The sequence below is a fragment of the Amborella trichopoda genome, chromosome 11 (genome assembly GCF_054954075.1).
Source record: "Amborella trichopoda isolate Santa Cruz 75 chromosome 11, AtrichopodaSantaCruz75HAP2 v2.0, whole genome shotgun sequence".
NCBI lineage: Eukaryota > Viridiplantae > Streptophyta > Magnoliopsida > Amborellales > Amborellaceae > Amborella > Amborella trichopoda.
This window is the reverse complement of record NC_142346.1, coordinates 44,043,041-44,164,936: the sequence shown is the minus strand read 5'-3', so window position 1 is coordinate 44,164,936 and position 121,896 is coordinate 44,043,041. Positions and strand designations below refer to the sequence as shown.

At 35.0% G+C, this 121,896-nt stretch overlaps 5 protein-coding genes, 4 long non-coding RNA genes and 1 other non-coding gene across 25 annotated transcripts; 5 read left to right on the top strand and 5 right to left on the bottom strand.

Moving 5' to 3' along the window:
• Positions 1-716: 716 nt before the first annotated feature.
• Positions 717-22,530, bottom strand: LOC18448354 (ENTH/VHS/GAT family protein). 12 transcript variants are annotated; one of them, XM_011630272.3, is made up of 10 exons: positions 22,019-22,530; positions 18,008-18,189; positions 16,708-16,786; positions 13,751-13,849; positions 13,375-13,488; positions 10,728-10,885; positions 10,119-10,194; positions 9,466-9,554; positions 2,705-2,863; positions 717-1,355 (listed from the first exon to the last, which is right to left on the bottom strand). In XM_011630272.3, exons 2-10 carry the CDS (start codon positions 18,154-18,156, stop codon positions 884-886), a joined length of 1,395 nt encoding a protein of 464 aa, XP_011628574.1. In that variant the 5' UTR covers positions 18,157-18,189; positions 22,019-22,530; the 3' UTR covers positions 717-883. The 12 variants fall into 12 exon arrangements, with proteins under 12 accessions (XP_011628574.1, XP_088706830.1, XP_020531727.1 ...); XM_088850704.1 differs by having other exon boundaries at positions 9,466-9,551; XM_020676068.2 differs by having other exon boundaries at positions 9,466-9,551; positions 18,008-18,132.
• A 10,259-nt stretch (positions 22,531-32,789) lies between these two features.
• Positions 32,790-36,304, top strand: LOC148779936 (uncharacterized). Its single transcript, XR_016043554.1, has 3 exons — positions 32,790-32,912; positions 34,394-34,794; positions 35,873-36,304. It is a non-coding gene; the product is annotated as an uncharacterized LOC148779936 (long non-coding RNA).
• A 1,998-nt stretch (positions 36,305-38,302) lies between these two features.
• On the top strand, positions 38,303-46,856 carry TH1 (thiamine biosynthesis protein). Of its 2 annotated transcripts, none has more exons than XM_006858421.4 (9): positions 38,303-38,683; positions 39,682-39,756; positions 40,782-40,857; positions 40,952-41,027; positions 42,671-42,805; positions 42,910-42,974; positions 43,232-43,359; positions 44,886-45,139; positions 46,144-46,856. In XM_006858421.4, the coding sequence occupies exons 1-9, from the start codon at positions 38,345-38,347 to the stop codon at positions 46,694-46,696; spliced, it is 1,701 nt and encodes a 566-aa protein (XP_006858483.2). In that variant the 5' UTR covers positions 38,303-38,344; the 3' UTR covers positions 46,697-46,856. The 2 variants fall into 2 exon arrangements, with proteins under 2 accessions (XP_006858483.2, XP_088706828.1); XM_088850702.1 differs by having other exon boundaries at positions 40,948-41,027.
• Positions 46,857-51,886: 5,030 nt separating this feature from the next.
• TRNAA-UGC (transfer RNA alanine (anticodon UGC)) lies at positions 51,887-51,959 on the top strand. The gene has a single exon. It is a non-coding gene; the product is annotated as a tRNA-Ala (tRNA).
• A 2,285-nt stretch (positions 51,960-54,244) lies between these two features.
• On the top strand, positions 54,245-55,866 carry NDHT (Chaperone DnaJ-domain superfamily protein). The gene is made up of 2 exons (XM_006858420.4): positions 54,245-54,558; positions 55,374-55,866. The coding sequence occupies exons 1-2, from the start codon at positions 54,266-54,268 to the stop codon at positions 55,792-55,794; spliced, it is 714 nt and encodes a 237-aa protein (XP_006858482.1). The 5' UTR covers positions 54,245-54,265; the 3' UTR covers positions 55,795-55,866.
• Positions 55,867-58,265: 2,399 nt separating this feature from the next.
• LOC148779935 (uncharacterized) lies at positions 58,266-60,870 on the bottom strand. The gene is made up of 2 exons (XR_016043553.1): positions 59,074-60,870; positions 58,266-58,545 (listed from the first exon to the last, which is right to left on the bottom strand). It is a non-coding gene; the product is annotated as an uncharacterized LOC148779935 (long non-coding RNA).
• Positions 60,871-64,526: 3,656 nt separating this feature from the next.
• On the bottom strand, positions 64,527-78,613 carry LOC18448349 (pyruvate kinase 1, cytosolic). Of its 3 annotated transcripts, XM_006858419.4 has the most exons (16): positions 78,451-78,613; positions 75,019-75,115; positions 74,768-74,865; positions 71,200-71,355; positions 70,249-70,326; positions 70,042-70,173; positions 69,498-69,578; positions 69,247-69,315; positions 68,472-68,561; positions 68,024-68,168; positions 67,571-67,659; positions 67,369-67,464; positions 67,173-67,240; positions 66,933-67,032; positions 65,139-65,198; positions 64,527-64,836 (listed from the first exon to the last, which is right to left on the bottom strand). In XM_006858419.4, exons 1-16 carry the CDS (start codon positions 78,517-78,519, stop codon positions 64,684-64,686), a joined length of 1,581 nt encoding a protein of 526 aa, XP_006858481.1. In that variant the 5' UTR covers positions 78,520-78,613; the 3' UTR covers positions 64,527-64,683. The 3 variants fall into 3 exon arrangements, with proteins under 3 accessions (XP_006858481.1, XP_088706826.1, XP_088706827.1); XM_088850700.1 differs by lacking the exon at positions 68,472-68,561; XM_088850701.1 differs by lacking the exons at positions 68,472-68,561; positions 69,247-69,315.
• Positions 78,614-83,225: 4,612 nt separating this feature from the next.
• LOC148779934 (uncharacterized) lies at positions 83,226-96,274 on the bottom strand. 2 transcript variants are annotated; one of them, XR_016043551.1, is made up of 2 exons: positions 95,850-96,274; positions 83,226-84,759 (listed from the first exon to the last, which is right to left on the bottom strand). It is a non-coding gene; the product is annotated as an uncharacterized LOC148779934 (long non-coding RNA). The 2 variants fall into 2 exon arrangements; XR_016043552.1 differs by lacking the exon at positions 83,226-84,759 and adding an exon at positions 84,817-85,176.
• Positions 86,695-95,851, bottom strand: LOC18448347 (Pentatricopeptide repeat (PPR-like) superfamily protein). The gene has a single exon (XM_088850699.1). It carries the CDS (start codon positions 95,564-95,566, stop codon positions 93,746-93,748), a length of 1,821 nt encoding a protein of 606 aa, XP_088706825.1. The 5' UTR covers positions 95,567-95,851; the 3' UTR covers positions 86,695-93,745.
• A 3,608-nt stretch (positions 96,275-99,882) lies between the features above and the next one.
• LOC110008480 (uncharacterized) lies at positions 99,883-103,535 on the top strand. The gene is made up of 2 exons (XR_016043550.1): positions 99,883-102,428; positions 102,510-103,535. It is a non-coding gene; the product is annotated as an uncharacterized LOC110008480 (long non-coding RNA).
• Positions 103,536-121,896: the final 18,361 nt, after the last annotated feature.

The following is a 121,896-nucleotide window of genomic DNA, read 5'->3' as shown; positions in this document are numbered from 1 at the left end:
GATCTGCATAATTATAAAGGTATTATTATACACATGTTTAGTTCTATATTTTTAACACACTAGATTGAGAAGTGTTCCACAATGTGTTCAGTTTTTTCTCCACTATTGGAGCCTGTTAGTTTAAAAAATGCAGCAAATAAGCTGCTAATTCCACTTGACCTCAATGCAGTAGATCTTGTTTTGCTTTCACTTTTGAGCATTCATTCCGCCAAAAAGTCTTGCTTTTGGTTTGCTTCAGCCCGTACTTTCATAATAAGGAGAAGCCAAAAAGGTTCAACTCTTAACTGAAAAGAGGTTACTCTGCACAATATACAATACTCCACTTCTCTCAAATTCTTCTTCCGTTTGGAAGCTAGCTTTCAGTCCACCCAAGAGAGTTGCACGGCAGCGTTTAATGTTACTCATAATAGACTTGGAGGTGGACACAAACACATAATAGACCTGGAGGTTTAATGTTACTCATAATAGACCTGGAGGTGGACACAAACACATAATAGACCTGGAGGTGGACACAAACACATCTTAAGATGCTAAAACGCTCCGCCATTTACTCAAATATCAGCCTGGAGAGGAATCTACAGTCTTTAGCCTACACAAACACATCTTAAGATGATAAAACGCTCCGCCATTTCCTCAAATCTCAGCCTGGAGAGGAATCTACAGTCTTTAGCCTATGTATACAACTGAAAATGCCCACTCTTGCCTTCTTGCTCCTCTTTTGTGTGGTTAAGAAAAGTTACCAGATATTACACCAAAGGGATATTACACAAAAGTTTATCTCAATAAGCCAATCCAACATAAACAGCAAAGAAATATGTGAAAAAAACACAATTTGAAGCTCACACACATTACAAGACTGGAAAGCCACCACCAAATGAAAACCTCACCCTCCAGAATCTTGACTCTCACTACGCGAGCTGCTGCCACTCCGAGAGTGCAGCGAAAGGCTGCTGAACATCTCGTGATCAGAAGAGCCACCAGCCCTTCTCTCCTTGAAAAACTTTTCCCTCTCCATATGCTTAGCAGGAGGGGGTGGGATCGAAACCGCAATAAGGCGAGGAGGCCCTGTGTTGATATACGGCTCATCCATATTTAATGGTGCTTTTTCCAAACTTATTGGCCTTTTTTCAGCTCCATTTAGTGGTTTTTCAGAGCACATTGGCTTTTTCTCAACTCCATTTAGCGGTGATTTTTCAGAACTTGATGGCTTCTTCTCAACATTTATTGGGGACTTCTCTAGATTTAGGGGCATGCTGTTGAGATGGCGGCTACTAGAAATGGAGTCCAGGGAGCTAGACGAGCTTCCTGAACCGTCTTCAATTGTGGGACCCATGCAGGCTTTCCCTTTACGCATTCTGCAAAGTATGAGGCAGAATTTAGTTATCATTTTGTCTGGAACTATGGCAAAATTTGAAGAAATATAAGTCAAATGGCCTTATCAGGCAATTGGAAGTAGGTACCCAAGAATTAATTGCATGTTACACAAATACTCTCTCTCTCTCATGGTGGGAAAGTATTGAAAAAAGGTAACAGATGAAGGGTGAAAACGATTTCAAGCAATTGCTACAAAAGTCAAAAAATTACATCTATAAATTCTTTGAGAAATATACTTTAAACAGAGAACAATCGAGAAGTATGTCACTGGACATATAATATGTTTGAGCGTTTGAACAATACCAACACCTCAAAAGACTCCAGTGTCTAAGTGATTAGCTAACAGTGGATGTGGATCATTTGATGAGCAAGAAGCAACCAATGTCCATTTGGTGTCATGTGCAAGAAAGATGAACAAATGGCAAACCATCTTTCCATTCAATGTGAAATCACCACCAAAAGTTGGAACCGCATGCTGAATTTATTTGGTTTTGAGCGGTTGAACCTGGGATGAATACAGGGCCTATTCAAGCACTGGATATATCTTCCATTGCCCACAGTTGGACTCTGGAGGCCAAGTATTTTTGCAGTACCATCGTTACTTGGACAGAGAAACAGTTGTTAACATTAATTCCAAATTTCCTTGTAAAGATAAGGCTAGAGCTTTGATCTTCTCATGGTCTAAAGACAAGAATTCTCGCCAATCAGTACTGGACTTGGGATAAATGCCAATAAAGATTGTAGCACAGGCCATGTAAAGGAAAAAGATGTTCAGGTAATGGACGCCATCGAAGAAAGGAAACCTGACATTGAATTTTGATTGGAGTTCAAAAGGAAATCCAGGGCTAGCTTGCATAGGAGGAATGTCTTGGACCATTTCAGAGAAATACTAATGTTTTTTACTCTAGATAACTTCCAAGGTTCGATGCAAAGGAAGCTGAAAGCACGGGTGCTACAGTTTTAACCAAGAAACCGGCATCTAGAATGGAGAAATATACAGATTGAGAAATTCTCCCAATTTAATCTCATCGGCTAGTAGGAAATTTGACTACCCACAGAGGTTAACGAACATCCTTGGAGAAATTTTTAAGTTATTCAGGGACCTGAATGTCTTTTTCCCCTCTTGAACAGGAAGACAAACGATGTTGCTGATCAATTGCGAATGATAAGCGTTCTGAATATTTTTTTGAAATCACAATTTTGTAAAGATACTAAATGACAGAGTAGAATAAGGTCCAATCTTTGTGAACATGAATCATCCATGTGATTCAGTTTTCTTATTGATGAAATATATTCACTTTTAGAAAAATCTGGAAGAACAAGAACATACCTTCGAAACAGGTGGTGTGAGTCATCATCTTCTTCTGCTTCTTCATGGTCGTAAGCAGCACCAGAGGCTGAGGGAATTGATAGGAGCGCATCATGCCTAGCAAGCACTTTCTGCAACTCGTCATTCAACTCGATTGCTTGTGAAACTAGCTTCTCGTCCCTAGTAAATACAGAAGGACCACATATTGAATACAATTACTATGTTGTGTGTGTATGTGTTTGTGTGTGTGTGTGAGAGAAAGAGAAAGAGAGAGAGAGAGGGAGAGTCTAACCAGTTATCATTTCTAAACATATTGACACATAAATGAAAGAAATCAACTCTAAGGGAAAGAAGATTATTATGATGACTCAACAATATTTCTGTATACAAGAGTAGAATTACATAAAGTACGTAGTGGAAGGCTCAAATGGACAAGGTGTAGGCCCAAAAGGACATGACTGAAAATAGTAGAAAAGATATGGACTTATGGCCGCACTGAAAGTATGACCCTTAATAGAGCAGAATGGTGGACTAGGATTCATGTAGTTGACCCCAATTAGTTGGGAACAGGCTCTTTTGATGATCATGGTGGCTCGTGTCATTGCAAAAACATTGGAAGCATTAATGATACATGACTTCCCAAAGCCTTAATCTTCTTACTACTGAATTGTGGTGAGGAATTGAAACATAGTAATTCCTTGGAATGCCTAGCCTCGTAAGGCCTGAGTGCCTGGTGGTCCTTACCGAACGATGTTCTACCTGTGTCTCGAGCTAACCTAACGGATCTATGCTCCACAGTCTATGGCAGAGACACATAATTGGCCACATCAAAGTCATTGAGCCAAGGCTTCCCATCATCCGGAAGCTTCTTTCTACATATAGTAGAGATTTTATCCTTAAACAATGGCAAGGATATAAAAATATAGATCATATCATACCCTGGGAATAAAATTTCATCATATCCTCATCCCTGCCGAAGATGCATCTTCAAAAATCCTTATGAGAAAGAGATAGAGAAACTATTAGGACATTATCTCTCTCTCTCTCTCTCTCTCTCTCTCTCTCTTCTCTTAGAGAAACTATTAGGACATTATCTCTCTCTCTCTCTCTCTCTCTCTCTCTCACACACACACACACACACACACATATGTTGGAGTTATCGCCTTTCAAGGCCTTAAATCCGAGATTCTATCATTCAATGAAAGTGAGTGAGAGAACATGATTCAATATGCTTGACGCAATAGAACCTAGAATCATATACCCAAAGTGCACGAGGCAATGAATTTGTACCGATGAGAGAGAGAAGCCATATTTTGAGGTGTGAGGGTCACCTCCAGTCAGGGGTACATTAAGAGAATATGCCTCATGGGATTGTGATTTGGCCAGATCTAAGAGAACCAAAAAGAGATTAGAACCTGAGTATATTTAAAGTAATAGCCCTGCATAAGAAAGTCATGACTCAAAGGACAAGAGTTGGAACCTTGACACTAGACAACTCTATGGCATGTGCACTCACAATCGCACAGGAAGCCAATCTACTGATGTGTTATGAACAAACTAGGAAGAGCTAGTACACATGTGCCTTGAGAGGACTCTTGTATATGAGTATTTCATATCCCTAAGGGTGCATATGTAATCTACTTATAAGTGAAAGTGTTGGAAAGTTGATCGGGTGACTTTGATAAATCCATATTATGCATCCTTGCCAGAGACTGCAAAGCATAAGCTTGTTGGGTCATTCCAAAAGAATGGACCATCGTTCTAGGACTAGTCAAGTGGAGTACTCCAATGCCTAGATCTTGACCATGAAATCTCATTTTCCCATTGTCCAATTTTATTTTGATTCCACAATAGTAATTTCAATGAAGAATGATTTGGAGAATTTTTGAAAATTTTGTGAATTTTTTGAAGAAAATGAGGATTTTGAAATTGTTCGAGTAAATTCCAAAGGAGGACAAACTAGTAGGGCCCACACGTGCCACCCAAGTGGCTGAGGGTGACATGTGGCCCTGCACATCAGCCCTAGGGTGATGACATAATCATGAAGTGGAACCCTTGTGGATTTCCTCTTCTGCCATTTGGGACATTGTTTTATGTGCTCTATAAAGTTTGAAATAAAATAATGTTTTAACTCCAGTGAATAGTATTAGTCACATGCTTAATTGCCACATGTGTGGCATTGATTCCATGTGCCTAAGGTTAAGGGTAGTCCTTGGTAATTTGATTTAAACCCTAAGTTTTTAATGGAAACCTTGATTTTCCTTTAAAGGAAACCTTGATTTTCCTACCTTCTTAAGTGGCATCATATCATTGATTGAACTCATGTGATTTTCATGGAATGGCACAAAATGATTGGATGAGCAATGTGGATTTTTTCATTTTTGAGAATTAAACAAAATCAGATTTACAAATTACCATGAGGGGTGAAAGGTGTGGCTATGTGGAACTCAAGTGATAAATTTGAAAAAATTTCTTTTTCTTTCATTAATATAGCTGGATTCCACTTACATGGGTCACAATACAATGCTGTAAATAAAAAATAAAACCCTAAATACAACCTAGGACCTTTCATTTTAATGCCAAAGCAAATAAACACTACCCAATAACAATATCCAGCCTTCCACTATGAATTTAAGTACAATATATGTTCTTGGAAAATCACAGAAAGTATGCAAATATGAATGATAAATAAATAAAAACGGTTGGGAGGACTCACTTGATCATGCCTAGGGTTACTTCCATAAGACTTGATATACCCCACACCAAATTTCCTGACTAATGGCACACTTTTATCCTTTTGATCTTGCTAGAATTTTAAAGATGGGAAGCTTTAATAGGCAAATACCTATTCATCGAGGGCTTTACCTATTTAGGGTTTGTAGGAACCCTTTAAGAAATTAAGAGCAGATTAGGGCTAGACTTGAGTACTTTATTTCTCTCTAGTCTGGGTGTACCTCTCTTTTCTTCCAAATACACCAAAAACCCTAACTGGGGTTTCAACGTGCTACCCCTTTTCTAATTTTTATGAGTAACATCACAGCTAGGAAAGAAGAGAGGGTATTGTGATCAAAATAAGAGAGAGAGAGAGAGAGAAACATTGTTTGGGGCGTGGAGAAGAGAGAGGTCTGTGTGGAGAGAGAGGGGTTCAATTGTGTCTAAATAGAAAGAATTTCTTCTCCAATTTGGATTAGAATTCCTTCTCTAGGTATGTTTATCCAATGACAAAGCTTAACCAATATGAATTTTAAAATCTAAAGAGTGAGATAGAACAAATATGAGTCATCCATCTCACAAATCAGCCATCATGATTTTGGTAGGATTAATAGGAACCTTATAATTTGAGCCAAGTCCACCTTCTCATTTAAATAGGATTATATCCAATCTAAAACTTCCTACTATCTTTTTCAAAATTTTGTAGGAAGTCAAAAAGATACCATTTATTTGGTCAACGCTACCGCCCACAATAACAAGAAACAAATCTTTCATTTTAAAACATTATCTAACTCAAAACTTTTAATTAAATAACGTCCAAATAATTAAAGAAGTGGGGCGTGCCACCCCTATGGGTCACAACTAGGCCCCAAAGGCCACATGTCCCACCCATAAGGAGTGGCACACTTGTGGAGGCTGGATCCAAGGTCCCCTCATTTGCCCTTCCTTATTTACTTAATTACATAAATACCATTTTCAAATATTTTACAGCAGAAAAAAATTTTAAAACATCTGAAAAAAAAATTAGAATTCATAGAAATATTTCTAATACCAAAAATAGAATATCAAGGAATGGACCAGTACATATGGGTCAAAATAAGTGATTATAAGGGCACTCCTCCCGACCCTATGACCACAATCCACAATTGTCTTCTCAAACCAACCCAACAAAGCCCCATGACCCACAGTCTTATGCAGATGCAGGGGCTCATGATTAACTTATCAAAGTTGGCTAAAACATAGAACATGGATTTCAGTTCCCCTCTCTTAAAAGCAAGTCTAACACCTGTCACTATAGTGCAAGGAGGACTTTCTCTACGCACAAGTACATGTATCCCTCTATTCTACGCACAAGTACATGTATCCCTCTATTGGGCATACAAGCCGTGCGGAAGTTTCTTGAGACTTTGGCCCTCGCTCTCACAGGCCTATAACTACACACAAAAGACCACACAGTTCTCTTGGCCTACAAGCATCCATGTACATCTCTTCAACCTCAACAAGAGATGATCCACTGTAAATCCTTCTCAGTAGTGTCACATGCTTAGGGTAAGGGATTTAAGACATAACCAAGGTCACAAACTGTCGAACTCTTTGTTAGTCAGCACACACACTCCCACTAAAGTGCACAATCCACTATAAATATCACTTTACATCCTCTCACAACCTTTAATGGCCACAAAACCTCAACAAGGGGCACACCCCTCTCACTTTGGTCGTTGATTTTCTAAAATATGAGATGGACAATTTTGTTATGTTAAAATGGCTTACGAGTTTTATTGAAGACTTATAAACAATGAGGCAAATTGGTAAAATCTACGGTTTAATGGGATGATAATAGTGTGAAATCATATCCCTTCATCTTGATGGCCAGATGGATGTATAGCTAGGATCATTGCCCTCTCATGTGTCATAGATGATGAGTATCAAGGGCTAAGATCATACCACTTAAGCCACGTTACCACTTGCCTATAAATATCCCCTCTTGGCTTCATTTCTAAACACGTTAACTCATTGTAAGAGACAGAAAGAGAGAAAAAAACTCCAAACCCCACTCTTGAGAGTTCTTCTTTCTTCATTTTGAGCAAGGTAGCTCACATGGCCATATGAAGTTCAACTCGCCATCCATGGTGTCTAGTCAATGAGGTAACCTTCATAGTTGTCATCTTTTCCATCCATTTTCTTGCTGTAAATATGTGAATACAGTCACCTCTTCATGAATCCATGCTTCATCCTTCATCAGTATTGAGTATCTTTTGAAACTACACACCCATACTACCTCATATGTATAGTTTGAGCTAGATTCATGCTATTTAAACACCAATTTTCCAAAGGTTTGTACCACCTGATTTCTCTGAGAATTTTGGAGTACCTTTTGATGCATAACAGCAAACATTTTATGTTCATTTGTTCATTTGAGTACTAAATTGTCAGAGTATCATCCTAGAGTCCTAGACTATTCTCTTTGAGAAACTAAACCCACATTCACTATACCATGGCTATATACTCCCAACTAATGTAAGCTGTATATACCTTGCTTTTGCCTACAGTTTTTGTCATTAAATGTTAGTCTATCTCTCACATTTTGAAGCTTATTAAGTGGTAATAAAGTGTGCATCAGCTTCCCATCAACTAAGTGGGATCAGCCCTTGTGACTTCAAGCCATCCTTACCATCAACGTTGGGGAACAAAATTAAGTCCCTAAAAGCTCTTGTGACATGGGCACAAGGGGTTCAACAATTGGCTTCCTACTGGTTCCTTGAACTTAGTTTGCTGTGATTTTGAGTTGATAAATGTTTTGTGTCATGGAGAAGTGAGTATGTAATGTTTTGAGTAAGCTTATGTTGATGTGAACAGAGTATGTGTAATCCTTGTGTATGTGAGTAAATGGTGCAGTTTGTTTCTCCATGTGTTTGTTTTTATGACTTTTGGAGTCCATAAGAGTGTTAATTTCCTATTTCTCATTGATATGAGTCTTTATAGAGTTCGTTTTGGGCTTGTAACAGTAAGCAAAAGTTGTAGGCACTCGCATGCGCTAGTATTTTATGAGAAATTTTCAAGTACATTGTTCAAGTGTAGTCAGGAACCTAGACTCTATATCACCTTCAACACACACAGACATCCCAAACGTTGTCACTCATCCAATAAAATAGATCTATATTCATATGGAGTATAGATAGTGAGAGACAAGAGGATTTTGTATCCTATTTGACCGTTATTCCTAAGAAGAGTGTAACTATAGTGGAAGTGAAGCAGCTTGAGAACTCCATGAGTATACTTAAAGAGGGCGTTCTGCGGGATTGCTGTTGGATGAGCCACGTTGACATTACAGTAGTTGCATATCAGCAGACAAAAGGACTGGCAGTCTATCAATAACTTGATCCATTCTGGAAGTATCCACACATGATAAATGTAACATACAATGCAGAATAATGCCAAAAGTAGTCCATCACCACTCAAAAAAGTGTTAGGAGTTGGTGTTGGAGAATGCATCTCATCAACTTACATGACAAGAAACCAACCCTCTACGAGTATATGGGCCACAGAAATGTAGGACATAACCCATAAGAGGACATAGAGAGTCTTTGTCTCCGGTTTACGTCAATGTGAAGTTGACCACGTGACAATTGCATTGCTAGGAAAATAAGAGTTGAAAGGATGGTATGTTTGCTCCCCTCTCATACAAAATGAAAATTTCATATTCACAATTCAAATTAAAATTCTCAACAAAACCTTTGATAGGGAAAACTATATGGACAAATATCTTTTTCTTTTTATGGCTAACATAGAGCAACAAAAGGCATGAAAAATCTGAGACAAATAAGAGAAAAAATATTGCTTGCTTTTCAATGCAAGTTTTCTACGACAAATGATTTTAAACTATTAAGTTTTCTTGCATTTGTTTTTACCTAATTTCATTTATCATGAATTGGTGCATATCAGTTTCTAAAAGAATATTTCAGATTCTACAAAAGCATACAGCCCTAAAGTTGGATTAGGATGAACCAAGCCTCAAACCATTCATTAAATAAACCCATCGCTATCACGAGAATTCATCCCAAAGAACTTACCGTGACTTCAGGACAAGATGCATGACTTGCTGCTTGTGAAATGCACATTGTTCGACAAGATCTAATGTGAACTCATCTGTTGCACCCTGCTAAATCAAAACCCCATTTTGTAAGCAAAGCCTGATAAATATGATACCCTCTATGTATGGTCCATGACAAGTGTATATACTGAGGAAATATGACTACAGTTATAGGGATCCAACCAAAAGGTGCCTATCTTATTATGACTAACAACATACAAAGTTATGTTCTTAGTATACCAATCAGGCCAATCATAACTTGATTTCAAGTTTTAACTGAAATTCAAACCAAATTTAAGTTGCCCATGAATCTTTCGTAAAATTTAACATCATAATAAATGAACTGTTTTTTATTCTTTTTTGCAAGAAATTCAGTCCAATACTCAGTCTCTTTGAAGACATCCTATAAAATTGGAAAGATACTCAGAGTCGAACATTTCCTAAATTTCACTTTAACAAACCATTTGGCTGGTTAAATTTGGGAGTCTCTGAGATTATAACTGAAGCCCAGTCAGCAATGAACACAGAGACCAAACTTTCAATTAGCCATTATATGACAGCAATGTGCCTTTGGAGAATCTTCATATTACAGGAGCAGTATCAAAGAAACCCAATTTGAGGAACCAATCATACCTCTGGCTTTTGAGAATTTATGCTGTCCAATACTTCTCTGAGAATATCCAAGACACCTCTAGCCTTCTGAAGGATACTGCAATGGGAAGATAAAGGTAAACAAATGCAGATGATTGTAATTGTCAACTACATACCAAAAGGAAAAAGAAGAATTAGATACTTTGCGTTTTGTTTGAAATTGATGAAATGTTCAAGACCATTGACATAATGAGAGAGAGAGAGAGAGAGAGAGAGAGCGAGATAAGTACTTCAAACATACTGTAAATGGTTAGAACTTAGATATATAATTTCCGTACACCATACTAAATTCCATACTACGAAAGTCACTAAAAAATTCTCTGAACACATTGATATATGTAACGACTTCCTAAATCTGACAAATGTGTCATCTTACCAATGAGTTTCTGAAAATTGGAACATAATTGATGGCATTAAAATTCATTGCTCCAGATACTTTTCAAGTTTTATTAATCTAGACGACAAATCTCTACATCTTTTACTTTTTATTTTCTTAGATTGAGTAAGAGACTAAATACATCAAACAAATAAAATGGGAATGATATGAATACCATACATACATATATGTATATAATAGCCAACAGTGAATACCTTGACTCTGAGACGCTATGACTGTTTGTTTGATGAACAATGCCATTGGAATCTGGAGCAGCTGATGCCTTGGCATGCGAATCATTTGGCTGAGCCTTTATGGTGTCTACATTTGGAGCAGCATGCTTAGGGCGTTGTTGAAATTGGACACGTGCAGACTGCCAAAGATTATGACTGGTTAATTTAATGATGGATGGATGGAATGTCTGAATAATTAGTATGCAATTAGCATTAATCTGGTCGACTTAATGAAAAGCAGTCTATTAACAACTTCCAACCAAGAAAATCCATAGTTACATTATAAGCTTGACAACTACTAGTAACAAATCCACAAGCACAAGCACAAGCACAAGGACAAGCACAAGCACAAGGCAAATGCGCCAACACTTATTGAAAGGGCTTGGTTTGATGGATATGGTTTTGTATTATATAACAAAAGTGAGATGCACTCTCTGAACGTAACACAAGATTCAATCCCCTGTAAAAACATGCATCCCACAGCCGCATACTTATACACAAAAATGTAGCAACACAGAAGTAAAATGTAGCCTTAAACAGAAGCCTTGCGCCTCTAGAACACATGTTCATGCAAAATAAATGCATAGAGAAAACCTTCACTTGAAGGATAGCCTCCCAGTAAAGAGAGCATTATGCCTTCTAGACGAAGTATTAATTACATCAACTAGAGAGAAGTCTAATGTTCAGACTTGGGAGAATGGAGGGATCAGGCAAGATGATTCAATTTCCAAACCACCTTCAGACAACAGAGCACATAAAATAGAAAACACATTTTCCACTTAATAGAGTCCTTCTTTTCATTTTATCGAGTACTGCTGCTTACAAATGCTAGTGGAGGACACATTGAAATACCAGGTTATGTTAACTGCCATTACCGGCAGCATGAAGAAGTGTTTCTTCCAAAGAGACCAACCAATTGATATTTACCAGGAAGATGTGAGTGCATGAAAAGCTGCAAGATGAATCTCAGTGTATGCAAATAAATCTCTGATGGCAATTTTCATACAGTTCTGCCAAGATAGAGGATGCAAGTTGGAGTACGAGGAAAGTAAGAGTGAACAATGATGTCCAGCTGGGAGGAGAGGGAACGGAAGGGGAAGGGGAAGGTGGAGGACATGATAACCACAGTTCTGCTTTTCTTTTTCATTCATATAAAAGCTCAAAACAACTCCTTAGTCAAATGGAAATGCTTTTGCTGAATTGGTGATCCACATACCCTTGAATTGGTTTCCTAGATCATTATTGGCATAACACTTTCCACCCAGTCTTCAAAAAAATTTTCCATCACTTCATTAGCTGAGAAGAATCTCGAAGACTTATGCTTGAGACGAACTTATTAAAAATATTAACTTCTCATACTCAGGAGATCAGTACATTTGGTTGAAGATCACAAACGATAAGTAGGTTTCTTCTACAATTGCAAACAAAGATAGTTTCCAGAAGTCTCAAAACGTAAATACACCAAAGCAATGCCAGGAACATATATTCTCTTTTATTTGCTGGTTGGAACGTTTAAGTTATTATGCTTTAGTACATTAAAGGAGACAAGTTTATCTCACATTATATGAAGCAAGCTGTACACCAAACCTCCTATCCATATGAATCCCCATTCATGTTGCCATTCATTTTATCTGGTTATAATGCCATTTTCCAATAGACTTCCCAACCATTAGTTAGTTTTGGAAATACCAATCCAATTTTCTGTTTATGATTATTCTTAGGCTTTGAGTTTCTCAATATGGGCCTTAGGTTTCCAAACACAAGGCAATAGTTTGATTTGAATAGAAGGCATACTTCTTTCACTCTACAGTACAGATATTGGAATATTCTATATGATGGATGCACTGGATGTTCCCAGGATAGGTACTTTAACAAAGGCCACCACGCATTCAATCAAGTCAGTCTATTGATTTGAATATTTAAAGACAAACCCAGTTGCTAAGCAAAGACATGAAGCAGAGGGCTGCCATATGGCTTCCACATTCAGCGTGAAAAGTCTCACGGCTGGGAATGATATCTCGATTTTCAAGATGCTCATGTAGATATATTTCATGACAATTAGGTAGTTAACCTCATTATTTATGAGGGAAAATTATCAAAATCCCCATGAGAGTTGCACTATTTATCATTTTACACATTTACCACTGTTCCAGCTCATGAACAAGTGTGTTTTCATGAGTATTTTGAAATTAAAGAAGAACAAAATGCGTGTAAAATGATAAATAGTATATCTTTCATAGGTATTTTGATATATCTCCCTTATTTTTAACTCCTTATTTCAAGACAGAATTTTCAGTTTGTAAGCATATGTAATTTAGACAATATTACATGCATCTACATAAAGGGGAACTGAAGTGCTTTTTGTGTTTCTGCCATTGTTCTGTGTAGTGCATTTCCTAAGGGGTTGAATGAGGTCAAAAATCATAATTTTTAAACACATATGAATGAAGATCAAATAGTGCACTTAATGGCATATTCTTGAAAGATATGTAGATATTGTCTCAAGTATGGAATTAGTGTTTCACTTAAGGGCATACATAGAGCTTTGAGACAGTAAAAACTATAGTTAACAAGTTTAGGAACATTTGGGGAAAAAATTGGATGAAGTATCTGAACATATTATACCTACCACCAGATCATAATATGCAGCATAATATTGAGGGAACTTTCCAGTTGGTCCACCAAGAGCAGTTTGTGTGGCATCCAAAAGAAGAAATATCTTTTCTCTTACAGGAAGATCAGACTGCATTACAAATAAAAAAAAATAGTCAAAGACTTGAAATTTTGCTAGCAATAGAAATACCGGCTAGTAACACAATATTTTCTATTTTTTGAGAAAAGCTAGCAACACAATATACAATCAAGTTAGAAAGTCAGAAGAGGAGGCAAAAAGAAATCTCAATAAATAGATAAACAAATAAAGATCACACAGAAACACAATACACGCCAACAGGAAGAATAAGCCATCAGATAGAGGTTGCAATTTACAAGTAACCAGGCTTGACCTTTTTCTTCACTATCTTAACCATCATAGGTAGAAGCCCTGTATCAATAACCTGCCGGTGTACATGTTCCCCACAATTATTCATCAACACTTCCAATAACTGCAGCAGAGATATAAGATTCAGATAATGGGTTAGAAACCTGTGCGGCTGGTGTTGTTCACAAGTTCATCTGACTCTTGTATCTTAAGTGTTTCAGGAAAGACAAAAGCAAGAAAAAAGAAATCAGTGTCTCAGGAAAGATGATGAGCAAGGAAATTGGAATTACTGGTACTGCAACCCTCTATTAAGAAAGAACAAAGCATGAATGGGATATTTCATCATGGTTAACTTATTACTGCAGAAATCGGATAACAATAATTCAACAAACCACATGGAAAAGCAAAGCAGCAATATATAAATCTAGAAAAGAATCACACATAAACAAATAAATTTTTAACAGTAGCAAAATAAGGTCCAAAATCACTATCATATCTAAGTTAATTAAATAAGACTACTTAGGGAGATGGATACCACAAGAACATTGCAGTGAATCAGTAAGGAGAAACAAAAAACTCAAACAGCCGAATGAATTGTATAAAGAGTAAGATGAATGTAGTCTTCTATTCTTTGATACATAGTCTTCTATTCTCAGTATCAAAGAACAGAAAACAGAACGCAAATCAGAGAACTAGTAAAGAAACTTATAATCTCTCATTAGAAGGGGGAGGGGGAAATCCAACATTACAAGAACTCATGGAGAAGCTGACTTCTTATACATATTCATCTTGAACAAGTGCACAGTCAAGTCAAGAGACTGGTAAAACCATTTGCTTTTGCTCGTGGACTATACAATTGTTGCTCTACCAAGCATTTGATGTACAGATCCAAGCATTCACATCCCGAACACAATGAGGCTTAAAATATGTACTACTAAAATATTCATCAGCCCTATCGGTGAGATTAGAAGCCTATTCAAAATTGGAGGGCAACCAAGGGAACTTCTGAAATAGAAAATACCACAAGGAATCAAACTCAACATTCTCACCTCAAAAAATGTAACTAAATGCATGTATATGTGTGTGTATGCATGTGTCGTATGTGTGTGTGAGAGCGAGTGTGTGTGTGTATGTGTGTGTGAGAGAGAGAGAAAGAGAGACCAAGCAGTGAGAGTATTGTAACAGTTCAGTCATTTGTCATGGTCAGAATTGGAGCTTTGAGAACTATTATGCCAAATTTCAGTTTTTAATATCGAGAAAGGACATGGCTCAGGGTAAAATGATCAATAGGGGCAAACAATAAACAAAACAAATGATTAATAGAGTCACAAATGCCCTAAGTTGAGTCATCTATGTACTTTTATGTTACTTTAGCAAATGGAAGTGAGAAGCTTGGAACCATTGCAAAGAAAATTACTGACTACAAAATATATGTTAAATATTCCTTAAGAAACAAGTAAATGGAAATAACCAACAGTACAGCCCCCGCTATTTCACCTTGCCTCTCCTCCCTCTCTATACAATTCATAGCTCATGAGCCCTCCATCCGCCCTATACAATCCATATCTCATGAGTTAGAAACACTAATCTTGATTTTTGATCGATTGCAGAAGGATCTGTGGAGGTGCATCTTCAAAAATGGCACAGTTATCTGCAAATGATCTCACATAGAGAATAGTGTATAGAGAAGAATGAAAAACATGTAAGTAATATTCAATAAAAGTTCACATAAGTATGTTGTCCACTATATCTCTCTTTTGTGTACAAATGTCACTATTTGAGTTGGTAATTGGAGAAATCTCCTGCTACTTTCAAGCTACTCATTAGCTACCGTATTAGGACGTCAATGTATTCAACATTCAAGCAACCCTATCTCCGATTGCAGACCCATCCAAAATCTGGAATCAATGCTTTGAGGAACAACTAATACCGGGCAAAATGAATAACTTCCAATGTATGTCCTGGATACTTAACCAGCTATTCCTCCACTTCGATTTTCATTTCTGCCTATATAGATTGCCCATCTATTATGCAGGATACTAGAGGTCCCAAATGCCACATGCTCTACCAGCATTAATGCATGACATATTCAAAACCTTCCTGCTACAAATATCTTCAGACCCCTCCAATCTCCCGTCCCCATTAAGCAAGATCTCCACTTGAACTTAATCCTTGTCAGATCATCTCGGTGTTTTAAAACTCAGACTCGGTCCTGGAAGTGGGCAGAGGCTGGAACCAGGCCTGAGCCATTGAGTTGGTCTCAGATGAGTCAAAAACAATGTCAAACAACCTAGGGAATCGGGGAGACTCGGTCGGTTCCCGAAGTTTCTCACTCAGACCCCCAAGTCCAAGATAGAATCTGCGAGTTTTTAAACACACGTTTTCCTTATTGGATAATTTCGACTGTGTGCCACCAGAAAGCCTAGAGGGACTGTGAGGAAAGCACTCGAAGTTAACTCTTATGAGGAAAGAGAACATCCATGAGTGAGAGAATATTCAGGAAAGCCTAGCAAGTTCATGTTAAAGAAACTAAGGGCACTGACATCAGCATCTGGACTCTAGCGATGATTAAATGATTCTCTAATTTGATAAATTTCTAAGCTAATTGTCTGGACATCATCAACTAGCCGAGAAAAAACCAGTGCAAGTTTGTACGGTCGTATGAAATTACAAAGGTATCCAGTTTCCACAATAACAAACACTTATGTGCACAAGATGAAGCATTGACAGTTGAGAAAAAGGCAAAACTATTAAATGAAAAATTTCATGGTTCAGGATGAGCAGAAAAGGTATCAAAAGATGCAATGAACATACAAGCATCAGCATCAGAAAGGTAAATCAAAGAATCCAAGAACTATTTCAAAATGTTAAGATCCAATTTCTTTTGTTATCGAAATCAAAAATCGGTTTGCATTTCCCACAACTTTGGGATAGTGAAGACTGAAACATATGTAGTAAGCACAATGGTACTCAACTACTCACCATAATGGAAAGTAGCTGGGTATTTGGATTCTTACTTCCCAACCGCTTTTTTATGGATTTGATGACAACTTTAACTTCCCTGCTTATCAAGGAACAACAAATTATCAATCAATATAGTGGCATAAATCAGGAGACTATCAACAAGAAAAGTATAACTGGACAAGGATTCCATGATAATGAAATTTGGGGAACAGTTGTAGCAGTTCATTATATCCATAGCACATAATGTATATCCTATGACAAACAAACCCTCAAAAGTAACACCAGCTTACTGACAAACATGTCCTCATCAAGTAATTTCCAAAAAAAAATATACTTCAAAAGTGTAGTTTGACTCAAGACATGAAAAAATTCAAGACGATCTCAACAGTTGAATTACAATGTGATCAGGAAATGCATAATGGGCAGCATAATTTCAAATTAATCTGAAATTTTCCATACCAAGAAGCAAGGGGAGAACCTCCATAGGGCAAGAGGATAAAGAAAAAAAGACGGAAGGTATAAACAAGAGTGACTCAAAAAAAGAATGGGAAAAAAAAAGGAGAGAAGCAATGAGAAAAGAGAGCTGGTGCCCAACAAAAAGAGATAGATGTCAAAGAGAACAGAACACAATGGATAGAGAATAGGGAGTGAAAGAATGCAAGGGAGAAAAGGTAACTCAGGTTTCCCTCTTCTTCTTCTTTTTTGGGGTAATTCAGTGGGGAATACAGGCCCCTACCTGTTTTTGAAAATGGTTAGTGATTTTTGAAGGTGTCAATAAGAATGGAAGCCACAAGGTGCAGCTGAGGTATGGGGGTGCTACCACACAGACCCCAGCCCCAGCCCCAGCCCCAGCCCCTTTCCCTTAGTTTCCCTCCTTTCTTTTATTAAGAAACCCTAGTGTTTTTTTAATGAAAGAGTGTTGCATGAGATAAAATAACTGTGGCAAAAGTACAGATTTTAGATGACAATCGACACTTCTAAAACTAAAATCCTAGATACAGGATGCTTTGTCACCATGAAAATCTGGGAAAGGGAAGGAAGTTTGCAATCGCAGATTCAATATATCTGCATACATTAATACAAGTAATGGCTAAGGGAACCACCGTATCTACAATATGCATCATAACACTAAAACACAACAAAATAGATACTTTTATCTATGAGATACATGCCTTTGGATTATTAAGGTTATAGATATATGACAATGAAAATTCAAAACTAATCACACACACGCACATGTATACACACAGATGTGTGTACTCACATCTGATCATTGATTGAAAACTAATCATTGATATCTATAAAAGGAAAAATATACCCTTCATTGCGACTGACTATCTCACAGATTTCAATGTTTTTGGCCCAATCAGGTTCCTTCAATGCCTCATTTGTAGCTAGATTGACAAGCTCAGCTGCCATATTCCCCAAATCACCCAAAGATCTCTTGGGCCGCAAAGTGAAAACCATGAGTTGTTACAGAAATGTATTGATGTGTACTCTCTATATCAACAAGAAAACAAATATAATGATTTCATCGGCCCTTTATTTGCTGCAGCAACCACCACAAGCTCTTCTCATCACATATTCGAGAAAAACATAATATAATGCGCATGCTTCTCAAGAAGAAAGGAGATGAATATTCACTAGACTGAGGAATAAACAAATAAAATATTGACAAATAAATGAAAAGCATGTCATAAAGAATTTAAAATTTTAGGTCATTGAAGATTCCGAAGATTTAACTCCCACCGGTATCTTGTCTACCTTGAATAGCTCAAACTCAGAATAGTAGATATATAACTTCATTCTAGTAAGATAAATAAATATTAACGATACAAAAACCTAATTAAATTCCGACCTATTTAACTCATATAAAACTTTGTCACCTTAACTCATAAGAAGAAAACCATGCATAATTCAAAAAAGAAAGAAGACTAAAACCATGTATAAAGGGAAAATTAAAAACATCTACAGTGCTGAATAACGTGATATTCCATTGTAAAATACTTTTTTATGAAGGTTATTAGCTATAAAGACTTGGAAGAACAAAATGCTTTCTACAGGAACTTGAACCATTTAGTCACAAAACAAAAAAAAAATTGAAGTTGCAAAATGATGGGCTTGATCATACCCCTTATAGCAACTTCAGATTGCTATTCATAATTACATACTCCGTTGAATTCATACCCCTTTACATTACAGATTTCTTTTTTCTTTCACAGGAAACTGACATCATTAATCACACAACATATACAACAAAACAAACGTCAAAACAACAACAACGAAGGAAGCAAAGAGAGACTGAAAAGTTATCTCAGAGGCAAGGGCATTCCTGTCAGCAGTGCAAAGGAGGACATGTTCAATCCCTTCTTGATTTATTTCTTCTCTTCATACGTTTCTTGGGGCAGATAAGCAGTGGTATTGGAACCTTGACACTACATTGTGGAGTCACCACCCTAACCAACCACCAAGTCAGGAGACCCAGTTCCCAACGTTCTACCCCTTTTTTTAACCAAGGTGCATGCACCACAGTCAGCCACCCATAAGATATGAGTAACCGGCTAATTCACAAACTTTCAAGTGTTTATGTATTCATGCCATTGGATGCAATCATGCAACTACCACGATTATATAGGGTGTGGTTTGGTGGTTAACAAATTCCATCGCATGGCCTCATATGGTTAATAGCTTATTATGGCTGAAAAATTCTCCAAAATGGGGGGTTCGAGAATGCCATAGTATGATGAGAGGGTGTGCGAACAATATTATCATGAACCGAGTTCCTAGGGTACTAAAAGTTTATTATGGTTGCATTTCATTCAGCAAAACAATTCTGAAGGTGGTTTATTTTGAGATGGTGAGGAAAGGAACTCACGTTCCTTTCGGCTGTTGGCGGAAGCAAAGACATCGCTTATTAGTTATGGGTCTTTCTATAATTAGTTATGGGTCTTTTCTATAATTAGGTAAGGTTATATATATTAGTTATGGGTCTTTCTATAATTGTTGAAGGACATTGGCTCAATGTTATTAAATACGCAATATTCTTGTGGAGGTGTTTGACATTTGACAAGATTTACTTTCAGTGCATGTAATGAGCGAGGGCAAACGGAGGCAGTTGTGCTTGGCCAATGGTGAGAAGAAGAATGGTTTTTTCTTCTTGACGTACCGCTATATGTACTTCACCTATTTGTGCATGCTTTTAGTTAATGAAATTTCTTTGCTAAAGAAAATAAATCTCAGTCATGGTAGCATACACTTCTAGATTAGATGGGCTCCATGGGAAAGCTACAAGTAAACAAGAATCATGCACTTTCAACAAATCGCAATCTATGAAACAGGTAATGAAGGCCTGGAGATAAGTGAAATAATAGCAAGTTAAGTTGCATTAACATCTTAATGCAAGTGAGTCAGCAGAACTGGCTTAAAGTAATCTTATGCAGGTTGGGCTAGTGCCCCTTTAAGTTAGGACGATGACACTACAAATATGTAGGAGTTATTAACAGCATTTTAGGTTTTGTAGATCCAACAAATAGTTCAAATGTCGATAGTTTCTTTGAATGGAAACAAGACTATGAAGAGATTAAACAAGACATGACAATATCATTTTGAAGAGCCATAATAATTGGTCCTTCCAACGGATGAGGCAGAAAGAGGGTGTGCAAGAACATAAATTTAATCATGTATATATGACATGAGCCAAACAAAGGATGATACACTGCCAATTGCAATGGCAAGACATGGAAAGCTGTGAATAATCTAGAAGCCAAATCAATATAATTTTAATTAAATGTAAGATAGTAAAACCATAAATTGGTGCTTAAGAAAAACCCAAAAGCTTTTGAAGTAATCGCTATCTAGCAAAAATAGACCACTTCTGTATGATGCAATCTTGATATATCCTGCAGTTAAGAATCAACAACCGCAATATCTCATTCTTATTTAAAAAATAGTAAAATTCAAATAATTCAAGGAAACAATAGTAAGTTTTGCAAAACGATAATTACTATTATAATGAAGTTGACGGTTTTATTGTGGTGTCGTCAAGTGATTAGTTGTAATTAAAAAAATTTATTTAGTTTGGATTCTCAATAATACATATAAATTTCTGTTATGGACGTGGTTAGCATGCAGCCAAGCTCGCGCAAGTAGAAATGCGGCCTTGGCAATAAATATATTTTTAAATATAATTTGATCCTAATTTTTAGAGAATATATAATCTTTAACATGGAGATCATGAATATGAAAAAAAAAAAATTGAAAACTAGAAATAATAATTATATTAAGAAAAGTTGAACACATAGTTCCAATTGTTTTTAGATGGACCACCTATTTGCATCCATCTTTAAGATGGATGCTTTATACCTCTAGACCGCATATTGTAGAAATGCGGTCCAGCCCACATGAAACAATTGCTCTTCTGTTATTCATCAGAAGAAAGCAGTTGCCATTTTTACGATAATTACTTGCTGCAATCGGAGTGAAAGCAAAGTAAATATTCTCCAGATTAGATTTGATTACCAGACAAGGGAATCCAGAGTAATAAAGTACAACGACCAACAAAATCCAATTTTTTTGACAATATCAAAATTTTCAAATTTATGATCTAGACACCCAAAAAGAGCATGTATGCCTCAATCCTTACCTATATATTCTAAATGAAAATTCTGTTGAATTTACTATAAACAAACCTTTCCAGAAGCAACTGCATTATTCAGAACAACGGATCATGAAGGCTTACAAATGCATATTGTGCATGGATATGAATTAAAATACCATAAATTACATAAAACAAACATAGATACGAGTCCTACTGGTAAGCAAACGTACTTATTCATGTGGATCTCAAAAAATTGAACACAAATCATCTCAAAGAAACCACCTCTAGATGTGCTAAGGACCCAAAAATCATCTCCCTCAAGCTTATCGATTGAATCATTTGAGCGTGAAAACAAAAAGAGAACAAACTACTATCAACTCAGATCAGACCAAAAGAAAAGGTAAACCAAAAAAAAAACACCCAAAATGCACAGATGAGCACACCCAAAATGCACAGATGAGCAAAGCCAACTAGTACTTCATCGTAAACTGCATGCACTGAAAGGAAAAGAATACAGCTCCCATAAAACACCAGATCATGGAAAATTCAACAAAGACATCACAAATTAAATCAGAACGTATCCCATTTAGCTGGAATTTTCTTAAAGCAAATCATAACTCACATGAAACTCCCGAAATCTCAGAATCAACCAGCAAAAACTAAAGAACCAGAGGGAAAAAAACCAGCAAAACACATCAAATCCGCCAGTAAAGGAGAAAGCGCAGAGCTCACCTTGAAGAGGAATAAAGCGAGAAGAGACAGTGAAAGCTCCTTCATCAAGGGAACTTTCGGCAAGTAAAGTGGACCTTTCTCAAAGTGCTAGGGTTTCTCTGCTTTTTCCTTTTGTGGTTTTCTTAATTTTTGTTCATTCTCTGGATTTATTTATTCTGGTTTTGGTGCTGAGAGAGTGGAAGTTTAGAGAGAGAAGAGAATGGAATTTTAGAGAGGGAAGAGAGTGTGAAGTAGTTAGAGGGAGCATGTAGAACTTAAAGAGACTGCAGTAGTTACAGAGAGATTTTAAAGAGAGAGAAATGAATTGACAGGGAAAGCGTGAGTGGCAGCGTAATCCAGAGCCGAATTTGCGTACTCCGGTTAAGAGATACACGCGCCGGTTGCCTCTCGTTGCTTGTTTCAGACACGTGTCATTCCAATAATACGACACGTGTCGTGGACGATAATATCCTTATAAATATTGCGGCGCCAGGGAAACGGGTTGAACAGGTCTTATTGAACCCGACCCGTTTGGACTTTCCACCCTATGGTCTTTGAGTAAAAACATTCCGCACACGCAATGATGTGGTGGGTAAAGAAGTAGAAGTAAATATCATACACAAGTGCTCTACATAATGATGCCCTATTTTTTAAAATCTTATTTATTTTTTATGGGAAAAATATATATATATATTAGTTTAATAGTTTCGGTTATTACCATTGTGTTTTTTTTTTTCATGTGAAAACGGAAATTTTAAAATACGATTTTACCTTTTTTCGATTGTTGAACAACCGAATTCAAAATATTTTCCGTTGTTTAACCCCCGTAAACGGCCCAATTTCTGTTTTTGAATAACCTCGATTGTTCAAGAACAGATAATTTTTTTTTCATTACCTCTCTCTCCATTATATGATAAAAATGGTTTTTTTTTAAAACTCTCTCTCCCCTTCACTTATCATTTTTTTTGTGTAAGTTCATAATCTCTGAGATTTCTCCTAAATTGAAGGGTTCAAACTAGCTATTTCCCTTTATTTTATCGGATAACCATGACTTCAAAAAGATTGAGAGAAAAATTTAGAGGTTCAAACTCGTATTTTTTTAAAATTTCCGTTTTGACATAAAAAAACATACATGATGGTAATAATGAAAACTATTCAGCAGAACCGTAATAACGGAAACTATAATAAATATGTATGTAATTTTCTATTGTTTTTACTCATATATCAATTATACACAATGACGTAATGCGTAAAGAAGTAGAGGAAGTAAATATCATACACAAATGGTGTGAATTTTGAGAATGCATTTTGAGAATGCACCGGGGTGTGGAGGTAGTACTACGGGCATCCATTCTCATTAAGACGTTGAAAATTTTGATTGTTATCCATGGTGATGGATCAAAATGATCATCTGAGCCGTATCATGACTATTTGGGCACGAATCATATTTCTGCTCAAGGATTATATCCTCCGCTTCTAGGAAATAGATGTGGTAAAAGTTTTAAGTGTATCAAGAATTATAACGTTCCAAGATTGAATGGGAACAGTCTTATTCTTGGGGTTTAAGATCTGGGTGTTCAAGAACTCAAAACCTATTTTCTTTTAAATATTGTACGGTGATATTTAACAGATGCGGTTTGTATAGAGCTGAGGCTCTAAGCAATCAAAATAAAGTACACCTTCAAATAGTGTCAAGAAATGTGGTTTCAATACTTGAAACATTTGTGATAGCCTTAAAATATATTTTCATCTCTATTCATAAAATTTAAAGCTTCAAAAATAGTGTAGATCAAATAGATCTATAAACACTTGAAAATCTTGAAAATTGACGGTCGAAAACTTTATTACAAGATGCACTATTTTAAAAACTGGAAATCTATTTTTTCTCACGTCCATGCATCTTAGGTCGAGATGATCAATTTGAGGATATTTGGGCATCAAAACAACCTCTTCTACTAAAATTTTTGAGGTGTGCCCTAATTTGATTGTTTAGAGCCTCCCACTTATATAAACTTTTCCATATTTAAATAGATCTCAAATTTTCAAATTTTCTTAAAAAAAAAACAAAAAACAAAAAACAAAAAAACAAAAACAAAAACAAATTAAAAAAAGAAAAAGGAAAAAAAAGTCATGTAGCTCTTTATGCCCAGGTTAGTTGTTTTACAGTGTACTCTCACAAGAGCATACTCATTAAAAGAAGATGTAATCAATGAGTGCAGTATAATCTTGTGTTATCTCTCTTCTTCTCTTTACATTTAATGTTTGTGCTCATGCTCTCTCGAAGTTTAACAGCCACCTCCCCTTATAAACAAATGATGATTGATTTGTACATTCTTCTACCTATTGGCCATCAATTTCTTTGCATGGCAAAGTGAAATTTGTTTTGTTTTTTTTCCAGTACGTCAATGGGGAAAAGTGGTATGTCAATGGGGATTTAGCCATCAACCTTTTGTTGAGAATGGAGTCAAAGACCTCACCATGGGGCTCGGCAATACTACCGCCAAGGCCCTAGGCCATTCTCAAGAAAATTTACTTTCAAAGCAGTAAAAGCATAGAAATTTCACTTCACTTAAGAGTCGGTTTTAAATATCTCCAATAAATGATGAATCGTGATAACATTGGGTTAAAATTAAGTTTATATACAATACGACTATTCACCTTTGGTACAAAAAGTTCATGAGTGGTTTTGGTTATTGAATGTGGCTAAGCTCAAAGTCCAAAATTAAATTTTAAGAAATTGGAACATACCCCAAATCGTCAAATTTCATATCTTGTATTATACAATCCATTCGAAGCAATTACCCCAAAACAAATCAATTATATAAGTGTAGACACCTTGACCACGATCATGAAAATTGTGGGAAACCAAAGTCACTAGAACAACTGCCTTAGAACTTGAACTAACTATAATCAATCACAAACCATACCCTAAACATCCAGACCACCTGGCAAAGTATGAAGTGTTGAGAAACGCCCCTGAAGATCAAACCAAGCAGTCCAGGACCAAGGGCTACCAGTTTGGAAGTAACCAGGAAGCAAACAACTCCAATGACATTGGGGACTTCGTCAACTACAATCCCAACTCCATTGAAAGAACCATTCTCCAGATCATCAAATCAAGCATAACAGCAAATGACAACATGTTTCTCGGGATGTGGACACCAACAGGCAGGAAATGCAGGTGACAAAGCTGCCATTTTGTCAACGAAACTGGCAAACTCGTAAGTTGCCGGCGACGAAGCTACCAATTTCGTAAATGAAACTGGCAAACTCGTCAGTTGCGGGCGACGAAGCTACCAAGTTCGTCTACAAAACTGAAAAACTTGTCAGACTCAAATCGTCAAAAACATTGTACGCAAAATCGCCCGATCTAACAGCTAACTGCCCGGTTAGATCAGAAACGGCCAGTGGCTGGTTCCGGTTTTAGGCGGTTAGGGTGATCACCCGATGTGTAAAATATAATATTCAAAATATATATATATATAAATTCTAAAAAATAAGGTATTTGATTTGCAATGTATTTTTAAATATTCTTTACATTATAGTAAAGATTAAAACTTACTTTGGTCATTAATATTTACTTTTATATTTTCTTATCTTTTTTAGAAAATTTTAAAAATAGCCCTTGGAAATTTAAAATGGGTTAAAATCCAATTTTTTCATTAATTTTCAAGTTCATTTGAATTTGTTTTGTTTTAATCATTCTTTGTATGCTTTTCATAAATTAGATTTTTTTTTGTATTTTTTTAAAAAAAATTTCAACACTTTTTTGATCTCCCGGGACTTGCTTGGTTAAAGTGGTTGAATCGGCCGGTTTACCCGTTAGGCCGGTTAAACCACTTCCAGACCTATGTCCGGTTAATTGTTCCGATTCAATTTTACGAACACTGGTAAAAAATCAACAAGACAACATGCTTCTCAGGATGTAGATGCCAATGAGCAAATATTGCAGGTGATGAAACTACCAAGTTCGTCAACAACATTGGCAAAGTCGTTAGGCTCTTACGGGTTAAATCAACCGTTAGTCGCCCAACAACCTGGACGTAAGGACTGACACGTCAGGTATCAGTATAGAAATGATACTGACAACCTCGATAGGATCGCCACCTTTGGATTTGTTGAATGAAACGTCACATCACTTGACATTGGGATGAGTGTGTCCAATGGTCGTTGACTGTAACGCAGGTGGCAAGTTCGTCAACTCCTTTCCCAACTCTGTCACCCCCTTGTTAACCAACCGCCACATGGAGAAATCCCCAGAGAGGGGCACGTGGCAATTTTCATACAAGGAATTCCTAATTTTGCTGACAGAAGTGTAAACTTCGTTGAATCTCAGACACCCTGCCCCCAAAAGCACACTATATTATAAGCTCACAGATTGCTTAATCATTAATTATACAGATCGTAATTAATGCTCAGACCCAAAAAGACGTGGTTGCAAGTAGTCCGAAAAGATATAGAGACTTATGGCATCATTGAGGGTGTGACCTTAAATAGAACAAAACAGAACATCATGATTCGTATAGTCGATCCCAATTAATTGGAAAAAGGCTATGAAGATGATGATGACCGTAATTAATACTCTGATAACACAAATGCCAATAATGTTAAAGGAATTGCCAGTTGCGCCTCAATCTGAACGACCTAGATTTAATCTCAAGTGTCAACAATGCTTAAGGAATGTGTTGGCCTATAAATAAGGGGTCGGGCCTAGGGCCTTGCCTGAGGTATTCTTCTTGTTCGTTCCCTTTCCGTGATTTTTATTTTGTTTATTTTCTTCTAATTTTGAAATTATTCAAAAAAACCCCCTCTTTTCTTACTCCAAGTTCAAATCTCTCTCCAAACTTCATATTCTAGCATGCTAGAAATCGGCTATGCCAGCCATCCGAGTGGGAGAGGGTTTTATGGCCTAAATTTTGCTCGGGTTGCAATTTGACGGGACCCATTTTCTCTGTAACTCCTTTGACAAGTTTACGCCTGAAAATGAAACAAACACCAAGTTCCTTACCGAAGATCTCTGAGTATAAACAATAAGGCCAAAATGCACTCGACATAATAGACTTAATTATTGTAGAGCTTTTAAATCTTACGAATTTTTATTTAGAATTAAATTTGACCCAAAAAAAGCCAAGATAAAAGCATTATGTGATTTGACATTTACATTCGAAGTTTTCTTAGAAGGACAAGCAAACAATAATGCGTGTGCAAATCAATACAAAGGAAAATGTATTAATAAATGAGATATCATGATGTGGAAGATATTGCAAAGTAATGGACAACCTAAAAAGAAAGAGCAATAAAATGAGAATTGACACTATGAGTCCCATGTGATAAAAGTAAATGTGAGTTTAACAAAATCAATTGGATCCAGCCATTTATGTGGGACTACAAGCCAAATAATTGTGACAGACATGATCAACAGTGTGTAAAGGCCATGTAGAAGTGTCCAAGCATAAGAGCAAATATTATGGAGTAGACTTGAGATTGAAGGTTCCCATTATTTTATGGAAAAATATCACTCAAATCCTCCAATCATTAAGGTGCTCATATGATCCCCATTCACCTCTATGATGTTTAATTTTTAAATTTTATTATACTTAAATTTTTAAAATTTCACAAATTGCCCTTTTGCAATGTTGGGAACCTACACATTTTGGGATATTTTGGTGATTTGGTTCTACTTAAGTGGCCCAAAACAAATGACTATAACATCCCTAATTGTTTAAGATTCTTTTTCGCTGATTGTTAAGGGTAAGTTACGCGAAACTACTGAATAAAGATAGAGTAATGATCCTATGAGACCCTCCCACACCTATGTGTGTAGGACCTAAAAGGATCACCATTAAATTTGGCACAGAACTCTATAAAAGTTATCATATGGGTGTGGAACTTGACTTTTCTAGAGATCTATGCCAAATTAATGGTGATCCTTTTGGGTCCTACACACATAGATATGGGAAGGTCTCATAGGATCATTACTCGTAAAGATAATACTATTAGTTTTTTCAAGTTTAACGAGGTGGAACTCACTTTTCTTTGTCACTGTAAGTCCTTGTTGCATTTTCTAGCTTTGAAGGGTTCTATCATTATTTGTCTGAGTCACTTAAGTATGACTAACTTATCAAAATCCCTTGATTGTTTGGGGTTCCTCGAATAGGAGTCAATTGGAAATTTTTAGTTTTTTGTTTTTTTTTCAAGAGGTAGCTAAGTAGTAAATGAAATCATTTGACATCTTTAATGATTTTATAGGTGGTTTCGAGATTTAAGTGATATTTTTCTTAAACTTTAAAACAGCTACAACGCTATTAAATAAGGGCAACAATTTTGAAAACACTATGGCTATAATTAAACAGTTGTAGCCTCACGAATCCACATTATCCAAGTAAATAGGAGGGTGTAGTCCTAGATGACGGCCTAAAAATCTATGTAAGCCCACAAATCATGAAATTTAAAGTTCTAAAATAGACAATCTAAATAATGTGTTACAACCTATTTATAGGGCTTGGATTTTTTTTTTTTAAATTCATAGTTGTCAATATTGGAATAATCAACTTGAGATTTTTCCAGTAACAAAAATGCATTTTTGGGTGAGATTCAAAGTACAACTAAATCCTTTTCAAAAAAGGCTGGGCCTCTTGCCAACCTTTTCCTAAATTGAAAGATATGTTACACAAAAATGTACTAGTCAACATTTCACGTTTCTAAACGTTTCAAAACAGGAAATTAATACAAAAATGGGCCAATACAACCAATATATACATTTATTGGCGCCATAATCATTAGAATTTTGAAAGGTGGCTTAGGCTGCTTTTTTTTTTTATGGAAATGCCACACAATATCCTAGGTTCAAATATCATGCCTCCTACAATTTGGACCATGTATCATATTAAATCCCATGTTACTTAAACATTAACATAAATGTCATGTCTAGGGTGTCATTTATTTAAAAATTAATTTGATTAAACACATTTGTACAATAACTATTTTAAGTAAAATAATATTTATATAATTTATTTTTTTCTTACTCACAGCAAATAACATAGTAGTAGAGTTTGGGCGTCACATGCAACACGGTTGCAAATGGGTTCTGGGTAGTGCCTGATATGACCAGAAAGAATAGTGGGGACACCGGACCTAAGCCAATTGGGCTAAGCCTAAATGATTGTTTAAATTACATTTTAGTTTTGGAATTGAAGTTAGAGAGAGAATTTTTTGGGTAGTTGAGAGAGATATAATTAGAATTTAAGCAAGGTTTATAGCTCAAGTGTTTAGCTTTTTTAATTAATATAAGGAAAGATAGGGTTTGATGATGATAATAATAATAATAATAATAATAATTAGGGTTAGGTGAATTATTTGAGTTGATAATTTTGGGGGAGGGAGGTGATTAAATGGATTACAAATTTTATAATGATAATAAAACAATATAATGGGGAAAAGTTTATATAAGGGCGAGGCCCTAAACAATCAAATTAAGGTGCATCTCAAAAATTCACAAGAATATGTTGTTGTGATGCTGAAAAGCCCTCAATTCAATCATCTCGACCTCAAGATTTATGGACATGAGAAAAAATAGATTTGAAGTCTTGGAAATAATGCATCTTGCAATGCATTATCTAGACCGTCAATTGTCAAGTTTTTCAAGTGTTCATAGACCTGCTTGATCTACATTATTTTTTAATATTTAAACTTCATAATTAGAGATGAAAAAAAAAAAAAAAAAGCCATCATAAAGATTCAATGATACTGAAACAACATATTTCTATACTATTTAAAGGTGCACCTTACTTTGATTTTGTTGATGGCCTTAGCCTTATACAAACCACACCCCAATATAATTCATATTAAGTTACTGTCAATTTATTTTAAAGAATAGATAATAATAATCTATGAAATAGAAATTACAGATAAATTATATTTCATTTTTAATATTTAGAAAGTCTCATATATTTCATATTTTACAATGAAGTCCTAGTTTTTAGAATACAAAGTGTATTTTAATTTTATCTCTTTTTCCTTATATTCGATTAAGCTCAAATTTGATATCCCCATACTTATTACCATCATATACTTGTAAAGCAATACTAAAAAATAGAATAAATAAAATTATCAAACTAGCCTATTACTATAAGGTAGTTTAGTTTTTTTTTTTTTTGTATTTTTTATAGGTATGTGATGGCGAGAAGTATGGGTGTACCAAACTTTAGGTTAATCTAATTTATACAAAAATCAATAAAACTAAAATACACTATATGTTCTAAAAAAGTGGGACTTAATTTTACATTATGAAATATTTAAGGCTATTTTTATATATAAAAAATAAAACAGGATGTATATGAAAATTTTCCTAAATTTTGTAATAAAATTTGATAATCATAAATATAATATAGCATATGATTCATATTATAAATTTAATATTTGAAATTTCGTATATACAATAAATTTGTTTATAGAGTTAGTTTACTGTGAATTTATTCATATTATAGATTTAATATTGGACATTTCATATATGCAATAAAATTGATTATAGAGTTTACTGTGGATTTATTTTAAATTATATATAGTTGGAACCAGACCCAAATCACGTTGGTTTCACCCAATTTAAGTATCAGGATTCAGTCAGTGCAGTGATGATTGAGATCACTAGGGATGACTTTCAACCACCTTTCTTTAAGCTTTATAATTTGACCTAATTATTTGTAATTTTTATATTTAATTATTTATATAGAACTCATTTGCTATCTACTCCACCTCAGACTGTGAAATAATTGTGTGCAACTCATATAGGAACCAAATTCTCAGCTTTCAAATTTTTCATTAAATTACATGCTATCTTGATGCATTTTTTCACAAATCATAATAACTAGTTATTATTATTATTATTTTGAGTAAATTATAGCCACATCATCACAGACTGAACGATCAAACTCAAAATTGATGGTCTGACTCAAATTTCTAGTTGACCTAGTCCAACCTTAGTTCCAATTTTTTCAATCACTGATTTTTACTATTTTTTTCCCCCCCCTAATATGTTCTAACTAAAGGAAAAAATTATATAAGGTTCCAACCTTATACTATAGAAATAAGATGTACCTGAAAAGAGCGTTATGAAGTTGGAAAACCTTCCGATTGAACAACTCGACCTTGACATGTATGGATCTAAAGAAAAAATTCCAATCCAAAAGATAGTGCATATTGTAACAAATTGCCCGTCTATTTTTAAGATTTTTAAGTGCTTACGAATCTACTTGATTTGTACTATTCGTAGAATTTAAAATTGGGTGAGGTTTGTATAAGGTTGCCTCCTTATACTGTAGAAGTCAAGTGCACCTATAAAATTTACGTAGAGATGTCGTTTCGGCATCGAAAATCTTATGATGACCTCAAAACCCCTTTTTATCTTCAGTTAGAAAATTAAAATTTTTGAAAATGGTACAGATTGAGCAGATCAATAAACACTTGAAAATTTTGAAAACAGACGGTTTGGATAACTTTTTACAAGATGTACTATTTTTTGAACTTGGAATTCGTTTTTTTTTCTTCATGTCCATTCATCTCAAGGTCGAGATGTTCAGTTGGAGGTTTCTCATATGTAGGACCATTCTCCACTGTAGGGATTTTGATATGCACCTTTCCTCAACAATATAAGGTTGCAACCTCATATAAACTTTTTCTTTTAAAATTTCATAGTTGTGGATGAACATAGATTTTCAAGCCATTATAAAGTTCTTGACTCCAAAACCATATTATCCGACAAAATTTAGAGGTGCGCCTTATTTGCATAGTGTAAGGTCGGCCCCTTATAGAAACCTCTTCCTCTTAACTAATTTTCAAGGAGGAAGAAAGATCACCAAATGTAAGTTCGATGGACTATTCCTTTGTAGACTTAAAATATAGGGAGGTACAAAACTAGCCCTAAATTTGTCTTTTGGCCACGGCAATAAAAATACAATTAATACCACCTAGGTCTAATCGACTTCCATATGTAATGGTTGGAACCTTTAGGGTCCGTTTGGGTACCTGGATTCCGCCATCCGAGATAAGTTTATCCAAGTTTTTATGCCGACTCTCTCGTTTGGATAGCGCGGATAGACCAATCCATCCGAGATAAGCCTATCCACTGTTTTCACGATCTCGCTATGTGACGACTGTCTCTGCAAGTCTCTCTCTGGACCAAACCCCAAACAAAGGTAAGAACTTCAAACAGAGCTTGAAGCTCATGAATGTAGGGCTCCCACTCTCTATCAGTCTATCCATCACGATCTATTGAACTTTATTAACCCCATTTTCCATTCTATTACAATCTATTGAACTTTATTAACTTCGATTTTAACTGTTTTAAAGCACAGCTTTCTATGTTTCCCTTACAATATAGAAGTTTTATGTTCCTCTTTATCCAATTTTCTATTTTTGAATGAAGGGTTAAGATTGTCCCAATTACAATTTCACATCTCTATACTGTTTTATTTTTTATTTTTTTTCTATAAATTGTTTTGACACCAAATTTTGGACGTCTATTCTTATATTAAACTCGTACTAACGAAAAATATAAAAAACATATTTTCAATAAAATAAAATGATCAAAATACCTTGAATGCCTCAAGAGTATTTTAGTCATTTTTTATCAAAAAATTATTATTATTATTTTATAGGTGCGTCCAATGAGAAATGGCATGTACCAAATTTTATATTAAAAAATATTGTATTAAAAAAATTAAAAATAAAATACTTTGACACATCAGATCTAAAATTAAACAGTATAACTCTTGATAAAAAAAATAGAGGGCTGGATGGTAGGACGAACATAGAACTTCTAGGACGTAGGGAACATAGAAAGCTTTCCCCACACAAGCTCAAGTCTATCGCATCTGTGAGGATATGTTTGATTATGATGTGATTTTGATGGCTGATTATGGTGGGTAGTTTGATTTTGACCTAATAGATAGTGAAAACTGAAAACAATGGGGATTTCGTGTAAGGTAGATCTGGAATTTGAGGGTTTAGTGTTTTTTTACTGTGAATTTCTGTAAATTTTGTTGGGTTTTCTCTGTAATTTTGCTTGATCATGATATCGCTGGAAAAGAAGTTTTTTTTTTGTTGGGTTTTTGTGATAAAGCTGTAAATTTTTGTTGGGTTTCTTTCGGCATTTGTGTGGTAATTTTTTTATTCACTTTTCCTTCTAAGTATTTTTTTTGTGATTTTCTATTGTTTATCTTTTATGGTTAATTCAAGTCTGATACATGCCCTCGTACATAATGACGAGCTTGAACACAGTTACATACAAACAAAACTTCAATAAAACACACAGAAATATGGAAAGCAAAACTTCAATAAAACACACAGAAATATGGAAAGCAAAACTTCAATAAAACATCCAGAAATATGGAAATAGATGGGATCTAAGCAAGCAACATAGTATCTATGTAAACAATACTCTTCAATGACCCTTTCTTGGCAAACACTTAGTCTCCAATCCAAACGATAACCTGCAATTAAGAGAGAGATAAAAAGTCTCAGTTTTTCCCCTTTTTAATATTTTTCTCTGTTTTTTCTTTATTTTCGACTTATATGATATGGGTCTTTGCCAATGGTTTAGGTGTTTTTTGGTTACAGGGTCAGAACCTTAGTTTCTTTTTGGTGATACAGGGTCAGAACCTTAGTTTCTGAGTCTTTATTGGGATGCTGTCCATTCCATTATTCTTCAAGAGCAATTATAATGTATCATTTTGATGATATGGGACCTGGAGTTGAGTCTGTGTTTTTTGAGGGTTCATTTTGAAGGTTTTATTTTGGCCTTCGGTTCATCATTTTTGCACTTCGGGTACTGTGGGATCTAGAAATTCGTCATTGTAAGGGTTTTGTAGAAATCGGTGATTGGCCATTGTTGATCTAGAACAGTAACTTCGTATGCTTTTTGGTTCTTTATGATTTGAATTTTTTCCTTTGTGGTTTGGTGGTTTTCTAAATGGGTGTTTATCTGTTGTTCGTCGGTGGTGAATATCTTTGTAAATCTTTTGTTGGTGTTCAGATTTAGAAAATAGTTGAGAGTTGGGTATCCACCTCTCAGAGTTTTATAATTCTACCTATTTACTGAATATCTCTGTAAATTATGCTAGTTTGAAGTTTAAATGGTGAATATTTTTGTGATTATATCAATTAGGGAGAAAAAGCTGGCCTTTTTCTCATGCACCAACTCTAGGTTTTTGCATGCATTTTAAGATCACTCAAATGAGAAAACAATCAAGGGCTGTAAATTCCATGGACAAATTAAAAAAAAAACTAGAAAAATTCCCTAGTCTGGGTGATAAGGGTGGCAGGGTGCGACATCGTGATTACTTGAGTTTCATTCCTACCAAGATCTCAAGCTAACATTCAGAAAACTGATTCATTGATTAGTGTTAACCGAGGTCGTCAAATTGGATCAAGGACTTTTCAGCAGGAGACAGCATGACACCAACTTCGAATGGTGGAGATGAACAGGGATGGGGGAGCTTGGTGAGAGAAGTTCTGATCGAGATCTTCCAAAGATTGGATTGGCAAGACAGGCTTTTAGCTGTTCCCTTAGTATGCAAATGGTGGCATGCAGCTTTTTGTGATCCCTTGGGCTGGAGATGCATTGATCTTCGCAAATGGGTGGTGACAAAAACTTTCGATGATGGATGTTCGTCCTTGGTTCACCCCCCCATAGCTGAGAAGCTTCTGCCACAACTCCTAAAACTTGCAACTAATCATGTCACCACCATTTGTTTCCCTCCAGGGAATACCACTGACGGAGACCATCTCTATGTTGCTGATAGGTGAGCCATGTTTTTCTATGTTGCTGATAGGTGAGCCATGTTTTGCTCTTTTTGGGCTTGTGTTTTCATTAAGATGGTTTTGTTCCGTGTTTCAAAAGACAGATTGGGGACCCAGCTCGGTCCCTCTCTGTACCAATCCAGATATGTGGTTCCCCATTTGGCTCCCTGAATTTAGTTGAGCTGGCACAAAACTGTGAAAAATCATAAATAAATTCCAAAACTCATACAAATTTGATGGTCACCATTGGTTTTGAGCAAAAACAACCTCAAAATTCAAGAACATCCTCCGTAGAAACCAAAAAGAGATAATATTTGCTAACGATGGTTAAAGTTTGATGCTCAAAATCCTCTATACAATTTTAGAGAAAAAGAGGGGAGATTCTGCTATTTCTAATCACCTTTTTAAAGCAAAAAATTTGAATAGAAGTGCTAAAGCAACAGTTTTGTAGAACTATAACCTTTAGAAATGATATTATTTTGAAATAATTATAAGTTATTCTTCTATTCAAATGTACTGACATGATCTTCGTGATCTTTTGATCACATAATATGTCAGTTAGCAAGAAATGGGTGTATCTTGTTAACTTAAGAAAGAGGAAACTCCTTATTGGGGTTTATTTATATTGTTAAAAAAGAGAGGCAGAAATCTGTGTTTAACAGGGAGAATTGCCTGAGTCCCTAAGGACTTGAGTGATTCGGTCTACTCTGGGCAGTGAACTAGGCAAGTCTATGAAAACAGGTACAAGTCCCCATTTCATAGAGAATTCGGACTAGATACCACCAATCCCAGTCCGACTAGAGTGATTCTAAGCCAAATTGGCAATTTTTTAAACATTGGTTTTGTTCATATGGGCGCTCTCTTATATTTTTGTATAAGCATTCATTTGCTTTATTCAAGTGCCAAGAACTGAAATCCAACTCCATACCAAATATCAATACTTATTCACTGGAAGGCTGTGAGCAATATGGAAGCACTAGAAGCTCTACACTTCACTGATAACACTAACATATTTTATACTAAGGAAGAGAAAGCTTTGAATGTTAAGAGTGCTCTGATTGGGATTGGGGCTCGCTGAAGAGGTTGCAGGAGCTCAGTTTTGACTGGTCGGAGGAGGCAGCCTACGACATTGCACAGAGCTTCCCCAACCTTAAGATCTTAGTTCTTGAGTATGGCTATTTGACAAAGGAAGTGTTAGTGGTGATTCTGAAGGATTGTCATGGACTCAAGAGACTGTATGTTGTTTCAGTACGGGGCATTGACGTGGACGACGAGGTAGAGCAATTGGCCTCTCATCTTGAAGATTTTAGTCGGTTCCACCAAACGATTCTCGCGATGCTAATTATGGTTCAGATAACGATAGGTCACTATAATCGCTGTTTGATGTGTATTTTCTGGTTTATCTGTTTGGTCTCTCTCTCATGTGTGTGCATCCATAGCAGAATGTACTCTAGTCTTGGGCAAAACACCTAGTCAATTTTAATCTTAAATTTGGGATCTACTTTAGAATCATATGAGTATTATGAAAAGATAGTAGGATTTTGAGTTTCGAAACATTTACCTGTGACATCCATTAACGGAATAGTATCTATTCAACCTTAGGACGTTATTCTTCTCAGGTACAAATGCAAGGTTTTTTTTTTATTTGAGATTGGTCATTAGATTGAGGAGTTTACGTTTCCCAAATTTGGGGTCCTAAAAATCTTGTGCTAAGGTTTTGCCCAAAGGACCGAAGGGATGATACGCTTCCTCAGATTTTAGCATGACTAAAATACAAATGATAAACTTTAACCAAGTTACCCTTGTGACAGCTTTCCTTTGTTTTGCATACCCCCCCCCCCCCCCCGTCTAGTTGTGAGCCCGTGGTTAAAGATTGTGTTATTGTGAAATGGGCAAGCTTTCTATGCTTCCCCTACAGCATAGAAGTTCTATCCTCCCTTTTATCCAACCCTCCATTGTGAATGGATTGATGAGATTGTCCAATCACAATGTCACGTCTCTATATTATTTTATTTTTTTTAAATTTTTTTTTTATAAACTATTTTTTACATCAAATTTTGGACGTCCATTTTTATATTAAACTCACAATAGCGAAAAATATATATAAAAAAATATTTTCAATAAAATAACCAAATTACTCTTAAAAGTTTCAAGGGGTATTTTGGTTATTATATTTTATCCAAAAAGTGTTTTTAATATTTTTTTTTGTAGGTGCGCCCCAATGAGAAGATGACATGTATCAAATTTCATATTTATACAATTTGTATAAGAAAAGACTAAAAATAAAATACTTTGAGACGTCGGATCTAAGATCAAATGGTGAGTGGCTCTTTTGATAAAAAATTGGATGGCTGGATGGTAGGTGGAGGATAAAATAGCTAGAATGGAGTTCTCAAATTTGAGTTGGTCGTGTTCCAGTTTTGTTTTTAATAGTCTGATGTATAGATGCTCAATTTTCCAAATTGATAAGAATTTCCCACATGTGAAATTACTTTTTTCAATAATCAATAAAATTTTAGTTGCCCATAAAAAGTAAAAGTCAGCAATAACTCTCGACACTCTCCATCAGCTGTGTCATCTCTAAGTGACAACAATGGTCTTTCATTGGGGATCAAAAGTGCTAAGGATGTCTCCAACAATGGATTCACCCTAAACAAATTTGTAATGTTTTATGTGATTGTTGTTTGGTCCCGCATGCCCACATAAACCTAGGGTGTGTAGCTTTTTTTTTTTTTTTGGTGAGCTAGTGGGGAGAGAGGCCCCGCCTTTGGTAGGAATTGAGCGTCAGTTTTTGAGGCGTAAGAAAAACTCAAAGCTTCATATATTGTTTTTTTTTTTTTTTTTGAAATATTCATCTAGTGATTTTTGGACAAGTATGTAATGTTTTATGTGATTGTTGTTTGGTCCCGCATGCTCACGTAAAACCTAGGGTGTCTAGCTTTTTATTTTTGTGACATAGTGGGGAGAGAGCCCCTGCTTTTGGTACTAATTGAGAGTAAGACATAGCATTGTAGATCGTCAAGCGCTAATCAATTAAGCTCGAGCTCTTTTTTTAGAGCGTCCAACTTAGTTGTTGGACTATGCAAATTGCAGCATGTCCCTACAATCTCCAATATCCAACACATGAGTGGGATGGTGTGGGATTTATATGGGTGCAGCCTGCCCAGATAGAGGGCCGATGGACCTAGACCCGACCAAGTTTCGAGGGGGATAGACCCGATCTGGGTTTGGGTGTGGGTCCAAAAATTGAACCCAACAGGTTGAGTCCGGGTTTGATTTTAGGTCCAGATCCAAATTATGTCTTCGGGTCCTCGATTATTTTAGAAAATATATCAAAATACACCTAAAATATTAATTATTTAAATTTTAATTTAAAATTACTATTGTAACTCATGATTAATATGGTTAAGTAAGTTCTTGAAATTTTCATATTGAGTCACTCGGTAATGCGCTTGGGTCGTGGTGGTAGCACCCCGCCGTTCAATCAAATCGCACGCAGAATCTCAGTCCAGCTAAAGAGCTCGACTCCTCGAGTTTCGAAAAAACCCGAACATGATAAGTCCTCAATGGAGCTTGAAACCTTCTTATCAAGTTTCTTACACTAGGAGCCTGCAAATTCATGGAGGTCTGAGTAAATTCATGGCCAAAGAAGCTCTGAAACCACAGGCCATAGCTGGAGATTTCAGTAAAATCGTCGACAAAGAAGCCATGAGACCTTCAAACGACGCCATTAAATGGTCTGGAAAAGTCCCTCATGTTTTGACAGTTGCAGGGTCCGATTCTGGTGCAGGAGCTGGGATTCAAGCTGATATCAAGGCCAGTGGAGCTCTTGGGGTTTACTGTTCTTCAGTGATAACTGCAGTTACTGCTCAGAACACAGTTGGAGTTCAGGTTCGTTAATCTCTCTCTTTCTATCTCTTTATTTTTTATTTTTAGTTTTATGACAGTGTTTTTCTCTGCATATATGTATATGTGGGTTTTTGGATTTTTATAAAGAAGGTTATCTTTTTTGTGTTTGCAAAGTTGTTTCTACGTGTAATTTATCCTTTTTTATGAATGAGATGTATACGGTTTGAAGAACCCAATTTTGATGATTATTTTCATTGGTATACTTTTTTTTTTTTTTTTTTTTGAGTTCCTTTTTGGCTAATAATATTTTGTAGAGAACTTCTTTATCATTTTATTATATAGTGTCTTTCGGTGTTTTTGTTTTCTGTTGAGGTGATTAGCTTAGTCCTAATCACTTTCAAAGCTTTTAAGTTTTGATTAATGAGATGTATAAGTCAGAAAATACCTTGTCTTCAAGTGGAATCCCAATTTTGACATTTGTTTTTTGTTCTTAAGTATTTTAGTTTGTTATTGTTAATTTTGATATTTGAAAATTATTGGGCTCTAACTAATCTAAAAATTTATTTTTAATATACCATATATCATATATGGGAAATTAGTTGAGTATTTTTCTCCATTTTGTGATGAGATTTCACTATGCTTCATAATCCCAAATGCCAAATTTTGTAAATGGGATGGGTTACTAATTTTTTCCGAAAATGGGATTTTCTGGTATTTTAAAATCCCCATTTTGAGATTTAGATTTTCTTTCCCTTGGATTTTCGGGTTGAGCCGAGAAGAATAGTGTTTTCATTGCCTAGCCACTAATAAACTTAACTCTTGGGGTTTTTTGGTTTATTTATATAGTAAATCGAAACATGACTTCTTGTGTCAATCTTCACTTTTATTTTCATTTTACATTTACAAATCCTATTTTAGATATTTGCAAATAATTTTCTGCTTTTGAGTATTACCTGAGGTTGTAGAGGTGCGCATAGGTGGAATTGTGTATTTTTCTTTTCTTTTCTCTTTTCTTTCTTATCTTTTGCTTTCTTATGTAGGGTATCCATCCAGTGCCAGAGGAATTTGTTGCAGAGCAATTAAAGTCGGTACTCTCAGACATGCAGGTTGATGTGGTGAGCAGTCGACGAGATCCTATTGTCTTTTTATTTTATGTTTTTTGTGTTACTCGTCTATTTGTTATTTTCTTTTCTTGGACACATGTTGAACTCTCTTTATAATGTTCCCATGTTAGTGAAGCAATAATGATTAGTGATAATCGTAAAGACTATTGTGGACATGCATAAATTTAGAATGTAAAATATGGGGGTTAACCCAAGAATAATTTGATTAATGTTGCAAAACTCAAAAAGGATTTTATAATTCATGATAGGGATGTGACAAAAGCTTTCCGCTGGCTTCCAGCCCAACACAACCCTTCTCCTTCCTTATCCGGGCCTAGGACTGGTAATGGCAGAGTTTCCGCAAACCAGACCAATTCAATAAAAATCAGATATTGAGAAAAACAAAATTGTTAATGTAATTCATGAATCCTTTTTATAAATTTTATGGTTTTGATTTCTTTTCATCAGTTAAACCTATTTGATGATCGATCAAACCATTGGTGACCGGTTGGGTTCTGAAAACGTTGATCTAACTTTCACTCAAACCATATATTCCTATTTTTTTACTTCGTCAGGGACTCCAAATAGACAATCTTACCTATTAAGGCAACTGATTTATTACTCATTCTGACGTCCTCATTAGCATGGTGGCCTTTGCACTATCCCAGAGCACTGTGATTTATTCCTAGTGATTATCTACTCCTTTGCACATTAGAAACCACCATTTAACAGTCTACTGATGCTAACTTCCAAATAAAAAACATTTAGCAAATGTTAATTATTACATTGATAATCAGATTCAAAAAATTGTTGCATTGATAATCAGATGTGACGAAGAATAACGATTGATGTGTATACTGCAGAATTGGACCTTGAACTTTGACTAGCATATAAATGTTTTTAACAATATAGAGAGCTTGTATATGTGTCGACTGTTTCTCTTTTCTTTGATAAGGGAAGTTTTTACTAGCAAATATATTTTTAAGAGATGATTTTAGTAGAAAAGGACTGACTTTAGTTCTTTGGAGGATGCTCAGGTGAAGACTGGAATGCTCCCTTCTACAGGTGTAATCAAAGTTTTATGCCATAAACTTAAGCAGTTCCCCATTCGCGGTATGTGCTGATTACATGAATTACTAATTACAATCACTTGCTGTAACATTACAGTGTTTTTTAACCATGATCTGGTTTGTATTCTCAAAGGCAGCTTTAGTGGTTGATCCTGTCTTGGTGGCAACGAGTGGAGATGTTCTCTCTGGTCCTTCTACCCTTGATGCATTTCGGTAAGTTAATATTTGTTCCTTATGTTTTTCGTTATAAGTTTTAATTCTTCATGGGATGGACGTTGTAATTTTTTTACGTAGTAGTGTCTTCATTTTTGATAGTCAGCGACAATAAATAGACTTGAACTTTCTTCTTCCCTCAAGTCCTCTCCAACTATGCAGCATGCATACATGCGCATCCATTAGCAACTTCCCTAGCATATGTAGCCTGTGCTCCACAAAATATGATTTTAGCACTTTTCAAGAGTTTAACATTGAACTGATACTTCAGCCTTGGTTTGCATAGAGTAATTCCATCTATGTCTTGAAAAGAATCTCAAGGTGGAATAATAGAAAAATCTTGGTCCGGATGATATAGGAGCTGGACTCTAATCATCATAAGAACTTGATGGATGTTGGCCAATTTAAAAACTAGCTCGACCTGACTTATCATCTCACTAGAAATCAGTGGAGCAAAGTTAAGTAACAACAAGAAGATTTGCAGTATATTTAAAATTGATCATCCCAGAGTACAGTTACTCTCCACTATCGCTCGTTGAGTAGGGATTGTGCATTTCACAGCCATGTATCATAGAGTATTCACAGGTTGTGTATTATATACTTTCCCATACCCATTTTTCTAAGTCTATGCATCTACAAAGTTTAGTTATTATGTGACAGTTGGCAACAAGAGTTTAGTATGTGATATTAAATGTTATAGGCACTAAAGCAGTCTCCTCGACCATGAGCCCCTCAAGTGTAGCAACAATATTAGGAAAAATTGGCTTCTATAATATCGTAATTGTTATTAATCTGCTGATTATTCAGTTTTACATGCTCCACTATAACCATTGATGGGTTTGGTGATTCAGCTTTTGTTCCATTTATATATTATCCATGATCCCCATGTAAATTTTAACACGTAGAAGTAGAAAGACCACAAAGCATAATATATGACTCCTTTCATTTTGTGTAATTTGAAACATGCGCATGTATGTGCATTCTCTAATTTCTTGGAAAGGCCTCACGATTAAGCCTGAGTTACTGTTGTCCTTTCTTGAAGCCTAAGGGGGTTAACTCTGAAGACATCTAAACCAAGAGGCATAAATAATATTCAGGACTATTTGAACAAAAATGCTGCTTAATGACCTCCCCTAGTTTAACTATTTTGCTTTGACCAACCATTTTTTCTGTCCAGAAAAAGTTGCTCAAGATTAAGACTACCAAATTATGCTCGTTCATGTAAAAACCACACACCAATTAAATTATTATGAAATCTTCATATCTGGGGAAAATATAAAGACCATCAAACTTTTTTGGTATGATTTTATGAAGGGAAATTTATCAGATTACCCACGAGGGACGAACAATTCAACACCTTACCCGTATATTTAATTTAATTTCGAGATACCCTTAAGAAAATGTATGATCTTGACTTGGAATAGTTGTAAATGCGTAGAATCTTAAATAGTTCATCTATTATTGGTATTTTGATAATTTCCCTTTTTTGAATGAGTTCAACGGCATGCAGCATCTTCTTGGTAACTGTCTCTAGTGATGATGTTATGGAAGCTTACAGGAGGGACATTGAATTCTTGTGTTACTTTTCGTTCTTGTATGTGTGGATGGCCTCTAAGATCACCTTATTTCATATGTGCTTCCAGAGAGGAGCTTTTTCCAATGGCGGATATTGTGACTCCCAATGTGAGAGAGGCTTCAGTTTTACTTGGTGGTTTTGATATAAAGACGATAACTGATATGTGTTCTGCAGCAAAATCACTATATAGTCTCGGCCCCCGGTTAGTGTCTCTATTGTTGTTAGAACGCTTAATTAATTATTGCCTCCATAGTTCATTGCTCTTCTATCCTTCTCAACTGAAAAGTGTATTCTTATTTGTTGCAGAAATGTACTGGTGAAGGGTGGGGACCTCCCAGAATCATCTGATGCTGTTGATATATTTTTTGATGGTCTGTTGGCAACTTGGCATATTCACTGGTTTTGCTTTAAAAACAAAAGGTCCTATAAAAAAGAGTGTATTCATTGTTTTGAAAGTATACCCTCTCAAACAATCATTTCTTTGATAAATGCACAGATGTGCAATCATCATCTTGCCCATAATTCTGTTTACCTCCTCTCATATCAACTTTCATTAGTCATAGGCATTGGTTGGATGTAAATTGGTTTTGGGATGGTTTGGGAATAATTTGTTGATTGACTCTTGTAGGAGAGCATTGCCATGAGCTGCGTGGTGTTCGTGTCAGGACTCACAATACCCATGGAACTGGTTGCACTTTGGCATCATGCATAGCTGCAGAGTTAGCAAAAGGTTCTCCTATGCTGGGAGCTATTCAGGTGAACTCTTAGTTCATGATCATTTAAGTTTTTTTTTTTCGTTTACCAACTAAACTGTATTTTATTTATTTGATATTTTATTTGTTTTTGTTTTTCACAGAATTTCTTTTCGTTCATTACGTTTGATGGTTTGCCATTTCATACTAGTTGATATTCAGGATGTTCAGCAATCATAAACCTGAAAAGATAAAGAGTTTTCTTGATGGAGGGTGGGTTACCTTCTGGTGCTTTGTTTTCAAAAGATGGAACTAATTGTGGGCTTGTAGCAAAGAACATACCTAGTTGTTATGTGTCATTCTGTGTTTATTCTAAGGGCATGTTGCCTTGTTTAAAAGGGAGAAGAAATCATCCGTTCCATCTGTTTTTACTTGATGCTCCACTAATTTGCTTCTTTTGTGTTATTCTCATGTAATTGAATCAAATTGGTTTGCTTGGCATAGTTTTGGTTTCTCCGTATCCTTTACTTGTCCTTCTAGGTTCCCTGACAAAGAAGGTGGGTGAAACCAGGTGGCATTCCTCTGAACCACAACCAGTTGATCGAGCCTTTTCTATTTTTATTAAAAATCGTTTTGGTTATTGTGTAAATTTCTGCTCAAATATACTGGACTCCAGGATTATTATGAGAAACATATCAAATAAATTAAGAGCAGTCTGCGCTGGCACCAAGCTGGTCTGACCATGCTAACAATGGTGATAATCTTTTTTCTGTCCATTTTTAATAGCATTGTATTTCATTAAGCCTGCAAGCTTCCAGTGGATATTGAAGGAGATTCATTATCTTTTTCAAAATAAGCCAGTGACTTTCCAGCACATGCCAACATGGGAATTGAATGGCAGGCAGGACCCCTTTTTGGGACTGCCCTCCCAGTTGATGTCTCAGTTTGTCTGCTTCTATGTGAAGGAACTTGATGTAGCAGTTTTTCCTTACAGATAATGTATTCGTACACCAGTGACTAAAAGGGGGTTACATCAAGTCGCATTGAAGAAAACTGAGGGGACAGAAGAGAGAACACATACTTTGGGGGCATAGAAAGCACCCCCGATCAAAAAGGGATTTCCTGAACTCCCACATTGTTGATTTAGTTTGTCTTATCATTGGCTTCGGGAAGGATTAGGAAATCTATTCCCATTCCCATTCCCTATATAGGATTAGGAATGATATCCCTTTCCCTTGGGAAATAGGAATGAGATTCCCATCTCATGATTTTTCGTCCTTATTCTTGTGAACTACCCTTCCACTTGTCCATTCACTGTCCAATTGGCTCAATTAATGTATTTTCACTTTTTTCAAGTGTTGGGTGTGTTTCTTCTAGCATAAACGTGTGCCTGATAATTGGGTTCTTGATTATTGGCAACAATTTAAGCAAGGTACCTGAAGATAAAATTTCCTAGCCACAAGGATATATGAGTAAAGCTCTGTAGTCAGTAGTCATAAATTTTTTTCCTGATTTTTTGGCTTAATATTATTTGTCTGTTCTAACCAAGAGAAGTGTTCATAAATTTGACCGGTCATGGTATTTGCACAGGCGGCTAAGTGCTTTGTTGAGGAAGCTCTTGAACAGAGTAAGGATTTAGCCATTGGGAATGGTCCACAAGGCCCTTTTGATCACTTTTTCAAGCTCAGGAATCACTATGCTCGTCCATGTGGGACAAGGTTCAAGCCAAGGGATCTATTCTTGTATGCAGTTACAGATTCAGGAATGAATAAAAAGTGGGGGCGGTCCATTTCTGATGCTGTCAAAGCTGCTATAGAAGGAGGTGCCACCATCATTCAGTTGAGGTTAGTCATTGCAGGCATTTCTCTCTCTCCCCCTGTGTACACACACACTCGTGATTCTGGGGAAAGTTAAAGAGATAAAAAGTGTTCATAATGTCCTCAAGATCAGGCACCCAATGACTAACCTCATTCATTGACTCTTAAGTAACCTTACATTTGAGAAAACAAGCACAACGCTCCAGCCTTGTCATATATACTTTTGCATGTCAAATGTTCAAAGCGCCCACTGCTTCAAACAATGTGTGCCTCTGCACTGTTATCATGCTGCATGGATGCGCATACGCCATGTATTCATATGCTGTATGTGTGCAAATAATTCAACTGTCTTTTCATATTCTGATCTCCTTTGTCCACATGCTCCAAAAATATTACAATTATGTGTTCCTAAGATGACTATTGTTAACCGCCATTATCAATCTGATCAATTTTTGCATGAATTTTATGAGAGTTTATGCTAATGTATTGAAGATATCATAGGGCTTGTATACAATGCTACCGCTTGGTATCCTTGAGTACCACGTTTCCGCAACCATTTGATATCGACAAGGGAGAGTTGGATGACTGTAGTTACTCCGCTTGAAAAATTCATAAATAAGTATGACAAACTTTTGAGCCGAGTAATAAGACACCCCAACCATCCGTTTGTGACATCGGATTGGTTGGGGAGGTGCCAGCAAGCTGTATGAAAACCAAGTGTTAGAATGGAGTACTTTCGCATTTGCTTGTGCCCATTATTTTCCACTGGGAACTGAGCTTTTGACTCGGCAATCGACTAAGCCACACATTAACCTCGTGAATGCTGCATTAGCATGCAACATTTTGGGGAGTGAAGATTTTTCCATGAGTGAATCAGTTAAGACTCAGCCTAACTTTGATTCACTACATGTTTTTGCAAAGCCAACTTCGTAGAGACTTTTGACACAATGACTGATTTCGAAATCAAATCGCTTATTTAACATATATGCCACCCATCATCATTTTGATCATACTGTGATTGTCATTTGCAGGGAAAAGAACATTGAGACAAAGGTGTTTGTAGAGGCAGCTGAAGCCTCTTTGGAAATTTGTCGGTCTTATGGGGTTCCCCTACTTATAAACGATCGTGTAGATGTGGCATTGGCATGCGAAACCGATGGTGTACATGTGGGTCAATCAGACATGCCTGTCAGGACTGTACGCCAACTTCTTGGCCCTAACAAAATTATCGGGGTCTCTTGTAAAACCCCCGAACAAGCCCATCAAGCCTGGTTGGATGGAGCCAACTACATAGGGTGTGGAGGTGTGTTCCCTACTAATACGAAGAAAAATAATCCCACTATTGGTCTGGATGGCCTGAAAAACATATTTCAAAGCTCTCTATTGCCTGGGGTAGCCATTGGTGGAATCGGGGTGGAAAACGCACATATGATCGTGGAAATGGGGCTCCCTAATTTAAAGGGTGTCGCTGTTGTGTCTGCCCTCTTTGATAGGCTGGATATATCAAGTGAGACCCGACGACTACTCGGAGTGTTGGAGACGACAAGAATCCCAGAGGAGAAGAGGTTGGAGGCTTCTGAGTAATGTTTTGCTGGTTTAGGTAGTTCATAGAAGCATTGCTGTGTTATTTTGTTCTGGAATAAATTGGGAGATAGAGAGAGATCTGATGGGCTCTGCTGGTTATTTATATTGAATGCAATGTGTGGGGTACCCATGCGGCCTTCACTAGTAATTTTACACCCAACCTCTGTTCATTGAGAAGCCACAACCCCTGTAGCAAGTCCCTCAACTCCGGCTAATTAGCATACACATTCCACTAAGGACCTGAAAATGTGAGGACCACATTTCCCCTATGGTCTCTAATCAAGCCTCCTACCCATGTTAGCATGGATTACCCATCAAACTGCCATCAAGGTTGAGCATCCTTGAGGGGAGCAACCACACTGGTCTATGATGGTTTACTCCCATATTCACAGCAATATTAGGATCCACAATAGGGAAATCATCACAAATATACTTTAATTTTCGTTTATTTAGAAAAAAAAAAGACCCAACTTGTATAAATTTTGTTCACACTTTTTTTTTTTTTTTTTTCAATTTTGGTCGTTTTGTTATCAAAATAACTTTCACGATAGTCATATTACCATAATAATTTACCATAATAATTTGGATTAATATTACGGTACTTTAAATACCGTAAATCTTAAACCGTATTATATGGCATTTTTAATTATGATACTTTAAATACGGTAAAACTTAAGTCAGAGTACACGGTATTTTAACTTCCGTATAATTTTCAACAGCAGCTAACTCAAAAACCACAACATAGCTCATTGATTTCCATGGGTCCTTGGCCCAACAATCCTTTGAAATTGCAGCTCTGATATCCACCAAATTGAAAGGTGGGGGAGCTGCAGGGTCGAATTTCTCCCCTTCTATCTCTCTCATCAAAAGAAACAACCTTCACTCTCAATTTCCAGTCCCCTAAACCACCCCTTCCTCCAGAAACAATCCTGCAAACCGTTGAATCGAGATATGCTCTTTTTGCAGAGAAACCCAAAGAAAGAGAGTGTCTGAGCCTTGAGGTAAGCTTAGGGAAAGGAGAGACCCTTGGAAGTGGCCTCAAACCTGAGAGAAACCAAGAAGGGCACAAAAACAAAATCAAGAAAACCCAGATAAAAAAAATGATGTGGGTTTTAATGGGTTTAGAGAGAGAAACGATAAAATATTAAATGGTTGGGTTTATTGTAAAAAAAAAGAAGTGGGTTTTAATGGGTTTAGAGAAAGACGATAAAATAGTAAATGGTTGGGTTTATTGTAAAAGGATAAACTGGGTGTTGCAGAGAAGTAAAAAGAAAGCCTCTTTCTCTCTCTAGCTGTAGTTATACATTAGGTAAAATGTCATATAATATGTTCTAGGCTTTACGGTATGTAAAGAACCGTAAGGTAAAATGTCATATAATATGTTTTAGGTTTTACGGTATTTAAAGAACCGTAATTTAAAATATCTTATAATATAGTTTAGGATTTATGGTATTTAAAGTACCGTAATATTATTCATATTATTACGGTAATAAGACTATCGTGAAGGTTATTTTAATCACAAAATGATCAAAATTGTAGGAAAATGGTGTGGACGAGGTTTATGAAAGTTTGATTTTTTTTTTCTTCTAAATAGATAGAAAATTAAGGTATATTTGTAATAATTTCCCTTCACAATAATATCAACTTTAGAAATCCCAAAACATTCTTTACTCAATGAAACCCAACTAAACATAGTGTCCAAAATCTTATTCTTGATAGCCTCCTCACACAATAATTGCCCTTCAAATATCCTTCTATTTCGATCTTTTCCATAACTTTCACAAATAGTTGCTCTAAAAATTTTCCAAATTATTTTCCCCATATTTGTAAGATATGGAATAGATGGTTGATAATATCATAATGTCTCCCGGGCAGGGTCATGCATAATCCCATAGTGCCGAAGGCCCACATCCAAATTTGTTGAGCAAAAGGGCCTCACAAAAAAATATAATCCCAATGCTCCTCATCTCTCTTACATGTCATACAAATACTAACCAGTGCACATTCTTCCTTAATTGATCTATTGTGAACTTTTTCCAGGCTCAACACCCATATAAAAGCCCTTATTTTACGGGGACTCGGCCATTTTCAGATCTTTCCTGAAGTATGCCCATCTAGTTCCATCAGTGCACATTCTTCCGTAATTGATCTATTGTGAACTCTTTCCAGGCTCAACACCCATATAAAATCCTTTATTTTATGGGGACTCGGCCATTTTCAGATCTGTCCTGAAGTATGCCCATCTAGTTCCATCATTAAATAGTAGAAAGTTTACAGATTTTATGTTTACAAATTGAGAATACTCTTGCTTTACGTTCTGATACAACCCCATCTTCCACATGTGAGGAGATGTAACTCACCAAAAGATCACACTGTAATAAAGTAAATTGGTCTATGATCGAGTCCAACACTCTATTGTAAGTGCATGTGATATTTTATTGTAAGTGCATGTCATATTCCATGGTGTTTCATGGCTAGATCCAGAGACCATATCCCCCACCTTAACGATCTCATTTCTAGAAATCCTATAGAGCTCTGGATATTGAAACTTCAGTGCTACATCACCCATCCATTTGTGATTCCCAAACAAGGTTTTATCACATTTCCCTACCATCCATCTAGAGTTCCTTGGAAACAATTGTTTGCAATGTCTAATCCAATTCCAAATATGAGAGACTTCCCTACCCTGTCTTGCATCCTTTTAAACAAGATATCTCTCTATCCACACCATATTTAGCACATAAAACCTCCCTCCATAGGTGCTCTCTCCTTGTGTACTTCGCCGCCACCTTTTGGCAAAGAGGGCTCTATTCATATGTTTCAAACTCCTAACTCCCAAACCCTCCGCCTTTTATTGGCACAAATACTTTATCCTAGCTAAGAAAATGACATTTCCTATTGCTTTCATAGCCTCCTCGAAGGAAATTTTCATCAGCTGCTCAAGTTGCCTCCCCATAGCCTTATATGAGATTAATAACTGATAAATTGGTGAATTGGCAAGGGTGACTTTATCAACGTAACCCGTCCCCCTAATGATAAGATTTTTGCCTTTGATAAGTCTTACTGTTAAATTGATGTAAAACTGGATCCCAAACAGATCTTGGCAGTCCGGTGTCTGAGATTGGCATACCTAAATATTTAATCGGAAAAACATCTACTTTGCAACTAATAATACATTAAATCTTGCAATCTGACTATGTGAACAAGATATTTTTACACATTTATATTCAAACCCATCGCCACTTCACAACACTTCATAAATATTTTTAAAATGAAAACTTGGCTAGCATCTGTATCATAAAATATTAATGTATCATTTGCATATCATAAGCTAGAGATTTTAGGAACCTCGTTAGCGACTAAAAAGCCATTGATGAGACTATCAGCTTCTACCCTGTGAAGCATAACATTGAAAGAAAGATTCTACCATAATAGTAAACAAGATAGGGGATAAAGGATCATCTTGCCTATACTTCTGATTGTTTTGAAAAAACTCATTAACAAGGATAGAAAGTGAGCACTAGAAAGGCACTCATTAATCCATTTCTTCTATTTTTGCCCAAATCCTATAACTCTCATCATCTCTTGTAAGACATTCTAGTCCACTCAATCATTTGTCATTGTTTAGGGTTGGGAACCAAAAAGAAAAAACGCATTTTGCTAATTTGACCCAACTTGCACAAGTTGGATAACTCATGCCATTTGGTTGGGGCCTCTAAGAATAGGCCCCTATTCAAGATTCCCAATCTTGAGTATAGACAATTAAGGCCTTTTGTATGATATTTTTGAAAAAGTTTCTAAGCGAAATGAAATTTAAAAGTAGATGCTCTCGTATTAATGAGATGCTTTGACCCCCCAAACGATTTTATAAGTATAATATTTTAGCTAATAGCTACATACAATTGTTTGAAGCGACATTGTGCACAATGTTCGTAAAACCGGGCGATCTAACTGCTAACCACTTGGTTAGATCACTAGCCGGTTCTAATTTTGGGCGGTTTTGGTGATCAACCGGTATTTTAAAAAAAATTCAAAAATATATATATGAATTCTAAAAAATAAGGAATTTGTTTGTAATACATTTTTTTAATATTCTTTAAATTATGGTAAAGATTAAAACTTGTTTTGGTAATTAATACTCACTTTTATATTTTTCCCATCTTTTTTCAGAAAATTTTAAAAATACCCCTGGGCCCAAATAGAATGTATTTTGTATTTCATTAAAATCTATTTTTTTCATTAATTTTCAACTTCATTTGAATGTATTTTGTTTTAATTATTCTTTTTATGTTTTTTATATTTTAGTAGATTCTTTTTGCATCTGTTTTTATTGTTTTTAACACTTTTATGAACACCCGTGACTTGTCCGGTTAGAGTGGTTGAATCGGCTGGTTAACCGATTAAGCCGGTTAAACCGCTTCCGAGCCCATATCCTATTAATCGTTCCGGTTCGATTTTGCGAACACTGATTGTGCACCATTCAACTATGATTTATTGAATACATTGAACCACTCGTGCATTGTAAACACCAAACCAGCAGGGCACCCACATTCCCTTCATAATTGCTGCAAATATCAACCATACCAATGTGGATTTCCCCGGTTGATCTCCACCGTCCATCAATAGAGTGAATAACCTTGTGTACCATGACCCTAACCATACTTCTCTTGTCAAAATGCCCAAACAATCCCTTCAGTTGAAGTGAAAAATTTATCACCTCCTCAAGATCTTACTATCCAAGCAACCACCATGGCAAGCGAAGGTTGTGACCTAGTCAAAAGAACAGAGGGGAATTGTGATAGCATGCTTCTGTTGGAGCTTACTGTATATGAACTCCATCAGGCAAAAGAGCTACTTGGGATTATTTTATTTTATTCTGGCGGTTAAGTTATTATTTTTTAATTGAAATTTGAGTTCCTCAATACTTAGATCTTATCCCTCTAAAATTTGAACGGTCCTCGTTTAATCTTGTGAGACTGAAAATTTTCAAGCACAGAGAATGTATGATTTTGAAAATTTTTATGTTTAATTTTTGAAGTTGGTCCTAGATTATAGTGGGGTCTTGGAGCTTCATTTTTATGGGAGGGATCAAATGGAGATTATGCTTCCGCCGGAGCGGCAAACATTTAGCACTACAAAACTTATTCTAATTAATTTAATAAATTATTCGAGACACATAAGAACAAAGTTGGGGATGTAGCTCACATGGTAGAGCGCTCGCTTTGCATGCGAGAGGTACGGGGTTCGATACCCCGCATCTCCATGAAATTCATATTTTGTTCTTTCGTTTCTTTCGTTTGTTTCACAAAAATTCATATTTTCTTTTTTCGTTTCTTTCATTTGTTCCACGAAAATTCATATTTTCTTTTTTCGTTTCTTTCGTTTGTTCCACGAAAATTCATATTTTCTTTTTTCGTTTCTTCCACGAAAATTCATATTTTCTTTTTTCGTTTCTTCCACGAAAATTCATATTTTCTTTTTTCATTTGTTCCACGAAAATTCGTATTTTCTTTTTTCGTTTGTTCCACGAAAATTCATATTTTCTTTTTTCGTTTCTTCCACGAAAATTCATATTTTCTTTTTTTGTTTGTTCCACGAAAATTCATATTTTCTTGTTTCGTTTCTTTCGATTGTTCCACGAAAATTCATATTTTCTTTTTTTCGTTTCTTGGGAATGGACGTCGATAACATATGACGTACACGACGAGGACACTTTACCTTTGGACTGTACGGGAGAATCTGTTGCACCACAGATTTTTTGAACGATCATGAAATATAATTTACATGTAAGAGAAATACTAGAAAAGACAAAAGATTCTACACTCTCACGTTAGTACAATATGTGAAACTCAATCCATGACTATTTTCTAGGCCACTCAAATTTGATGATAACAAGAATTTTAACCTAGCAACCAACTGAAAAAAAAAGAAAAAAAAAAAAAAAAAAAAAGGCCATTCGTATGTCCATAAACAAAATAGTGAAAAGTTTATATAGAGTCAATGCTCTAAACCATCAAAATTAGGGCGCACCTCAAAATTTTCACTAAAAGAGGTTGTTTTGATGACTAAAATGTCCTCAAATTGATCATCTTGACATCATGATGTATCCACATGAGAAAAAATGGATTTCAAGTTTTAGAAATAATGCATCTTGTAGCGCATTTTTTGACCGTCAATTTTCAAGATTTTCAAGTTTTTATAGATCTTCTCGGTCTAAGCTATTTTTGAATTTAAATTTTATAATTAAAGATGAAAATATATTTTTTGTCACAACGAATTCTAGTATTGAAACCATATTTCTCGATAGTATTTGAAGGTGCGCTTTACTCTGACTGCTTAGAACCTTGGCTCTATACAAACCGCACCCAACAAAATAACACCCCAAGATTGAATAAATACCTTTAAATCTTTGATATGTAATTAATAATTCAATTTCTTTTTCTCTTTTTTTTTTGAAATAGTCATTTGAGAATTGTTAGGTGGATCTCAAAATTTTGTTTAAAAAAACTCCTAGTAGATAGCTCTTTTACCTCAGGGATCAACTGTACAGTTGTACTCTCCAGAGAGTATAATATAGAAGCTTGAAAAAAATAAAACCTTGAGGGGAGACTCACCTTAGCCAAAAAAAATATTATGAAAAAGTATACAATAAGATCTTACCTTTGGTACAAGATGATCACAATCAATCTTGGCTATTAAATATGAAATTGGATGGTTGCATTTATTCCATTGATCAAACTCAAACTCCAAAAGAAATTTTCTATTGACCAAATTCAAACTTCAAAAGAAATTTTTTCGAACTTTATGATAGACCCAAGCTATCAGATTTCACATTTAATCGTTACAAGTAATTGTGACCTCTTTGTTTTAAAGGTAAATGGTCTCATTGTATACAATCCCAAAAATTAAATGCTCTGTCCGGTATATGCTCCTTGTTTTAGAGCCCAAATTTTAGGGATGTAATCTCACAGGGAGTACCTCAAAATGAAAAAATTCATAACCAGAGATGGGCTCGTAAATAATATTTGATGGAACCCTTAAAATTGAATAAATCCCATCCAATTTTGGATTATCAAATCAAAATGTTTACAACCTCAAAATCCAATTCATATCAGCAAATACGCTCAAGTAGATTATCAAATCAAGATGTTTACAACCTCAAAATCTAATTTATGCCAGCAAATACTCTCAAGTGCCTCTTAAGTGGATCCCAAAATATTATATGAGAAAATTGTCTTAAATGGATCTTTCACCCAAGGGAGTAACCTACAGTTTGCTCCCATGGGAGCACGCTACATGGGATTTGAATTATACATCGAAAAAAGTTCACGTTTTTTGAATTATCTCTAGGAGCTGGTTGCAGTTTTGCACCACTCATCTTCAAACCATATGAAAACAGGCATGCCAAAGAAACTCAGAAAGAGAGAGAGAGAGAATAGAATCATTTCACCAAATCAACAAAGCCCATTAGACCAATAGAGAGAGAGAGAGAGAATCCTTTCACCTAATCACCAAGGCCCATTAGAGAGACAGAGAAAGAGGGAGAGAGAATTGACACCGCCATTTTCCATGGCCTCAACTGCTGCAATTTCTCTCAGAACTCTCATCCAAATTCGGAAAACTCGAAGACCAACAATTCGAAGGCCATTAGCGATCGCAGCTGCCCAACCAAACATTGATGAAGAAACAAATGCAAAGACGGCGAAGAAGAAGAACAGGAATCCTGGTATGGATACAAGAATTCATTGGGATAGTCCTGATGAGGGATGGATTGGTGGGAAATCTCGGCGTATCGAAGAAAAGCAGGAGAGTTTTAGTGAGAAGTTCTCTGACCTCATCGACCGCACTGATTCGCACTACCAGTGAGTTTGTGTTCAATTCTTTGATAAACAATATCTCTCTAAACAACCCCCTAAACCAATTTAATAAGAATACTCCAACAAAATATCCCAGGATTATGTAAGTTACCATAATAACTCTCTCTTCTGTAACTACTGTGATTTACTTGGTCTACTAAAATCACACCTCTCTCTCTCCCTCTACCCCCAAACATCCATCAATCTAATATGAAAATTTCTAGACCATTACAATAAAATTCACATAAAGTTTTCAAGACCATTAGAAAAATTCAATATAAAAGTACTGAAAGAAAACTCTCACCATTAGATCATTGTTAGAGATGTGTATTGTGAAAAAAATACGTGTGACCTGTGTTGCAAAAACATATATATGTATGCCGGTATCTAATATACTCACAAGTGTCAAAAATGCAAACATCAAAATTGATTTTTTTAGAGTCAATTGTCTGTCCTTTAGATAAAAATAGAATTGTAATTTTAGATAATATTAACATAATTTAGTGAGAAAAGATATGGTGAATTATAGTTCGATGGAAAATATGATCCTGGATAAAGTGGAATGACAAACATGATTCATATAGCTAATCTCAAATAGTTAAGATAAAGCTCTGATGATAATGATTATTAACATACTTTTATAATGTTCTTTTCACCATAAAGATTAACGAGTGTTTAAATTTCTAAAGTATCAGACAAAGGTGTGGTGTCCTTAATTGAAACAATAAATGTGCAGGTCTACATTACAGTATCTAACAACCCTACCCTGATTAACCTGATTTCCCCAAACCTCTCTTTAACCGCTCTGAACCTCCCTACAGGTTCCTAGGCATTCCACCTGAAGCCGACCAAGAAGAGATCAAAGCCGCATTCCGCCGCCTCTCCAAAGAGTACCATCCGGACACGACTTCTCTCCCTCTAAAATCCGCCTCCGACAAATTCATGCGCCTCAGAGAAGCCTACAATGTTCTTAGTAATGAAGAGAGCCGGCGATTCTATGACTGGGGCCTTGCCCAAGAATCAGCGAGTCGAAGAGCTGAGAAACTCAAACTGAAACTCGAAGACCCATATGAACAAGATGTGGAGAATTTTGAGTCAGTACCAGACATGGTTGATCGGCTTGGAGGAAAGAACATAAAGTTAAGTGACCAGGCCATGACTGCTCTTACCATTGATATTGCCATCATAATTTTCTCCATTTGTTGTATTATTTATGTGGCTTTCTTTAAAGAGCCTTACTAGGGATAAATAATGGGTTTGTAATATGTGCAGGTGTTTGTTCAAACAACAAAATAAAGGACAAGGTTTATACGAGTCCCCCTGACTCATCTATTTAAAGGAGTCCCTATTTAAATTCATCATCTATTTAAAATTCATCTTAGAGATGGATTTCAGATCCAAAAATTTAGGGGTCGACAATCCCCACTTTGGTGTATATTTAATAGAAAAGATTACACATATATCGGTTATTTCAGCGTTATTATAACTACTTTACCCATTTTATATCTCTCATTACAACAGTTTGTCAATATTTTTAAAAATGACCAAATCTCCCTTTTCAGATTTTCAAGATCCGAATTTTATTTTTGCATGAAATAAAATTTTTGGATTTTCAAAATTTGAAAATTACAAAAATAAGGCAAATTAAGATCCAAAAATAGCGTAATTTTTTACTTTGAAGGTCAATTTTTTTTTTTTGGTCCTAAAGATCCGAAAATAGGGTAATTTAAGACCTTGAAGTTTGATTTTTTTTAATTTTTTATTTTATTTTATTTTATTTATCTCGGATCCTGAGATCCAAAACACATCAATTTTAGAAAAAAAAATTTAGAGCTCCTAAGAATGGGTATGCATGTAATATCCAATTTTTTTAATGTAATAAGTGAAAAATTTAGGCAAAATATTAATTAAGCTTAAAATAAAAGATATATATGTATTTTTTCCTCTTTAATATAAAGGAAAAATACTTTTTAAAAATAGTTTTTCCTAATAGTTATCGACTTATTAGTCGACCCAAATTATTCATTGATGTGAGTTAGAAGCTACATCTAAAATATCGTCTTCACCATTTATAATTACTCAAAATTGTCGAGTATGGTGGGCAATGTCATTATTCTATGAGAATCTGAGTATGCTAATCAAATTGGTGGGCCGAGCTATAACAGAATTTAGAAGCTTTAAAATGTTTAAGTCTTAGCAACTTCGAATGAACCTGAAAACACTAGTTTTATAGCAATTTTTTAATATTATTTATATTCCTTTAGGTCCGAGTCCTTAGGTGGTTGCTAGTCTGGGTTCGATGGTTTTCATGTCAAATCATCAATTTTTGAAACCCTAATCTAAAGATTTAAAAAAACTTTATCCATGGTTAACTACAAATCGAGCCTTTTTTGTTTCTTGAATTAGTATTTGGGTGTGGTTTATATTAGATTGAGGTCTTAACCAATCAAAGTAAGATGCACCTTTAAATAGTGTTGGAGAATATTGTTTCAATATCTTGCAAATTTTCTTTTATCTTTAATTATAAAAATAAAAAATTAAAAAATAGTATAGATCGAGCAGATCTATGAATACTTGAAAATATTAAAACTTGACGGTCTAGATAATACAATAGTCCACTATTTCTAAGACTTGAAATTTATTTTTTCTCATGTCCATACTTATTTTTTGAGGTCAAGATGATCAAATTGAGGGTTGTTAAGCTTCGAAACATCTTTTAGTGAATTTTTTAGATGATTGTTTAGGGTTCACCCTTATAGAAACTTTTCCTTAGTATTTTCCTACTAAGGAAATGTTCCGGACCTGTAAAAATCATGAACTAACTTTATCTACTATTTTTTTTTAATTAAGACATTCTGCGCTTACTCTATATTTTTACAAAATAAAACACATGGTAATGGATGTAGCTAAGTTTAGAAACAGTATTTCCAGAAGAAAAGGTTAAGAAAATGAAAAAGGGATAAAAGTTGATATCCAAGCATATGCATCTAACCATACCAATGAAATATAAAAAGAGAATAGAGAGAGTATACAGCATTTGATACAAAAAGATGGCAATCACTTTTAATCATCTCCGCTCGTATGAATCGGTTAGTAGCGTACCTTTGACGACCAACCTCAAAGTTTGAGATAATTTTTCTCCATTTTTGAAAGGGAATCCACACAATAGCTATTCGATTTTACTTCGGGATTGTGCCCATAGTGTAGGAAAAGTAATTGTCAAATTTTATGTGAGAACGATGCCGGTAAAGAGATCTAGCGAGTAAACGAACTCTAACCATCCAATTTTACATCTAACAGTTTGGTAAAAGACCATTTAATAGCAAATACTTTACCGATTACGGATGAAACTCATGTTCATTTTATCGATAGACATTTTCTTCCATCGATAACAATAGTATGGACTTTATCCATTGTAGGGTTTGATGAGGAAAGGGGGAAAAAAGATTTACATATTTCAAGGGGCATACCCCAAGAATGCCAAAATTGAGCTCAAAACAACTAAACATGCAAAATGTAATCGCATTTCATAATTTGAGTCCTTCTTATCCCTATTACAGACTAACAAAACAATTAAGTAAATGTTGTGGTTAGAGGCCTTGAATATCCCAAGCCAAAAGCTTAGCAAGATCACTCAATACAATATTAGATTAACAAGAGATGTACAATTACTGTGCAGTACTTCAATTTTATTCATTTCCCAAGGAGAGAGATAGAGAAAGATGATGTATCAATTACTTAAATCATAAAAAGGAAAATTTCAAAGATAATGTGTTTAATCAGGAAAGCAAGCAAAAAGAGTTGCGAGATTTACAAGTAAATAAACATAATGGAGTGATCCAAAAAATTCATCTTTATGTATTCAGAAAGGTTTTGAAGGAAAAAGACTGCATTTTTTAGGGTCTCTTGTGCTTCATTCACTCCTACCAACTTGGTCAGCTTTGCCTTATAATTGTGCAAGTAGCCGATCTGTTTCTCAAATGATAGGGATTTCTGCAACATAACCACAAACAGACTCAGCCTAGCGTAGAACAATATAACGGTTAATTGTACATACAAAACTATAAAATTTGAGATAGTTCCTCTCTCTAAAAATTTTGAGGTAGTTTGTCTCTCTCTAAAATTTTAAATTTCAAGTTTTAAGAGAAAGAAACTGTCTTAAATACACAAAGAGTATTTTTTGTTCTTTTAAAATCCACTTTTGTACACAGAAGAGTATTATTCATCAAAACCAACAAGACTAGCTGATGTGAATTTATGTTTTGAAGGACGTATAGTTCTATCTAGCTTGTAACAGTTCAATCTGAAGGACGTATCGTTCTATTTATGAATTACCTCAAGAAAGATTTAATTGGTTTAAAAGCCACTCTATTTTGAATTGTGTTGTGGATTAAACCGCATGCTTATCTTAGTTGATAATGATGACAATGATGAAATACTACAAATAAATAATAAATACATAATTTTCTTTAATTAAAATAACAAAAGAAGAGAAAGAATGATCAATCAAATTATCATAACCTGATGCAGCTGAGGCAAAACTAACACCATGTGATAAGTCCTCGCTCTTTAGACCTTCTAAATATCCGGGGATTGTCCTCTTCAGCCCCAATAGCTCAGCTAAATGAGAAAAAAAAAAATTTAAAAATTACAAATAGTTCGTGAGAAGGTGTAACAAATTAGATATGAGTATAGTAATAACAAAGAGATGGAGAGAGACTTTTGAAATAACAATACTTTAGAGAGGCATGCACATTAATTTCCCTACATTTGAAATCAATGTAACTCCATTATTAGTCATGAACTTAGAGCTCAGTAACAATAGAGATCCAATTTCCTCGAACAATTGGAATGAATGCTAAAAAAAAAAAAAAAATACAAAGCATTATTATGCAGGTGATAAGTATAACAAATAGGAGTAGAGCCTAAAGAAAGCAAGCGAGCCTTAAGCGATGCCTTATATGTTGGTTCATATTTACTTGCCAAGAAGCTAAAATACACATACCACGATTGAAATAATTGGTATATTGTAAAAAAGGTGCATTTTGCATAGAGCCGAGGCTTTGAACAATCAAATTAGAGCCCGCCTTCAAATAGTATCGACAAATATGTTTTCAATACTCGAAAGTTTTGTGATAGCTTTAAATTATATTTTCATCTTTAGTTATAAAATTTAAAGCTTCAAAAATAGTGTAGATCAATCAGATCTATGAAAAGTTGAAAATCTTGAAAATTGACGGTCCAAATATACGTTACAAGATACACTATTTCCAACACTTGAAATCCAATTTTTTCTCATGTCCATGCATCTTGATGTCGAGATGATTAATTTGATGAAATCTTGATGTCGAGATGATTAATTTGATGAAATTTGAGCTTCAAAACAACCTCTTCTAGTAAAATTTGAATGTTTAGAGCCTAGGCTCTATATAGACTTTTCTCGTGTAAAAAAATGTCAAATTTTGCTATATTTTTATGGGTGATATAAAATTACATGTGTATCTTCCATATTATTTATGTTATTTAAAATCTATCTAATGTAATCTCTTTAAAGTCCTATATTTTTAAAAAATAAATTTACAGGCTGAAAATATTATTGGATATTCAAAATTATGTGATTATTGTAAAAAAAAAAAAAAAAAAAATGAGGCGACATAAATTTCAGATATTCAAAATCTACAAATTATGAAAAAAAAAAAAGACATTTCCATACTAAAGAAATCTTTGGATATTCAAAATCACAAATTTATAAAAAAAAAAAGGAAATTTTATGGATAAAAAAAAAATCGAGATATTAAAAATTTAAAAATTATAAAAATAAAATGCATAAGATAAAAAAATATGGGTAATTTGAAAAAAACTAGGTAGGAATATAAAAACAAACATAGTCATCCATCATATATGTGTCCAAGCGCACAAAGCAAAAACCTAAACATTATTATAATTTTATGTATATTTCCAAGCCTATATCAAAAAAAATGGAAATACATATATCTATATCGAAGCCCACCCCACAAATCAAAAGAATAAAAACATGCAAAAAAAAAAAAAAAAAATTAGTAAAAAGTGGAAGAAAATTATTAGCTATCAAATGAGTCAGCAGTCGGCCGTTTGTTATCCTTCCGGTGTGACGGTGGCCTCGGACGTCCTCGCCGCCATACGGGGGAAAGTTGGCCGGAGAGCCGGTTATTATTCCGGGGATCAACCGTAGAGTCGAGGAGGCAACTCCCATTCTTATTGTTTGGAGCTGCTGCCTAGAGTTTGAGTTGGGAGGGAGGATTCTCAGTCCTAAAAAATAGTATTGCATATCAACCCTCTATTTCTAAGATTGATTTTCACCCGTTTATAGTTCCCCAATATTCTTTAAATTTTAAATTTCATAAATAGAGTTGAAAATAATTTTCTAGGTAGTCCCACCCCCACACTTTTCAAATTATACAACTAACCCCAATGTTATTTTTACATCTACCTCCAAGCAAAAAAACGTAGTCTTTTTAAGACGGAATTACACTCTATAAATTTAAGATAGCCTCTCTCTAAAACTTGAAATTTAAAATTTTAGATAGAAAAACCATCTTAAAATTTTGAGAAAGAAAAACTATATATTAAATCTCAAGTTGTAGAGAGAAATTACCTCAAAATGTCTAGAGAGAGAAAATATCACAAATTTTACCACAAATAAATTTTTATACTGAGAAATTATCTCAATATTTTAAGAGAAAGAAATTATATCAATATTTCGAATTCTGAAGATATAAACTTTCTCAAAAAATTTAGGGAGAAACTATCTCAAATTTCAATTTTTTTCAATTTTTTAGATAGAGAAGCAAACTTTTATGGAGATAAACAAACTATCTCAAATTTTTTAGGGGGAAACTCTTCAGAATTTCAAGTTTTAGAGAGATAAACTATCTCAAAATTCTTATAGAGATAAACTTTCTCAAAATTTAAATTTTTAGAAAGAGAAAATATCTCAAACATCAAAAGTTCTGAAGAGAGAAATTTTCTCAAAATATTTAAAGAGAAACTATCTCAAATTTTAAATTTTTAAAGGTAGAAACTATCTCAAAATTTTGAGAGGGGGAAACTATATTATTTAAAGAGAGAAACTACCTCAAAATTTTTAGAGAGAGAAGCTATCTCAAAAATTTTAGAGAAATTATCTTGAATTTTATATTTTTAGACGAACAATATCTCAAATTTCAAAGTTTATGCATAGAGGGTAGTTTAGTATTAAAACCTACTTTATTACTTGTAGGGGTGGATGTTAAAATAAATAGTACTAGATTTAGTAATGTGATTTAGAAAGTACTTCGGCGTGCAAGAAATTAGATCCAGGGCCTCATCTATAATTTTCTCATTAAAAAAAACGTTGCTAAAATCAACACTTCAAAATAAAAGTATTGATTTGAGGTATAAATCAAAATCAAAAAATTTATACAAAGAACACTTTGAAAAGAAAATGACAAAAAAAAATGCCGAAAGGAGAAAAAAAAAAATCACTATTTGAGATCTGGTTTGTATTATACAAAAATAACATTATTACGCCTTTGTACATTGATGTCATATGAGCATTTTGTGATAAGTTTGAATGAATTTGGTAAAACGAACGAGAAAGAAATTGAATATTTTTTATTTTTGACTAGAAAAATAGCTAAATTTTAGAAACTCAATTTCTTCTACAACTTACTGTCACGAGGGTTTGTTAGTGGGATCCAATACTAACAATTTGGAACAAATTTCAAATTGTTTGGTTAAGATTCGAAGGAGAACAATATAGAAAGGCATATTTGAGTTTTGGGGCTCAAAAAGACGAAAATTTCAATGATAAGACTTCACGGAAATCAAAAATTTCTTAAACATTTGCTTGTTTCCACTAAAAACCTGCAGATTATGTTCAAAGAACAGCAAAAAAATTTCTTTTCAATTATTTTTCACATGCAGGGAAAAAAATATTATTGGCCAACTCGCTCGAGTCCAAGCTAGAGCCCAGTATAGGTCTTAAGTCAAGTCAAGCGGCTCGCTCCGAGGCGGATAGCCAATTTTGCATGTACCAGTCAAAAATCATGGTCAATATGGCCTGACATACTTTCTAATTCTACCACACACACCCTCGGGTTTATGCTGGCCAAATGGCTATAGTCTGGTTAGGGTTTCTTATTGAAGGATCATAGATGATGTGGGCACGTACCAATTTTTAACACTACACAAATCAAATAAGTCGGTTTGCATGTTCCAATTTTTCATTCGGTTCTGATTTTTTTTTGCAAAGGTACCATTTCAAATTTTAGATATTCAAAGAATAAAATTTTTATAATTTTTTTTAGAAAAAATTACATACATATTCGTTATAGTTTGTGTTAAATTCAAATTTTGAACAACCAAATTCTCTCTCTATACACATACCCTTTACCGGTCTTTTCCCTTTAAACTCTTCCTTATATTTATAGATTGAGTGGGTTTAAACTCTTCCCTACGTTTATCCATTCAATTTTTAGATTTTCAAAAACCTAAATTGGCTTGATTTTGATTGTTGAACAACCAAAAATCCATTGAATTCGCAAATTGGCCTGACTTAAGTTGTTGAACAACTGAAAATTTTCAATTCTTCAACCATCGAAAATTTTGAACTTTCGGTTTTCAAAAATCATTCGGTTTTTCAAAAATTGAAATTGACCTCACTTTAGTTGTTGAACATCTAAAAATCTAAAAATCCATTGAATTTGGTTGCTCAACAATTTATCTTTTTTTTTAATTTTCGTTATGACATGAAAAAAAACAGACAAGTAGGTAATAACGAAAACTATTCGATAGTTTTGTAATAATACAAACGATAACGGTTAATTTTCCCTAAATTTTTTGAATGTTGTGACACTTAATCTATTGGATTCCACATCCAATGGCTAAAAATAATTGTGTACCAAATGTAAATGGTTTCGTAGCATACAATCCCATATGAAAGGGTGCAAAAAGTTCCAAATCCATTTTCATACCCTAATATCACTTAATGATAAAAAAAAAAGAATTTGGAATCCTAATAATGCTTCAACATCTCAAATTTTGATGTAAACTAATCAATTCAATGGATGATAGATCGATCAAACCTCCTAGTTCTTTCTCTTGCGAAGGTCGATTTGCTGGTTTTTTAAAGTGTTACTTGTGCCTCATTGCATGAAAAGATGGAATTTATGTTGCAGACACGAGTACGATGAAAAAGACCTCACAATAAAATGTAAAAGTACATAAAAAGATTGTGTATTTTAGGTATGATGTCTCAATTACTTCTAGCCATTTCATGTGAAATCATACTGCTATTGGTATATAATTGGCCATGCTCAATGTCCAAAAAAGCTATTCTCAAACTGTGTGTTACCTTCCAATTTCACATAACTTGAAACTGTGTTACCATCTAATTTCACATAACTTGGTGTCCAATTTTCACATTTGACAGTTAGGTATGTTTGAAAAACTTTTCTAGTGAAGTTTTAATGTTCTTGTCGTATACAATCCCATATTTCGACACTTCAAAATTAAGACCTTCTTGTTGTTTTAATTTCCAAGCCAAATTGAAATTTGGACCAAATCAACATGTGACCTATTACAATAAATCATCGAGGGTTGTTTGATTTTCAAATTTGAACTGATTCGCAATTACTCGACCTGTTACCCTATGTCAACGAGGGTTGTGTGATTTTCAAATTTGAACTGATTCGCAATTAGTATTCTCCGCACAAACATGTAATCTCCTTTGTGATTTACATATACGAGAATATGAACTCTAAAAAGTGTGCCAGAACATGCATCACATGGCATCCAACTAATGTTTGACAAAGTGAGAACCTTGCAGAAAAAATAGCCTCGTTATTTGAGATCAACAAATCTAACTACATGGTTTTCATTATTGGCTTTTCAAGCATGTTCCATTGATTTGAGCTAAGGAATTTGAGGTCAGAGTGAGTGCAAAATAAACTTGGTGCACAGAAAAATACTTGGTTTCATCTTAAAATAACAAAAGATGTGAAAATTAGAAAATTACAGCCAAACCACAATTTTGCCCAATATGGCAAAAAATTAGAATAACAATGTAAATGTGAACTGTGTTTCAAATAAAAAAAAAATAATCACAGCATACTAGTCATGGAGCTCGATTATCTTCGCAACCGATGAATCACCTACTTTCTGAAAGATGACCACACGATCGTGGGGCTTGACCATGCCTATTGCCTTGCCATGCTGCATTGCAATCGCGAGCCCTGAGTCATCACTAGAACCAGCAGGACCAGCCTGAAATTGACCAGCGAGCTTGAAAATTCAGACTATTGAATAGCTGTCATACACTTAAATTATGAACATTGGGGAGGTAATATCATGATACCATTGCCATAGGAAATCTACGGACATAATTTCATCACCATATAATTCAATATACAAACTCCATATCAAGATAAGCAGCTATCTTGAAGACAAGACTATGGAAAAGAAATCAGAGGGCAAAACTATTGGGAAATAATGAGCCAATTTTCTAGGCTATTAAAATAAGGGCCATCTACCTATAAATTTCATAAAAGAAATATCAGAAGTCTTACCACAGTACTAGGATTTCCAAGGATAGGATATACTCCCCTCAGCGCAAGACATTGTTTCGCCTGCAAGATGACAAATATTTTCATTCATTATAACATAGGCATAACAAATATTTTGATTCATTATAATATTTTGATTCATTATAAAAATATATCTCTACATGTATCTGTGTATGCATGTGCTTGCATGCATATTCGCATATATGAACCATAGTTGTTGGAGACGCTTGGGAATCAGAATCGTTTTAAGAACCGAAATCGGGGAATCGCGGCCGGCTAGAAGATTCATGTCTTAGGAATCATTGTCCATATAATAGGTATCGTGGGGAACGAGATTCCTAGTTTTTGATAATCGTGTTTCAACCAAAATAGATCCAAGTTTCATCCACATATGGAATCGAGATTCCATCCTCCTTGGAATCGAGATTTCCACTCCCCTAGAATCGACACTCCAGGAGTCAAGATTCATTAATATGCGGAATCGAGTTTCCGACATCTATGGAATCGAGTTTCCGACCTATGTGGAACAAAGATATGTTGTTGTTTCGAATCGTGATTCGAACATATTTGGAGTCAAGTTTCTGAAGTATATGGATCAGAGATCTATGCCAGTTTGAGATCGAGATTTACAATAATATGGACTATGAAATGCGTTTGACGACCCCTTCCAGGAATCGAGATTTCATTTTTATGGAGAAGGAAGCCCAAAGCACATCTTGAGCCTTATCAACTTTAGAACCTATATTGGATGTCTCTTATTAGAAGGTTTCTCAAATTTTAAAGTGATTGTGTTGACTATTGAACTTACGGTCATTATATATAAAAGATGAGTATTTCTAAATTGTGATTTTGACTTCATTATCATAAAAACAAAATAGGATTATGTCTATGCCATGGTTTTACTTTTAATTGTATGTGTTGTATTTACCGGTTATATTTTAAATTTAAAGTAAAAGCCATCTAGGGTAGCACAAGTAAAATAATGAAAACCTGCAACCACTAGAAACATTCGAAGGAAGATTTCTACTCCAATTTCCTTTAGGAAATGCACAACCATCATAGACATTGGACATTATGTACTTTGGATTGATTTTTTTTTTTTTGATATTTTGAATTTATTTATTTTTGAATCAAGATTTAATCATCGCAGGAATCCAGATTCGATATATTTGGGAACGTTTACCCACAATTATTGGGTTCAAGTTTCTAAAGATGTTTTGGATCGAGATTCCAAAATTAAGGAATCGAGTTTCGTTGGTTCTGTTAAATGGTTTCTAAAGATGTGTTGAATCGAGGAATCTGAAATTAAGGAATCGAGTTCCCTTGGTTCCCAAAAATAGTTTCTAAAGATGTGTTGAATCGAGATTCCGAAATTTAGGAATCAAGTTTCCATGGTTCCGAAAAATGGTTTCCGTGGAGATTCCTTAACGGAACCGCATAATCGGGTTTCAGAACCAGAATCGCAAGGTCGGTGGAGAGATTCCGGTAACTATGATATGAACTTCCCTTGTAAGCCAAATCATTTTAAGGCAGAGTAAACTTTGTGATTATTGTTCATTGGCTGATATCAAATTTAATGGAGCATTCAATCTGTACTACAAGGCCGGATACAAGGAGATGTCTGCACCATAGATACTTATTCTTTATGCAGTATTCTCCATTGTACTTTCCAAATAATTGATTTGAAACAGAGATCAGGGCACATTACATCCAAAAACAATCAAAGCACATCAAAATTCATATGTAAGTGTTGCAATGTGCATGTGTCTATCAATATCATTAGCAATACACACTCACTTGGGATGTTCCAGAGAAGCTCCACTTCAAAGAATTTGTCGAAAGCCGTGGAATAATGATGGCTAAGACAGGCATTGTAGGCCTATATTTTGCAATCAGCCTGGGCAATTGAAAATTTAAAAATCAGTTGTTCCTAAAACTTACAATTTTATGCACCCAAATAGTCATGCAAGCGACTAAATAAAGTCATTGTAAGAATGGAAGGCAAAAAGAGGTGCGACAAAAGATCCAAGGGATTACCTGGCAGCTCTCCCTGATGATGTGAACACAACAATAACAGCCGCCTTTACTTTTATTGCAGTTTGTACCTATACAAAAGAATAAAGATACAAAAAGAGGACCAAAGGTTTAGAAAACAATGAATTCTACTAAATTTCTTTTCAAATTTGAGAATTACAAGCCTCTAAAACCCATCATTAAGTACTAATGAGCATACCGCCGATGAAGCAACTGATTCCGCATGACTCATTGGCTCTCCAACAAACTTGGATGTTCTTTTAAAAATAAGAGCTTGGTTGTAAACAATCTCAGCCTATAGAACAAATTTCTTTTTAGAACAGGAGCGGTGTTATCGGCAAAAACTTTGGCTATGGATTACAAGAAAATAGGAATATCTTTGAAAAAATAATGAAGCTTACTTCTGCACATATTCTGCCAACTGTTTTGATTGTCTCGACAGGATAGAGTCCCCGAAGAGTCTCGGCACCCAGTAAAATGCCATCCGTTCCTTGAAAAAAAATTTCACTCATTTCGTGAATTAAAACTTGAAGCAAAGATTTAAATGCAAGTCTACTCAACTACACAAAAAATCAATTGGACCGTTGGGAAAACCATAGTCCATTGGGTTGTCACCATGCATTTAGATCATTTAAGGTGATGGGGAAGTGGAACCTACTATGGAAATCTATTTTCTTCCAGTGGGAAGCATTCTACATCACCAAGGATGGAAGGTGATGGAGAGAGTTGGACCTATCCATTGGGGTTAGGTTCACTTCAGTGGATGATGATCACACTTTCATCCATTGTCCATCCAATTATTATATACTTTCCTAATAGATAACTGTAGCTCAAACAGTGCACTGATTACATACCATCAAGAACAGCATTTGCCACATCTGTGGCTTCAGCACGTGTTGGGCGTAGATTATCCGTCATACTATCCACCACTCTTGTAACAATTGCCAGCTTCCCAGCCATGTTGCACTTATAAACAGCAGATTTCTGGAACAAGAACACCTGCAATACAAAGAGTGGTTAGGCAGTTTCTAGTTCGCTCTTATAAAGTGGCTTCCAGTTTTTATGCAGGATCCTGTTGGAGAAGTGACATGATACTTCTCAATTATCATTCACAGACAAATTAGAAAAGGCACAAAGAATCAAAAACGAACCAGCCTCTACTCTGACCAGTCCAGACTAATAGCACCAATTTCGAAAAGTTGACCAGCCAGGCTATGCCTCTAATTCCAAGATTTTTATTTCATGAATTTAACCAAACATCAGGCTAACTACATAACAACCAACTGCAACAGCACAGAATACCTTTTCAGGGGGAAGGTCAATCCCCAGATTCCCACGTGAAATGATAATACCATCTGCTTCATTGAGGATCTCATCAAAATGCCTCAATCCCTGTTAAATAAATCAAAGCTAAAAATTCACCCCAATAAAGTTCCCTGGACAATAAAAGATATAATTAACTAGGGAATTTATTAGCTGTCAATGGATTATGACGTCACCAACACTAGGGGCGGCAACAGGTCAAATATGGGTCGGGTCCGACTGGACCCCGGGTCCAAAATTTGGACTCGGACCCAGACCCATCGTTTCGGGTCTGTTGGATCCATTGCCACCCTATGACTATGATTTATTTTATTTTTTTTGCCCTTTTTTGACCATCATATACCCTATGACTATGAGCTTTTTTTCTTTTTGCCAATAATACTGTAAATGTTGCTAATATTGTGACAATACATATACCTAGCACGTGCCTAAAAACACATGATTGTCATCATATACCCTATGACTATGGGTACAGATCAGGTCGGATCAGGCCCAGCTGGATCCGGACCCGACCTGAACAGTATTCGGGTCCAAAATTTGGACCCATCCTCGGACCCGAGGTCGGGTATACCCGTCGGGTCCCGGGTCTAGTCAGGTCCATTGCCACCCCAAACAAACATGAGGCATGACATCACCCACTGAAATACTTAATGCTTGTCACTTTTTGATGAACTCCAAAGTGGACGTTTGAATCTAAGACTCCTCCAGTATGATTTGACAAAAAATATTTCCACTTGTGCAAACGTTCAATTACCTCTACATTCTCAACTTTAGCAAAAATCTGGGTTTGTTGAAGGCTATGATTAGCAAGAAAAGCTCTAAGCTGCACAGTAACAACAAGAGGAGTCTCAGGTCAGCTCAAGGTCATAAGCAACTTACATAGCCACTAACATTGAAAAGAAGTTGATTGTGCATGAATCAGAAGCTAGAACATAAAATTATTGCCATATAATTGAAGGAATGAAGTACACTATGGATAGCAGAAGTAGAAGAAGCAGAACGTACCTCTCTCACATCCTCTGCATGGCGAGTATATGAAAGGGAAACAAAATCAACATTGTTATATGCTCCCCAAGTTGAGATAACCTGTAAAGTCGAAAATCCACGAAGCAAACAAACCAAATCAATATATCACATTAATAAGATGGATGTCAGCCAATATAAAATTTAGTTCAACCAAAAAACAAGTTCTTAAGCTTACAAGATAAAAGTTCAAATAAGAACATTTAATTTGGTGCTGCTATGAGGGAGATGAGGAACACATACGAGCTCAAGGGATCTAAAGAAAGAAAAGAGGTGTGTTATTCAAGAATGAAACTCATGACAGCTTTTTGATTTACTTCCTTTTAACAATTAAATTTCATCCTTTTATATAATCTATACCAAATCGAATGATAAGCATGGATCATCCCAAGAAATGAACTCATCCAAAAACTACAGCAGGTGTTCTTGTAATGTTTCAAAACGAACGAACTCCTCATATAATCACCTCAAATTATCAATTTCTTAATGTATCAAAACAATGCGAATTGCATGTAAAGAAACTCACCTGCTTATCATAGTCAGTCAGAGTTGGCAGATTAATGTGGACTTGGGAGACATGCATCGTAAAAATAAAGCCAGCAAGGGTAGCACTGTTCTTAATGAGGCAATTGACATCTTGCCCATTTGTATCAACCACCTGCATCCATTTCCTTAGACAATCAGAACATTCACGCTCCTGCATGCTAGATCAATTAACAATAGAAACAATCACCTCGAGCCAAACTGAGGTTGTCTCACTTCCTGTAAAGAGATATTGGCCAATAAATATAGTGTCACCTTTTTTCACTGTCTGCAATTCCAAACCAGAGGCTCCATCATTTCAGAGTTAGATTTGATAAACCATGCATGTAGTTAACCTCTTTCACATTGCAATAAAATATCATGTTAAATAGAAACTAATGGATTTGAAGTACAAGGTAGATCTCGTAGCAGATGTCATTTGATCTATCAACAGCCATTTAAGTGCTGTATGAACTCCCTAGGTATTCCACTCTGCATCCATTATATGCAAAAAGCTAGTCTAAAGTAGACCATTCCATGCAGTTAGAGCCAACTTTTAGTAATACAAAATAGAAAGCAAAAATGCCAACAGAGATTCTAGATTATGGTCCAACACATCTTCTAGAGCCTGATCTACTATGGCCGGAGTGCACATCAACAATTCATAGAATGACATGAAGTAAAGGCCCCAGTGGGAGACAATATGACTTCTATGATTCATCGCTATCCTCAATAGCTGTTAAGATCTTTGTCACGCAGCAGGATTTCTAGGAAGTACCTAAATTTTTCCACAAGTCAAAGGGAATAAAGCGCCCAAGACATGCACATAATTTGCATTCAATTTAGTGGATTAACAAAACTAAACATTATCCACATCATTATAGCATCAGAGGGACTCAACGAATAAATGCCCAAGTAACTTAGAGATTCTAAGAATCTCCCCTTGCTCAATAGTAACCCACAGTAAGAATCCCCCAACTACAATGAAAGCCAGAAAGGAAACACCAGAGAAAAAAAGAAAACTGAAACAGTTGCCTATCTGCTAGAAAGGCTAACAACCAGAATACACAAAAGAAAAGAAATCGCTTCTTAGCTGTACATTGAAAAAAAAAATTAGCACAGAGAATAAACAATAAAAGAAAGCATAAAAGAGGGTAGATACCTCTGCAAGGTCAGAATAATTAACAGGTAATACATCAGTTGAGGGTTCTATAGAAAGGTCTGGGGTAAGAGTGACATAGTCATCCTCTTTTAGGGCAATTGGATTTCCACTCTTATTGCATACTTTTAGCTCAGGACCTACAGTGTCCAGCATAACCTGTGAAAATCACCATATGGGAGAACGTAAAATTACAGCTCTCGTAAAGCATACCACAGTTATGATGATCTTAACCATATCATAGGCCTAACCACAAATTTACTTCATCCTCAAACTAGGAGAATTTGCATCACAGAATATTCAAGGAAAAGCAGTAGAACTATATTGGCACATACAAACGTCCTTTGAAAGTTGGTAAACTTTTACGATAAAATTCTATCAACTACATACACATTTGATATGGTAATAACTATGTTTGCACAGGTACCTTCTACACATTCGTAAACTTCAGAGCAATTGACACTATTATCTATTATGATCCCCATAACATTAATTCACATAAGTAAATAACACAGGCAATAAAAGGAGCACACATAAAACTTGGCATCACATTAATTTCACAAATGTAACTTACACATTCATTGGATCATGTGCAAATATTTATTGATCTCAACATGAACAAACTGTTCTTTAATGTTGTGAACTAACACAGTTCTGAAGTTTGTCCTCTACTGCATCATTTATTATGACACAAACTTAACTTTCAGTCTTTAACAATTTTTCTTTTGATAGAAGTGAGAAAAAAATCATTAGCAAAGACCATCTTAGAGCCTAAGAGTTACGAAGGGCACTCATTGCAGCCTATCAAAGTAGTAAAATGACATCAACCGTATACAAAGAAACAGCAAGGGTTTGGGTGCAAATTTGAAATAATAAGTACCGAAGTTATCCAATCAGAACCCAAAATGCTGATGAGTGCAGCATTTTGACAGAAAAATATTGGATTACTTGCTACCAGGATATCATCATGTTTGGGGACTGTCTTAATGTCCCATAATCCCATTTATGCATGCCCACTCCCCAAATAGGAAAACCTAGATATCTGCAAGAGGATTGCATCTACATTCCGAAAAGTATTTATGGATATGGGTATGGCTGCGGATGTTACAAACCGGTACAAGGTATTCTTTCAACTTAAAAACTAGGATACATTCACTAGAAGAGGTTGTTTCGATGCTCAAAAACTCTCAAATCAATCATCTTGATCTCAAGATGTATGGAAATGAGAAAAGGTGGATTTTAAGTCTTGGAATTATTGCATCTTGTAATGCATTTTTTGGACCGTCAATATTCAAGATTTTCAAGTGTTCATAGATCTGCCCGATCTACACTATTTGTAAAGCTTTAAATTTTATAATTAGAGATGAAAAAATATTTTCAAGCCGTCCCAAAGATTGCTCAAGCTGATATCTTTGATACTATTTGAAAGTACGTCTTACTTTGATTGTTTAGAGCCTCAGCCTTATACAGACCACACCCGTGTATGTGTGTGTATATGTGTGTGTGTGTGTGGGTGTGTGTTTGTATGTGCGCGCGTGCGTGTGTGTGTGTGTGGGAATGATCTTGTGTCATTGTAATATAACAAAACCACACTTCTAAAAAACCATGTTTGTGGCATTTTTTTACCCCAAATTTTCCACACACACGTAATCATCTCAATAATCAATCCCATAAAAATGAAATTCAATTTGCACGCTAGATATGGTCAAAATGAGTCCCCTCCAATAATGAATCTAGACCATTCAAAAAAGGATTGTAACCCGGTACTAGTCCCGCCTAAGCAGGGTCCCTGGCGGGATGCGCTAGAAACAATCCTAACTTTTGGCTTATGCACAAAGTAGCCACTCTCAGGACTCAAACCCGGCCTCTTACGCTAGCTACTCGAGCCTTTTACCATCACACCAAGTGACGGCCCCTTATTTGTTTGAATCTAAACCATTCATTTGATGAATTTTAAGATCTAGACTTTTATGAATTTAAAATAATTTTTTAATATTTAATTTAATGATGATAAATTTATCTAAAAAAATTAGAAGGAAAAAAATTCTTCTAAGACCTAGATCTAAGGATCTCACTAAAATCGATGGCCTATATTAATTGGATTAAAAAAATGCTTTCTAGAATGTGTTTTCAAATTTTTCTCTTTTGAGATTGTCCATTAGAATGAAAAGAGTATATATTTAAAGACAGAGGTCAAACAAATGACCCTAACATGGTTTTTGAAGATTGTTTCATCATATTACTACAAAACCGTTGCATGAAATAAGTCTCCATATGTGTGTGTGTTTGTGTGAGTGTGTTATGTAACAAGATGAGGAGCATGTTTGATTGAGAACTCAAAATGCTAGTGATGGCATCATGGAAGTATTATTGCACAAAACTTGCAAGAATCCATTGAACATGATATTCATACAAGAACCAATGGATCCAAGAATCCAATAATGTTAGAGTGAGGAACTATATGTGTGTTTGTCTTCATGTATGGGGCCGGTTTTAACGAGCCCGCTGACTCACATGTTGATATGCGTCCTCTCTCCATAATCCATTTTTTACATGGATTTCGAACCCAAATTTTTAGGGATCCATAGTCTCAAACATGGGGATCATTCATATGTACAAACAGTTAAATTTTAAAATCGTATTTTTTAAAAAAGAAATTAGACCATTAGTTTTCATTTTTTTTGTTTGGTCCCCTTTCTTGCATCCATCTTAGAGATGGATGTTTGATGCTCAGGGGACGTATGAGTCCCCTGACATGATTGATTGAGAAATCAAAATGCTGGTGACTGCAACGTGGATGTACTACACAAAGTTTGCAAAAATCCATTGGACTCATATTATCCATAAAAGAACTGACAGATCCAAAAATCTAGCAACGTTCACAAGTAATTGACTGTGGTAGATGTAGGAGATATTAGGATTTGCAGACTTGAGCTTGAGATGTGTGTCCCTTCTCCATGTTTAGATTTAAATAATGAAAATTTTAAAATTTCCAAGATGGTATTTAAATTTGAGTATGAGATGGTTGATCAGATTAATTTCCAAGAGTTTTACAAGTAAATTACTTAGATACTTTTCATCTGACCTACTTTGACAACTCGAACTTCCATTTAGTTTAGTGACACCTTTGCTTTATGACATGAGTACGTGTGTTTCTAACATGGGTATGGGATTTGAGATTTCTCATGCCATGAGGAAGAGGATCCAGCGACATGGCTATATTATGAAGAAACAACCAAATCTAATAGTGTTTTATTAGTATCCCATTTCATGATGAATAGAAAGAAAATCAAATATACCCCATTATAATTTAATTGACTCTTCCATGGAAATTTTCAAAGTTCACATATATCTACACAAAAAAAAAAAAAAAAAACAGAAGAGACCAAGTCATTAAAATGATGTAATCACTTGCTAATAGACAACAAAAAATCCAAAAGGATCCATGTTAAAATACCAATATATGGCACCCAAATAGAAGAATCCATGCAAGATAGAGTGACATTGGCAAGACAATAAGAGCATGATCTTTCAATGGGCAAAGAAACATTGGGTCAGGCATAGAACTCACAGCACATAGCTTTTTTACGCGCTTCACTGCTGTCTTCAGATTGTTAAGAGTTTCCTGATGGTATTCAGCATCTAGCCAGGAAAAATCAAAACGGGCAACTGCCAAAAACAAACCACTCTTTGAACATTTTCACGTGCAAAGTCATGTTGCACATTCTAAAACACTATGCACATTTATCTTTTACTAGTAAACTATTTTGTCCAAATTTGAAATTTAAAAGCAAGTGGAACAGAAACATATCTTAAACCAACCTGACATTCCAGCCTTAAGGCATGTTTCAATCACGTCAACAGAACGTGACTGTGGTCCAAGTGTCCCAACAATTTTGGTTAATGATGACAAGAAGTTCTGCATGTAACACAGACAGTTACAGAACGAAAAGGCAGAATCACTTGAAAATTGAAAAAACTTTCTTAATAATCAAATTTGCTAACTTTGACATGCATTACGAATTTAAAATAGCTCATATTCAATAAGAACATAACAAATTGGGCAAGTTACTGAAGATATAGAAATGCAAATATTTGAGGAATACACCATCTCAAGCAACTAACAGGCGCCTCCTTAGTGGTCACTAACATTACCCTGATCTTCATTTTCTACAAAATCTTTTGATCAGTCAACTAATTCGAAAACACAATGCCAGACTTTCAAAGTTCATTAGAGATTGCCAGAATGTTTATCAGTGGCTCCAGAACCTCGGACATGGTTCCCCCACCCTAAATTTCAATGTAATAAAATTTGGAAAGGAACCAGAATACACATGAAGGTGAAGAGACTTTCAGGGAACTCTTAATCCTGGGGCTATGCAACACACAAATTGGCAGTAAAACCGCTCCAAACTTTAAAACACAAAGATGTCAGGACATAAACTGCTGCATGCCAACCAAATCAGTTGCATTAGGTTGTTAACCTTAAAAAACAATATTCAACTACTCTCATCTTCACGCATATGGGCCACTAATGTGTCATTAGCTTGCAGACTTTCCTCCATGTTAGCCATCTCTCAAAAGCTTTGAAATGGTATGGTAGGAACCAGCTTTTCATTAAATGTCTAACCAAATGCTCGTCATGAAAAGACAAACTTTGATGCGTGTTTCTTACTTGTGGTGACAAATTAGCTAACACAGGAGACATTGTTTAGCTGACAAAGCCAAATAAACTTCAACAATACCTAAAGAAATCAAAATTTCACTAACTAAAACTATCAATGAAGTGAAGAAAAATGTATTATTCCGATACTATGGACAAGACTTACTTCCCAAAGCAAATCTTGTGGGAAGCAAACATGGAAGCAGCCAATATTTCTCTGAAATTAGATTTGAAGCATTCCAGAGCCAAAGCATAACTACTTATGGGTCATGTAATCAATTCAACCATCGCTTCCTCCATCTCCTATGTCCTTTCACCAATTACCAAAAAAGAAGAGCCATCATGGTGCCAGTCATCTAATCATAAATACCAAGCCACCGAACTTGAATGCAGTGTTGATGACAGAAATTCCACTTGGGATTTCTCCATTTTCTTCCATGAGAACCATATACTACAAAAACAAAAAGGTACCCATCGAATTCGAAACTATAACAGAGACTAAACATAGAGCTCAGGCATATATTGCAAGCAAGGGATTATGGTTCAAGCCTTCTATGCCTTAGAAATATTTTCTTCTCCATTTCTTTCTATAATTAACATTCATTCTGAAAACAAAAGCAAAGTTTCCCAACACCCATTCATAACTTTAGCGAAAGAACCACAGCCATTAAATTTGACAATCAGTTTTTTATATGTATTGCAAGTATATTTATAATAAGATTGTTTTTAAGCTTAGTATACTTATGATAATGTCCAATTCAATTAGGGAAGTGTTAGTTGCATTTTGCGTACAAATAGGAGAATCTTTGGTGAGATGTGGTTGGCAAAAGTGGTTGAGATCATGGAGCAAATTAAATGTTTAGTAGGATTTTTAATCAAAGTTTGTGGGATAGAGAGGTTTGGGGCTTGAAAGCTAAGAAGAGCGCATCCTAAGAGATCACTTCACATAACCACTTGTGGAAGTGAGAGAGTATGTGATATTACATATTAGGGAGTCCAACGTGAACACACAGTCATACCCCTCCAAAAGCAGAAGCATTTATGCAGAGAGTGGTTACATATATGACAATTCAAATGGGTAACCATCTCCAAAGAGAAGGGATCTTTTGAACAAATATTTTACAAGGAAACAGGGGAAATGCTCGTATTCTCACTAGAGAACTAAGCTCCTCCTAGGTTTCTTTGATATCTTTCATGTGCTTCTTGATAGGGCTGTAATGGGGTAAGGTCAAACCAACCCACCAGGTCTGGGACCTGAACCAGGGGGAAGTGGATGCATATATATGTATGTGTGTGTGTGTATAACTAGGTCACAACAGGCTTGCGACCAACCTACCGAGTCCAGTTTCCAGGCCAAGAACTGGACCCAATTCAGGTTGACCCCGCGGACTGCTAGGTTGACCCGACCTGAATAGCAACCCTACTTCTTGAGACCAAGGGTCTTATTATTTCTCTTGGTCCAAGAATCTACCCTTTTCTAGTTGGGAGGTGAATCGTCTAGAAAGTTGCCTGGCCATAATTTTTGGAGAACTTAGAACAAGTACAATAAATGGATTTTCTTGGAATAACAGAAGTGGGAGGATGTGGACGAAGCGCAACACATCTTAGGCACTCGTAAATAGGCCTTAAAGGACTGAGAGATGAAGACTTGATGAGATAATGGCAGATTAATGTGAATTTCCTCATTAAGATGAGGGAAAGTGAACACTATTGGGTCAGAAACTGAACTTTAATAGGAATTCAGCCAATTAACAAGGCAACCAGCAATGCCATAAGTGGATGAATAAGGCATAACCAGGTTGTAGTGGGGATTCTAATTCCAAAACAAAAATGGAATAAGTGGATCGGTAAGGCATATCTAGGTCAAGGGAGCTGATTCTAAAGAGGTAGAGTTTGTAACCCAATCAGGTGTCACTTGATACATTTAAAGCCACTTGTAGGTACTTATATTTTACGATTTGCTAACACATTAATAAGCCATTCAAAAATCATAATAAAATTCTTTCCAAGTTAAAAACCAACATAGTCTCCGGGCTTAATTTCCATGATCCTAGTACACTAATTTATTTCTACTAAATAACACGTAAACCCAGACAAAAATTACATAAATGGATGCATCAATAGTCAAGACTCTGGTTATTTAAACCTTCTGATCAGGCTAGTACTCTGGTTATTTAACCTTTCTAATCAGACTAGTATTTTGATCCACAAAATCAATGCAAGACAAATTGCAGGATGCTGTTAAATAATGACAGCTTGACAGGTATTCAACACATATATTTTGTCTCTATGGATATCCACATTCAAAAGACTGATTGAAATTTAAAAAATACGATCAACCAACCAAATTAGTCTTGATATGGTATAGTCAGATAACTAAAAAAATTTACTTGTAAGATCACCCTTCACTGATTCGGTGTATTTCTAGCCCGAACTCAATAAATCATCAACTTCTTTTTACGATTTGCTTTAGGTACACACGGTCAGTATCCATGTTACAGAAATACTATAAGAAGCAAAGGTGCATCGAGACAAAGCAGAGAGAAAAAATTGAAAAGGAGAACATAACATATTCTCTCTAGAATACTCACAGGTTTAGAAGCAGTTAGAACAGAGCTTAGCCTCATAGGCTCCTCCAAAAGCAGATGCCCTCCCTGCATCCTCTCTCTCTCTCTCAAATCTATTGCAGTCCTTTCTCTCTCTACAATATCTGCCTACAAATGTTTCTCCCTTCCAGAGGTCCAACCCTCTTTTAGAAAGATGCCGTGGAACGTCCTCTCTTTCTATGTTAAAGTTATGGCTGCCGTTGCATTCCTCCTGTTTCTCTCTCTAGAACCCTTGCTTCCTCTCTCTAGAATCTCAGTTTCTCTCTCTAGAATGGAGAAAATGGCGGAAGTATTTATACGGACCGGTGAGCGGTTGTTAGGTGATAACTTTCGCCCCAAGAATCAGCCCGCGCTTTTGGTAAGTAGTTCTTCGCGCATGTGAAGGGACACGTGGAATAATTCTCGAACTGCCCTTCCGAATAAAGGCAAATACATGTCTTCTTTATTTTTGGTAATTATATATTTTCTTTCGCACCAGGAAAACGTGCTTTCAGGATTATTGGGAGAACATATAAATAAAATAAAATAAAAAAAGAGAAATGATCCTAGAGTCCCTTCGCACTGGGAAGACTAAAAAAATCACTATTAAATTTGTCATAAATGTAAGTTAAGTTTCACACTCATATAATAATTTTTTTAGAGATCCATATCAATTTTAATGATAATTCTTTTTTATTCTACACACATGAGTGGGAAAAAGTCTTATAGGATCGTTCTTTTAAAAAACAATTAGAGAAATTACCTTAAATATACTCTAATTTAAGCTAACGCGAAAAAAAACCCTCAAATTTTTGTTTATCTCGTTTGCACTTTTTTTTTTTTCGTTTTTTTTTTTACTAAAATCACCTTCACGGTACACATCTTACTGTAATAGTTATATGGTACTTACTTATAAAATTTTATACGGTACTTTCAGTACCGTATTTTATACGGTCCTTTAAGTATCGTAAACTTACACCAACTCTTATACAACATTTTAAGTACCGTAAACTTACATTAATCCTTATACAACATTTTAAGTACTGTAAACACTAACACATATTTTACGGTTCTTAAAATGCTGAAAACATTTTTCTCATTATATTTATCTCTTTCATCTCTAATTTTGTTTGGGGAAAGCTTTTTATGTTCCCCTATAACATATAAGTTCTATCCTCCCTTTATCCAACCGTCTATTTTTTAATGGAGGGCTAAGATTGCCCCAATCACAATCTCATGTTTCTACACTTTTTTATTTTTTTATTTTTTTGTTTATAAATTATTTTGACACCAAATTTTGGACATCCATTCCTCTATTAAATTTGCACTAATGAAAAATATAAAAAAAATTATTTTCAATAAAATAAAATGACCAAATACCCCTTAAAGTTTCAATGGGTACTTTGGTTATCATTTTTTATCGAAAATTTATTGTTAATATTTTTTATAGGTGTGCCCTATTGGGAAGATGGCACGTACCAAATTTCATATTCAGAAAATTGTATTAAAAAAACTAAAAATAAAATATTTGAGACGTCGGATTTAATATCGAACGGTGAGTGGCTCTCTTGATAAAAAATGGACGGCTAGATGGTAGGGAGAGGATAGAACTTCTACGTTGTATGGGAAACATATAAAGCTTTCCCTTCTGTTCATCTATTATTTTTCTCTCTAATTCTTTTTAATATTTATCTTTTATTTCTCTCTCTACTTCTTTTTTATCTCTTATTTCTCTCTCTACTTCTTTTTTATCTCTTCTTTCTCTCTCTACAATTTCATCATCATTTTCTTAGGGAGAGTAATGACTTCGGCTATGCAAAACATTGGACATAATCTATCTAAGGAAATGACGATGAGATTGTAGAGCGAGAAAAAAAAGATAAAAAAGAATTAGAGAGAAAAAGAAGAGATAAATATTAAAAATAATTAGAAAGAGAAAGAAAAGATAAACATAAAAATAAATAGAGATGAAATAGATAAATATAAATATAGTGAGAAAATGATTTACGGCATTTTAAGTGACGTATAAAATGAATTAGTTTTTACAGTACTTATAAATGTCGTATAACAGGTTTTAGTTATTACGATACTTAAAGTACCATAATTGGCTTTCATGGCCAGAGTTTTACGGTACTTAAAGTACCGTAATATTACTTAAGTTACTACGGCATTTAAAATACCATATAAAATGATATGTATTACGGTAGTAAGACTTCCATGAAGGTCATTTTAGTTTAAAAAAAAACAAAAAATGAGGAAACATGATGTAGACGAAGAAAGCAAAAGTATGGGTTTTTTTTCCAATTAAGCTTAAATTAAGAGAAAACTACAAAAAAACACCCTAAAATCGACTATCTATGCAACTTACTCACCTCAATCTTTTCTCACTTTTTTCCCAAACAACCTTTCCTCGCAAATAAACCCCCCAACCCAAAAATAGCATGAAATAAGACTAAACTAGTCTTGTTTGTTTTCACACAGCCTTCTCTCTCATACTTTCACATGTCCTTCGGCACTACAAACATGTTCTTCGGCATTCTGAATGTGTGCTCCGGCAATGCAGGTCTGAGCCGCAGCGCTCCGGCATTATGAGAACTCGCTTCGGTAGTGCAAAGACGTACTCCAGCAATGAAGTCTCTAGAGCCGCAACGCTCCGGCAATGGAGGACCGCGCTCCGGCAGTATAAACAAGAGCTCCGGCATTCTGAATATGCGCTCTGACAATGCAGGTCTGAGCCACAACACTCAGTCATTATGAGAACGCGCTTTGACAGTGCAAAGACGTGCTCCGGCAGTGCAAAGACGCGCTCCGGCAGTACGCTACTTGGGACTCGTGAATTTATTTGGTTTGTACGGGAAGGGCATTTTTGTCCAAAAAATAAAAACTTTTTACCTCGGGGTTTTTGCGAAGAAATGTTGTTTTGCGAAAAAAAGTGAGATAAAAGATTGGGGTGGGTAAGCTGCATAGATAGTCCATTTTAGAGTGTTTTTTGTAACTTTCTTTTAAATTAAGATATATTTGTGATAATTTTTCAAAAAAAACTATTCTTTAGATTTTTCGAAAGACAACAAATATTTTTATATAAAAAAATTATCTTATACGGCATCTTTTTACATTAATTGGGAACTTATTAATGTAAAAATATTCACACATGATGGCATCATATAACTTTTTTTTATGTGAAAATATTTTCTAAAAAACATTTCAACTCGAACGAAACGTGGAAAAAAAAAAAAAAAGTGCTCTCTTTTGAACGAAGAAAACAAGACAATTCTTTACAAAAATATTTTAAAAAACGGATCGTCTGAGAGCATCAGCCCTCCACTGTATCAACAGGTTATAGTGATTTGAATAGCCCAAAGTGGCAATCTTAGTTGAAAATGTAAAAAGAAAAAAAAAATAAGAAGAAGAAGAAGAAAACCTGCATGGGGCATCTTCCCTTTACCTACTATATTTAATTATTTAAAAGGAAAATTGTAGATACCCCATTTGTAGTTTTTAAGCATATTTTTTCTAATGGGTGCGGTTCGCATAGAGTCGAGGCTTTAAATAGTATCGAGAATTGTGGTTTGAACATTGAAAGGATTTGTGATAGTTTAAAAAATATTTTCATCTCTAATTATAAAATTGAATGCTTTAAAATTAGTGTAGATAAAACAGATCTATGAAAACTTGAAAATCTTGAAAATTGACGGTCGAAAATGCATTATAAGATCACTATTTTCAAAACAGAAAATCCATTTTTTTTGCTCATGTCCATGCATCTTGATGTTGAGATTATCAATTTGAAGATATTCGGACATCAAAACAACATCTTCTAGTGAATTTTTTAATGTAGGCTCTAAACAATCAGTTTAGAGCCTCGGCTTTATATAAACTTTTTCCTTTTCTAATACTTTTTTACAACACTATTAAACCCGATAATATTTTTCTTTGCAACCACCCCGCTAAGTAAAAAAATTATTATTTTTAGATAAAAATATCTCTCATTTTCACCTATGTTTCCAAAACATGATACCTAATATGTCTCAGTGGACACAAAAATGAGACGGTCCACTGCAAAAATGCATTGGACCAACACAAGTTGAATATAGACATGGTCCAACACAAAAAATATGACGAACCGGCTCTATACAAGTTGCGTCGGTCCGACCTATTTTGTGCGTTACCAGCTTAGTGAGTACAGCAAACGTGGCCAAAAAAAGGATATATTAACCTTAAAAAATGAACTTTTGTATTTGGGGGAGGTTTTTGATAGCAGGTGCATGCATGTAAAGTACAAGATGTTGGAAATTTACAATTTTTCCTTATTTAAATCATACATATAATAGAAGGGGAATAATGCATTTCAGAGTAATAAGGCTAATTCTTGGTCTTGAGCAGGAATTTGTTTAGTTACAAAATCCGATTCTGATCATCAATTCCTAAGAATAAAGATTTTTAGAGATATGGAGAAAAAGATGGAATATCATGCACTTTAGCATAAAAAAGTCACAATCGCCTCAAGTCACTAAATGTGAAATTAATTAATTAATGAGATGTCATTGTTGCACAATATTGAAGAAAAAATTTATTTGAACTTTATGTTGCCAATGGTGCATCTCCTGCTATTAATTTCACATCTATTGAAGTAAGTGGGGTAAAGATTTACATTGGTTGTCTACCTAATACAATTCACCTCCTTTATTTCGGCTTGGGACGAGTTAAAAGAAAGTTTAATGTCCTCACACTTATAAAACTATATTTTTTTATTTTATAGTGCAAATAAAGTTCAATTTTGATTTTCTTTTCTTTTTCTTTTTTATGATGAGTTTAGTCTATGCGTTAAAGAGCTTACATTGTTAAATACTCAAAATTGAGATCCTAAAAGTCCTGATGAAATAAATGGACCGTATACTTTTTAGAGAGGGAGTATAAAATCTTTTGACTTATAAATACTTACCTTTCATTTGGACTGTTGATGTGTTCGAAGTGCTGGATTCCCATCATGTTTACCCACTTAATTAAACTGTTCATTTTAGGGTTGGATGTGATATTTCAAGGGCGCTATAATTGATATATTGCTTCTAGGAGATGTTCATTTGAGACTTCTAGCGAAGGACGATGGTGTTTGACCGTGATACATAATTTTTTATGATATCCTCTCATTGACCAAGCTAAGAAGAGTACACTAAGCCCCAATATTCCTTTCTTCTGATTTTTTTTTTTTTTTTTTTTGTACGTTTAGACTTTTAAGTATGGGAGACAAAAAAAAGTATAAAAATGGGGAATTTCAATCACACTTTATCCCTTATTTTATAGGATAATGTTTATATAGAGCCGAGGCTCTGAACAATCAAATTAAAGCATACCTCAAATATTTCACTAGAAGAGGTGGTTTTGATGTTCAAATATGTTCAAATTGATCATCTCGAAATCAAGATGCATGGATATGAAAAAAAATAGATTTCAAGTTTTGAAAATAGTGTATCTTATAATGTATCTACATTATTTTTTAAGCTTCAAATTTTATAATTAAAAATGAAAATATATTTAAGGCTATCACAAAGACTTCAAGTATTGAAACCACATTTCTAGATACCATTTGAAGGCACGCTTTACTTTGATTGTTTAGAGCCTCGGCTCTATACAAACCACACCCTATTTTGTATTGGAAAATTGTTTGTGAGTCTAGGCAGCATCAATTTATTCTGCGGCCCAAAATCTACATCATTTAGCATCCATGTAGATATGAGTCCCCTCTTTAAAAAAAAAATTGAGATGGGTTTTGAACCCCAATTGCCTTTCTTTCCATTTCAAATAAAACCAAGAATGCTTTGAAATAGATCACATAAATGTACGGGGTCCAACCCCTCCTACCTCCAAATCAGATGATGAAAATTTTCAAAGGTACACTTGGATATATTTCTTGAATGCAATCTCAAATGTTCAATTTCTTTCAGTCAAAGATGACTCAAAATCTGCTATTTATTACCCATAAGAATAAAAGTATAATGTGTGCGTCATGATTTTGAATACATGGAGTTCATACAGTTAAGAAGCATCAAGACATGAGAACCAGATAAACAATAGAATTGTCAACACGACAAAGCAAGCACAGAGAAGATTTGACATAAGTTAAATTATCTCATTCCAGCTCTAGTTTTTGCATTAGTGTGAGAAAACTAAACAACCATACTTTGTGGTGCTAAAAATTTTTAGTAAACTTACCAGAACTCGATTGATTGAACACCGTTTCTTATTGGTAGAGGCATGGACAAATTTCATAGCCACACTCGTAGATGGATTGTGCACATATGCTATCGTCGGCAATATCTGCCAACAGAGCAATCTTACATGCTAAATTTGACTCTCATGAACATGCACACGATGCAAAAAGTCCAGCAAAATTAATGAATGAATTACAGGTACAACATCTAGCAAAAGCAATTTCAACAAGTGGGTTAAATGTTACAGCACCCCATCCAGCTAACTAGAGGTAGTTGCACATAATAGGTAAGATCACAAAAACACAGAAAAAAGGTGGGTGCAGGAACTAGCCCCCCCATTTAATAATGTCAATATCGCTGCTAGCCTTCCTACAAGCTCCAAGCAAGATGATCATGTACTAACATCAATTGTTGCAGCTGGTGTGGTGTCAGTTGCAATTCTGTTCTATCCTGACATTGCCACATGTGAATCCAGCCAGGAAGAATGATTTTGACATTAATTAAATTAAATGTAAGGAAAATCCTGTCCATCAAGACCATCAAATCCTTCAAAATAATATACATATAAAATAGGGAAATTTCCTATAGTCCTTCCGTTTTTGTTTCAAACGGCCTAAAAAAACCCTTAAAGATTTCACCGTACCCTCTCATCTCTTATCTCCTTCTTTTATTGACTTTTGATCATAAAAAGTAGCCCAACAAATCTTTTTATACCATTTCAACCCAAAAACTTTTGTAATGAGTGAAAAGGGTAAACGAGGATTAAAAAAGGTTTTGAGATGAAATGGTATAAAAAGATTTGTTTGAGTTAATTTTTATGTTAAAAAATTAATAAAATAGAGATATAAGAGATGAGGGGGTACTGTGAAATCCTTAAAGATTTCTTCATGATGCTTGAAAGAAAAACAAAAAGAGGGTCTACCATGAAATAATATGAGGAATTAAAGTTCTATACCAAATTTTTTCTATAAAATAATGCACAATTATGTCATATAAAAACTACTGCATAGCAGATAAGCTTCCATATCCAAATTCAATTTCAGGAATCCTAAAACAGAACTTGTTGGTTAAACCTGAGATGACCTTTCCAAGGAATAAAAATCTAACCGGTCGAAATGCATCCAACATATTGTAAAATGGGAAAACCTGATCTTATTAACTTCAAGGCATCACATTTGGCACAAATACATAGACATAACTTCTTTTCCAGAATGATAAGTGCATGAGAATGAGTGTGAATGCATGTTTGTGTAGAAATTGAGTTTTTCAGAAAGCCTGCAAAGAGGGGGATGTACCATGTTAACCTTTAGGTTCTTTGATAATTATTTAATATCCAAAAATTACAAAAAACATAGCCCTGTATTTGATATATTGGACACACTGGAGGTTTATGATTTTCAGTTGGAAGGAAATAACGGAAACATCTGAATGATATTAATACCACTTTATAACCTAAACATCAATTCAATCAACATTTTTTCTTCTATAATGAATCGTGGGTTGTAGAATGTAGATTGTGGCTACTTAAAGGAATAGGCAACATGAAAGCAAACCACAATAATGCTGCCATTCTAAAACATTGCTCCAAAGTCTTATTCATAATGATCTATTACATGGTGGACACCCCCACCAGCAAATAGGCCATTATATCTGCACATGAATGTGTTACTATCAACATCTGCTGACCACTTTAGAACAATTTGTTGGACTCCAAACACATTGTTTGACAACTCATGCTCATGAACACGCATGTAACAGGCAAACTCATCGAGTGCTATTCTCTAACCTGATACTCAAGAGGCTCTTTAAGTGCCCACAACCCCCTCTCACTCCTCTCATTTAGCTTAATCCCAGTAAAAGTACTCATTATAAAGTGTGAGAGAGGGAGAGAGAGGCATCGCCTACTATACACATGTGATGCTCATTATGGATCACCATAAGTCATGAATCACGGTGGAAATTGCAAAATGTTGCGCCATTATCAATTATCAACAAAGAAGTGCAAACAAATGGGCATATCAGATAGAAGACACAATCATTCACAGTACAACAATATGGGGATATGTATTGATTTTTCAAGTTATTTTCAACATAAGAAGTACATTGATTTTTTTAGTAAAGACCAACAGTTAACCATAAATAAAAAATACATAAATAAAAAAATACATAAATAAAAAAATAGAAAACTGGGAGACTCAGGCGATTCGGATTCAGGGGTTTTTGGGCCCAGAATTGCCAGCCTTACGGTTCCAATGCAACTCAGCCAATTCCAAGTGAGGCCAGTGATTCTTGAATCATTGTCAAAAACCATTACATCCCTCCCTCACATTAACTCATATCACAGTTCCCCAATTAAATCCAACATGGAACTAACAGCTTTGTGCAGTATAAAACTCCTAATGCACTCAATTAAAGAACAGTCGAGAACTACCAAGCATATTCCATTGCATAAGGAACAATATATGGCCTTAAGTGTAAGAAACTTTAAATGTTGCCACCAAAAATGGGGAGCTCATTTACTAAGTCTTCAATTGAGATTTGAAGGGAGCCTTATCCCTTTTTTCTCCTAGCTAAAGAGAGTTTGTTAGAGAAAGTTGGACTGTAGATGGTTTGGTAGGCCAACTTATAATTTTACTCTAGAAGGACATAAAAGCATGAAAGAACAAATCACTTTGAATTATATAGTGATGCATAACTCATAAAGAAAATAGACTACCTGAAAGAAAACAGAACTTTGGATTTATGATAAGGAAAGATGGTTAGGTTTTTTAATTCAATTGCACTATTCAACAACTCTGCTTCTGTTTCAATTCAATCAAAATATTTTGCAAAATTATGTGACTTGTTATACATTTGCTTAGTTCATAACATTGTAGTTCCTACAAGATGTTAAAATATTTGCACACAATAATTACTTGATTAAGAACACCCAGGCTATGCAAAAATATATCACAGATAATAAAATAATTAGAAGTATAATGATAAGCTGAATTTCCACTAAAAAGACCTGAACTTTATAATAGAACAACATATTCATAATTGGTCAAAATCAAAATAAGACTAACCTGTCTCCTAAATTTTCATTGTTAAAATTTGACTCAGTAGCCATAAACCACTGCAACTGAAGTTAATCTGAAGCAATGAAACGCTTTGAATGCATAATCCAAGTAATAGCATGAAACAAATGGCCCTAAGACAAACCCCATTTAACAAAATGTTTTACTTACTCCTATATTGAAGCCATGATAATAATCATGTCATACAGAATTGAACACTTTAAATAGGTCACTACTGTTTCTCAATAGACTCAAATGTCAAAACCAACCACAAAGCTGCAATTCTTTTCATAAAAGAGAAGGATATAGTGAAACTAGAGACTATCAAAATCAGTTTTTGAGTAAAATGGAAACAAAATGACAAACTAATTAATCACTAAATCTTTCACAAATATACATGTCTGCCAATATAAAAACCAATAGAATTACTTCAATGAAGATATAATCGCTCTCCTTGTCCAATATTCCTTGGAAATGAAAATTATTTATGGACAAAATTTGAAAACAAATGAAAGAGAAAATCAAAGAATTAAAACGGAGAATTAGGGAAAATTTTAACTCAGTACCATAAACCACTGCAACTGAAGTTAATCTGAAGCAATGAAAGGCTTTGAATGCATAATCCAACCAATAGCAAGAAACAAATGGCCCTGAGACGAACCCCATTTAACAAAATGTTTTACTTACTCCTATTGAAGCCAAGATAATAATCGTGTCATACAAAATTGAAACACTTTAATTAGTTCACTATTGTTCCTCAATAGACTCAAATGTCGAAACCAACCACAAAGCTGCAATTTCTTTTCATAAAAGAGAAGGATATGATGAAACTAGAGACTTGGAAATGAAAATTACTTATGGACAAAATTTGAAAACAAATGAAAGAGAAAATCTAAGAATTAAAACTGAGAATCAGAGAAAATCTTGACTCAATAGCCATAAACCACTGCAACTGAAGTTAATCTGAAGCAATAAAAGGCTTTGAATGCATAATCCAAGTAATAGCATGAAACAAATGGCCCTCAGACAAACCCCATTTAACAAAATGTTTTACTTACTCCTATTGAAGCCAAGATAATAATCATGTCATACAAAATTGTGACACTTTAATTAGTTCACTATTGTTCCTCAATAGACTCAAATGTCAAAACCAACCACAAAGCTGCAATTTCTTTTCATAAAAGAGAAGGATATGATGAAACTAGAGACTAGGTTCAGCTCATATATCAAAATCAGTTTTTGAGTAAAATGGAAAGAAAATGACAAACTAATTAATCACTAAATCTTTCACAAATATACATGTCTGCCAATATAAAAACCAATAGAATTCCAAGGAATTCTATTGGCTTTTATATTTGTGGCAGAGTCGTCCCTAAAGAGCATCGTGGCAGAGTCGTCCCTAAAAATTTGTCCAAAATCAGCTGCTCCTGGGTTGCCTAGAGAGTGACTATTAGCTGAGTCTAATGGTGCAGGGGCCAGGAGCCAGAAACATGCAACCTTAAAATGGTATCTACGTATAGCTTTAGAGATGCAAGTGCCAATTTAGGGCGAAATCCGATCAAAAGGGAGGCTTGAATTATTTCCAACTTGATGTCCAAGAGGTTAGGAGGGCCTTAATATTGTCTTTCATACTGCCTGAGTGATATTCTTGAACCTCAAAATTTACTAGTTATGCTCTGATAACTCTGAATTGAGTATATTTTCTATTCAGAGAAGAAGCGTATAAATAGACAAGGGTGTACATAGAATCCCAAAGAAGAAGGGAATTCAAATAAAATAGTTACAACAACTTTGACAAAGTCATGGATAGCCTTTCTCGGATGACTTGACAAAGTCAATATTTAGTTGTAATACTCCCCCTCAAGTTGGAGTGTGAGGGTCGAAAACACCCAACTTGCTCCAAAGATATAGATATTGCTCTTTGCCAAGAGGTTTAGTGAAAATGTCCATGCGTTGATTGTTGGTGCAGAGATAACGAGTTTGGATGATACCTCCTTGTAATTTCTCTCTAACAACATGACAATCCAGTTCGATGTGCTTGGATGTAACAGGTGGTGACAACTAAATATTGACTTTGTCAAGTCATCTGCGAAAGGCTATTCATGACTTTCTCAAAGTTGTTGTAACTATTTTATTGAATTCCCTTCTTCTATGGGATTCTATTCTGGGCATAGAAGTCACCTGATCTAAGGAAGGCATCTTTTTATCTCAAAGAAAATACATCCTTGACATTCTAGCCGAATCCGGCCTTCTTGGAGCCAAACCAACTGCATTTCCCATGGAACAAAACCTGAAGCTTAACTCCGATGATGGCATTCTCCTTCCAGATCCAGGCTCCTATTGACGTTTAGTTGGAAGGCTTATTTACCTCCATTGTCAGAACGAATAGTTTTGACAATGGGTGACAACAGTGGGTGGAAGAGAGCAGCAAAGAACAGGGAGAGAAAGAGTTGTTGTTGGGTTTTTTGTTTGTAGAGAGAGAAAGTGGGAGGTAGCAAAGGGGGTAGTAGGTTGCAGGTGGGTGGACGGCTAAGAGAGGGCTGGCAGAGATGGGGGCTGGATTGCCGCTGATGGTGGATGTGAAAATGGGGATGGCAGGGAGGAGGAAGGGGCGGAGATGGCACAAGATTAGGGAGTTGGTGCTGATGGTTGAGATGGCACAGGATTAGGAATCAGGGAGGGATAGAGCCAGCAGGGCATTCCACTGATCTCTATGTGCTCGATATCACAAGTGCCAAATCTCAGTGGCACAGGGTGGTGGTTCAAGGGCCAAGTCAGGGACCACGTTATGGCCACGCAATGGTTCTTGTATTTCAGCGGTACGATGTGGCTGTCAGTGGGAATGACGGCAGACGGCTGTTGTCTGATGCATGGGTTTTAGATACGACCCAAAAACCATACCAATGGCAGAGGCTCAACCCAGAAGGAGATAGACCTTTTGCTAGAATGTATGCAACGGCACAATGGGTTGCGAGTTGTTGGAGCTTGCGGTAGAGCTCCGAGACCACGGTCAGTGGGATCTGAGACTTTCCATTGACGTTTGGGCAATGGATCAGGGATGAGGTGAGGGTCTGCACTGTCGCAGTAGTAGAAGACAACTCTCTCTCTATAGAGAGCCCATATATGATGGCAGAGTGTAGCGATCAAGTTTGATGATGGGCTACGATCAAGAGGCAGGAGGTCTCATGAGGTATAAGGGATCTATTCCAGTGAGGGGAGAAGAAGAACGAGGGGAATGGGGATCAGATTGATGCTATCTTGGTAGTTGTAGAGAGTAATCAACATGGGGTTGGTTTCAACGTCAATGTTAGAGAGAGCAGTAGGTCTCAGAGAACCTGCTCTGATACAATGATAACTCTGAATTGAGTATATTTTCTATCCAGAGAAGAAGCGTATAAATAGACAAGGGTGTACATAGAATCCCATAGAAGAAGGGAATTCAAATACAATAATTACAACAACTTTGACATAGTCATGAATAGCCTTTCTTGGATGACTTGACAAAGTCAATATTTAGTTGTAATATGCTCCATCCATATGACCCACTGGGCTGCAAAAATGGAAGAGTGTCATGGGAACAGCCCTGAGGTGAATAAAGGGATGGACAAACGGACTTGAAATAGGTGCTGGATTGACTCTAGGAGAACCTTACATGCATCAAACAAGTCTAGCATGAAAGCTCACACCAGGATAGATATAGGGCAACGCGTGAACAGGTGATTAACTGTCTCCATGCTGGTTTTACACATCACACACCTATTTGGGAGGCTTACACCCCTAGGCTGTATATTGTCGACTGTAAGTGCTTACACCCCTAGGCTGCATATTGTCAATTGTAAGTGCTTTATTGCAAATCACAGCCTAGGGGTGTAAGCCTCCCAAACAGGTGGGTGATGTGTAAAACCAGTATGGAGATAGTTAATCACCTGCTCACACATTGCCCTATAGCTATCCTGGCATGAGCTTTCGTTCTAGACCTGTTTGATGCATGTAGGGTTCTCCCAGAGTCAATCCAACAACTATTTCAAGTCTGTTTGTCCAACCCTTTATTCACCTCATGGTTGTTCCCATGACACTCTTCCATTTCTGCAGTCGAATGGGTCATATAGATGGAGCGCAACTGGTAAATTTTGAAGTTCAGGAATCTCACTCAGCCAGCATGAAAGACAATATTGAGGCCCTCCTAACCTCTTGGACATCTTGGAAATAATTCAAGCCTCCCTTTTGATTGGATTTCACCCTAAATTGGCACTCGCATCTCTAAGGCTATACGTAGATACCATTTTAAGGTTGCATGTTTCTGGCTCCTGGCCCCTGCACCATTAGACTCAGCTAATAGTCACTCTCTGGGCAACCCAGGAGCAGTTGATTTTGGACAAATCTTTAGGGACGACTCTGCCATGATGCTACCGACCTGTAAGAGCACAATGGGTATTACTTCATCAATCGAAGCCAACACAAGAGCTCTCCTAGAAGGCTTGAAACTCTTTGACAGTGGCTGGGGATCCACCATGATCGTTGAAGGGGATTACAAGAACTTTATCAATTGGTCAAAGAAAGTTTTTGTGTGCCCTTGGAGACTAGAACAGATGTTTGACCAAATTTCAGAGATTAGTGGGTCCATCATTCTCGCATACTTGGAGGGAGTCCAGTCAGGCAGCAGACACCTTAGCCAGGGATGAAGCCCTCTGTAATCCAGAGTTCCATTTTTAAAAGGGTATGCCCTCACTTTCTTTTCTTCTTTTCCTTGTACATTTCTTTAAACATTGTTGTCCCCAATTTTACCTGTATCTGAACATAATTATGATGTTCTTGTACCCAGCAAATGTATGTGCTTCCCTATTAACATATAAATTATCAATTTCCTTAAAAAAAGTAAAGAATATTAATGATGCATGTACTCCTTGAAGGTTGATCGCATGTAGTTAGATGTCAATGTTAAGAAAATTCCAGTGTGTGTCCACGCAAGAGAGAGAGAGATTTCTTCATCTTCCCATTTTCTTTATCAGATGGTATGGCAAGTATAAATAATTTTGTGCACTTAATAGGAACTAGTGGCTTCTCTCCACCTAACCGTTCACTATATGTTGGGATTTGGAATAATGACAGAAGACTAGAATCAAACCACACAAAGCTTTGCATGCAGTGAACAGCGAATAAGAAATGCCTTCTCGGCAGCAATCCTCAATGGCCATCAAAAGATTGCCCAAAGACAACTGAAAGAACTTCATTTACCTTCCACATCTTGCTATCACTACATTAAGACTCTGATATATACATTTCTGATTGCATGATGTAGAAATCTACTTCTCAGCTACACGGGCAATTCCTTCATGAGAGCCTCCAATAAGCCTCTTCTCAAATTCTTCCATTCCCACCTCTGCAGCTTCTCATTCCCCATCATCCTCGAGTAATCATTTTGTTTCAAGTTTATTGAAAAGAAAGAACAGTTTTTTCTTCATGAATCCCACGAAAAGATTCGAAGAAATTACATATAACATAAGAACCATATCAAAAAAATTTAGATAGCCAACACCATAGGTTGAGCTTTAGTTCAAGGTCAATGTATGTTCTTTTTCACAAGGTTATATCCACTGTTAACACTCAAATGTATTCCATTTCTCATGCTAGTGCCCAGTAGTATGGATATCTTCTCGTTCCCAAGGTTTTGAGTTCATGCACAAGCACATGTGCACATGTGCGCGTGCAGACACTTGTCTGTATGATGTATGTTTCTATGTACTTATGTGTGTATGCACGTGTATACATATGTCTGCCTGTATCAGTCCACTGGGGCACATCATAATGAACCAGTTCACAGTCCACAATCCCCAATCAAAATGGACCTGGTCATCAGAAGAACAGAACAGACATCCTTGTTTTCAAGTGAGCAAGCCTAAAACCTTGGGATCGAGGCTCTTGTGCCCCAAGTACTAAGCCATGAGCCAGAACCCTCGAGAATACAATCATTAGCCACAAATTTTCAATAATTCAAATCAGCTTTCACTTGGTTAGACAAAAAAATATTTCCCCCAACTAACCATATAACTTGGATGAGTGAAGGCTACCAACTAGTGATGCATATAAGGCATCATCTGGGATAAGACCTGCCTTTAACATTTCATCATACAACTCAAAAGCCTCATCTGATCTCTCTTCTCTAGATAGACCAGAGATAATAGCAGTATAAGTAACAATATTTGGTAGCAAGCCTTTCCCTTTCATTTCATTGAACAATTTGAGGGCTCTTTCGAGCTTCCGATGCACACAGTGCCCATGTATCAAAGACGTGTATGTATACACATCTGCTGTTATTTCTCTCTCCTCCATCTCTTCTCTCAACTTATTAGCAGCCACCAAATTACCCTTTTTGCTATACCCATCTATCATCACATTGTAAGTAAAGGTATTTGGTTTAAGGCCCTTCACTTCCATCTCCATAAATACCCTCTTGGCTTCGTCCATTTCCCTACACTTACAGTGTATATCTATTAGTGTGGTGAAATTCACTATATTTGGCGAGATGCCCATATTTATCATGGAGCCAAACAGCCTCTTGGCTTCAATGAACCTATTCAATTTGCATAGCCCACTGATAATTGTATTGAATGAAAATGCATCAAGAACAAGACCCTTTCTCTCCATGACTTTTTGTAATTCGAGAGCTTCATCCAACATACCCTTCTTGCAATAACCACACATCATGGTATTGAAAATAACCTCATTTAGATCAATGCCTTTGCTTTGCATCTCTGTGACGATCATGTTAGCTGCCTCCATTTGGCCAAGCTTGCAAAGGCCACTGATCAATGCCCCATATGTATAGACATTGGGGCACAGACCTATTTCCATAAGCTCATCATGCAGAGAGAGAGCACGCTTTATATTCCCAACATTGCAATTCCCACTTATAAGCGATGTATAGGCATGAAGATCACCCACCAAGCCTGCTTCCTTCATCGCTCTAAAGACCCTCTCAGCTTCTTCCAGCTGGCCAAACTTACAGTAACCATTAATAATTGCAGTGTATGTTGTGACATTTGGAGAAATACCTTCTTGTTCTAAGGACTGAAGAATTGTGTATGCCCCCTCGAAATCCCCATTCTTGACATGAGCTTGAATAAAAGAATTATATGTGTAAATGTTGGGTTTTATTCCTTTGTGACTGGATTCTAAGAGGAAAGCTTTAGCACTTTCAATATCACCACTTCGACAAAACCCATCTACAACAATGCTAAGAGAGTGAACAGAAGTCTCAATACCCAATTCAAACATTCGATGAAATAATTCTACGGCAGAACTAGATTCGCCAGAGTTTCTAAGCGCTGATAGATAAGAATTACAGGACCTTCCATCAAGATTGTAGCCATACTTATTCATGTAGTCAAAGGTTTCACGGGCTTCTTTGATCATGTTTTCATTGGAATAGGTTCTGAACAGCATATCAATAACCTTGCCTGCAAGCTCTGGATGTTTGTTGGAGGATTCCTCGACTATACAGTCCATTAAAACATAAAGAGGGTACCTGAGAGCAAGAGATTTGAGAGAAGCCATGGCAGGAGAGAAGTTCCTTTTCTCAACCAACCGGTAGATGAGCGAGCAAGAGGCCCGTGGTTCATGAATCTGAGAAATGGGTTTTCTTTCTTTCTCATAATTATGAATAGGTTCGTGAATCTCATAAATGGGTTTTCCTTCATTTCGATAATTCGATACATGCTCATTAATCCGAGAAGTGGGTTTTCTTTGTTTTTGATGATTAGAAATGGGTTTTGTCTTGGAGGCTGATAGAATCAGGGTTTGTGGCTTTTTGATGGATGTTTTAGCAAAGTTGCTGAAGATTTCAGATAGTTTGGCCATGGCGCTGTACAACTTCTTTCTCTAAAAGCCCAATTTGTTGTTCTTTCAACATGATCGATTACCACCCATTAAATTATCGAATCAAGACTTTCCTATGACGCAAAATGCGCCCAAAATTAAGAAAAAATTTACGACAACTTAATCTATGACATAATGTGCATCCAAAATTAAGCCAAAACTCTATACTGAGAAGGAAACAAATCTATAAAGAATATCGAACAGAGAGAAAAAAAGAGAAACAAATCCTGAGACTCGGGTTTATACAGGGCTGAGATTTACGTACTACATGAAGCAACGAAAGATCTTTTGTTTCTCGTGCCTTTGGCCACAGCCGCACCGAATAAGTTAGGGAGAGAGAAATGTCTCGAGTAATGAAACGAGGGGAAGAGGGGAGTTTTCTAGATAGAGAAAGGAGACACGAGGAAGAAGTGATACAGAGCTACCTAGCCTGAACCCAAGAACCTGCAAGAGAGAGAGGGGAGGGGGACGGGTTTAGGGTTTTCAAAAGACCGGCAACTGGACAGGTAAAGGCGTAAGGTCTCGAAGCGAGAGAGTGAGAGAGAGAGAGAGAGAGGCAACGGAACAGTTAAAGGCGTAAGGTCTCGAAGCGAGAGAGAGAGAGAGAGAGAGAGAGAGAGTACAACCGTTGTTCTCCTCAAGGGTGTTCTCCTCAAGGGTTTACCTATGTAATAGGCTCTGTAAAAAGCATAGGACGTTATGACCAGTGTTCTGGAAATTAACTTGGACCATTTTCCGGCCCGATGTCAGTTACTCGGGCAAGCCCGAGTCAAGGCCTATATTCAAGTTAAATAGTCCATGTATTTTGAACAAAACTGACGATTTTCTCTTTCTTCTTCTTTTTTTTTTTTTTTTAATCATGTGACTCTCTCTCTTACTTTCTCTACCTCTCCCTTACTCTCTCTCTATCTCTCCCCTCCCATTTTTCTCTTTACCTGTTTTTCTCTCTCTTTCTGTCTCTACCTTTCCTCACCATTTCTCTCAGTATTTTTTTTCTGCAAATTTTTTTTCGGCTTAGTAAAAAGTGTGCCGGACTGTATTATAGGCAAATAGGGTTATTGGAATATAATGCGGTCCGGCACAAGGTGTGTCGGACTCCATTATATGAAGATAAAACTTGTTGGAAATTCTTAAGGAGATATAATCTCTAATATAGAGATTATGAATATGAAAAATAATAATTTTTTGAATAAAATATTTAAACCATTAGTGTCAATTATTTTCGGATGGACAACCCATTTTCATCCATCTTTATCTCAAGAGACACGAATGTAGAAATATGTCCCCCGATGCATGGAACAATTTTTCTTGAGATAATGGGCAGATAGGGGAACCGGTGACGAGTAGCGGTGGTATTTCTTTTGGAAAATTGTTTTATACAGGCCGGACCGCCTTTTTACAATATGGGGCCAGAGGAATAAAGTATCCACTTAAAAGATTGACGGTTTAAATGTTTTTTTAATATAATTATTATTTATAGCTTTCAATTTTTTTATATTATTATCATAATCATGACTCCATGTTAAATATTATATATTCTAAAAATTAGGATGAAAATATATTTAAATTTTATATTTATACAAGCCCACATTTCTACAATATGCGGGCTGGCCTCAAAGAAATTGGGTCCATTTTTTTTGGCCTCTTATCTTAAATTCATTATTTCATTCACTCTCTCTCCTGGAGAGAAAGTGAGCGCACAAAAAACCATAGTAACTTGTCGGAAAATGGATAGGACGACCGTAGAAGGGGAGAACAATCACCGGGAAAGGATACACAAACATAAAAGTTGCCGGAAAGTGACTCCTGAAGACCGAGAAGTATGTAAAGTCGACAAAATGGTTGTTGGAAAAGATATTAAGACCGTAGAATGAGAGAACCATAGCCGGAAAAGGAGACAACGAATGTTAAAGCTGCAAGCAAATGAGAAATACAGAATGGGAAAAACTCGTCGGAAAGTGTACAGAGGGACACTAAATTCTCTCTCTAAAACAGATGGTAAGAAAGTGAATGCCGAAGAAACAAGAGAAGTCGCTGGATAATGGAGAGATTGACCGCAGAATAGAGATAGTAAATTAAAGAAGCTTACAAATAATTTTTTATTAAAAAACCATGTGAAAAGTTTACAAACATGACAAAAATGTCGTAAGAAAAAACTAACAGGGAGAGATAGTAAATTAAAGAAGCTTACAAATAAATTTTTATTAAAAAATCAAGTGAAAAAAGAAAAATAAAATAAAAAGAGGAGGCTATAACGATGATAACACAATTAGTTTTAGAAATGCATTAAACTTTGTGCCACCTTCAAGTTTGCGCTTGTTATGCACCCATACTATCTCTTTTGCTCTTGGAATATAAAGCATGAGATTGTTCTTAAATAAATGCCACTTAATTCTCACTTCATTATTCAATGTGGACTAAAACCCACTGTGCTTTCACTCTCAAATTATTAAAAACGTAGGAAAAGCACATTAGAAACATATATTATTTGAAATACTTCATAGAATTTACAAAACTTAAAATACTAATAAGAACATATGTACAAAATGAAAAATGCTAAAACTTATTGTTATGGATGAAGTTTCTATATAAGGCCTAGGATTTATGAAAACAAAATAAAGCCTCACCGCAAATCCTCGTCAAGAAAGCAATTTTGATAATAGAAATTTCCATCATGGATCTAAAATCAATTTCCAATAGCAACAACAATTTTGAAACCCAAATAATAGTACATATATTTTGGATCTACGACCACTTATTTTTTGAGTGAAATAGACAATCAAGGTAATTTGCTGCAATATATAGTATTTTTAGAGCTTAAAATCTTGATTTTTTTTTTTTCACAAACATAATGCTGAGATGATTGATAAAGGTTTTCCTGTACTTGAATTGTAATTTTTTATGAGTTATGAAATGAGGTTTACTTATTTTAATAGCGCTCTAGGGCTAACAGCTATTTTCCTATTGTCATTGGCTTACATAGTGTTTTAATTTTAAAAAATGGATAAATATTTTTGGTTGAATGGTAGTTTGATCCTCGTGATCTCGAAATTTGAGATTTTGAGTAGTTATTTTTGTGAAAAATAAGCTTATGCTTGATGACTAACTCAAAACTAGGCTTAGTTAACAAATTTCAGCCAAGATCACAAGCTTTCAAACTTCGGTCAATCCCTAGTGGGAAACTTGATCTCTCGAATCCCTAAAATTTGTTTTTTATTTTTTTCCTCAAATATGATCTATTTAATAGAAAGATCATACATCAACAACCAAATATACAAAATTCAAACTCAATCCAACCAATGGTCGAAGCAGAACAAGGACTTGCTTAACTTCTTTTTTTTTTTTTTTAAGTTGGGGAGAGGGCCTCTACCCTTGTAGGGTTTGAGCCGAGAAAATAGAATTGCAAATCATCAAGCGTCAACCAATTATTAGATTGCATCCTTATATAAACTTTTCCTTTTCATGCAGTTGGCATACGGATGCATTCAGGTGCATCTTCAAATTTTATCATGATGTATAATTTTGATGTAAAATATTATTAGGATTATCTCACAATCTATTTTTATATCTAATTATAAAAGTTTAAATTTAAAAAATTATTAAGTCAAGTAGATCTATAAACATATGAAAATATTGAAAATGGACGGTGTAGATAATATACTGTAAAATGCACTATTTATGAGACTTAAAATTTTTTTATTTTTAATAGATGATCAATCGAAGGGTTTTTCAACATTAGAAGTACATGTTTTCGAGGGATTTTTAAGGGGCATTCCGTAGTTCTGCATTATGAGGTAGCATCCTTAAATAAACTTTTTCGCCCCTCAAAACCCTCGCATTTCCCTCTCCACTCTCGCCCTAAGAAGAGCTCTCTCTCCTCTCTCTAAAAATCCTTCACTAACTAATGCACTCATCTCTTCTCTCTCTAAAATTCTAAAACGTCCCTGTAACTACTGCGCACTGTTTCCCTTCACTCTCTAAATTTGAGATTTATATCTCTCTCTGCCCCATTACACCTGTGGCCATCTCTCTCTCTCACTCCTCTCCTCTCCTTTTATCACCTCGACTTCCGCTCTTTGGGAACCCTAAACTCTCTATCCTCGCTCGGATACAGCCCCCCATTGCTTTTCCTTACGCGCAGTTACACATGGTATCTCTCTCTCTCTCTCTCTGAACAAATAAGGACTGGTTTTGACCAAGAAAAATGAAGAAAAGCGCCAAATATTATTTTGTTGTATAGGATCAAATAAGAAAACGAAGCACAAAAAGAAATAAGAGTATCAACTATACTATTTTGATTAAAGCATGTTTTATATTTTGTTACTTATGTATTGAATTTCAAATTTTTTACTGTTTTTTTCAGTGTAAAAACAAGTCAGAACACCAAATAAGAACACCAAATACACCCATTTTGATAAGAAACCAGATTTTATCGTTGTTGCTGATTTTATATTGATTTGGCATCCACCACAGTGCTTCTTTTTTTTACTGATTTTTCAATGTTCCCAAATCTCTGCTGGTTCTTTTTTATTATTTGTTGCTGAGCTCTTCATTTGCTAATATTTGTTGGTTGCATTAATATGCTTCTCTCCTTTTTTGTATATTGTTCTCCTTTTCTGTTGATTTTTTTATTGTTTAATTGCAGCATATTTTGAAGTTTTTATTTGAATTTTTTATTTTGAATATTTGGATCGGTCTCTCTGTTATAATATGTTACTGATTTTGGTCATTTCCATCACTCTATGACATTGTTTGGTATTAAGGATCTCGTGGATTCAAGCATTGTTGCATATCAAATTATTGGATTATTCTTTAAATGGGATGATACATTCCAAACCTTGGTCTGCAATTTTATATTTTTGTTCCGAACATTTGCTCTGTCACTGTATCTGTTAATGAGGTACTGATTTTGTTCATTTCATCAGTCAATGCATAATCTTGGTTTTGGGGTCATCTCTGTAGCAAATTTTAGGTTTGCTCATGAGATTGGACGATATATTTACTACAGTCCAAGGGAGCGTCTATTTGCAATGGCACTTCTCTAGTGCAATGGCAATTCTCTACTCTTGAACTCAAGACTGTGTCCATTAACATGTGCAGATTTGTTTGATTTTATGGACATCTTGAGATTTGTGGATCCATTAATGCGTGCTTTTACATTTTCTAAGATATTTCACGACTCTAATTTCATCTTAGGTCAAGTTCTTGGTTTATTCGAAAGCCTCTCTATATTTCACAACTCTAATTTCATGCTTGGTTTCTTGGAGCACAAAATCAATAATTTTCATTAACAATCATGGTTTATTCGAAAGCCTCTCTATCTCTCATGAATAATAGTTCCAAAAATTTTAAATTTACACAAAAAGGTTCTTGATCTTCATGTACTCTGGTTTCTAAGACCCTCTCATTGGTTTGATAAAAGAACTAGTTCTTGATTCAATTCTATGAAATTTGCTTTCTGAAATTGCCTATGAAATTGTTGTAGTTTGATACTCACCTATGAAATTGTTGTAGTTTGATACTCATAGGTCATGTTAGGGCTTGAATTGTTTGACTTTTAATGGTTTTCTAGTTCTTAGTTTTGACTTCATATCCATCAGGTCTGGGGACTGGGTTACCCCCTCACCCCCCACAAAAAAAAAAAAAAAAAAAATGCTATCATTAAAACATTTGTTCTCAACATGAATTCGGTATGGACCTAGATGATGCCTGGTTCGATTTCAAGCCACTCTATGGTTGTCACCTGCAGAGTGAGTTTTTCAACTTACTCGGTGCTTATGCCAAGAGAATTGTCCTCCCTCTCCTAAGTATCTTGAGCATTCTAATTCATGGCCTTAAAAACCGTTCAGCTCAAGGAGAGCCTAGCTTTAATCCACGGGCTAAATACAAATTTTGATTCTATTTCAAGTTGTCATAAAACATGATCACTAGTCATACTTCTATATACTATTAATAAATATTGTTGGTGGGATATGTTATAGGGAGTTACTTGATTTCATTTAATATCAAGCTAGTTAGTGTAGATGGTGTAAGCAATGACTGGCTATTTGGTCACCTCAAACACGTCCAGTCATTAGGCAATGTTTACTCTTAAAGTCACTTTATATCAAGTAGCTAGCCTCGATTGACCCTAATGATGATCCTCTGTCCAAAACTCGATGTGTGATGATAATGTTATTCAGTTTGGCATTCTGTTTAATTGTTATGACAATTATTTATGACATGTGATAATATATATATATATATATATATATATATATATATATATATGTGAGATTCGGGCATTCAAATCGAACTTTTGTAATTACGATAAACCTTGTATTGAACTTTTTTAATTGTGAGTGCAGAGTAGACTATTATGGATCCGTCCGAGTTTCGTAGATATCTTGCTGCATGTTCTGCTGCATGGATAGCAACTTGTGTTTGCTACTGGTATTATACTACACAATCGTCAAGTGTGCAAATTCATAGTTTATCACGAACTGGGTCTGAATTTGTTACATATATAATGAATTCAAACCCCCGTAACTGTTTCAATTTGTTGCGGATGGAAAGGGATGCTTTTAAAAAACTATGTACACTTTTGAGAGCAAAATCCCTACTTCATAATAAGAGAAGTGTGTTGGTAGAAGAACAAGTGGCCACATTCTTGAACACAGTTGCACATAATGAACGTAATAGGGTGATGCAAGCTCAATTTCAACATTCTGGTCAGACTATTAGCTATTATTTCAATAAAGTGTTGAAGGCAGTTGTAGCTTTGGGTCCGGATTTCTTATTACCCCCTAGCAGAGAAATACCCGATTGCATCTCAAACAATCCCATGTTCTATCCATATTTTAAGGTAACAAATACCCACTGCTTTAGAAACTTAGTTAAGCTGCTATTTCGGTTTATTACAACTAACTTGACATTGGCTTGCAAGGATTGTGTTGGAGTAATCGATGGAACACACATACCAGCTTGGGTTGGGAGCAACACAAACAAAAGATTCCGTAATAAAAAGGGTGAACAATCCCAAAATGTATTGGCTGCTGTCTCATTTGATAGGTGTTTCCAATACGTACTCGCTGGTTGGGAAGGATCTGCTGCAGACTCAAGAATTTTAGATAGCGCAATTAACAGAGAGACTAATCCTTTAAGAGTGCCTCAAGGTAAGACTGATTGAATTCTCATATGTACATGTATGTGGTTAATGTGTAGCTATTAACATTTTAGACCTATTACGGTGTAGGAAAGTACTACCTCGTGGATGCAAGTTATCTCAATATGCATGGTTTTATTGCCCCATATCCTAATGTTGAATGTCAATTTAATGAAATCATGGATACTCAAGCTCCGAGGGCGCTACAAGAGTTATTTAATCATCGGCATTTGTCATTGTGGAACATTGTTGAACGCACATTTGGATTATGGAAAGCACGCTTTCCTATCCTAAAGAACCAATCTCGCTATCCTTTTGATACACAGGCATGCTTATTATCGCTACATGCGTATTGCATAACTTTATTCGAATGACAACAGGAAACGATTCCGAAATCGAGTCAGGGTTTGAAAATCAGGTGATGCAAGAAATGACAGGAACATATGAGGGCGATGAAAATAGTGAAACATTGATGATAGATTCTCAAAGTAGTGACGACCATGATTTTGGTGTACAGTTGCGAGAGGAAATTGCAACACAATTGTGGGATAACTATCAAAATAGTTGATACAATCCATTCATCTTATTCAATTTTGCACATATTTGTAATTACGTCAGAATTTTATTTAAATACATGGACTGTGATAATAGTTTTGGGTTTTTGCTTTTATTGTTGTTCTTATCTTTATTATGCATATGACACCGAGGAATGCAGCCTTATAGACAAAGGGGAACATACAAAAGCCCACTAAATAGGAGGTAATGATTTCTTGCGTTTCTTTGATATGTTAATATTTTCGTGCACAATGTCTAAAGTAACTTACCCATAGGCTGTAAATATACATATAGTGCATGTGTATGCCTTTCATTACCTGAGTTCATTGTTTCACTATTGTTTGGCTTCCAACTAATGTGATTCATGTAAAGGAGATCATGAGCCTAGTTGGAAGAAGGGAAGGAAGATCACCTTCCCTGAAGATTACATTAATTTATTTTCTATTTTTCCCTTGTTGGTTTGGATGTGGTTATGATTGTTGGGTCTTGTATCTGAAAGACTCAAGCTCCATATATATGTTTGTATGTGTGCGCATTTGTGATGGGTTCAATTTCTCGCTCTACTTTCTTTGCTGCATGGCTCGAGGTTAACTCATATGTGGCATTTTATGGCATGTTAGCATTCACTTGTTATTTGATATGTAATTATTTGAGATGGTTTTGTTTGGGATGGATGCTCGAGATCAACTTTTTTTAGATAAAATTGTATGACCGGCCTTTGAATTTCCTGCAATATTCTATGTCGTAATGTTGAAGCTTTGAAGCATATTGAAGATGCATTTGAGATGAAATTATTTGAAATAGTTATTTAACTTTGGATATTTTTGTTGAAATATTTCTACAGAGCTTTGAATTTTTCACAACATTTTATGTACCAAATTTAAGCTCTCTAGGTTATTGTTTGGTAAAGTTATTTGAGATGAAATTATTTGACGTGGTTCTAATTATTTCGCAAACATCTTGTGTATTAAATTAAACCTTTTAAGCATATTGTAGATGTATTTTAGGTAGTTGGTTGCAGCAAAATGATTTTAATTATTTGATATGTTATTTGAGATGAAGTTATTTGACATGTTTTTTTTTTTTTTTTAAGTTTTATTGTAGTGACTTGACAGTCTTTAAATTTGTGTATAAAACTAAACATCTCGAGCATATTTTTGATGTAATTTAGATGGTTGTTTGTAACAAAATTATTTCAGTCATCTGGTTTTGTTTTGTTATTTGGGATGAAGGTATTTGACAGGTTTAAATTCCTCAATTAGCCTGTGTGGTAAATTAAAAGTTGTGTGTATAAATAGATGTTCCTTCGCCGCGCTCATCGATCATCACAATGAGTGATGGATAGTATATTTGAGAGAAATCTATAATCTATTAGTTCTTCTCAACATGAGATGGATTAAATGACTCTGTCTAAATACAACTCAAACGGTCCTCAAGTTTATTAAATTCTTATGTGCACTTTTGCATCATAAATGATTAAAGAAAAGATAAAGTATATTGCATCATTCACAAACGGTCCTCAAGTTTCTTAAATTCTTATGTGCACTTTTGCATCATAATTGATCAAAGAAAAGATAAAGTATATTGCATCATTAACTACCGTGTTGGAGAAGTGGAGCAAATAGAAGTTATAGGAGACGACTGTATAGTAAATGGGAGATGTATATACATAATTATTCTAGTGTACACCGCACTAATTATGAATTTAAAATTTACTGCTCTAAAACTTTTGACCATAAGATGGCCTTATATTTTTAAAAAAAATGAAAGAGAGAGAGAGATCAAATTTATCAATCAAATGATAGTAACCTTTGACCATAAAATGTCCTTATATGTTGTTCAAAAATGAGCAAGAGATCAAATGAAATGAAGAGAGAGGGAGAGGGCTCAAAGTTATCAATTAAATGAAGTGTCGTAATAATTAACTATAAAGATGGAAATAAATTGTTAATAATATTTTGTGATCTCTATATCTATACTGCATTATTTTGCCAAAGTTAACGGGATGACATGTGTCATTGAAAATAAGAAGGGACTTTAATTCTATAAAGGTTATAGGAGACATTCCCATCTTTAAAGGAAGGAGAGTATACATTATTTTCAATCAAGAGAGAGCAATCTCCTAAAATTAGTGTGTGAAATTAGTATGTGGTGAGAGAGATCGATTACGCATTTTTCAATTTTCCCTTTAAGAAAGAATAAGGGTATCTCAATTTTCCATTTAGAGAGATCTATCAACAAAAATACTTACATATCAACATAATCAGTTCTAATTTAAGCATGCTATAGTTTTAGATGCTTATCATGTCAACAAATATCAATTCTTATTAACATTTTAAAACCATATGCATGTAATTTTTTTGGGGATGATTTTTTTTTAGATATGCATGCAAGTTCCTCTTTTTATCGCCATTCGCTTTTTTTCTTTCTCTTCCATTTAAAAAGTAGCATTTATCTCTTTCTTTTAGTAACCCTAGCCTTTGTCTCTCTCTCTCAACGTGCTCTCTATCCATTGTTTTTCAACTTGGTTTTTCTCTCTCAACTTTGTCTCTCTCCCTCCACGGTCATAATAATCTTATTAAATATGAAAAAAGAGAGGATTGATGTGGGGGAGAGAGATTGATGTGGGAAAATGAGATAAATAGATATCTAAGAGAGAGAGTACGCATATCAATTTTATTTTTTCCATTGTCTTTTTTTTTATTAGATATACATTTAAATTTTTTAAAAACGATATTTCATTAGAAAACCATACTAGATATGCATGCATTTTTAAAAAAAATTATTATTATTTTCGATATGCATGCAAGCTCCTCTTCTTTTTTTTTTACCCCTCTCTCTTTTCAGTTCTTACATTTAAAACTAACATTTTCTCTTTCTCTCAATGGTATGTCTCTCCCTCTTTTTTTACCCCTCTCTTCTCACATTTAAAATTAACCTTTTCTCTTTCTCTCAATGGTATGTTTCTCCCTCTGTGGTCTCTTTCTCCCACTTCTCTTTTAACTTAGTCTCTCTCTACAGTCAATATTTACTTTTTTGCTCCTTCTCTCACTCTCGCTATACATGCAAATTTTTTAAAAATGATCATTTATTCGATATACATGCAAGCTCCTATTTTTGTTTGACCCCTCTCTCTTTTCACATTTAAAACTAACCTTCTTCTCTCTAAACTTGGTCTACCTCTCGCTCTCCTTCACAACGTGGTCTTTCTCTCCCGCTTCTCTCTCAACTTGGTCTCTCTCTATATTAAATATTTACTTATTGCTCTCTTTCTCATCTCATTTTTTCTTTTAGTTTTTTGGGTTTATTTCTCATTTCTTTATTTTTTACTAGTTTTCTCTTAGGTTTTGTTATATTGGTTGAGAGACTAAGTTTCTTCTTTGAGATAATGGTTCACTGTCATGCTTTACTTTTTGATATTTTGTGTTACAATGTTCTATGTTCAAATGGTTTGCAATTTTTTTTTTAGAGAAACTTTATGGGTTGTAGCCCAAAGAGAGAGCGAAGGTTCTAGCAAGGTTTATAAATATAATAATTATAAGTATGATTGTAATATTATTACCATCATAATTTGTTATTTACAACCTATAATATATTTTAATTATATATTTTTTAATTTTTTCCCATAAATTTTAAAAGTGCAATAAGTAACATTGTCTTTGATATAAGACTCATTAATAAACTAATATTCTTTAAAAATAAATTATGAATTCTTGTGCTCACTGATTTTATTTATGACCAATCCTTTAACGTGCTTTTAAAGTTATCAAAAGGAATTTTTTTCACAAATAATAATTTTTTATTGTCACTTTTAAACAATAGCTTTATTTTTATAATTTATTCATTTTAATTTATTAAAAAGGAATTTTTTTTGGTGTTGTTATGCTTTCTATAATTATAATAACTTTTAAACTTTACTATAAATTTCTAAATATTAGAAATCTATATTACATTATTAAGTTAGAGTTAAGAGGTGATCATGTGTTGCAAAAATAAGAAGGGCCCTAACTCTATAACGATTGTAGGATATATTCCCATATTTAAGGGAAAATATAAATTTTTTAACTTTTTCTCCTAGATTTTAAAAGTGAAATAAATAACATTGCCTTTTATATAAGATTTATCAGTAAACTAAAATTATTTAAAAAATAAATTATGAATTTTTGTGCTCATTAATTTCATTAGTATAACTATAAGCTTTTTTGTTATTAGTATGATTTGTTTGCTTTCATATTGTATGCATGTGATATGGTTTTCACACATCCAACTTCTTAATCATATGTTGTTGACTATTACAAGGTATTTTTTCTGTTATTACTTATTTTCATTTAATACCTAAGAAGTATCATCCTCACACTTATGGTACAATAGTATTGTCAATTATTGATTAGGTTACATGAAGTTACTTGTAAAAATAAAATAAAAAATAAAATATACAATTAGTTGAAATAGAGTCGCCGCCTTCCCATAGAATATTTATAGCGTATTGATAGATCATGAGGTGATTTAGAAAGCACGTAGATATATATGAGATAGTCGTGATTGTTTACTTTATTATTCTAACGCACGAGACACATAATCCAACTAGTTAAAGAATAAATCAATAATTTCTAATTTGAACCATCCACTTTGTTAATAGGGCTGTGAATGGGTGGCGATGAAAAAATATCACACAATGAATAAATATCGACTTCCAATCCATGAACGATATGTTGAATGGCTAAAACATGCTAATTTTTCACATTCGTAGGTTTTACCTAACAAAGAAATCGAAAACATAGAGAATGCAAACACATTACCAAAGTAGGGTTTCTAGTGGTCCTAATTTATTGGGGATTTCTGATGCTGTTAAATAACCTTAATTTTTCTAAAAAGAAAAATAACTATGATTTGGAGCTCAAAAAGAGCTCCAAATCTATTCCCAGTCCAAAAATGACTCTTCCAAAAATTACTCTAAACCATCAATTTATTGGGTGAGCATATATTGCAATTTAAGAGCTGAAGAAGTTTATTTTTCTTTTTCTTTTTTTCTCTTTTGGAATTGGATGCATTATGAATTATAAGGCTTTTCGGAAATCTTCAGGTCATATTCAATTTGTTAACTAACCAAGTGGTTGGTCCATGGAACAACTTCAAAATTATTAGCCTGAGCAACCATAGGAAATTTACTTGTGAGAAACTTAGCAAGTTAGGTCAATTGAAGTTTATGATATAGATCTAATTCAAATACGAAAAAACAGAGAGGGAGAGAAAAAGATGATGATTCATTCACCAAAAAAAGGGCAAAGTGTATCAGTTAAGGTGTAATGGGGATGTATTTCATTGGGAAAACAAACTGGTAAGCAAGAATTTTTCAAGGAATTGCTCTCTGATGCAATAGACAAAACTTTCCTACTCAACATAGTTAACTACTTGGTCCACTAATAATTGAATGCTATGATGTTTACTTGAATATTTCCTTTAATAATGATTGGAAAGAATATTGTCCTTGCACATGGTCAAGCTAGAATGGTTTATTTTTCATAAATGGAAAAGTATACAATAAGATAATTTACATTTAATGCAAAAATGCCATAATTATTCTTGTTTGTTAGATTTGAAAACGAGTGCCCAAGGATGTGCAATTGACCACACCAAAATTCAAAGAAAATGTTTTCAAGCTTTGTGATACTCGCCAAGCTATTGTATTTGACTTCTTTGCAACTAAAAACTATCGTGGCTTTTTTGTACCAAAGATAAATAATCTTAGAGTAATACCATCAGGCAAGTTCGCCCCATTCTCCGAGTATGGTATTGCTTCCTTTGTGAGTCACGACAATACATTTCTTTGATAGCCTAAAAAGCCAAAACTCCTTTATTTTATTGTGTTTTTTGGCCTAAACATTGATTTGCATCTTTATGACCCAAGAAACACTCCTAGCCATTTTAGTTGTTGAGAAAACAAACAATACTGGGCTATTTTTACTATCAGTTTTCAAACATTTATGTCCTACCTACCAAAGAATGGTGATATTGTTAGGTCCTCCCTTCATAAACTCTGTTATTTGCCTTGTGGTGTTTAGATACTTCAATTGCCCTACTATCTCCTATTACCATCCATCATTTCATTGAATAATAAATATCAATATGGAGCAAATGTTAACATGACTTTTAATATATCACAATAGGGAGTGATCATGATGATGTCATTGATAATGTATCACCATCCATAACTCTAAATAGCAATACGAACCAAATGTTTTCATTGATAATGTATCACCATCCATAACTCTAAATTGCAATATGAACCAAATGTTAACATGACTTTCAATATAACACAGGCAGTGATCATGATGATATCATCATCCATAACTCTAAGCAACAATATGGACCAAATGTTAACATCGACTTTCAATATAACACAATAGGCAAGTGATATGTCATTGATAATGTATCACCATCCATAACTCGAATGCATATCTACCCACCCCCCAATCATTGTTTAATCGGCTAATTAGATGGTAATCACCTCCATTATTATTATTATTATTATTATTTGATATGGTAGCAATGGGAATGGAGGGTGGGACGTTATGTTGAAGCATCTACCCGTTGACCACTGATGCCCTAAGCCTATTCCCAGTAGTCACCCTCGCTATCATTAGTGTACAAATTATATTATGGGATTGTATATAATGAGGCCATTTATTTTTAATGCAAGGAGGTCACAATTTCCTAAATATAAAATCTTATTGCTTGGGAATGTTACAAAGTTTAAGAAAATTTATTTTGAAGGTTGTGCTTGATCAATGGAATAACTGAAGTCATCAAATTTCACATCTAATGGTCAAGACTAATTATGACCACCTTGTACCGAGGATAAATAGTATCATTGTATATTTTTTCCTATATTATAGTCTCTCTTGATAATACTATGAGCTACATACAGTTAGGAGGGATTCGGATCCCACCAATAACTCAAATGTGCAAATTCATTTGGCCTCTCATACATATATTATCCTCTTGTGGGAGCGCATACTACAGATCTACTACTTTTTTTAGAAGACCTACGTGGCATGATTTTTTAACTAAAATTATAAGAACCACCTAAGAATTACTAGATAATTATTTTCGAAATAACAAATTTTTTATTTTTTATATTGTTAATACTTTTTCGACACTCTTAAAAATATTGGCTAGTCTCTAGTTATAAGTTTTAAACTCTAAAAATAGTTAAAATCAAATAGATCTATAAACATATGAGTCTTGAAAATGGACGGTCTAAATAATACGTTGCAAGATGCACTATTTTTGAGACTTAAAATCTTATTTTTCTTTTTTTCGTATACATATTTCTAGGATCAATTAGAGGGTTTTTCAACATTAAAACGACCATGTCCGTTATATTTTTGAAAAACGTTGTAATTCTTTTTTTAGGTAATTAAGGTTGCAATCTTCTATAAAAATTATCCTTATTTTGTTTAAGTGTAATTTACAATTTCATTATTAAGATTAGTTTGTTTTTTAAGTGTAATTTACAATTTCATTATTAAGATTAGTTTATTTGGCTTATGCAGCGTTTTAAAAAACGCCGAGTCGAACCGGACTCGCTCGGTTCGACTCGGAAATCGCGAAAAGGGACCGGATCGGTTAAAAAATCGGAAATCGTCCGGTTCTAGAGAGAACCGGACGATTCCGCACAGTGACTCGCCGATTCACTGTGCGGAATCGGCGAGTCCGTGAAGAACACGGGTTGCAAAGTGTTCTTCACGGGATTCTTTGAAATTTGTCATTTTTTGATCATTTTTCTTGTTTTTTTTGGCATGTGATCTGATTAGCAGGCTGTAAACAATTTTATTCAGCTTTTTCAAGGATTAAAGGGTGAAAAAAATTGTTGTTTTTGGATCACGAAAAATTTGGTGTTTAGGGTTTCCGCCTTTTCAGAAAGTTTCATGCCAAATAGGGCATGAATCTTTCAAAATGTGTAGGCCTTTTGATCTTAAAGCTGTGAATCAAAACCTTTTGTTACTAATTTGTGATAGTCGTTGAGAAAAACTGAGTTTTTTGGAGATTGAAGGCTTCGGTTCACAAAATCAGGTAAGAAGTTTGGGTTTTTTTTTTTTCCGCCATTTGATTTATTTCACAGCATATTTTGAACATAATGAGTTCAATAATTAGGGTTTTTAATCTTTATTGTGTCTAGTATGATTAAAAATTTTCAATTTTACGTAATCTGGTCAATTACAGCAAGAAATTTGAGATGAACACTGAGATGTCTGCGGAACCAAAATTCCGCTGTTTTTTTTTTTTTTTTCCGCCTTTTGATTTTGTTTTCATGATATATTAGAAATAATGTGTTAAAAATTTAGGGTTTTGATTCCTTATATTGTTGTTTATCAGAAAATAAACTCAATTGGATGTAATTTATTGACTTAGAGGTGAATTTTTGAGTTAAAATCGCTTATGTAAAACGACTCTGTGAAAAACAGAAATTTTTTTTTTTTTTTTTGTAACCCATGATAGAATTTTTTGTAATCCATAATCGAATTTTATTTTTTATTTTTATTTTTGTAACCCATGATAGAATTTTTTGTAATCCATGATCGAATGTTTTGTAATCCATGATCGAAATGTTTGTTTTTTTTTGTAATCCATGATCGAATTTTTTGTTTTTTGTTTTTTATTTAACCCATGATAGAGTTTTTTGTAATCCATGATTGAATTTTTTGTTATCCATGATGTAATTGTTTTTTTCTTTTTTTGTAATCCACGATCGAATTTTTTGTTTTTTTTTGTTTTTTTTTTTTGTAATCCATGATCGAATTTTACGTAATCCATGATCGAATTTTTTGTAATCCATGATAGAATTTTCTGTAATCCATGATCGACTTTTTTGTAATCCATGATCGAAATGTTTGTTTTTTTTACTTGTAATCCATGATCGAATTTTTTGTGTTTTTTTTTTTTTTGTAACCCATGATTGAATTTTTTGTAATCCATGAGCGAATTGTTTTTTTCTGTTCTTGTAATCCACGATCGAATTTTTTGTTTTTTTATGTTTTTTTTTTTTTGTAATCCATGATCGAATTTTATGTAATCCATGATCGAATTTTATGTAATCCATGATCGAATTTTTTGTAATCCATGATCGAATTTTTTGTAATCCATGATCGAATTTTTTGTAATCCATGATTGAATTTTTGAAAATTTGTGATTTTTTTTTTTAATCCATGATCGAATTTTTTTTTGTAATCCATGATCGAATTTTTAGAAAATTTGTGATTTTTTTTTTTTAATCCATGATCGAACTTTTTGAAAATTTGCTAATTTTTTTTTTTAATCCATGATCGAATTTTTTGAAAATTTGCTGTACTTTTTTTTTTATTTCTTTTTATCCATGATCGAATTTTTTGAAAAATGATGATTTTCCGAAAAGATGTGAAAATCGTGATAAAGTTTTGATTATCATGATGTATTAAACCCAATTTTTAATTTTTATTGTTTGAGTTTGCTGTAATTTTTTTTTTTTTTTTCCATGATCGAATTTTTTGAAAAATGATGATTTTCCGAAAAGATGTGAAAATCGTGACAAGGTTTTAATTATCATGAGGAATTAAACCATATTTTAAATTTTTATTGTTAAAGTTTTTGTTGAAAAAATTGTATGTTGATGGATTATTTATGTAAAAAAATGCATGTTATTATATTTTTAATACAAAACTCTATTTTTTTTATCTGTTGTTCATGGATTTTTTAGTTGGAATGACTGATGTTAGCCGGCTCTTTGAAGAATTGTTTTTATTATTAATTTTTTAATGCAAAAAATGTATGTTCTTGATAATTGAGTTGTAGCCATGTTTGGAGCTTGCATTTTGTATTATTCTAAATGTTTGTAATTGATATGTACGAAAATATTATTGTCAAAAAAGGTATTTTGCAATAACAAATAACAACGAATATGACTACATGAACTACCGCAACATATTATCACTACACATGGTGATTATTTTTCTTTTTGAACTGTCAAGTTAATTTAAACTTTTTACATCTTAAAACAGTTGAATCATGTCAAGATCTACAGAAGACCCTGCATGGCAACATGGGGTCAGACTTGATCCCAACAAGAAAGACAAAATTATTTGTAATTACTGTCAAAGAGTGATAAGTAGTGGGGTACATAGGTTCAAGCAACACTTGGCAGGGGTTAAGGGAGAAGTTTCTGCATGCACTAGTGCCCCTAGTAATGTAAAAAAACAGATGGTGGCAATTCTTAATGCTAGCAAAGGTAAAAAAATTGCAAAACATAGGATGAATGAGGAGATAGCTAGTTTATATACACCATCAAGCAGGAATGATACAGAAGAGCAATATAATTATGACCTAGAAGAGCAATATAATAATGAGCTGGACATTGCCACAAGATTGAGTTTACATGAACAATATCAGAGGGAACGTGGGTTTAGAATGCCCGGTGGGTCTAGCTCAGACATGCATGGTGGGCCTAGCTCCGATATGCATGGTGGGCCTAGTTCAGATATGCATGGCGGGCCCAGCTCGAGCATGTATGGCGGGCCCAGCTCAAATATGTATGGAGGGATTGGTGGCAATATGTATCAAGGAGAATCAGTTGTTGAAGAAATTGTTTCTAAGTTACATAGGAGTGCCAGTATTGCAGGTCATGGTCGTAAAGACCCATTTCTCTCAAAGCCTAAGTCACAACAGATGACCCTAAAAGGCATGGTTAAAGGTACAAGAAACATGTTAGGGAGATATATTGGTAAATGGTTTTACGATAAAGGGATTCCCTTTGATGCAGCCAATAGCCCATATTTTCCACCTATGATTAGTGCAATCCAGAGAGTCGAGCCCGGGGTAAAACCCCCGACGGCATATGAGCTTAGTGGGCCAATATTAGATGAAGAGGTAGAGGAAGTTAAAAAGTGGATTGAAGAATATAAACAGAGTTGGCCAAGGACAGGAATTACTCTCATGAGTGATGGTTGGTTGAATAAAGTTAGCAAAAATGAGTTTTTAAACTTCTTGGCCTATTCCCCAAAAGGTACAGTTTTTTTGTCTAGCAAAGACGTATCAGGGACGAAGAAGGATGCAAACTTCTGCGTACGACTATATGATCAGATAGTGGAGGAGGTGGGAGATAAGCATGTAGTCCAGTTTATTACGGACAATGTGCGTGCATGTGTTTCTGCGGGCAGCAAGTTGATGGATAAGAGGAAGCATCTAGTATGGACCCCGTGTGCTGCACACAGCATCGATCTTATGTTAGAGGAAATCGGTGAGATCAAAATTGTGAAGGAGACTCTAGATGAAGCAAGGTTGGTGTCGAGATTTATATACAACCACTCTAAAATATTATTTCTTTTTAGAGAACACTCTAAGAAAAAAGAGATAATCAGGCCTGCCATAACCCGCTTTGCGACCGATTACTTAGCTGTGGACTCCATTCGACAATCTGAAGGTGCATTAAAGAAATTGTTTACTTGTGAAGAGTGGTTAAATGACCGCCTCTCGAAGTCCAGTACCGGTATAAAAGTGGACAATATAATCTCAAATAGGCTGTTCTGGTCTCGATGTTCCTGTGTTGTAGAGGCCACTGCCCCTTTGGTCACGGTGTTAAGAATGGTGGATGCTGACAAGAAAGCTACCATGGGTATCTTTTATGAAGGTATTGAGAGGGCGAAATCAGCTATTGGGGAGAAGTGTAATTTTGCTAGCAAAGTGATCGAGATTATAGAAAAGAGGTGGAACACCAAATTTGGACGTCCAATTCATTATGCTGGTAAATATATATTTATATCATTACAATGTTTCAGTTTAAATCATTTTTTTATGAAATTGTAAATGACATTTTTCTACCTATATATTTTTTAGGTTATTACTTCAACCGAAAATTTTTCTATTTGACACCTGAACAACCCCACAAGATTATGGAAGGGGTCAGATACATTATTGCAAGGTTGGAGAGAAGCCATCGAAACCAAGTGGCAGCAATACAATAGGTATTATTTAATGTTTGGGTAAGAACTTCATTGAGTTGTTATATTTGTGAGGAATAATGCACTAAAACGTAATATATTTGTTTTAGCTTGTTATGTATAGGGATGCTATAGGATCCTTCGGAACTAGACTTGCCAGAAATTCTCGAACTATGATGGATCCAGGTTATCCCCTCTCTAATATTTTGTTTATTCATATATTTAATCTTATGAATTGTTCTTGCCCTTACAATGCTTTTTATATTTTAATCCAGCTGAATGGTGGGAGATATATGGTACTGATGCACCTCACCTAAAGAGGATAGCAATCAAGGTGCTCTCCCATACATATTCTGCTACTGGCTGTGAGCGCAACTGGAGTACGTTTCAATGGTTGCACACTACTAGGAGGAATCGACTCGCTTCTGAGAAGCTTCATAAACTAGTCTACGTTCATTATAATTTAAACCTCAAAGAGCGACAAATAAGAAGGAAGCTTGAAGACTATGGGCCGATAGACTTAGACACAATATTTGTCACAGACACAGCAGACCAATGGGTAGTAGAAGAGGAGGAGCCAGTGTTGCACAAGAGAGCGTTCCTTGAGGCTATCGGTGATGAAGATATTGAAGAAAGTGATAAGCAGCATGAAAGAGGAAGCAGCCAGCCAATGTATCCACAATATGTCGGTGATATTGCACCTAATGAGGGAGAGTGGGAAGGGGGTCTAAGAGAAAATGAGAGAGATGATGATTCTGAGGCCACCCTATCCCAGCCATATTATTCATATATCGAGTCCCAACAGCAACAATGTAGGGATGAGCAAGACAGTGCAGGTGAGCATGAAGGATGAACAAGCGTCGAGGATTTTGGATTGGGAACACAACAAAACACTAACACTCAGGGATTTGGGAATAGTCAGACGCCCGCTAATATCGATGATTCGTTTTTAGATCGAATCAATGAATTGTCAAACGAATTCAATCAATGGCACCAGCGTGACCAAGAAGAACAACAACGTCGTCTATCATTTTATTTTTAGATCGTATGTTACTAATATTATGCTTTATTGTAGTCCATGTATATTGATATACTTATTCCATGATAATTCTATGTTTATCCTTTTGTGTGATGTAAATTAAATGCTGAATGGCGGTTAATGCAGGGAAAGAACATATCAATATTCGCATATTCATTCAAAAACATGAAAATTCTTAATGGAGTACCCTCATTTCTTATTGAATTCCTAAAAAAAAATATTTATAATGAATTTTAATAATTTTTTCGGATTTTTTTGAAGCTTTATTCTGACCGATTCACCCGATTCCCGATCTGGATCGCTTATTCGCCGATCCGGATTGATTTTTTGAGAACCAGATCCGGGTCACCGATCCGTTTTTTAAACCATTGGGCTTATGTTTCAATCTAGAATTTCATGAATGATTTGGACAAGGGCATTATGGTAACTAAGCATTGCATCCATTAAGCCCGGAAGCTACTAGAACACGGCTCCAAGCGGAGGGCAGCCCCAACTGTGATTCAACGGTCCTGATTTGCCGTCCATTTTCTGGGCTTCTCTAAACGCTTCCAGAAACCCCCACGTGTTCCTCGTTGCCCCTCAAAACCCCTCCACAATCCTTTCTTTCCCTCCTCTTATCTGTTCGTCATTTGCCATTACTACTATCAGAGGACGGGTCCTCGCTCTCATACCTTGACGTAAGCGTTTTTCGTGATTATTTCATCGAATTTTACCCCATTTCTTTGATTAACAATGGAATTATCGCTCATTTTCTCCCATTTTCGATGAATTTATCACTTTTATCTCGTGAAGCTGTGGTTTTTAGGGCTCATTTGGGAATGTTATGGAATTAGGGTCCATAAATCTGTTTCTTTCCCAGCGATTTTTTATACTGGATTGTTGTATTTTTTATTTATTTATTTTATTGTTTATTCTTTTAGGTTGTCAAGTGTGTGTTTCTTGACCCTTTTCTCTGTATTTTCCTGTTTAGATTGATAATATTTGAACTTGAGAGAATTTTTTCTTTAAGTTGATGACAAAGGGATATCTACTGTAATTTACCGAAAGATCGGAAATTTAGTGCTTATATTAGTTTTGTAGTTAGTTTGCGGTCAATATTTTTGTATTACTTAGATGAAAGGAAACAGCTTGTTTTGCTGCACCTATTTGCGTTTTGGATATTATCCCTTATTATTTTGTGAGTTATTTGTTGTGTGCTTCGATTTCTGTGGCTTTTTGCTTTGTTCTTAAAATGTTTTTTTTTTGAGTGAGCATAAACCTTTAAAGTTTTTTCACTCACCTGTTCCCGTTGTCCATCCTCAAGTTCCACTTTTCTAGCTTCATTCGTTTAATTATTTGCATTTGCATATATATACCTGTTTCCTAGGACTCACAGAAACCTTGTCCTTATAAAAATTATACTCTAAAAATGTTTCAAATCAAGTAGATCTATAAATGCATGAAAATATTGAAAATCGACAGCTTAGATAATTTGTTGCAATAAGCACTTTTTTTGGGTTTTCCCCTTTTTACAATGTTCTATTTGGTCCTTTTCAAATCATTCAGGGGCACTTTTGTCAAATTAAATTAAAGAGAAGACTGGGGTTTAGAAGAGAGTTGGAGAGCGTTCATTTGGGAATGCTTTTATATATTTATTTCTACGTGAAAAATGGGTTTTCTTAGGTTTTATACATGCCTTGTTTTGGCCTTTTTCGGGGGGTGTGTATATACTATTTTTTTGTTGTCTCTCTGTCTAAAAGTCTTTGCCATTTCACCGAAGCAAGAATTTTATGTTTTGGACTTTGGAGTTGATATTATTGCATTATGGGAGATATTTTTTTCAGGGATAATTGGATGTGTCTCCTGATATTAGGGAAATTTTCTCTTTAATTATGCAGATTTTTTATGGTAGTAAAACCCCGCCATGAGAAGGATTTAAAATTTTTAATGTATTGAAAGATATCGTGGTTCATAGGCTCACATTCTACTAATTTATTTGATTTTTTTCTGATTTTTCCATAACTGTCTTTGTTTTCCTCCCTCTTCCTTATTTTCTAGATATATTTATTATTTTTTAGCATATGGTTTGACCAGTGAACTGGTCTGGTTCAGCCGATCCAACTAGATTGGTGCCCTCACCGATTCAGTCACCAGTCCAGTCCTGACACTGGTTCATAAGTTTGTTTATTTAGTGTTTTTTCATTTAATTTCTGATTTTACGAATCCATTTTGTCTTCAATGGAGTGCATTTACTCCCTTAATAATCACTTTTTTATGCTTATTCATAGTTGATAATTATTACTCCCCTGAAATCTATTATGTATTCATTTTGACATATATTTTGTTATCCATGATAGAGAACATGGAGCTTGGTTTGTCTTCTCTTCATTTCTTTCCTCTCTTTTCTTTTCCTTGCTAATTTCGAGGTTTATTTGTTTATTGCTGTGGTTGTGTCCATTAATGTAATGGGTCAAGGTGTTTTCTCTATCATTTACGTTTTACTTATATTTTTAATGAACCCCACCTGCCTGAAAGAATAATTTCTGTTTTTGATTTCTGTTCGCTATGGTTTCAGTATCCTGTAGTTCTTTTTCAATCAAAAGGGGATGAGGAAATATTTGTCTGATGGTTTGCATAGTGAATTGATTAGAATAGGTGGGCCACCAAATTTAAACTAATGAAACTGAATTTATGAAAAGCTTGGATAAATCAACTGATCCAATTTTCCTAATTTTTTTATTGATCTTTCCAGGATTTTGTGTACGTTCCTGCATGCAGTTGTTTCAAACTATAAGAAGTTCACTTTGAAAATACTTACTAAAGGATTTTGTGATGCTTCCTTGTCCATTTCTACAATGTTTGCATTTTAATTTAAATTAAGTGAAAAAGCCTCCTGAATCAACTTGGCTTTGTCTTGGTTGACTATCAAACTGATTTTAACCTTTTTATACTTTGCTGTTGTATCCATACGTCTTTTTTCTTCTACGTACCGTTCATTTTATTATCTTTTTATCTCTTTTGCTTGCCTGCCCCTATTTTCCCTTCTTACTCTTTATTATTTGTATCGATTCTTTCTTCTATTGCTCTAGAAAGAAAAATGCGGAGCATTGCCACCACTTGTTCAGACCTCCTTGACTCTTTACTTACCATTGTCCATACCTTGTTCTCAGTTATCTTCTTTATCATTTTCTTTTTCAATTGTGGTCTTTTATCTTTTCGTTCCTTGATTTTTCTAGACTATAGGTAGTTGGTTATTCATGATAAAAAATCGATTTGTCTAAATATTTTATGCTCTGATATAACCTACATTTTATTATCCTCTCTTTGTTCTTTTTGTTTCTATTATCTAGCTAGCATGAAAGGTTTTTCTGGTTAATGAAGTTTCTTAGTTATGCTGTTTTCTTTCCATTGAAATCCGTGTGCTTTCTTTGACAAAACTCACATGCAGGAGCTTACGCACATGCACATGTGCTTAAGTTTTTTCTTTTGACGGGGTTTCTTACCAATTTCTATTTTTCAATGCGAGTGTTGCTCATCTGTGTTTGATTTCATCTTTTCTATCTGGCTTCCTCTATTTATTTTATTTGCAGGAGGTTATTGCTTCCTAGCTATTTTTAACTCTCTATGTGTTTGCATATTACTTAGAAGAGTTTGTGGATTGTTGAACCTGCAAGACATTTAGGTTTTTGTCAAGAGAAATTTTTTCTAGCTTGTAAACCTTGATTCAATTTTTTCATGGGTTGAAATGTTCCTTCCAATTTGTATCATTTACTTTTTTTGGGTGAATATGTATCATTTACTTAAGTATTATTCTTTTATTGATCCTAACTACGTAATCGTGATAAATGTTTTTGTTGAGTAATGATGGAAGACAAGGATTTGTAAGTTTCACAATATGGATTTTGTAGTATTGCCTTTCCTGCAAATGCATTGCCTGTGGAAGTTGATGGATAACCAACGGCCATTGTAAAGGATTGTTAAGATGCTTAATACAAATTTTGTAGTACCACTCTATATGAACATTTATTGAATCCCTCAAGTTCATTGTTTTTCTAATCTAATCTTCTATTTTTCATTGCAGACTAAACGAACTACAGGATTATAGGTTGTGAGTGTTTTGAGGATTTTCTTCTAAGGTTCTCTCCTGTCCTGTTGCCTGGGTTCTGTTTTTTATGTTTGTTTTTGGATTATTTTCTTCTCCCGAAGTTACTTAGTTCCATGCTCAGCAGAGTTTGGAAGCTCTTATTCATTAGATAAGCATGCATGCTTCATACATGTGCATATATGCCTATGAATCTTTGTTTGTTTTGGCTTTGGAAGGTGGGGAATAGTTTTGCATGTACTCGTAGTTGTGTTTTCACAACATACGCATGCACCTGTTTCTATATTTAGAAATGTCGTTGTAACCCGTAGGAAGTTAATGAAGTACATAGTGCTAGTTGGGCTATTTTTGAGTGCCAGTTACAGGCAAGTTTCTTGCCAAGTCGATCGTCTGTGAGTTACTGCTGAGTCTACTGCTATAACTATTGGGATATTTAGTTAAAGACTAATTCGTGAAAAATAAAATTCCCAAACTTGCAATGGTGTCGCCTTTTGAACTTCATGCAGACACCAGAATGATGTGGCCATTCAGTGTTTTGGCTGGCACAAGATTTTAAAAAGTTGTCTGAAATTTCATAACATGTTTGGATTTGGACTGACACACAATAACCGGTATTCGGCTGGTTCATTCGAGGATAGTAAAGCATGTTATCATAACTTCTAAATAAAATATTTGCTTTCTCCATTCAAAAATAACTGATGCATTCATAGGAATGCTGTTCGTTATACTACTATAGTAAAAGTGTTTGGTCCATTTATTTACCTCAGGTTATCGTAATAAAATATTTGTTCTCTTCATTGAGATGGCACCGATCGGCGATAAGATGAGATAAAGTAGATTTAGGTGGGCTGGCCATATGTATTACAAACCCTATGCAGCACCTATTAGGAGGTGCGAGTTAGTTGAAGAGGAAAGCTCAAAAAGGGCAAGGGGTAGGCCAAAATGATATGGTTGGAAGTAGTGAGCAATTATTAGATTGCATCCTTATATAAACTTTTCCTTTGCATGCAGTTGGCATACAGATGCATTCGTAGATGTAGAGGTAAGGTGCATCTTCAAATTTTATCATGATGTATAATTTTGATTTAAAATATTATTAGGATTATCTCACAATCTATTTTTATATCTAATTATAAAATTTTAAATTTAAAAAATTATTAAAGTCAAGTAGATCTATAAACATATGAAAATATTGAAAATGGACGGTGTAGATAATATACCGTAAAATGCACTATTTATGAGTCTTAAAATTTTTTTATTTTTAATAGATGATCAATCGAAGGGTTTTTCAACATTAAAAGTACATGTTTTCGAGGGATTTTTTAGGGGCATTCCGTAGTTCTGCATTATGAGGTAGCATCCTTAAATAAACTTTTTCGCCCCTCAAAACCCTCGCATTTTTCTCTCCACTCTCGCGCTAAGAGGAGCTCTCTCTCCTCTCTCTAAAAATCCTTCACTAACTAATGCACTCCTCTCTTCTCTCTCTAAAATTCTAAAACCTCCCTGGAACTACTGCGCACT

Coding starts and splice junctions, on each gene's coding strand:
- TH1 (XM_006858421.4), top strand. CDS start 38,345: ATGATAAGTCCTCAATGGAGCTTGAAACCTTCTTATCAAGTTTCTTAC. Junction 39,757..40,781: donor CAGACATGCAGGTTGATGTG/GTGAGCAGTCGA, acceptor GAGGATGCTCAG/GTGAAGACTGGAATGCTCCC. Junction 41,028..42,670: donor TCTACCCTTGATGCATTTCG/GTAAGTTAATAT, acceptor ATGTGCTTCCAG/AGAGGAGCTTTTTCCAATGG.
- LOC18448354 (XM_020676067.2), bottom strand. CDS start 22,063: ATGAAGGAGCTTTCACTGTCTCTTCTCGCTTTATTCCTCTTCAAG. Junction 18,133..22,018: donor TCGCTTTATTCCTCTTCAAG/GTGAGCTCTGCG, acceptor TTGCGGCCCAAG/AGATCTTTGGGTGATTTGGG. Junction 16,787..18,007: donor ATAGTCAGTCGCAATGAAGG/GTATATTTTTCC, acceptor CTTGATAAGCAG/GGAAGTTAAAGTTGTCATCA.
- NDHT (XM_006858420.4), top strand. CDS start 54,266: ATGGCCTCAACTGCTGCAATTTCTCTCAGAACTCTCATCCAAATTCGG. Junction 54,559..55,373: donor CGCACTGATTCGCACTACCA/GTGAGTTTGTGT, acceptor ACCTCCCTACAG/GTTCCTAGGCATTCCACCTG.
- LOC18448349 (XM_006858419.4), bottom strand. CDS start 78,519: ATGCAGGGAGGGCATCTGCTTTTGGAGGAGCCTATGAGGCTAAGCTCT. Junction 68,169..68,471: donor TTGACCTTCCCCCTGAAAAG/GTATTCTGTGCT, acceptor TTTGTATTGCAG/GTGTTCTTGTTCCAGAAATC. Junction 64,837..65,138: donor TTGGAAATCCTAGTACTGTG/GTAAGACTTCTG, acceptor GGTCAATTTCAG/GCTGGTCCTGCTGGTTCTAG.
- LOC18448347 (XM_088850699.1), bottom strand. CDS start 95,566: ATGGCCAAACTATCTGAAATCTTCAGCAACTTTGCTAAAACATCCATC.